Source organism: Quercus lobata, chromosome 5 (genome assembly GCF_001633185.2).
Source record: "Quercus lobata isolate SW786 chromosome 5, ValleyOak3.0 Primary Assembly, whole genome shotgun sequence".
NCBI lineage: Eukaryota > Viridiplantae > Streptophyta > Magnoliopsida > Fagales > Fagaceae > Quercus > Quercus lobata.
This window is the reverse complement of record NC_044908.1, coordinates 3,474,639-3,618,817: the sequence shown is the minus strand read 5'-3', so window position 1 is coordinate 3,618,817 and position 144,179 is coordinate 3,474,639. Positions and strand designations below refer to the sequence as shown.

General features: G+C 37.4%; 4 protein-coding genes and 2 pseudogenes across 6 annotated transcripts; 1 reads left to right on the top strand and 5 right to left on the bottom strand.

The window, feature by feature from the left end:
* Positions 1-29,197: 29,197 nt before the first annotated feature.
* On the bottom strand, positions 29,198-30,220 carry LOC115989350 (flavonol sulfotransferase-like). The gene has a single exon (XM_031113022.1). The coding sequence runs from the start codon at positions 30,218-30,220 to the stop codon at positions 29,198-29,200; it is 1,023 nt and encodes a 340-aa protein (XP_030968882.1).
* Positions 30,221-54,279: 24,059 nt separating this feature from the next.
* Positions 54,280-55,500, bottom strand: LOC115989337. The gene has a single exon (XM_031113005.1). The coding sequence runs from the start codon at positions 55,498-55,500 to the stop codon at positions 54,280-54,282; it is 1,221 nt and encodes a 406-aa protein (XP_030968865.1).
* A 5,860-nt stretch (positions 55,501-61,360) lies between these two features.
* Positions 61,361-67,415, bottom strand: LOC115992839 (peroxisomal (S)-2-hydroxy-acid oxidase GLO4-like). 3 transcript variants are annotated; one of them, XM_031117076.1, is made up of 12 exons: positions 66,222-67,415; positions 64,713-64,859; positions 64,506-64,630; positions 64,376-64,422; positions 64,226-64,303; positions 63,981-64,105; positions 63,764-63,821; positions 63,555-63,617; positions 63,178-63,247; positions 62,776-62,876; positions 62,322-62,426; positions 61,361-61,791 (listed from the first exon to the last, which is right to left on the bottom strand). In XM_031117076.1, exons 2-12 carry the CDS (start codon positions 64,853-64,855, stop codon positions 61,612-61,614), a joined length of 1,095 nt encoding a protein of 364 aa, XP_030972936.1. In that variant the 5' UTR covers positions 64,856-64,859; positions 66,222-67,415; the 3' UTR covers positions 61,361-61,611. The 3 variants fall into 3 exon arrangements, with proteins under 3 accessions (XP_030972936.1, XP_030972935.1, XP_030972934.1); XM_031117075.1 differs by having other exon boundaries at positions 66,258-67,415; XM_031117074.1 differs by lacking the exon at positions 66,222-67,415 and adding an exon at positions 65,671-65,710.
* A 1,437-nt stretch (positions 67,416-68,852) lies between these two features.
* On the bottom strand, positions 68,853-73,007 carry LOC115992838 (peroxisomal (S)-2-hydroxy-acid oxidase GLO4-like). Its single transcript, XM_031117073.1, has 12 exons — positions 72,932-73,007; positions 72,140-72,286; positions 71,937-72,061; positions 71,807-71,853; positions 71,658-71,735; positions 71,381-71,505; positions 71,163-71,220; positions 70,961-70,996; positions 70,583-70,652; positions 70,042-70,142; positions 69,721-69,825; positions 68,853-69,196 (listed from the first exon to the last, which is right to left on the bottom strand). The coding sequence occupies exons 2-12, from the start codon at positions 72,280-72,282 to the stop codon at positions 69,017-69,019; spliced, it is 1,068 nt and encodes a 355-aa protein (XP_030972933.1). The 5' UTR covers positions 72,283-72,286; positions 72,932-73,007; the 3' UTR covers positions 68,853-69,016.
* An 18,509-nt stretch (positions 73,008-91,516) lies between these two features.
* Positions 91,517-93,448, top strand: LOC115989327 (annotated as a pseudogene).
* Positions 93,449-107,600: 14,152 nt separating this feature from the next.
* Positions 107,601-124,009, bottom strand: LOC115992683 (annotated as a pseudogene).
* Positions 124,010-144,179: the final 20,170 nt, after the last annotated feature.

Here is a 144,179-nt window from a genome sequence, read left to right as displayed (position 1 = left end):
TGAAAGGATATAACAAACACATGAACGGGTTTCCTAAGATGACCCTATCTGTCATATTTTTGACAAGAACAAAGGTGGTTTTGAAACACGCATTGTCTTGGCAAACATGTGCTTTTGGTATTTTGAATTTAATCTGCATTTTCCCACCACTTGCGGAGGTTAACCTTTCTTTGGTTTTCCGGAAGTATTTAGAGGGAATGGTTCCTTCTTGAATGCAGTTGAGATCAGCACCCGAATCTATTAGGGCAACAACCTCGAATTCAAAATCTTTACTTATGACAATCCTGACTTTGGAATGCCATTTTTGGAAGTTAATCCGACTGATGGTTTGCAAGAACGATCCATTGGATGATTCTAGTTCCATATTTGCAGTAGGGTTAACTGTATCATCTACTTCATTGTCAGAGGGGTTCTGTAATGAGATTCTGTTCTCATTGCTCTGTTGTGAAGTAAACTCAAGGTTTTTTATCTTTTGATCCATAAGACCATGATCAACCTTAAGGATGATTAATTCCTGCCTAAGGGTTCTTGCCTCAGACTTGGTATCCTTGATCTCCTTTTGAAGATCTTGGATGGTTATCTCTTTCTTGGACTTGGTAAACCTATTGTAGATTTTTTCCAAGTCAACATTAGGTTCCTGAATCCTAGGTTTGGATGTATTGTCTTCCTTGACTAGGGTTCTGTGGAAATCACTAAGTCTTCGAGATTTCTCTTCAGGATCCTTGATCTGTTCTATGAGATCTAGGAGCAGTTCTTCTTGTTTAGAAAGAACTTTGATAGTGTTGTTCCTGCAACAACTATCTGTGCATGGTATGGCTTCATCAGAACTACTAGAGGGGCTATCTGGAGCTCTAGGAGAGGATGAATCTTGGTAGATCTGACAGGTTTCTCTATCAATAGAACTGTTAGGAGACTCACTTTCTGGATGGTCAAGTTCTAGGACTTTAGAGATATCTTCAGAAACTAAGGAATGGGTAGGGGATTTGCCTGGACATTCTTTCTTGATATGTCCCTTCTTTCCACACTTAAAGCATTTTCCTTTTGCTTTAGGTTTGAGAAGTTTTAAGGAATTGGGTTTCCTATAGATGCCTCTTGCTTCTAATTTCAGGCGTCTATATTCTCTGGAAACAATCCTTTCCCTTTTGAAATCCTTGAAGGCTGGGTTTCCTCTATATTTGGATTTCCATATCCTCGGAGGAAGTGGGGGAGGATCACCGGGCCGGTTGTCTAGTGGTTCTTTCTCCTTTTCATCTGAGGAGGGTTCTTTAGAACTACTAGAAGATATGTGTGCTTCTAAGACATTAACTTCTGGTAAAGGAAAGAATGGTTTCTCTGCTTTTCGAGCTGAATGTCTAGCTTTTGGTGATGGGATGGTTTTTGCTGGAAGTTTGGACTTGACACAGTTCTTTTTATGCCATTTGAAATGTTTCTCAAAGTATTCAAAGAAAGGAGAATCTGCTCTTACCACTTTCATGAATAACTTCCATTTCTCCAAAACTTCAACCTTTTGTTCTCTGGTATGGTTTGCTCGATAGGCTTCTCTTTTAATCCGGTTCTTTTCGGAATTAAAATCCTTTTCGAGGTAGTCCATATCAGGAATGAATTCCTTTGTCAACACGAGGAGCTGATGGTCATATTCAGTTTCCTGCTGAATAGGATTTCTAAAATCAGATCCTGATGGTGAGGGAGGCTTAAGACTGTCCTGACTGTTGTTGTCTTCTTCTTGATCAACAACTGAGTCTTGCTTGGCTGTGTAACAAGGGGTACTAACCTGAGAGTGGTCTTTGACACCTTGGAACGGTTAGACTAAGCTTCGACCAATCTAGGTTTAGGTCACCCTTTGAGTATGAAGAACCCTTGCCCAGATCCTCATTAGATCTGCACCAGGAAACATACCAGGAACCAAGGTCAAGATCCATGGATCTTCGCCAACCCTTTAGGCAGCCAACTATCTTTTTGAAGGATAGACCTATGAGTTTTTGTGTTGGAAAAATAGCATGGAGTGAATAAGAAATTGATATTTTCTATGTTCACTTGAAGATGTTATTATAAATGGTAAAAATCCTTGAGTCCCACATTGGAAATGATAGAGAATATGAGTTTGGGTTGAATATTGGGTTGGGCTTTAAGCATGTGTGGACTAGGCTCACTTATCCAATTAATAATAATATTTTATTATTTTATTTTTGAGCTAGTAAGTCTGTATACAACAGTTATCTCTGAAACAGTGTTTTCAGTTTTAAGTTACGTATAGTTTTATTGTCCCTCGTTCATGAAAAAAAGAACTTTTTCAAAGAAAACTCTCCCAATGAGATTTTTGTTCATTCATTATGTGTCAAAGAGAGAGAAAGAGGCATTGAGTAGTTCGTAGAGCACGACCTTATATGCTTCTTTTTCGTGCTGAAAATCATTTTATCCTGGGAGGCAAACGTCCATGAGTCTCAAAGCACCACAGTGAAAGTGTGAGGGGTGAAATTTGCTTTAAGAAAATTGTGTTAAACACAAGACTTGATCTCAATTGTTTATTCTTTCACGCATTTGGTTTGTGAGTCTTTAATTATTTACAAATTTCTATTTATATATATTCAGTATTTATTAATTTTATTTGCCTTTCACATCTATTTATATTATTACTTATTGTTAGATTTGTGCATTGTTCCTTTTGCTTTATCACAAAAGTAAATTGTAATGTTATTTCCAACCATCTTAAAGCAGAATCGTATATTTTAATTTACATTTGTGATTGACGGTGAAAGGAATTTTGTGTTGGTTGAAAAACACTAAATCGGCATTTATTTTTCACTACGTTGAAACTGGTAAAACTGGGTTTGTGTTTATCGGTTTTCGTATATATCTATATGCTTGTTTATTTTATAAAGTTAAAATTGTGAACTTTAATATTTTGCAATCGTTGAATCCCGTGCTTGACTGACATTGGTTTATACATTATTGTTAGTTGATCTTTTCTTCTTCTTGATTATATTAATTATTATTATTATTTTTTGGTCTTCTTTGAAACTTTGTTTGATTGAGCATTGGTCTATCTATTGGTTGGATACAATATTATATATGCTCATGACCATATAGTGATTCACGTGGCTCTATAATCTCCTTTTCTGTGTTGGCTATGTATTGTCTATTCTACATATGTGATTGTTCAGACTCAGTTGTTTAGTTTGTATACCAAGGAATGGTGGGTGGACACTAGGGCTACTCGCCATGTATGTTCAGAAAAGAAAAATTTTCACGGGAAATTCCTCAACCTCAAAGATTGAAGGAATTGGAAAGGTTGTGCTCAAAATGACTATAGACAGGTTTCTTACTTTAAAAGATGTATTGCATGTGCCAAAAATTCAAAAGAACCTTGTATCTGGCTCATTGTTGAGCAAGAATGGTTTCAAGTTGGTTTTTGAGTTTGATAAATTTTCACTCTTTAAGAGTGGAATGTATGTGGGCAAAGGATATTTGAGTAATGGCCTGTTTAAGATGAATGTAATGACTGTTATTGATAATAATAAGGGTGCATCTTCTGTGTAAGGTTGAATTTATTCAACCATCTAATTGGCTTTATTCCGTGCCAAATTTACTTGTAATTCAGCATTTAGTAACTCTGTATTTAGGTGGGTTTGATTTAAGGGTAGTGAGTGAGATAGAGTGAAGATTGCTCAAGAGTGTGCAAGAAAACAGAGACTCGCGGCTGGGACTCACGGGTGACTCGCGGCTGCAAGCCGCCAGACGCAGCACACGTGCCAAACATGCTGGAAGGTGAACAGTCATGCAAGCTGGAGCACTACAGGACAAAACAGGACAACTGGCCATACGGTTATCTCGCGACTGGATCTCGCGACTTTGTCAAGCCGCGAGGTCAAGTCGCGAGCCACCCCTGTTTTGTAAAACCTGACGTTTCACATTCCTCTCCCACTCCAGTATAAATACCCCTTTTACCCACGATTGAAAGAGAACTTCCAGAGAGAATTTTAAGAGAGAAACCCTAAAGAAAAACAAGATTGTTTCACTCACAATCTATACCTTAGAGTCTCTTCAAATTCCTCATCTCTCTTCCTCTCCATTGTCAAATCCTTGAGAGGCATTATACCAAACCTGGTTCTCACCATCATCATCACTGTGAGACAGCTGTTTAGATTTCTGGGAAGCAGTTAGGAAGGAACCAATCTTCATTGGTTGATGCTACGGTCTAGTAGCGGAATCCGGGAAGCTAGAAAAGAAAAAGGTTCGGCGCAACCTCGTTGGAGCAAGAAGCTTGGAGGGCTTAGGTGCACTGAGTAGATTAGGCTTGGAGGGTCTATTGCTGTCCATGTATCCCAACTGTATTTTCTAGTGGATTGTTTACCGCTTGGAGGGCGGCGGAGAGGTTTTATGCCGAGAGCTTCGGTTTCCTCTTCGATAACACATCGCGTGTTGTCTTTGTCTTTGCATCTTCCTTCCTCTCTATCTTTGCCTTTTTATTATCTGCTATGGATTTTATTTTGTGTTGGCTTAGATAGTTTTTAACCAATTTCATATTATAGCATATGTTAAGTTTCCGCACACTAGTTGTTTGACATATTACTTGAATTGGTTAAGTTGTATTTTGGGGGTCTAAACGTTCAAAGGTGTTTATACACGTTTTTGAACTTTCATTCTGTTTACATGCTTAAGTCATCTAATGTTTGGCATGGTAGATTGGGTCATGTTAATTATTATACTCTAGATAGATTGATAAATTTAAATTTATTGCCTAAATTTAAAATTGATTTTAATCATAAGTGTGAAATTTGTGTGGAAGCTAAGATGGCAAGAGCATCTTTTAAATCAGTTGAAAGAAACACTGAACCTCTAGATTTAATACATAGTGATGTATGTGATATGAAATCTGTACAAACTAGAGGTGATAAGAAATATTTCATCACTTTCATAGATGATTGCACTAGATACTATTATGTGTATTTGCTAAGGAGCAAAAATGAGGCAATTGAGGCATTCATACAATCTAAGAATGAGGTTGAGAATTGTGAGAGTGTTTTTTCTTTAGCACACAGGCCCAAGGATCCTAGGCCAAATGATTATAGTTTGGTGGACTGGTTTTGGTTCACCGCAGCTAAAGGGCTGTTTAAGAATCAAGTGGTGCACAGGGCATACTTTCTACAATACACACAAGCTAGCAAACGAGAATATTTGTATTGAACAATAATCAAAACAGCAAAAGTAATGCAAAGCAATCAGTAAATATACAAAGTAATGGTTAGGGATCCTCAAATTAATAAGAAATACTTCATTAAATTTTCTTTATTATGATTACAATGTGCTCACTAAGACGTGATATAAGGTTCAAGTAAGCTCAAAAATTACAGACTTAGATGGCTATTCAAGCTTCTAAGACTTGCAAAATTTGAATTTTTTTGAATCCTAGTATGTGCTATAGTGGCTGTTTCTGGGATACCGGGAGATGGTTTACTAATTTCTCTAAGTTTTTCTCGACAGAACTTTCTCAATGATTCCGTTGTAATCTCCTCCCCTTTCTTCACGATCCTTCCCCCCCTTTTTATAGTGTTATTTTTAAGGTCCCAAGGAAATATTGATTACCCTGTTTTGCCCCTTGGGTACTAGAGCCCTTTTTGTGCCCATTGCCCAGAAGGTTGAGTTTTCCCTGTTTCTCATTTTTTTCTTCCTTTTGGTGTTGTTTCCTTGAAAGCCCATGGATGACTATCTATTTCAGAGTGCACTGGTTTCTGACGTCACGTTCCTCATGGTTCAGCTTTTAGCCGTCCTTCCTCTTTATCTTTTTTCTCAAATGGGCAGAATCCCACTCTGTTGGTTCAAAAGTTCTTTGCTACTACTCCCCTTTTTATAGTCCTCCATTCCGGTTCCTCGAGGTACCGTCCACTTGCGCTGTGAGAGGTCACTCCAGGCTTTCTTCTTTTTCTTGCTGGATCTCTGGTACTTGAGAAGGATGTATCTACCCTCTGTTTCTTATGTTCTTTTGGCTTTTCCTTTAAGCTATCTTAATCCTCTCTTGGCTGTGTTACACGCCTCGGGGATCCCGAGCCTCTGGGGATCTCGACTAAGCTTTCTTTTTTACGCTGATTCTTCTCCAATCTTTTGATCTGGGCTTCTTTTCTTTTTCTTCTTTCTTTTTCTCATAGGCTTTCGGGCTTGTCTTTTTTATGATTTTTGGGCTTCAAGCCTTTTGGGCTTACCATCTCTTTTCATTTTCTATGGCCCATTGTGTTTATTTCTTTGGGCTTGGGTGCTGTGATTTTTTGGACCTCAACATTTAGCCCCCCGAGCTCGTGGGTTGCCTGAAACCCATGCGTGAGTAATTCAGGGTTTCTTAGCTTTCGTAGGATTTCCTTTTAATTATTCCTGGGTTCCCTTCTTCCTTTTTCAGGATCTAGGCCTTTCCTGTTGCCTTTTGGATATCTTGGTCTTTTTTGCGTGTTGTGTTTCTTTATTTTGTAATTTCCCCTTTGCACGGGACGTGGCAGTTGAGTTTTTGGAGTAAAACTTCCTTCACCCAATTTTTACGTTCCCCATAACTTCCATTAATAACTGCTAATTAATCTCTCCTTCACAATTAAATATTTTGGCAACTTGCGCGTCTTTCTATACATTGTCTTCTCCAACTGCTCTTTGTGCCTTTATTGCGGGTGCTTCACATTATCTCTATGCTTCCCCGAGTCTTTTATTCTTAGGTCTATTTTCTCTCTTTCAATTAGTCTATTACTCCCGTTTCCTTTTTCCATTCTTCCAATCCTCCTTACTTCTCATCATACCCATTACTTTAATGGATTCTTCTTCTTCTCGAAAAAGAAGAGAACGTACTCCCAGCCCTTCTGAGGGTGAAGGCTCTTTTGGTTCTGCTCAGAGCAAGTCTCATGAGGTCATTGAGCGCCTGGCTTTTCCCCTACGGGACCCCTGGTACTCTCCTAATCTATCTTTCCCTCAAGTGTCTCATGGTGAGGTCCCTCCATCCCCTCATGCTTAGGTATTTTTTGGTCAGGCGGGTTTCGCTAGTTCTGTTTAGGTTCCAGACCCTAGAGAAATTTTTGATCTTCAGATCAGGCGGGGACTTCGAGAGGTGGTGCCTATCTTCTTTGATTTCATTCCTGGGAAAATCCAAGGTTGGCCCATCTGGGTGGATAGAGAACTATTTAATGAGGAGTTCGTGGGTGGCCTGGAGCGCGCTGGGATCCTGAAAGCGGTGGCAATTTCTAGGAACCTTGAGGGTTTCAGAAATGCTAAGGGTTTCAGGCATCTGGTATGCCGTTGATGCCCTTCTCTTCACACCTTTTTCTTTTCTGTTGGTGAGTTGACAATTACCTTGGAGGATGTGGTCAACAACTTCCTTCTCCCGGTGTTTAGGGATGAGAATCCTTTTGATATTAGTCTTTCTGAAAAGGATCTTGAGGTAGAAAACAAATTATTTAGCCATTTTGGTGGTCGCATCGCTTCTCCTGGTGATAAGTCGGCCAGGATGGGGAGATGGGTTATGATCCTTTCTCGTGAGAAAGATAAGGAAGTCAGGCAAGCTGGTTTCCTAGCGTTCTGACTTAGTAAATTCCTGTTTAGTGAGTTCTCGGGGTATGGGGTCAAGTCTACTTTCTTTTCGTTGGCAATTAAGTTGGCCCGAGGCGCTCAGTACCCTTTAGCCCCCTTGTTCTTGGGCCATGTCTATTCCCAACTAGATCAGCTTCACGGAGATGAAGCCGAAGGTGACTCTTGTTATGTAATCACTTCATCTCTTCCCGGCTAGTTCTCTTTCTTCTTTTACCCCTTCTAGATCTGCCAATCTCCTTTCATTGTTCGTGTCCTTGGTTTTTTCTTAGCTTTCTTCAAGGACCACTCTTGGTGTAGAAACAACTAATTCCATAGGGCTGATAGCTTCTGTTCCATAGACTAGGGAAAATGGCGAAAATCTTGTGGCTATTTTTAGAGAGCTCTTGCATGCCCAAAGTACATCTGCCAAATGGTTACTCCATTTCCCTCCATACTCATACTTCATCTTTTTAAGGATCTTTAGCATTACCCTATTAGTGGCCTCAGCCTGGCCATTTTTTTGTGGGTAGTATGGGGTAGACCTTCCATGCTTGATGTAATATGCCTTAGTCAACCCCTTCATGTCTTTGTTTATGAACGGGGTCCCGTTATCACTGATCAATCTCTTGGGGATCCCAAACCTTGTAATGATATGTTCTTGAATGAAGTTTGCTATAGCTACTCCAGTGACTTTTTTCAAAGGGATGACCCCTACCCATTTTGTAAAGTACTCTGTGGCCACTAAGATCCATATGTAACCATTGGATGGAGGGTTTATAGGCTCTATGAGATCGAGCCCCCAAGTGTGAAAAGGTCATGGTGTCGTCATATCCTGCAACACATTTGGGTGAGTATGGATCGCATCTCCAAGTACTTGACAGGCGTGGCAGGTTTTGACAAGTTCCTAGGAGTCCCTTTTCATTGTTGGCCAGTAGTATCCCAACAGTAGTAACTATTTATAGAGCCTTCTTTTTCTTGGGTGACGCCTACAATCACCGGAATGGACTTCCCTGACTACTTCTCTAGCTTCCCTTGGCCCCAAGCATCTTAGGGGATCCCCATTGTATCCCCTTTTGAATAGGATCCCGTTCTGCAAGAAGTACCTGTCTGCAAGTTTCTTGAGCTGGTGGGCTAGTGTCCTGTCAGTTGGTAGGATCCCTTGAGCCAAGTATTCTATGAAGGAAATTCTTTAATCTTAAGTAACAAACACAGCATAGCTTTCTTCCTTGTCTATCGCAAGCTGACACTCTTGACATTTTTCCTGTATAGTTGCTGCTTCTTTGTTCATATTCGGCCAGTAGTATCCCATGCATTGCATTCTTCTATATAGGTTGATCTTTTCTGTGATCCTGCAGGCTCGGGTATGTAATTCTTCTAGCCTCAATTTTCCTTCCTTCTCGTTGATACACTTGGATAGGATTCCTTTAGGCAGCCTTCTGTACAATTCCCCTTTTATCGGAATGTAATCCTTCAACTCTTTGATATTCTTTCCGAGTCCCGCCTTTTTCATTTTTTCTTTGACTTCGCTCCTCCAATCCCACTGCTTGGGCTCTCCGGGGTACATCTTTTGGAGGATCCTTATGATAGAATGTTTCTACTTTCCTATCCTTACCAGCGTGTCCCTTCCTTTGAATGGTATTTGGGATCCCAAGGTGGTGAGCACATCAGCAAACCTATTTTCACTTCTTTGAGTGTACTCTATGCTAAAGGTTTGGAATTCCAGCTCCAACCTTTGTGCCCAAGTCGTGTAGGCTGCTAAACTTTATTCTCTTAGCGCAAAGTCACCTTTCACCTAGGAAACTACAAGATTGGAGTTTTCCAATACTCTCATATGCTTTACTCTTATACTGAGTGCTATAGTTAGCCCGGTCAAGTACGCCTCATTTTCAGCTGCATTATTAGAGCAAGAGAACCCAAGCTTGAAAGACAAGGTTATGGTGCCCCCATTCTCACAGCTTAGTACAACTCCTACCCCATTTGAAGTTGTTGTAGCTGATCCATCGAATCTCATTGTCCATTTCTTTCCTAGGATCTCTGCCACTGCCACCTCACCCGGGATTTCTTCACTCAGTGACCTTTCTTCCTTTCTTGGGAACTGAGCTAGCAGATCTGCTATGGCTTAGCTTTTGACAACCTTGGGGGTTCTGATGCCTATGTCATATTGAGAGAGCAGGACCAGCCATTGTACTATCCTTCCCTTGATAAGGGGCTGGTGCAGGAGTGCCTTTATGGGGTGGAACTTAGTCACCAAAAGGATCTAGTGAGCTAAGAAATACCTTTTCAGCCTCTGGGACACGTAGATAATTACTAGGCAGGCTTTCTCTATTCTGGGGTACCTGGTCTCGGCGTCTTTGAGTGTCCTACTTACATAGTAAATAGGTTGCTCTTTCCCATAGTCATCTTCCTGTGCTAGCAAGGCTCCTATTATCTGGGAGTTTGATGCTAAGTATAGCAACAGAGGTCGCCCACGCACTGGTGCTTGGAGAGTGGGCAAATGATTCATGATCTATTGAATTCTTTGGAAGGCCTCTTGTTGTTTCATTCCCTAGGTGAACTCAGTTCCCTTTTTCAACATTTTGGATAAACCCGTCATAACTGAAGCTAGCCCAGGCATAAATCTCCTAATATAGGAGACCCTTCCTAGGAAGCTTTTGAGCTCCCTCACCGTTGTCGGTCTTTTCATTGTGGTAATGGCTGTGGCTTTGGCTGGATCTACACTTATGCTCTTGTGATGTACCAGAAACCCAAGGAACTTTCCAACAAACACCCCGAAGGCACATTTCATGGGGTTCATGCGTATTTTGTATTTCCTGCATCTTTTGAAAACTTGCTCAAGTACTCGAAGGTGTCCTGTCCTAGTTTTTGATTTGACCACAATATCATCTACGTAATCTTCCATCTCCTTATGCATCATATCATGAAAGATAGCTGTCATGGTTTGCTGGTACGTAGCCCTTGCATTTTTTTAGGCCAAAAGGCATTATAGTGTAATAAAAATTTCCAATTGGAGTTCTGAATGCCGTTTTCTTTGCATCCTTGGCAGCCATGCGAATTTGGTTGTACCTACTGTACCTATCCATAAACGAGAACATAGAACTTCCTGCAGTTGAATCTACAAGGAGGTTGATATTAGGTAAATGGAACTCATTTTTTAGGCATGCTTTATTTAGATTGCGAAAGTCTACACAGCAACGAATCTGACCATTTTTCTTTTTCACAGGTACTATGTTAGAAAGCCATTTGGGGTGTTGGATGGGTTTGATAAAACCAGCTGTTAGCAGCTTTTTGACTTCTTGAATTATCTGAGCTTCTACCTCGGTGTGAAAGACCTTAACCGGCTGAACTACTGGTCTGATTCTTGGGTCCACGTTAAGAGAATAAACTACCAATCCCGAGTTTAGACTAGGCATTTCATCATAGGCCCATGCGAACACATCCCTGTACTTTTGGAGTAAGGCCACCAATTGCTCCCTTTCTTGTGCCGTCAGCTGACTGCTAATAAAGGCAGGCTTCTGGGATCCCAGCTCGGCTCCCAAATTTATTTTCCTTAATTCTTCCTCAGGCTGAATCTGGGCTTCCTTGACTGGTTCCTCTGGGATTTCTTCTTGGGCCATCATGCAATCTAGTGGTCCGGGACATTTCTGCGTGATGCATTCAGGTCCCACGCACCTTCACAAGCGATAAATCAACCTTCCCCCGGGTTCTCGCACCACCACACATTCTCGGGATCCTGAAGAGCTGAACTCCCTCTTTTGCCTCTTTCTTTCCAGAAGGTTTCTTAGGTCACAAGTACCCTTTCCTCCTCCTTCTTCTTCTTCTTCCAGGATAGGTGCTCCTAGAGTACCTGGCGTGGGGCTCTCATCATCTGGCTCTAGCTCGTTGTAAAACATTATTTTTGCAAAGTTCACTTCTCCTTGGCTGAAAGGGTTACGGTTGGTAGGGATCCTCACGGGCCTCCCGTTCAGTCTCCCTTTAATGCATTGATGGTATGTAGACGGAATAAGGTGGTGTTTGTGGAGCCACAGGCGTCCCAACAGTGCATGGTAGGATACCTCTGCATTAATTACATGAAATCTTGTCAAGACCACTATTGGTCCCACTCTCAAGGCCAGCTGCACGTACTCTTCAGTTGATTCCACCGACCTTTCAAATCTTGTTATCTACATGGGAGCCCCCATGATCCTCTTGTCAACCAGGCCCACGGCTTCTAGGGTACTCAAGGCTATGAGGTTGAGTGATGCCCTTATGTCCACCAATGCTCTTCTGACGTGAACACCATTTATGGCGGCCATTAGATAAAGGGGTCTACGGTGGTCTAAATGCTTAACCTCCATGTTCTTGTCGGTGAAAGTTATTGCATTGGTTGTCTCCAAGAAAGCTCGACTAGCATGTGACTCTGCTGTAAAACATTACATTCCCGAATCTGCTGCTATACTCATGAAAGACTCTGTGGCCACCCTTCTTGCTTTTGGTCCAAATCCCAGTTGGTTGAATAGTGACCTGAACTTGGGATTCTTTTGAAGGGTCCTGACTGTGCTTGGGTGGAAGGATCCTTCAGATTCTCCCGCTTCTACCGGGTTCCCATGGATTACTACAACTACCATCCCTTTTCCTTTGTGGTTGGGCAAGGGGTTCCTTTGCACTTCTGGCTCCTTCTGAGTAAGCTCCAGGGTTCCTTCTCTTAGCTTCTTGTGGAAGAGTCTACGAAGGGTCCAGCAATCCTTGGTGGAATGCTTGACATAATTATGGATCCTGCAAAACAAAGGGTTCTTCCTTTCTTCCTCAGTTGGTAGCCTGGACACAGTAAATGGCCTAATAACTCCATCTTTGATCCATTTATCCAGGACATAGTTTAACTCCTCAGCTGTACATGGGATCACCGATGGTTCCTCGAACACCTTCCCGTCAGGCCTCTTCCTTTTCTCTCCTACTGATGCTGTCATGGTTTAGGATACTGGCATCCTTTTTGTCCTCATAGTTTGTGTTGTCCTTCTAGTTCTTTGTAATAGGTCAGCAAACTATGCGATGCATAGATTTTTGAAGTTGTGTCTGTAATCGAAAAGCATGTTGGATATACAAGTTTCTACGAGTTCTTTTTCTTCGTGGTCCTCATAGCAATCTAGGGACACATCTTCAAACCTTTTAATGAACTAGACGGGATCCTCCCCAAGCCTCTGCCTTACCATCTGAAGGTTTTAGAAAGTGATCTTGTCCTCACCAGGGTAATACTTAGCACAGAATCTCTCCATCATTTCATCCCAGGTTTTAATGGACCCAGGTTTTAGCATGGTGTACCAAGTATATGCTCTATCCACTAAGGATTTAGCAAATTCTCTTAGATATAGTTCTTTGTCTCCTGCGTAGGGTCTTATTGTGTGAATGAACCTACTCACGTGTTCCACATCGTTTCCATCTCTTCCATCAAAATGATGGAACTTTGGGGTTCATACCCTTTAGGGTATGACTTGCCAAGAAGTTCTGGAGGAAATGGGGGATCCCGAGAGAATTGCTTGTGGATCCTCGAAAGTTTTTCCCTTTCTTGCTCTAGGAGGGCACTGACATCTGCCAGTGTTAGGTACTGGGGGTTGGTTCTCCCTCCCACTGTTGACCCTTCTTCTGGTTGAGTTCTGTCTTGGTTACCAACAGGGGGAACATTGTCTTTGATTTTCTGTGTCCTGCCTTCTTTGAATATGCGAATTTCTTGCTCCAAATCCTTCAACATTGCTGTCATCCGAGCCATGGGATCTGGTTCCTGCCTTGCGTGACTTTATTCTGACATGACCTCCTACTCTACCAGGGGTACCTCGCCCCTCTATTTAGAAGCTACCTTGTTTTCTCCCACAGGCTCAGAGGCCACAGGTGGCATATTAGTACCTTTGTTGTTCCTTTGTCTTGGAGGCATGCTCTACGAAGGGATTGCTTCTTCCCTCTTCTTTACCCAGTTCCTAGTGAAGTCGCCAAAATGTGAGAGTGCTTTTTCTTTAGCACACAGGCCCAAGGATCCTGGGCCAAATGATTATAGTTTGGTGGACTAGGTTTTGGTTCACCGCAGCTAAAGGGCTGTTTAAGAACCAAGTGGTGCACAAGGCATACTTCCTACAATACACACAAGCTAGCAAACGAGGACATTTGTATTGAGCAATAATCAAAATAGCAAAAGTAATGCAAAACAATTAGTAAATATACAAAGTAATGGTTAGGGATCCTCAAATTAATAAGAAATACTTCATTAAATTTTCTTTATTATGATTACAATGTGCTCACTAAGACGTGATACAAGGTTCAAGTAAACTCAAAAATTACAGACTTAGATGTCTATTCAAGCCTCTAAGACTTGCAAAGTTTGAATATTTTTGAATCCGAATATGTGCTATAGTGGCTGTTTCTGGATACCGAGAGATGGTTTACTAATTTCTTTGAGTTTTTCTCGACAGAACTTTCTCAATGATTCCGTTGTAGTTTCCTCCCCTTTCTTCACGGTCCTTCCCCCCTTTTTATAGTGTTATTCTAAGGTCCCAGTGAAATATTGATTCCCCTGTTTTACCCCCTGGGTACCAGAGCCCGTTTTGTGCCCATCGCCCAAAAGGTTGAGTTTTCCCTATTTCTCATTTTTTTTTCTTCCTTTTGGTGTTGTTTCCTTGAAAGCCCATGGTTGACTATCTATTTCGGAGTGCACTGATTTTTGACGTCAAGTTCCTCACGGTTCAGCTTTTGGCCGTCCTTCCTGTTTATCTTTTTTCTTAAATGGGCGAAATCCCACTCTGCCGGTTCAAAAGTTTTTTGCTGCTACTCCCCTTTTTATAGTCCTTCATTCCGGTTCCCCGAGGTACCGTCCATTTGTATTGTGAGAGGTCACTCCAGGCTTTCTTCTTTTTCTTGTTGGATCTCTGGTACCTGAGAAGGACGTATCTACCCTCTGTTTCTTGTGTTCTTTTGGCTTTTCCTTTGAGCCGTCTTAATCCTCTCTTGGCTGTGCTACACGTCTCGGGGATCTCGAGCCTTTGGCAGCCTTTGGGGATCCCGACTCAACTTTCTTTTTTACGCTGATTCTTCTCCAATCTTCTGATCTGGGCTTCTTTTCTTTTTCTTCTTTCTTTTTCTCATAGGCTTTCGAGCTTGCCTTTTTTATGGTTTTTGGGCTTCAAGCCTTTTGGGCTTACCACCTCTTTTCATTTGCTATGGCCCTTTGTGTTTATTTCTTTGGGCTTGGGTGCTGTGATTTTTTAGACCTCAACAAGAATCAAATCAACAAAAAGATTAAGGTTCTAAGGAGTGATAGAGGTGGGGAATATGAATCACCTTTTAGTGAGTTTTGTTTACAGCATGGTATTATTCATCAAACCACTGCACCTTATTCACCTCAGCAAAATGGAGTTGCAGAAAGGAAAAATAGAACCTTAAAAGAAATGATGAATGCAATGTTCATAAGTTTCGGTTTACCACAGAACTTGTGAGGGGAGGCTATTCTTTCTGCCAATTATATTCTTAATAAATTGCCTAAAAAGAAAACCAATAAGACATCCTATGAATTATGGAAAGGTAGAGTACCTTCCTATAAATTCTTAAAGGTGTGGGGGTGTTTGGCAAAAGTGGTGGTTCCTATTCCTAAAAGGACAAAGATAGGACCAAAAACTGTTGATTGTGTTTTCATCGGTTATGCTCATAACAGTACTGCATATCGGTTTCTAATTTATGAGTCTGACATTCCTGACTTGCATGTCAATACTGTTATTGAATCCAGGAATGCGTCATTCTTTGAAGAAATATTTCCTTACAAATCCACACAAGAATCAAGTTCTCTTAAGAGAAACTTTGAGTCTACGTCTAATACCTCTCATGATCAAGAGTTGATGGAAGAGAGGAATGAGGTTGAGCTTAGACGTAGTAAGAGGGCTAAAACGTCAAAATTGTTTGGTCCGGAATTTCTAACTTATATGTTAGAAGATGAACCTCAAAGCTTCAAGGAAGCTATCTTTACACCTGAGGCGCCTTTCTGGAAAGAAGCTGTCAATAGTGAGATTGAATCCATCTTACAAAATCATACATGGGAACTAGTGGATCTTCCACCAGGTTGTAAACCTCTAGGATATAAATGGATATTCAAGAGGAAATTAAAGGCTGATGGATCTATTAACAAGTACAAGGCAAGACTTGTTGTAAAGGGTTACAAACAAAAGGAAGGTGTGGATTATTTTGACACATATTCACCTGTTACAAGAATATCATCCATTCAGATGTTGATGGCTATTGCAGTGTTGCATAACCTACAGATACATCAAATGGATGTAAAAACAGCATTCTTGAATGGTGAATTAAATGAGGAGATTTATATGGAACAACCAGAGGGGTTCATTGTTCCTAGTCAAGAAAAGAAAGTGTGTAGGCTTGTTAAATCTCTTTATGGATTAAAGCAAGCTCCAAAGCAATGACATGAGAAATTTGACAATGCAATGATGTCAAATGGGTTTAGAATCAATGAGTGTGACAAATGTGTGTATATTAAAGATACTGCAAATGGCTATGTCATTGTGTGTCTCTATGTTGATGATATGCTTATTATAGGTAACAATAATGATATCATTAAAGCTACTAAGAGAATGTTGACTAGTGAGTTTGACATGAAAGATTTAGGTGTTGCAGATGTGATACTAGGAATGAAAATTTCTAGAAAATCAAATGGACTTGTTTGATCTCAATCACAATATATTAAGAAAGTTATTGAGAAATTCAAGGAATATGATGACAGTTCAATGAGAACACCTATAGATGTAAATTTACATCTAACTAAGAATAAAGGGCAAGGCATATATCAATTGGAGTATTCGAGAATAATAGACAGTCTTATGTATATGGGGTTACTGTACTAGACCGAACTTAGCACATGCTGTTAGCAAGTTGAGTAGATACACTAGTAATCCAGGAGAAGACCATTGGAAGGCATTAGTTAGGGTTTTGAGGTATTTGAAATAAACCCTAAACTATGGGTTGCACTACACTTGGTATCCAGCTGTACTAGAAGGGTATAGTGATGCTAATTGGATATCTGACACAAAAGATACCAAATCCACAAGTGGATATGTCTTCACACTTGGTGGTGAAGCGGTATCTTGGAAGTCATCTAAACAAACATGCATTGCCATATCCATAATGGATTCAAAATTTATCGCATTGGACAAAGCTGGAGAAGAAGCAGAGTGGCTTCATCATTTCCTGGAGGATATGCCAATGTGGATGAAACCTGTGCCTTCTATTTGTATACATTGTGATAGCAAATTAGCTATTGGTAGGGCACAGAGTCATATGTACAATGGTAAGTCTCGACATATATGTCGAAGACATAATACCGTGAGGCATTTGCTCTTTAATGAAATTATTTCCATTGACTTCATAAAGTTGAAATAGAATATAACAGATCTGTTAACTAAAGGTTTGAGTAGAGAGCAAGTAAACTACTCATCGAGGGGAATGGGGTTAAAGCCTATAACCTAAAGTTTCCATGATAGTAACCCCACCTAGTTGACTGGAGATTCCAAGATCTAGGTTTTCAAAGGGACAACAAAATTGTGGGGACTAGTTTTTATCACTATGAAGATTACATCTCCCACCCATTCCTATGATGAAATAGTGATGCTTGTAAGCAATGTTTAGGGTAAGCTTTGATTTTAATGATTCTTATATCTTAGAATTTCGAGTGGAGTATAGCAGGATACTCTTAATAAGAATCACCTGTATGAGTGTGAAGTGGGCCGCTTCCATGAGAGTTTTAAGGCTAAATTCTCTAAAGCACTTCATGAATTTACCAGGATATGTTCAGGGCCGAAATGAACACAATTATAAGAATTGAAAAATGTCTGAAAAGGAGCTATGTGAATTCTATTGGCTTGGTATACACAAACGGCTGACAGTTCAAAAACATCGTGATCACTGATTAGCTAGTATATCCGATAGTCTTTCACAAAGGAAGGTTCAAAGCCAAAAGCCACCTCACCCGATACAGTAACTTTTCTTCTACTCTCTTTGTGTCTGCATCATTATTTGCATTGTGCTTTATCAATTTCTATTCATGTGGGGGATTGTTGGAAAAATAGCATGGAGTGAATAAGAAATTGATGTTTTCTATGTTCACTTGAAGATGTTATTATAAGTGGTAAAAATCCTTGAGTCCCACATTGGAAATGATAGAGAATATGAGTTTGGGTTGGATATTGGGTTGGGCTTTAGGCATGTGTGGACTAGGACCACTTATCCAATTAATAATAATATTTTATTATTTTATTTTTGAGTCAGTAAGTTTGTATACAGCGGTTATCTTTGAAACAGTGTTTTCAGTTTTAAGTTATGTATAGTTCCATTGTCCCTCATTCATGAAAAAAAGAACTTTTTCAGAGAAAACTCTCCCAGTGAGATTTTTGTTCATTCATATTGTGTCAAAGAGAGAGAAAGAGGCATTGAGTAGTTCGCAGAGCACGACCTTATGTACTTCTTTTTCGTGCTGAAGATCCTTTTATCCTAGGAGGCAAACGTCCATGAGTCTCAAAGCACCACAGTGAAAGTGTGAGGGGCGAAATCTGCTTTAAGGAGATTGTGTCAAACACAAGACTTGATTTCAATTGTTCATCCTTTCACACATTTGGTCTGTGAGTCTTTAATTATTTGCAGATTTCTATTTATATATAATCAGTATTTATTAATTGTATTTGCCTTTCACATCTATCTGTGTTATGGCTTATTGTTAGATTTGTGCATTGTTCCTTTTGCTTTATCACAAAAGTAAATTGTTATATTATTTTCAACATTTTGTTTGGTATTAAAGAGAGTTTTTATTTTTTATTTTTTTAATTCGATAATCGAAGGAGGGAGATTTGAATTACGTACATTTCCCTTGAAAAGGTTCAAGAGTCAAGACTCTTGGCATGAGAGAGTCTTTCTCAAAGTAGGCAAATGATTGGGTGTCACCAAAGTATCCGATCAGTCTGGTAATGAGGAATTAAAAGGATTTTTAGAAGATTCTGAAAATATTCCTACTATATTGTGTTCTTAAATCATAACTTATAAGTGCTTTATTAAATAAATAGTCAAGTAAATGGATGGCCATTGGCTTAGATCAATAATCACTATTCACATTTTTTTTTTATCTAAGCATTGGTTTTGTCTTTAACGTTCCCTCAAAGAAGCGTCACTATTCAAAGTTTAAACTAGTAAATATTTTTTAATATCTTTTGATTAACCTTGTACATAATTTATTTAAGTTTTTATTTCCTCTTTTTTTTTTTTTTTTTTACAAGATAGAATTATACTCTAGCCTAATCTAAGTGTATATGTGTGTGAAGTTCCCTCCTGGAGACTTGAACCCCGGCCCTTAAAGTCTCAATACTACAAATAATTGTGTCCTTTGTGAAGTATTGAACTTTCCTTTACCATGAAATCAAACCAAGCCGGCCTAGCAAGAGGAGGCAAAGACTACTCTTTGTTAATACTCAAGACTCAATATGAGGACTAAGGTTAGTTTATACTCCTGAATATTCTGCTTGATTTTCGATAATGAAAGTGCTAAGAAGCAAGAGCCGCCAAGTTCTCTGCTTCATCTTTGGTCTCTCTCTCTCTCTCTCTCTCTCTCTCTCTCTCTCTCTCTCTCTCTCTCTCTCTCTCTCTCTCTCTTTGTTTTGTTGTGTTTTCACTTTGTATACCTAATGAAATATTGGGAGAAAGGAACGATGGTAGATTTGGAGGAAATTGGTGTATGTCTACACTAATCTGGAGATGAATTTTATATAATTTTAATTTAAAATGAAAATTTTAATTTTTAACATAGGGTCAATTTATAAATATGAAAATCTCAAGGAATTATTAAAAAAAAAAATTGAAATCATAGGAGGTTAGTTTGCAACTCACCTAAACATCATAGGGTGTTTTTATATTTTGGCCCACTGTTTAATTATGATTATATAACCGATTCTCAAATATAATAGTAATACTACCTAACGAGTTTTATAATTGTAAAGTTATGATTTACAACTATGTTTTATGTTGGCTTTATTCCATGACAAAAAGTGCTGTAATTACTCTAATTTTGTTCCTTGTATTTTGTGGGATTTTATTGTATTGCGTTTAGTATTAAGTTGGTGAAAACTCAAACTTAAATGAAGAATCAGCAGATTTCGTGAGAAGCTAAGCCGCGAAAGAGCATGTGAGGAGCACATGACTGGAAGCTGAAGAGTCGTGCCAGGCTGTTGTTTTCGTAAGTGTCTCGTGGGTAAGGCCTTCCCGCGAGACAGTCACGAAACATTCTGCCTGGAGGATTTTTATGTGTGAATTCCTTACTCTTCACCCATACTATATATACCCTCATTACCCACAAATGTAAGTGAGGCTATTCAGAGAGAAAAACCCTAGATAGGTTTTCTACAACACACACACCCATCTTTTTGAGAGAAAGCTACTCATCCTTAGTGAGAAATCATTGTAGCCTCTTCTCCATCCCTCTCCCATTGTCATATCTTGAAAGGAGATTTGTACCCAAACACAACCCACACCTATTCAGAGTGTAGAGATTGTTTTGGAGTTTGGGAAGCTTTGGAGAATTGCCAAAAGAAGCCGGTGAGGCTTGGCGGATTCAATCGGGTTGATTGCGGGATCCGGAGAGGTAGACAAGACACGGTTCCGAGAAACCTTGTTGGAGTAGGAGCTTGGAAGGCTTAGGTACAGAGGGTAGATTAGGCTTGGAGGGTCTCTTGCTTACCAATGTATCTCAACTGATTGTCTAGTGGATCGATTACCGCTTGGAGGGCGGCGGAGAGGTTTTTCGCTGAGTACTTCGGTTTCCTCTTCGATAACACGTCTCGGTGTTATCTGTGTTTGCATCTTTCTTTCCTACTCTTGTTCATTTCATTTTACTGCTATGTTGCTTTAAATATGAATTAGAGTGGCTCTCTTGCATGTTTGCTTGTGTTTACACTATTTCGCACTTAGTATTAAGTTAGTGTAAAATCAACCAAGCCGTAATTTGAATTGGGGGTTTAAACAAGCTATTGTGTTTTCACACATTTCGAGCTTTCAATTGGTATCAGAGTAGGTACACTTGTTATGGTTTAAATACCTAAGTGTGATCCTTGACCCCTTGTGTTTGTTTGCCATGGATAGTGCTTTGTATGCCTCTTTGTATGATTTGGTTGGTGATAAATGTAACATGCCATGTGTTTGTGAAAATGCCTCTATGAGTGATAATTCTCATGATTGTGATGCTATGTTACATGATTCTTTGGATGTTGTTGATATTCCTAACATCAAACTCTTGAAGAAAAAGGCTAAGAAGTTTAATAAGGATTTGAGCAAGTTATTTTGTGAAAAGAATGATTTGATTGCTAAGCTCAATGAATCCAACAAATTAGTTGAGAAATATAAGAAACTTGCTAAAAATTCTCTTGAAAAACTGAAAAAGTTTGAATGTTTGAATATGGACTTGGGATGCTAAACTTGTTTTGTCTAACAAACTTGTTGATGAGCTAACATGTGAAAATTAATCTCTTAAGATGCATGCCAAGTGTTTGATTGCTGAACCTATTGCTAAAAAGGATGATAATATATGTTGCAATCATGTTGTGGTACCCGATTTCGTACCTATTGTGGGTTCTACTTCAAAGGACAAATCGGTGTACATTCCTCCACATAAAAGAAATCAAAAGGTGGAGAGAAAGGCTATTAAGTCAAAACCTCCGTTTAGGTCTCAACCTAAGGCTTTGGATGGATCTAAGTTTGTTCCAACTTGCCACCATTGTGGTGTGATTGGTCATATAAGACCTCAATGTCATAAGTTGAAGAGGGAACAAAACCATGTTGGTAGATCCCTTCTCAAAAAGCCTAGTGGACCTAAACACATTGTTTGTTACCATTGTGGTGTCTTTGGTCATCTAAGACCTCAATGCTCTAAGTTTCATGCTTTTAAAAGAATCAAAAGAAAAGAAAAACTTGAGTTTTTTGGAAGTTGTGCTAAAAAGAGTAAACCGGTTTTGAGTGAAAATAGCATGTTGTTAAAGAAAATGTTTAATGCTCCTAACTCCTTGACTATGTGCATCTCCGGTTCTCATTCTTCCAACCTTCGTCCCACTTCTCATGAGACACTCATTCCAAACAATTGTTCTGTTTGGATGAGGAAGGGTTCCTATGGTTGAGCTTTTGCTCCTTTGGTTCTTGATCTAATTCTTTTGATCTTTGTAGGACTCTTCATGCATTAGATGCTTCTTTATCATGCATTTGTGCATCTTGCATTTCTTTATTTGTATTGTTTTTGCATTTGATCTTACTTTTACTGCTTTGTTTTGGTGTGTGTAAAAATCCAAAATCACAAAAAATGTGAAAAATTCAAAAAGTTTGATCGTATATGTTTGAGCACTTTTCACGTGTGAGTTTGGCCTAGTACCTTCGTACTAATGACGTAATGCATTTACAAGCTTAACTTGTTATGTATGCACATATATCTTTGTGGGAGAAATCTTGAAAACTATGTGTGATTGTTGTAAATAGATCTTTAAGCTTGTCATAAGTGATTGGTCAATAGTCTTATTTGTCTTGATACTTGCATAGACTTGTGCCTATATATCTCCTCACCTTTATTTTTATGTTTTTGCTATAGAGCTCACCAAATGTAAATCTCACAATGAAAAAGAGATTATGAGCTGCAAAAACTTATCGCACATACTAGTATTTGACTAGGAAAAAGGGAAAGCGACTTTTGAATTGATATGTATGGTGCTCAAAAAGCCAAAGGCTAAATCATAATGTTGCAATATCAAAAATTTCAAGTATCGATCTCAAAAAGAGATGTATTATCCAAAAAGGATCAAATGTCATGAATTATGTAGAAACCAAATGAAAAACTTCTAAATTTTCTAATCATTCTCTTGTGGGAGGTCATATATGCTCATTTCTATAATTGAGAAAAACTACTTGATTTCGTATCAGTTGTGTATAACTTGATTGAATTGATCATTGAAGCTTCACTTTAGTCTAAGGACTATTCCATACTTAATCCACACACACAACACACAAGTTTAATGTTCAATGAATGCCTATTTCATTTATGTGGTTGTACATGTTCAAATGTGATGTGTGTGTGCTCAACCATATGTGGATCAAACCAAAAAGATTTTTTTTGTTCTTTTTGTTTGCTTTTGGAAGTGATTTGTATCACCTATGTTTTTCAAAGTTTTTCAAGTTGTTTTTGTGTGAAAAACATGTTTTCTGGGTGTTTTCGTGACCCATTTCATATGTAAGCTCAACTGGGAGTTAAATGGTCCAATTCTCATGTTTTTCAACTTTGTACAGAGAGTTTTGCGACTGTTTCGAGAGTAGCTCGCGAGTAAGGCTTACCCGCGAAAAATTTCGCAAGTACTTTCGCAAGTCAGTTTCTCGCAAAAATTCCCAGATCAGCTTTTTAAAGGGCATTTCGTGGGACATTTGTTTTAAACTTCTCCCATCTTCTCCCAAACCCCTATTTTAATACTTTAACATCAAAACCCAATTAATTTCAAGTGTTTTACATTTCATAAACATATCTAAGGTAAACTTTAACTCTTTTCATCTATTTTGATCCTTAGATTATGCTTTTTGGGGTTTTATGTTCATAGTTGAGATTTTCTCAAATGGGAGTTGGAAAACTTAATTTTTGTCAATCTTTTTGATTGTGCTTTGTTTTAAATAATGATTTGCTTTGGATGTTGGCCCCTTGTGGCAAAAACAATATGTATTTAAGCAAGATTTTCATATGTTCTTGCATTGTTTAACATACATGTGTAGTGTGTGCACTCTAAGTGTTTGATAAAATGCCCAAATGGCATTTTCTTGTTGGTTTGGACTTTGATGAGTACCAAACTTTGGGGATCACCATAATTATTCATGTTTATCATGTTTTGATCATTGGTGGTGTGTTTTATGCACTTTGCCCCGTGAGTGCTTATTCATGCATTGGTCATGCATCTCACATGCACACTAAATGCACCTTTGCTGCACACACTCTAACACTTGACATGTTTTGCACTTTTCTCATGCTAGTCAAGTCTTTTTAGACCTTTTAGCACTTAACATGTTCTTGTGTCTTTGTCATGCCTAGGTTTACATAATGTTCCATCATCCTTAGCATGTCATGTTCTTTATGCTTTGTAGCATTTTTTTTTGGTCTTATGTTTGAGCTTCATTTTCTCATTCATCTTGCACCCCTCATGCATCATACCCTTGCTCATATCTTCTTTTCTTTCCCTCATTCCTCTTGATTGTTTTGTCTATTCGTGACAAAAAGGGGGAGAGTATACTGGAGAGTATACAGGTTTGTATCGTCATTTCTATATGACTTATGTGCACACTCTTAGGGAGAGTAATTTTACCTCTTGCACATTCGTAGGGAGAGAAAGCTATAGGGGAGATGCATATACTAAGGGGGAGAAGACATTTTCTTTGTTTTGGTTTGGTTTATATTACTTTTGTGCCCTAGTAGGATCTTGTTCCTAGATGCATATATTTCATATATTTTGCATTGGTCGAGTGTTGGACATGCTTTTATCCTTATGCTATTGTGCTTTATTGATTGCATGTTCGGATGATCATTTGCTTTGCTATATGATCATTGTGGTCATTTCCATATGACTGTCATGTGTTTGATCAAGTTGTTCATATGTTTCACAACATGTTTACTTGATCGCATTTTACTTTTTACATTATACTTGTCTTTTTATCACTTGATTTACCTTGAGGGTCTAATGTGTTTTGTGCAAGTGTTTCAGGTTACAGGTATATATGTTCCAAGTGCTACACAGCTTCTAGATTTAAGTGTGAGTGAGTTTTGCCATTGTTCCCAAACTCACGTTTAAGTTTGGAGTTTGTTATAGGGTGTTTTGTCATGGAATAGCCAAAGGGGGAGATTGTAAAGTTGTGATTTACAATTATGTTTTATGTTGGATTTATTCCATGACAAAAAGTATTGTAATTGCTCTAATTTTGTTCCTTGTATTTTGTGAGATTTTATTGTATTGGGTTTAGTATTAAGTTGGTGAAGACTCAAGCTTAAATGAAAAATCAGTGGATTTCGGGAGAAGCTTGCGAGAAGCTAAGCCGCGAAAGAGCATGTGAGGAGCACATGACTAAAAGCTGAAGAGTCGTGCCAGGCTGTCGTTTTTGCGAATGTCTCGCGAGTAAGGCCTTCCCGCGATACAGTTGTGAAACATTCTGCCTAGAGGATTTTTATGTGTGAATTCCTTACCCTTCACCCATACTATATATACCCTAATTACCTCAAAATGTAGGTGAGACTATTCAGAGAAAAAAACCCTAGATAGGTTTTCTACAACACACACACCCATCTTTTTGAGAGAAAGCTACTCATCCTTAGTGAGAAATCATTGTAGCCTCTTTTCCATCCCTCTCCCATTGTCATACCTTGAGAGGGGATTTGTACCCAAACACAACCCACACCTATTCAGAGTGTAGAGAGTGTTTTGGAGCTTGGGGAGCTTTGGGGAATTGCCAAAAGAAGCCGGTGAGGCTTGGCGGATGCAATCGGGTTGATTGCGGGATTCGGAGAGCTAGACAAGACACGGTTCCGAGAAGCCTTGTTGGAGTAGGAGCTTGGAGGGCTTAGGTACAGAGGGTAGATTAGGCTTGGAGGGTCTCTTGCTTACCCATGTATCCCAACTAATTGTCTAGTGGATCGATTACCGCTTGAAGGACGGCGGAGAGGTTTTTCGCCGAGTTTTTCGGTTTCCTCTTCGATAACACGTCTCAGTGTTGTCTGTGTTTGCATCTCTCTTCCCTACTCTTATTCATTTCATTTTACTGCTGTGTTGCTTTAAATATGAATTAGAGTAGCTCTCTTGCATGTTTGCTTGCGTTTACACTATTTCGCACTTAGTATTAAGCTAGTGTAAAATCAACCAAGTCGTAATTTGAATTGGGGGTCTAAACAAGCTGTTGTGTTTTCACACATTTTGAGCTTTCAATAATCAACTATAAAAATCATTTAAATTGTTTTTTATGAAGTTATAATATATTTGCGCATTAAATGGGACATTCCCTAGTCAACCAAATAGCTACATAATTATATAGATTTAGAAGCTTTTGGAACAATCGGCTATCTCAACAAAACATCTCTCAAAATCAAAATCCCAAATACGTCTAAAGAGTTCCCTTTGACATAAGCACATAACAAGAAAAAAACTTGTTGGTTGTCGTAACTTGGAGTTCTCACCTAACATAAAAGAGCTAAAAGGTTGAGATAAGATGAAATTTTTTTTAGAAGAAGAAAGATAAGATGAACTTGGAGGGACTTCAATTAAATAATTAATATACATATAAGAATATCATTATCTATATCTATATGTATAGAGTTTAACATTGCTGTGCTCCTATTAAGTAATCCTATTAAGTCACATCAGTGCTACATTATTAACTTATTTTTAATATTTTCTCTATCTTTTTAAATTATTTTTCTCCTTATTAATTTGCCACTTTACAAATACACATTTTCTAACATTTACTTACTTTTACCTTTTTGTCTCCCTACTATTCTATACTTTAACCTTACAATTTCTCCATCCCTTCATCTTCCTTTTATTTTGACTCTTCTTCTCCCAATTTTTTTACTATAAAAATTTGTTATTTTCTACTCCATTCAATCCATAGTTTGCTCACACAAAAAGGTGAATATTCTCTCTCTCTCTCTCTCTCTCTCTCTCTCTCTCTCTCTATGTATATATATATTCTTTCTTTTGGTGGATGTTTAATTCTTTAGATGGATGAATTATTATATTTAAATTTACTCTAGGTTGATATGATTTCTTTATATTTTAATTTGTTTATCTTTTTAATTCTATTTTCTTTGTTTTTTACATGTTATCCTATGAAATTACAAAATGATTTGATGTTATTCTATTACATAGCATAACTTGGATAATTTGGTGTTTATAACTATACATTTTCTTTTGAATATTCTTCTACTCATCTTCTTTTATATAATTTTATTATTTGTGTCACATTCTCTTCCAAAAAAAGTGATTGCTCTCTCTCTCTCTCTCTCTTATTAATTCTTTCTTGCAACTCTATTCTAGATTGATGAATTTTTTTTTGTGTCTCTACTTTTGGATGATTCACTTTGGTGTTGTGTTTTTTGAGTTATTTATCACATGTACTCTCTATCCCTCTTATAGTTTTGGTTTGAGTTAATTTTTAGATATTTTAGAAGTGTGATGGATATGTATTTGAATGTTTCTATAAATTATTTGAGTAATATCAATTGTAAATTTGTGATGAGGTTTGGTTATATGATAATTTTCTTGAGAGAATGCGAAATTCAAATAATTAATTTTGGAACTTAAAAATTTTAGTTGTAGGAAAAAAAAAACTATAACACACTATACAAAAGTTTGAATAATATAGGTCACTTGAAAAAAGAATACTATTTCTATCTTTTATCTCAATATATATATATATATATATATATATATATATAATGGAACAATATCAATCAAATGCACCTAAGTTTTTTTTTATTTAAAAAAACTCAAAATAATAGAATGATATATTTGTAGAGATTGAGATATGAGAAAAATTTTCGAAGTAATATCTCCAGTACACTTTATAGAATAAATCATACATTATACCACGTTACAAAATAGTTGTATACTCATACGCATTGCGTGGGTTTACGACTAGTTTAACCTAAAAGTTTAAGCTTATGAGCCTAAGCTCAACTATGTTATACTAATCACTCATTCTTGATATTATTATTCAAAGTAGGATTTCGCTCACAAATGTATATATCCCAACAATCTCTCCCTTGGTTGAGGGTCATTGCCTCTCTGTGGCCTTCAAGATCTCTCTATGGGCTACAAACTAGTCCTTCAAAATAACAACTCATTATATTATATCAATCACTCATTTTTGACATTATTATTCAATATAAGACTTCACTTATATGTGTATATCCAAAATCTTACCATTTGAGTTTTGAACAATTAAGGGTAAATTATAACTTACCTACTTGTGGTTTGACTGAAATTTTTAAGTTGCTTATTTATGGTTTGAAATTTGACATTTTACCCATTTGAGGTTAGTTCAGTTAGAATTCTATAACCCACTCTGTTAAAAATAGGGCTAAATATGTAATTTTACTCTACTTTTATGTCTCTCTCTTCTCAAAACAAAAAACACAAAAAAAAAAGACAAAACAAGATAAAAAAAAAGGAGGGTTTTGTAAAAATTAATATTTGGAACCTATATTCAAAAATCCTAACAACAATTACAAAAATGTAACAAATCAAACAAAAAAACTAACAATAAATCTGAGCATTTAGCAATAAAAATGGGGTATTGGTCTCTCTCTTAACTTGCATAGATGTTGAACAAGAAGAACATTTACCCAGAAAAATAAAACCCAATTCAACTCCACAAATCTCATATTACTCTTCTCTCTCTTGCTTGGAGTGATTGTCATGGACGACTGAAGTGAATTTGAAGATAAAGAAAGCTTACTGACCTGACTGTGGAATTGAATCCATGCTTGAAGTATGTAAATTACCTCTTTTTGCCATGGATTAAGGTGTTTTTAATAGAGCGCAGTGTAGCAAATGGTGGTGATAAGTAAGTCATAGGGATTTTATTATGAAAAGTATACCTGTATTATGTTTTATTGCTAATACATTTGTTTTTTCACCTAATTGATCCCTTGCATCCTGTTGAAATTGCTTGCTCCTTAAATTAGTACTGTTGCCTTAGCTATTTTTTAGAATTTATTTTTGTCAGGAACATTAACTTAAATTGTTGTCTTCATATGTAGGATGCCCTTTATCCAAGAGATTTGAACATTGACTTTTTTCTTTGTTATTGAACCCTTCTCTCTCTTCTTGCTTCGGTTTTTTTTTTTTTTTCTTTGTTTGAGTTCTAATCGTGGGTTGATCTGAATTAAGGTTCTTTGTTTGATGTTCATTAGCAAGTTTTTACTAAAGCATGACTTTATCTCCCCTTTGTTTTGGTGAGTTTTGTGTGCATTTATTTATTTATTTTATTATTATTATTATTATTATTTTTTAATTTGGAGTGGAAGGCTTGGCATTGGATGAATAGTGGTTGTTGAAAGATTCATCTCCAACATAAAGAAAGAAGTTATTTTGGCTGAAGTTTTGATGAATGAGATGCGGAGGAGAGGAGCTTATGATGGTTTTTAATTTTTACAAAACCCTCCCTTTTTGATCTTATTTTGTCTTGTGTTTGTTTGTTTGTGTTTTTTTTTTTTTTTTTTTTGGGAAGAGAGAGACATAAAAGTGGAGCAAAATTACATATTAACCTTATTTTTTTACAGAGGTAGGTTACGGAACTCTAACTAAGCTAACTTCAAGTGGATAAATTGTCAACTTTCAAATCACAAGTAAACAATTTAAATTTCGATCAAACAACAGGTGGGCAAATTAAAATTTTCCCAACAATTAAAGACACTAGAAATACATTAACACTTAATGACATTAACCTCACCTTATTAAAGCAACCTACAAGAGGTCCTTACACCAAAATGATGATAATTCATGCTATTGGAGGTGCTGAAAAAAGCTTTGTCCTATATTTTATTTTGTTGTCGTACTCAACTACTTTCATGAAAGTTATGAAAGGAGTGTAAACTGCTTGCTCATGCAGCATGCAAAGTCAACCCAGAACCGTTGAGCTTTTGCTTGGTTATTTGATCAAGTTGCATTGCCATTTCAACTGTAAGATGATTCTTCCAATCTCTAATTTTACCTTTCCTAAAAATTATGTTGTTTCTAATCACCATCTCTTTTAGTTGAATTTCCGCGATCCCACTTTTATTCACCTCCAAACTTGACATGTTCTCAAAACTACATAGGTTTATTATTTTTTGCACTGCACCTTTATCTTCTTCCTCAAAGGAGAAAGGGTAACCCATGAACTGAGCCATTTTCTTCACCCAATATACAGCATCATTCATCAAATCTTCATACTTCAAAAATAATATCCTTTCCGGTGATTCCAAACTAGCTCTCCAATACCCCAATACATGGTCCCAATATGGTCCAAAAGAAGATAATCCTTCACAAAAGTACATAAATGCATTCTCCAAATGAAGATCTTCCCTGGCCTTAGTAACTGACTTTCGAGAATGGTGCCATAGAGATACAAATACATCCTTTGGATCCCTGCATATGTAAACAATCTTACAACCAGAATTTATAATGGATTTTGGTAAGGAAGTGTAGGAAATGTGTGTAGCAGAAAGTGGAACATTGAGATCCAGAGTTTGTGAGTTTGAAAGAAATTGGTACTCCATGAAGGGTACCAAATCATGTGATATTTTGGTGAGTAAAGGGTTTGTGGACTCGTCAAAATGGGATCGTGTCATAATGGAAAAACTCAGAGCCTTCAACCAAGTTGTGCCAGATTTCGGAGCACTACTCAAGATCACGCTGTTGGGTTGAGGTTTGAAGTGGTCTTGAGTCGACAATATTCCTTCTAAGGTATATCGACCGTACCAAAAACCATCATATTGGTAGAGATCTACCGGCCAACAACCCTTTCTTCCTGGGATGGTTGACATGATCTCTGTGTATATGTTGGGGCTTTTTGTTTCATACATATTCTCTTCTTTCTCATTGCTCTTTTGACCTTGGTTCATTTTGGAAGACAAGGACTCCATTGCTAGAAAGCAAAAGTAGCTTGGAATATATAGCTGAATGGGAAAGAGTGCCATTATATATAAATACTAAATAGCTAGTTGAATACATCATTTTTTATTTCCAACCTCCCATAATTGAGCTGGTAATGAACACTATATAAAATAAGTATATCTTCTCGGAAAAAATTGCGAAATAGACTAGTTCTGGGAAAAAATTTAGGCGCGTGGCACGCGTTCAAAGTTATTTAGAAAGTTGGACTCTTTTTGAAAGTTGAGTTTGGCAAACTCAACTTTGGGCTGGAAAACGAACACTATAGTGACGTTTTTTTGTGGCTATGGTAGCATTTATAGAAAACGCCACTAAAAAAAACGCCACTATAGTGTCTGTTTTCCAGCCCAAAGTCGAGTTTGCCAAACTCGACTTTCAAAAAGAGTCCAACTTACTAAATAACTTTGAACACGTGCCATGCACCTAATTTTTTCCCAGAAATAGTCTGTTTGGCAATTTTTTCCTATCTTGTTGCTTCATTTGTCTTTTCCCTCACTGTCTCGACAATGTCTCTGGTGTAGTTTTAATCCTGGAAGTGGATTACCACTAAAGAAAGATATGCCTGGCTGGAATGTATACAAATATAAAATGGTATGATATTAACAGGAAATAGAAAAAGGTCTGTGAGACTAGTTTTCTTTATTTATTCCAGCCAAAAATTTCTTTAATTATTCAATAGAATAATTAAAACTATATCGCGCGAGATAGCTAGAGACAGTGAGGGAAAAGGCAAGAGAAAGGAACAAAAGAAAATATCGGGGCTGGATTCTTAAGCCCTATTTTTGTATGTAGCCAGGTTATAATATTATTAGCAGGTAGCAGGGAACAAAAAAAAAAAAAAAAAGGTCTTTTAAGATTAGTTTTATCATTTCAGCTAAGTATATCTTCTTCAGTAGTTATCCACTTCCACGTTTTTCAGATTAATTGAATAATTGAAACTCAACAAAAATGCACATCGCAATTTACGCTTCGTTTGTTTTAACTAAAATATTTGCAAAGGTAAAATGTAAAATATTATCAGAAAAACATTTTCATTTTATGTTTGTTTGTATACATGAAAAAGTTATGAAAACATATTTTCTAGTGTTTGGCACAATGTAAAATGAAAAAAAATTATTAAAAAATTAAAACTTTCTTTTATTAAATTCCAAAAAATACATATCATATTATATCATATCATATCATATTATATATAACAAAAGTTGGGTTTAGACGCCGTGGTTGCGCCATGTGACTTCACTAAATTGCAGAAATGTTATTAAATTTTTAGATTTTTGAAGAACTAAAAAGAAATAGTATACTACCAAGACTCTAATTTATTCTTATCATTAAGTAAAATTAGATTAACATTATTTTTTTATTTGTTAGGATATGTGGGGGCCAGTTAGTCCGAGGATGGCCAAATGAGGTTATAAGGGGAACGGTATAAAGAGAAAAGTAAAGATAGTACGAGATAAGTCCAATGAATGTTCAAGGAGAAAAGCCATCTCGGGAATAAGGGTCCGAGGTCAGTAAGAGTGCCATATCACCCTAGACTTTCTTCAGAGTTACATCACAACTAGGAGTTGGACGTTGGACAAGGGGTAAGAAAAGGGGGGCAACAAATATCTTCAAAAAGCTGCTACCTCCAATTAAATGCCTCCCAACTAACTCACTGGCCGCATTAATGTGGAGGTAATACCTGAACAGTGGTCAAGCAACCTTACAACTACTAGTTGATGGTTTTAGGAGGTGTTGGATGAGACAAGAAGGAGTTCCCAGAATCTAACCTACACGTGTATGGTATGGATGATACTAAGATTGTAGTATATAGCATGAGAAGATGGCCTAAAGAAAGGGATCAGAGAAAAATAAAGAAATTTTTGTAATAATACTGTGAACTCTTGTAACTTTGTTCATCAACAAGACATTATAATATAAACTCCTCAAGCCATGCCGAGGACAGATTTTCTTATCTTACTTGTGTTTAATGGTCTTAAATCAGCAAATTTTATTGTTTTTCTTCTGGAGTAGATCTAGTTCTTTCATCCATGCTCTACAAATTCATTGTTTGGGCTTGTTGGGCTAAAACCCAATCCTATACTGGGTCCAATTCAAATTCAGTCCTTAAAGGTCTTAAATCAGCAAATCTTATTGTTTTTCTTCTGGAGTAGATCTAGTTCTTTCATCCACGCTCTACAAATTCATTGTTTGGGCTAAAATCCAATACTATACTGGGTCCAATTCAAATTCAATCCTTACAATTGGCGCCATTTGTGGGGAGATCTTGATCTATTCTGAAGGAGATTTGGGTACAACGTTCACGATGAAGGAAGCAGGACCACACCAGGTAGATGCTAATCTACATCAAGCAGAGTAAAGGGGTTCTCAGCATAGCAATCCGTGTAGGAGCCTTGAATGGAGAGAAGGCCGTGAGGGAAGTGTGCACACAACTCATACCAGTAAAGTCAATCTCAAGGGAAGAGCCATGTTTCCCATGCAAAGGATGACAAAGACATGCAACGTGAAATTGATGAATTGAAGAAGGAGTTGCGTCATGCTCGGTGAAGACGTTCATCGCCTAGCTCCGAGCCGTCCTCTGAAGAGACAAATGATGCTAGTTATAGACAGAGATATAGAACTCTGCCCAGCGAGACCTTTTCCTATGACGAGGGGTACCACCGTAGATGTAGATACAAAAGCCTGCCTTGCAAAGGCTTAAGGAACGATGCCATGAACAAGACGCTGAGTCAAGTTTCTAAATCACCCTTCACACGAAACATAGAAGGTGCGAATCTTCCTCGACGATTCCATCAACCCACGTTCACCATTTATAATGGTCGAACAGATCCGGTAGAACATGTCAGCCATTTTAGTTAAAGGATGGTCGTTCACTCCAAAGATGAGGCCTTGATGTGTAAGGTATTTCCATCTAGCTTGGGCCTAGTGGCGATGAGGTGGTTTAACGGTTTAAAGGCGAACTCTATTGACTCCATTAAGAAACTCACCCGGGCCTTTGGTGCTTGCTTTACTACTTATAGCAGGGTTCTTCGGCCTTTGGGATCCTTATTATTTATGTCCATGCGGGAGGGTGAGACTCTGAAGGCTTATTCAGATAGATACTAGGAGATGTTTAATGAAATAGAAGGAGATTACGATGATGTGGCCATTAGCACTTTTAAGGCTGGTCTTCCAATTGAGCATAATTTGAAGAAATCTCTAACTGGTAAACCTGTTACTAGTGTACGTCAATTGATGGATTGGATTGACAAGTACATAAGGGTAGAAGAAGACCAACTGCAAGGGAAAGAAAAGGCTAAGGTGATCCCTTAGGAGAGGAGGGATTTCAGGTCGGACCGGTACAATAATAGCTGACCTCGGAAAGACTTTGTTGGGCAGCCAGGATCTGCCAACACACATGTGGTTAATGTTGTGTTTCTAGAACTAGTGCAACAGGTACTGGAGAAGATTAAGAATGAGCCGTTCTTCAAATGGCCAAATAAGATGGCAGGAGATCCTATGAGACGTAGGGGTGTCAATGTTCGACCCAACCTGCGAACATGACATGAACCCAACACGAGTTTTTCCGGGTTAGGGTTGGGCCTTAATGAGTTTGGATCATAAATGGGTCTACTTGAAAGTGACACGATAAAAAACCTGTCATAAGCAGGTCAACCTACGTAACCCGCAATAGACACATTTGACACTTCAATTTATTTGTGTCAACCCGAAATGACCCACTTAACACAATTCGTTTAAATTTGTCAAATACCTTTTATATCCAACATATATTTTATATTTAAAAAGAAAAGTGAGTAATTACAAAAACTTACAAGGGATATAATTGAAAATTGAAACTTTACAAACCCTAGATCTCTTAATCCTACAAATCCTAAATTATTTCTAGATGGATGTTATATTTAATATTATACAGGTTGAAATAAGTTGTGTTACATTTATATCAACCCAACATGACTCGTTTATTAAGTGTGTCAAATGGGTTGGGTCGGGTCAGCCCGCCTTATTAATAGGTCGAGTTAGGGTTAAAGGATCATGACACGATTATTAAATGGGTCGAGTTAAGGTTGAGCCATTTAGTCGAATACTCATATCTCGACACGACACGAACTCGACACGCTAACTCGAATTGACACCATTGAGACGTAACTAAAACCTTTATTGCCACTATCATCAGGATCATGGACACACTACTGAGGATTGTAGAAACTTGTGGGACCATCTGGACCAGTTAGTCCGAGAAGGGAAGTTGAAACAACTCTTGCATCATTCCAGTGGTCGGGGAAGCAAAACGGCTTCGAAGCTTCGGGGAGATGCTTCTTCAAGACTCCCCCTTGGCATAATAAATGTTATTTTTGTTGCCCCGGAGAGGACCGGATCTTGTCCTTCCAGGGTGATGTCAATATCCCATTATCTAGCCTAAGAGTCTAGTTCAATGCCTAAGAGAGCCAAGACGGGCATCCCGTTAGTGTTAGATTTTTCAGATGAGGAAAAAGTTGGAGCCAAACAACCCTATGATGATGCTCTAGTGGTTATGCTTAGAATTGTTGGGTACATTGTGAAAAGAGTGATGATCGACCAAGGCAGCGCTACTGACATAATGTACCCTAACTTGTATAGGGGGCTAAATTTGAAACCTGAAAACTTGACGGCCTACAGTTCTCCTCTGGTGAGTTTCAAGGTAAAATGGTCGTCCCGAAAGGTCAGATTAGATTACCTGTGCAGATCGGTACGGATGTGGTGGAAGTAGGCTTCATTGTCGTAGATGTTTTCTCTCCCTACACGGCCATTATGGGCAGACCTTGGCTTCATACCCTAGGGGCCGTCTCCTCTACTCTTTACCAGAAGATGAAGTACCCATCCGGAGACCAGGTTTTGGAGATACTAGGAAATCAGTCTGCAGCCAGACAATGCCTAGTAGCGGCTATTCAACATCGGCCTGAGGCGGAGACCTTGGCCACCGTTGATAATGGCTTATAGCAATCAGAAACCCCAGCATTGCCCTTCAACAGACCAGCCGATGAGGCAAAATGTGAAGATCTAGAGAGGGTAATTGTTGGCGATGATTCGGAGAAGTTCTTTCAGGTTAGAGCTCAATTGCCTCAACCAGAAAGGGAACAATTGGTCGAATTCCTTCGAAAAAATGTTGATGTGTTCACATGGAGTGCGTATGAAGCCCCGGATATAGATCTAAGTTTCATTTGTCACCACTTGAATGCTAACCCTTCCATCACCCCGAAGAGATAGCCACCTCGGTGTCCCTCAAAAGAGCATGCCAAAGCTGTCAGGAATGAGGTAACCAAGCTCAAACAGGGAGGGGCTATCAAGGAAGTTTCCTATCCTCAATGGTTAGCTAACACAATGGTGGTGAGGAAGAAAACTGGGAAATGGCGTGTGTGTGTGTGGATTTCACAGACCTTAATAAGGCCTGTCCTAAAGATTCTTTCCCTATGCCTTGGATAGATCAATTGGTGGATGCAACGGTAGGGCATCTTCGGATGAGTTTTCTAGATGCCTTTCAAGAATATCACCAAATACCATTAGCGTCGGATGATCAGGAAAAAATAACTTTTCTCACTTCCATTGGGAACTATCATTATAAAGTGATGCCCTTTGGTTTGAAAAATGTAGGGTCTACTTATCAACGGATGATGACTAAAATGTTTGAACCACAATTGGGCAGGAGCATTGAGGTCTATATTGATGATATGGTTGTAAAGAGCAGGGCGGTGTCTGAGCATGTGGCGATCTTGCAAACATTTTTGAAATTCTGAGAAAGCATAAGTTGCTCCTGAATGCTTCTAAATGTTCGTTTGGAGTAGGCTATGGAAAGTTCTTGGGTTACATGGTTACTCATAGGGGAATTGAGGTAAACCCAGATCAGATTAAGGCCATTAATGGCTTACGAGCACCTCGGAATCCCAAGGAGGTCCAGAAACTGACCGGGATGACTGTTGCTTTGAATCGATTTATATCCAAGTCAGCAGATAGGTGCAGACCCTTCTTCCTTTTACTGCATAAGTGGAAAGGATTTGAATGGATCGAGGAGTGTGCTCTAGCCTTTCAACAACTTAAAGAGTACCTATCTTAGCCACCTATCATGTCCAGTCCTGAGGTGGACGAGGTTCTGTTTGCTTACCTGGCGGTAGCCTCTTATGTGGTAAGTTTTGTTTTGATACGAGTAGACGGTGGTATCCAAAGACCAGTCTATTACTTAAGTAAGTCGCTTCACGAAGCCGAGGTTCGGTATTTATCATTGAAGAAGGCCATTTTGGCAATAATGCATGCTACACGAAAACTCCTCCACTATTTTTAGGAACACACCGTGGTTGTTCTAACTCAATTACTGCTCAAATCAATACTTCGGAGCACAGATTATACTAGGAGGATTGCTAAATGGGGCATGATTTTAGGAGCTTTTGATATCAAGTACATGCCTCGTACCTCTATAAAAGGCCAAGTCCTTGCCGATCTAGTGGCCAAGTTTGCTGAATTTCCTGAAGAAATAGATGCGAAGCAGCATAGCATGGATGGAAAGTCAGTTGGCTTAATCTTCACCTAATACCCCTCACCCTGGAAAGTATATATGGATGGAGCAGCAAACCAGTGGGGATCAAGAGTGGGGCTAGTTCTCGGATCCCCCGAAAATGTCACCATTGAAAAGTCCTTGAGGTTGGGATTCTCAGCTACAAACAACGAAGCGGAATATGTAGCTTTGTTGATGGGAATGGCGATGGTCCATAAAATGGGTGGAAAGGCAGTGGAAATGTTCTCAGATTCCAAATTGGTCTTAGGCCAAGTACAAGGGGAACTGGAAGCCCGGGATATAAGAATGCAAGAATACTTGGGCCAAGTTAGGTGTATACAAATGAAATTTGAATTCTTTGACTTATCACATATCTCCAGAAGTGGAAATACTCATGCAGACTCTTTGGCTACCCTTGCCACTTCCTCGGCACAGGATTTGTCCCGTGTGATACTTGTCGAAGACTTGTGCACCTCTACCCCAGCAAAGAAAGATTTGCTCCAGGTCCATCAAGTCAAATTGGGATCAAGCTGGATGGATCCTATATTGCTGTTCCTTGAAAGGGATATATTGCCTGAGGAGAAAGCAGAAGCTAAGAAAATACGAAGGAAAGCTCCTCGGTTTTGGTTGTCCGAGGACAAAAAGTTGTATAAACGTTCTTTTTCTAGGCCATATCTGCTTTGTGTACGTCTCGAGACATCAGAGTCACTCCTAGAGGAACTACATGAAGGAATCTGCGGAAGTCGCACGGGGGGAAGATCCCTATCTCACCGGGCCATTACTCAAGGATATTGGTGGTCAGGCATGAAGAAAGAAGCACAAGAATATGTTAGAAAATGCGATCAGTGTCAGAGATTCGTGCCAAACATTCAACAGCCTGGAGGAGTTCTTAATCCTCTTTCCGGTCCTTGGCCTTTTGTTCAATGGGGTTTGGATATTGTAGGTCCTTTCCCTAAAGCACTAGGAAATAAAAAGTATTTGCTGGTCGACACAGATTATTTTACCAAGTGGGTTGAAGCTGAACCTTTGGCTAATATCAGAGATGTAGATGTCAAAAGATTTATCTGGAAGAATATTATCACTCGATTCGTGGTTCCCCATACCCTTATCTCAAATAATGGCCTTCAGTTTGATAGTAAAGCCTTTGGGCAATATTGTTCTAATCTGGGGATAAAGAATAGAGATTCCACTTCAGCCTATCCGCAAGGAAATGGGCAAGCTGAAGCTGTCAACAAGGTTATAGTGAATGGACTTAAAAAGAGGTTAGACGAGGCAAAGGGAAAATGGGTGAAGGAATTACCACATGTCCTTTGGACGTATCAAACAACGCCTCGACGGTCAACAAGAGAGACCCCTTTCTCAATGACATATGGAGTCGAGGCTGTAATCCCTCTGGAAACAGGTTTCCCAAAATTACGAACAAATGCATTTACCCCGGACGGTAATGATGGGTTGTTGGAAAAAAGCCTGGACTTGATCGAAGAGCGAAGGGAGAATGCAATGGTCAAACTGGCTTACTACCAGCATAAGTTCAAGCAAGGTTACGATACCAATGTAAAGCTGAGGCCATTGGCTGTAAGAGATCTGGTATTGAGGAAAGTTTTGGGAACCACCAAGAATCCAGCCTGGGGAAAATTGGGGCCTAATTGGGAAGGACCGTATCGAATAACTTTGGTGGCAGGAATAGGTGCATACTATTTGGAGGATCTAGATGGAAAAACTGTACTCTATCCTTGGAATGTAAACAACCTAAAGAGGTATTATAATTAATAAAAATAGTCATATTTAGTTTCTCTTTAATTTATTCTGATCATATATCATGTGTTTCCCCATCTATTGAAGTATTAAACAGAAACTAAGTTATGTCAGGTTCCTCGGACCACAAATTTAGTGGAAATTAATACCCTTTGACATCTATTGAAATATTAAACAGAAACTAAGTTATGTCAGGTTCCTCGGACCACAAACTTAGTGGAAATTAATACCCTTGAACTGAGTTATGACCAAATTTATAAGCCAAGGTAAAATACATGAGCAACACTTAAAGCATTTTAAGGTACCCTAGACTTTCCTGTTATTTAAACGGTTGGATATTTTCTCAGAGTTGGAAACTTATTAGAATTGATAGATTAAAAGTATGTCTTGATAGTACTATGAATTAAATAGTCATAATCTACTTGGATTCTCAGTTGAAATATGTAAAATTGTGTTTTCCCTCATATCAGCATCTTCGCTCTTTTATGGCATGTGGTTATGTATGAGCAGAGAACAGTCAAAATGAAAATTACATAAATAAAAGATAAAGTAATAATAACCCATGTAAATTTAGAAAGGCAAAGTGTACATCTCATTAAAACTTGTCCAAAAAAAAAAAGAAAAAAAAAAGGGAAATTTCATTACATTAACAGTAACTACCCTATGAAAATAAAGAGTTATGGTTTTAACTTTATCTGGAGCTTGGTCTTGGGGGCTTTATCAGCTACTTCAAGAGGAACCCCTTTTTCTTTTTCTTTGGGGACTTCTCCAGCAGGTATAGTAGTTGAAGCTAAAGCCTGCTCGAAGCTTTGAGAAGCTGCCCCATCTTGAAGAACCTCTGCAGCCTTGTCCGAAGAGGTATCTTTAGGAGCTTCAGGCTCTTTGGACTGCTCCTGCTGACTAGGAGGAAGAGGATCTTGAGTTTGGGCTTCCTTGGTGAGGTCAGCAACTATAGAGGCCGCCTCCTCTTGGTTGGAAGGAAGGTTCAAAGCTCGTATGACTAGGCGGAAATAGACATTTTTTGGCCTTCTCAATTCAGAAGAAGCCTTAACCCCGGCTCGGTTGAGAGCTTCTTCCCAAGTCTGAGCACAGTAGGCACGACATACAGCAGGGACCTCTACCCGGAGGGTATCCTCGGTCTCAACTATGCCAATGTCGTAGCCATGTTGTTCAGCCTCTTCTTTCGCCTTCTTGGCCTCTACTTTGGTTTCTCCGCCTCGGCCTTCACTTTTTTGGCCTGATCTTTGAGCCTATGGGCTTCTTCTAGTTGTTTCTTAAGGGTTGCCATCTGTTCCCTGGAAGTAGCCAACTGATCATTGGCCTTATGCAGGCGCTTCCTCTGATCCTCGGCTTGCCTTTATGCCCTCTCCAGAGCCGAGTTAGCACTCTTATGGGCATGCTCTTCATCAGTAAGCTTTTTCCTCAGTTCAACATTGCTTTGATCAGTAATGTTGAGTGTTTGCACAGCTGCTACCCGCCTTTTTCTCTCATCTTCCAGTTACTGGTAGTAGGAATTGGCTATCTCCTCAAGCCTGAAAGTGGCTTGGACAGCCTAAAAGAAAAGGGTCAGTAACATAACAAATAAAAAGTATATATATATATATATATATAGTAATTATAAGTAAAAAAGGGGGGGGGGGGTTAACATCATACCATGCCCAAATATCTCTTACAATTGAGGAAGACCTCGTTCTTTCTGATATTCTGCAACTCGGTCATATCTTTTGGAAGTAACAAAGCCTCCTCCAAGGCCAAAGCAACGTGGCACCCAATGCCCTCGTTGTAGTCCCTGAGTGATGCATTATCTTTCAAGGGCTCATCGCCGAGCATGGGTGCTAGGAGCCAAGCCTGAGACTTCGGAGGCTGAGTGTCTGCCCTCTCCATACCTTGTTGTGACACATGGCTAAATTTTTGCTGCTTCACAGCTCACTAAGCCTTTTCTTCATGAGTTGGAGGAGATCTCCCGGTCTCCACCACATCTTTACCCTTCTACTCTCTCTTCCTCTTCAGATCAGCAAGTTTAGGCCTAAAGGGCAGAGATGGCTGAGGAGGAGGGAGAGGAGATTTAGAAGGAGGAGGAGGAAGTTTAGGTTGAGTGGGCTTCCTCGGTGCACCTCTTCCGGGTTGATCTTCTATCAGTTCCATCAAACTTCTCTGGGATTTCCTCTGGATGCCCATTTCGTCTAATATACTCTCGGGAGATGGTGGCTGGTTGAACACTTCAAATTCATCCAAGGAGTCTGTTAGGTCTACAATCCCCTTCGAATCTTTTTCTTCTTCTTCCTCTTCTTCTTTTCCTTCTTCCTCTTCCTCAAGAATGAGCTGGGATGAGGATCTCCTATTGAAGGAGTGGCCACAAAGAGTGGTTGAGTGCAGGGAGTACCTTCAAGAATTAGGACACCCTTTGGAGCAACGAACTCTTGGTAGGCAACACTGATACGGTGGAGTCGAGGATCATGGGCTTTTATTACGTACTTAGGGGCTTGAAATGCGAGTGAAATGGGTGTGTACGGTGGGCCGCTCGAAGTTGATCGTTAGCTTCATTTATGTACACCTCGGCCTGCAAAATCCTATCTAAGCTCTCTTTGTTGACTAAACTAAGCGTGGGTTTAGTAGAATTTTTATCTGTAAAATCATTAAATTAGAATAAAATTTCTTTAGAGACAAGGGTGTTGGGAAATAAAAGAGGAATGCAAACCAAGACATATAAATCTACAGCTATACCCCCACCTGGTTCTCCCTCCTTAGTCGGACAGGGTAGGCCATCGTGCCATTCCCCAGAAAAGATTAAGAAATCCTCCTTTAAGTTTTTGTTTGAAGTGGGAAGACACTGGATTAACCTTACTTCGGGATGCCTCGACTTAAGGTAATACCCCTGTCCCTTCAGGTGGTGCAAGCTGTATACCCAATTCACATCGTGGCGGGTTAAATTTAGGTTCATTTTCTCGTTTAAAGCTTCTATACTCCCCAGGACCCTAAACATATTTGGGGCGCACTGTGTGGGAGATAGTCTAAAGAACCTAAGGTAATTCCTAGTGATGGTACCCATAGGAATGGTCATCCCTCCCTCTATAAAGGCGATCATGGGAATGACCACCTCTCCTATTTTTCTAGCATCTACCCACTCCCCCTAAGCAGTGTACCTCATGCCTACTGTTGGTGGGATCTTATACTTAGCGTTAAAACTCTCCATACCCTCCTTGGATTCAACTAAACGTTTAAACTTACCCATTTTTTCTAAGAGGTTTTGAAGAAAAATTAACAAGTTTAAAACGAAAACTAAGAGGGTTTAAGAAAACTTACAGGTTTAAAAAAGGGGTCCTTGGACAAATTTCTAGTATTTGTAGATGCACAAGGAGATGAGAGAAAGAGACAAGTTCAGTGTATGAGCTCTAGGACTATGTGATTGTTGAAAGTAGGAAAATGAATTGATTTGAAAAGCTATTTATAGCAGTGCAGAAATTACAAGCGGGAAATTTCCCGCTCGTAAAACAAGAAAAATCCTCCACCGTTAGATTTACATCCTATCGTTGAACGTGGGGGACAAGAGTGCCGCCAAAATTTAATGATGGCACGCTTTGGATGCCGAAGCGTCAGGAGCGTGCCTTGAGTAAGTAAAAAGGCATTTAGGAGTCAGGAATACAGAATAGGGACCATAAACAAGATGGGCTGAGGACGTCAAAATCATCCTTTCCTCCCGAGGAGTCGAAAAGCAAGATTTTAAGGGGCTATTGTAGGGGCCAGTTAGTCAGGAGGTACTATTAAGGCTGTACAAATTGGGCCTATGACCTAATCTGAGGACATTAGCTAATCCGAGGATGGCCAAATGAGGTTATAAGGGAAACGGTATAAAGAGAAAAGTAAATATTGTACGAGATAAGTCCAACGAATGTCCAAGGAGAAAAGCCATCTCTGGAACAAGGGTCTGAGGTCAGTAAGAGTGCCATATCACCCTAGACTTTCTTCAGATTTACATCACAACTAGGAGTTGGACGTTGGACAAGGGGTAAGAAAAGGGGGAGGGGGGCAACAAATATCTTCAAAAAGCTGCTACCTCCACATTAAATGCCTCCCAACTAACTCACTGGCCGCATTAATGTGGAGGTGATACTTGAATAGTGGTCAAGCAGCTTTACAGTTACTAGTTGATGGTTCTGGGAGGTGTTGGATGAGACAAGAAAGAGTTCCCAGAATCTAACCTACACGTGTATGGTAGGGATGAAACCAAGATTGTAGTATATAGCATGAAAAGATAGCCTAAAGAAAGGGATCGGAGAAAAATAAAGAAATTTTTGTAATAATACTGTGAACTCTTGTAACTTTGTTCATCAACAAGACATTATAATATAAGCTCCTCAGGCCACGCTGAGGATAGATTTTCTTATCTTACTTGTGTTTAATGGTCTTGAATCAGCAAATTTTATTGTTTTTCTTCTGGAGTAGATCTAGTTCTTATATCCACACTCTACAAATTCATTGTTTGGGCTTGTTGAGCTAAAACCCAATCCTATACTGGGTCCAATTCAAATTCAGTCCTTAAAGGTCTTAAATCAGCAAATTTTATTGTTTTTCTTCTAGAGTAGATCTAGTTCTTTCATCCACGCTCTACAAATTCATTGTTTGGGCTAAAACCCAATCCTATACTGGGTCCAATTCAAATTCAGTCCTTACAGGATATATTTCTTAAATTAAGAGATAACATTTTTCTTTTTGTTAAATTTGTCATTTTTCGTTTTTGCAGGTTGTCTTTCATCATACTTAAATAAAAGTTGGGCTTAGACGTTGTGGTTACACCACGTGGCTTCATCAAATTGTAGAAATTTTATTAAATTTTTAGATTTTTAAAGAACTAAAAAATGAATAGTATACTATCAAGACTCTAATTCATTCTTATCATTAAGTAAAATTAGATTAACATTATTTTTTTTATTTGTTAGGATATATTTCTTAAATTAGGGGATAATATTTAACATACAAAAATTTAATTTAGATAATATTTATCATCTAAATTTTCAAAATTTTAATATTATTAAATTAATATTATTTTATCAGAATATCAAGCTACAAAACTTGATTATTAAGGGATAAGCACAATCCAAATTCTTCAAAAGGTGATTAATATAAATCTATCCCAAGAAACAGTATATATCTCCAATAGTTTGATAATCTCTATTTATTCCAAAAAACAGTATATATCTCCATTAATTTGATAATTTCTACGTGTATAAATATATATATATATATATATATATATATCAAAATCCCTTATAGTTATCAACCATATCCTCTTTCTCTCAATCAACTCTTTTTTTTTTTTTTTTTTCTATTCATATGACCTTTTTTTAATTCCAATTTTTGTGGGATAAAAACAAACACAATGATTAGATATCTTTCATTTCAATAAGATTTAAATGAATTATATTTCAAATGGAACTCTACCAATATATATAACCTTATATATCATTTTTGGAGTGAAGCTTATTTCAATATGTGAATGCCTAAATCCCATGACAATGCAGGTATACATTCTTTCTTCTTTTATTATTATTATTTTCATTTTTTTTTTATTTTCTTTAGTGTTATTATTGGTTTTTTTTGTCTTCATGTGATTTTAATTAATGAATTCAAAGCATTTGAAAACATTGTCAAGTTTCTAAAGGCTCCTTCTCTGTTTTTGTATTTTTTTTTTTTTTATTAAATTGATTAGGTTTTGTGTATTGGTTGCCTTTTGTTTAAACTAATTTTATTAGCTTTGATCTAATTTATATGCTTCGGGTTAGGGTCTTACAATTAATGATTAAATATGGTTATAATGAATAGATTAATTTTAACAATTTTCTTAATTGATTTTTATGTTACATCAAATTATCAAGATGTTCTACATGTGTATTCTTGAATTATCAACTTTAATTTTAATTTATAATATTATCAAGATTATATTAATTTTAGATTTATCAATTATTTAGTACATTTAAAAAAAAATAATTTAAAATTTAATTTGGAATTATTAATTTAATTTAGTTTTAGGAAGAAATCTTACCCTTTATTTTAGTGAGATAATTATTTACACTTGATAATTTTTTCTTTTATATTTATTGAATCTATTAAAATATATAATTATTTATACATTTATTTATAAGTTTTTTAATAAAACCGCGCAACGCATGAGTCTATAACTAGTATTGAATAAAGGTAAACCATCCATAACATGGATATATTTCTTCAAGGAATATATTTAAGGCACCTATAAATATATAATCTAAATAACGAAAAAAGCCTCCATCATACCAAAAAATAAATTGATAAAGAATCACCCATATAACATAGATATATTTCTTCAAGGAATATATATTGAAGGAATCTGCTATAATACATATATTGAATAAGAAAAATCATTCATAACAAAAAAAAAGGGCAATTAACATATATTATTAATATTACCATCATCCAAATATAATATTGTTTCGTAACCATCCCAAACCATGTCTATCAGTGTTGCATAACCATCCATAAGGACATTTAAAATAACAAAACCCAAAGACTACGACAATATAGCTAACATTAATACATAATCTTTCAAAATATGGGATTGTTCCATAATTAATAACCCAAAGACTATCATAATACCACTAACATGTTTCACAAAACATATCCAATAACTTCAAGTTAGAAGGTTTTGTTGAAAAATTTCTTCGACCAAAGATTTCTCAACCTATCTTTTTTAGCCATAAAAGCCCTTCCTGCCTTTTCACCATTAACCAAATGATCAAAAGTGTCAGCAAAGATGTCTACTTCAAAGCATTTAACATTCATCACTACTTTATAAAGCTCATTTGTATCAACTGTATCCAAACAAAATATAATTTTAGTGGTGGAATTTGCACTTTTATAAATGTCAAAGAAGAAAATGACCCATTTTGCTTGGTCTTGTAATTATTCCCATTTTCTGTGGGTATTGAACACAAGGAAGTCACTAAAGTCTAAAAAGAGTATAAGCTAAAATATGCCTATAAGTATTCAGCAAAAATATGCCTATAAGTAAATAAAATATACCTAAAAATACATTTAATTAATTGTAGTATCATATCCTCTAATTTTTCAAGAATTGTGGTGTTATCATGTCTTGTCATATTGTGTTCATGTCATTGTCAGTGTTCATGCTTCATGGTGTTTCAAAACTAATCTCTTCTATACTTAAATTACTCTCTCTCTCCTCTATGTATAACATAATGTTCTATCAAACTCATGATGATGAAATGATGAAAATGCCAACCAGTATGTTCAATAAACTCTCTCAAGTTTTTGTTAAAGAGAAAATCTGAGACCACAAATCTTTTTACCACAACTTTGCCATAATTGTGATATGACTAATTGTGAGTGGTAGAAAAAAGAAAATGATTAGGTTATGTAAAAGTAATAAACAACCGCCCACAATCTACCACATCAAAATGATGATAAAGTTGCGGTGAAAAACGTTGTGGTCCCATCATGACACTTATGTTAAAACAGCCTCACAAGCGTTGAGACTGAGATGAGGTCTTTGCGCATAAATTTTGTCCAATTAGCTTTGTTATTTTCCTTTTAACTCTTGCCATGCAGGCCTAACCTGTATACCAAGTCAAATTTTCCGCCTACCCAAGAAGTAAAAGGAAAAGATTAGAAATTCTTTCTGGAAAGGAACAGAAGACAAATTTCTGAGTCACATTAATATGTGAGACAAGGCACATCTCTTTCACTATTTCAAAAGAAAATGCTTTTAATTTCTTGTCAACTAAGAAAGACAACCACATAATAATAATTTTAACAAGTAGCATATTTTGATTTTCATTTCTCTTTCACCATTTTTCAAATCCTACGCCATTTGGTAGAAAGTAGAGACCAAGTTCAACAACATAAATAAAACACGGTACATCTGGACTTGAATCTATTGATACATGAAATACTATTAACTTATTCATAAAATGTAGAATTCTCATGGACTACTACAAGCCTTTTTTGTCAGCATCAAAGTGATTCATAGTATACTGAACTCCATTCCAATTGCTCATCATGAGTCTGGATTGGCTAAGTTTAACTTAACATCAATAACATCAAAGATAAGAGAGAGCAATGGAGATGAATTTTTTTATGTTTCAGGGTACCATTTTACTTCCTCTATTCTCTTCTTGCACCAATGCAACAGATAGCATTACTCAATCCCAGACAGTCAATGAGGGCAGGACATTGGTTTCTGCAGGTGGAAGCTTTGAATTGGGTTTCTTCAGTCCAGGTAATTCCACCAACCGTTACTTGGGAATATGGTACAAGAATATCCCGGTTACGACTGTTGTTTGGGTAGCAAATCGAAGCATCCCAATCAAAGACTTGTCTGGTGTGTTGATGATAAACAACACAGGCAATCTTGTTATTTTTAGAAAGTTGAGTATATTATATTTCACAAGGATGCTATAAGCCTATAAGCTAGGCCAAATTTGCCAAATAACACAGTTTTAGCAAAGTTTTAGGAAAAAAGCACTTGGACAAAATTATTTTATATAGCACATTTTTTGAAATTTGAGTTTGACAAACTTGAGTTCCAACTCAAACTGAAGTTTGGTATACTTGAATTCCAATTAATATAGGCTCCACTACTTTACATGCCAAAATGTGCTATATAACTAAATAATTTTGTTATAAAGCTTTTTTCCTAAAATTTTGCTATTTGGCAAATTTGTGGCTCAGTGGCAGGGCCACACACAAGGGTTGGGGGGCCAAATTTTAAAAAATTATTTTATAGTATTTATATTTTTTACATTTTAAAAGATATAGCATGTAAAAATTGAAGTTGGCCCCCCCAAATTTTGAGTCATTTCAATGGTGCTCTTAAGAGAAAGAGAAATTATATTGAAATCATATAATTTAAGAGGTTTAACAAATTAAACTATATAAAAAATGATAAATTTTTGTATATGTCTAATAGAATACATGACTTTTGTATACTCATTAAAATTTAGAAGATGATAAATTCTCTTAATAAATTAATTTATATGTGTGTGTAGATGTTTGTCTTAACTAACTTGGCCCTCCAAACCAAAATTTCTTCTTCTTCTTCTTCCTCTTCTTCTTCCTTATTTAATTTTTTTTAATTATTATTTTTTGGTAAGACATGCAAATAAGCCCTTACAAATTAAGAATTTTTTTTTTTTTTTTATGATCTTTCATTTTGGGTGAAAAGATGTAGTAAGATCATATTATACTCTTATGCTTTTTTTATTATTATTTAAGTATCCCAAAAAGGGATTAAAAACATACTATATTACTTTTTTTATAGATTTTTTTAAAGCGATTGAATATTTAAAAGCGAAATTGACATCCTCAAAAACAGTTTTAGTAACGTCCATTTTAAAGGCATCAAATAAAATTTGTTAAGATGGAAACCTCTTCATCATAACTAAAATGGTTTTTTTATTTTTTTTTTTATTTATTTATCAAAATCTGAATTTTGAAACATCATACTGTTTAGTAATTAGTAGAAGAAATTACATATTTAAATATGTAATGTATGTGAATGTGTCAGAAACCCAATTAACCCAAATGAGTTTGTTAGTTACTTCAAGGGAACCAAGTCTTCCTAATTGATAGATATAGTATTTCAAGGGAGTCCACACCACCAAAGTGAATACTCATTTTTCAGCTTATTTTATTAATCAACATCAAGACATATATATAGAAGACTTTACAAGATAAAGCTAACATTTAAATTCAAAAGAAATCTAATATTTATCTACAAGTAAATATACTAAGCTAACAATCTATCCTATCATTATCTAATTACCTAACTCCTAATAACAAAATTAAAATTAAAGAAAAACTAGGTACGTAACAGAATGCATCAAAACGATTAAAGGCCAAGCTTTGTGCTTCATTGTCCATTTTGAAGGTAGTAGCTAGTTTTGTATTTGATTGTCCATTTAAGACAAATTTTTTCTTCTTTTTTGTACTTCACTTTTCTTCTTCAGTCCCCTATTCATTCTAGTTCGTTACATTCAATCTATTTCCGTCCACTTTGATAAATTATTTACAAAATATCTCACCTTATATATATAATAATTGAATGTAAAATATATTATTTTATTTCCATGAAAAAAAAACTTAAAAATTTTTGAACACTTTTGTAGGGTTACAATTTGAGGCCCAAGCCCAAAAATGTATGGAGTCTTGGTCCAATGAGCCCAATACAATGAATTTGTAGAGAATGGATCAAAGAACTAAGTCCTAATGAGTTGGACAATAGTTAGTATTAAATCATGTGGCGATCAAACACAAACCAAGGATGCTTATATCAATAAACTTTCAGTTCGAGGAGGTTAAATCTGTATATAATGATCACTCTCAAATATTAGAATGGTTCAAATTGCTATATTGCTTTCTCTCTCTCCTTTCTGATCCCCTTTCCATGAAGAGTCTTCCACCTTATATATATTCTTTTGAATCATCTTCACCCTCCACTTGTTGATCATCTGAACCCCTATTTGAGTACTTGTCCCATCAGCCACCTTTCCTAACTCTCTGTGAGTTGCGGTAGCCAAGATAGCACTGTTCAGAGTTCAGAGGTCTTCTCCACATAAATGCGGCCAGTAAAGTAGCTGTTGTGTATTTAATGCGGTGGTGTCAGCTTTCTCTTAGATATTTTTAGGTTTTCTTCCTTCTCACATGTCCATGAAGCACATCCTTGTCATTGAACCTTCCTGGAAGGTCACTTTAATTGCTGGATTATATATTTTGAACCATATTCATAAAGCCAGAGGAGGATGTACTCCTCGGACAACCATTTTCATTTGCTCTCTACTTATGGAATTTGGTCTGAGAATATCTCATAATTATTTGCTTCTCCTCGAACCTATTTATATCCCCGGATAAAGCCCAAGGCCCAATATATAATCTTGGGCCCTTGCCCCTACAATAGCCCCTCAAAATCTCGAGTTTCTTTTTATCCGAGAAGAAAAGTGAGGTTTTAATTTTCTAAGAACTAATACCATTTGATTTTGTTGCTCACACATGTGAAAGTTCAGTTTTCTATGCATTATGATTATCTCTGACGTTTCGTAGCCCACGAAGCATCATTAATTGCTCCAGGCAGCGTGTTGTCCTCCAAATCCAATGACGAAGCTCAGATCCAACGGTTGAGACTCTTCCTGGAAATTTGAGCGGGATAACTCCCACTCATTTCCATTTCCTATATAAAGCCTTGAGGGAACACGTTCTCTTTTTACTTTACCAATCTTCAAGCTCTCTAGTGATTTCCAGCGCTCCAAATCATAGGACTCTCTAATTTACAAAGCTTCCAAAACTTTTTTCTTTGAACATTTTTAAAAAACAACAGAGACAAACACACTCATTTCCGTAAGTTCTTTTTTTCCTTATATTCTTCCTTTTAATCTTGGCCTCCTCTTCGGCCTTCTTTCTTTCGTTTTAGAAACTTCTTTCTGAGTTATTTCCGTTCATTCAAATGGGTAGATTCAAGTATTTGGTAGATTCTCTGACTAGTTTGGAGAGTTTTAGGGCTAAGTACCATATCCCCCTAGGAGTAGGCCTAGAATATTATTCCCCAGACCGTGTACTCACGGATAGAAAAGAAGGTGAAGTTGTCATTCCGATGATCGCTTTTATAGAGGGAGGAATGACACTTCCTATGGGTAGGATAACTAGGGACTACCTGCTCAATCATAGGTTATGCCCACACTAATGCGCCCCAATATGTTTAGAATCTTAGGATGTGTAGATGTGCTAAACAACTAGATGAACCTCGGTCTTATGTGGCATGACGTTGCTCATCTGTACAAGTGCCACTCCCTTTTGGGGGGATATTACATCAAATCTCGGTCCTAGGAGGTGAGACTGATATCCTGCCTCCCAAAGTCCAACAAAAGCATGAAGGACGATTACCTAGTTGTCTCCAGGGGATGACTCAACGGTCTTCGCTGCCCAGTTAGGGCAAGAATACCAGGTGGTGTACTCTAGGACCAGGTCTCTCGGCCAAGACCTTAGTTTTCTGAGCTCTCTTTATTCATTTTTAATAATATGTCTCCTCGGATAATGTTCATCGTTGGTTTAACAATGTTTTCCTTCTCAGATGTTTTTGTAAATAAAGAGCACGTTTCTTCGAAGCTCAGCTTTGTCAACGTCCTCGGGCTTAACTTTTTGTTGAGATCGTAGATATTCATGAGAGAGGACAATCAACTGCGGGCCGCTCACCTTATCTTAGGTTACAAGCCTTTGTCGCGCATCTACCTGGACACAGGCCAAGCATTGAGAGTAGGTAACCCCCGTCTTGCTCGGATAGACGTTTCCAAGCCAGGGTTCCTCGCGAGGCAGGATTTACCTCCCGTGGTATTGCCTGCTCAACTAAACCCTCTGCAATTTGCAATACCGCTTCAACAAGTTCCACTTGCAGCCGTTCCAACAGCAGAAGAGATAGCCTCCTCCTCACACTTGTCACTTGAGGAGGAGATAGACAAATTTCAATTTGCCGAGGAGGAGAGAACTCCCGAGAGGCCTGTGGAGATTTTGGACTCCGAGACTGAATCCGACAGGCTTTCTACAGCTCATCAGCCAGGGTAGACTACTGCCTTCGTTGAAACAAGCTTCGAGGAGGCAGAGATCATGGACCTTAAGAAGAGGCTGAGCTTAAGGGTTTCTGATCGCTAACAAGGGTAAGGGAGCAACTCCACCTGAGGCTTCTAAGACCCAAACCTCTGCCAACCTTCCTCTTCCCCCTCCTCCTCCTCCTGTTGACTAAGGTTCGCGCGTCAATCCTAACCTGAAGAAGAAAAAACCACCTCAAGAGTTGGAAGAGGGGGAGATGCCTTCACAGAGGGGTGCAAAGCAACAAAAGACAAAAGACCCTCGAGACAAGAGGTCGAAGTCTGTGGAGAGTGGAGACGACGTTAAGATACGTTGTCAGCAGCGCACGTGGGCTCCCGTGATAGAGATGGACGGGGCCCCTATTCCCTATGATTCCACGATAAAGGAATCCAATAGGGGGCACTCCATGTACTTGGCCCAAGCCTTAGAGCAACCCTTCCTCCTCCCAAAGGATATGGATGCCCTTAAGCGGATGAGGCAGCTTGACCTATTTATGTCTCTAAAAAGAGACCTCGCGATGGTGAGTACAGTTTCATCGGCATTTTAACTCATTTCCCCTTTCCATTCATATATATTCTTTATGTGTAATCCTTTTGCTGTTTTATGCAGGTCACTTAACAAGTCTTTGTGGCCGAAAAATGCGTCAGAAGTGCCTACAATAAATTTGAGGCCGAGTCTAATTTTCGGCGCGAGGTGGAGAAGGTGCTTGGGTCTGTCAAGGAGGAGAAGACTCAGTTGGTCGAGAAGCTCAAAACCTTCAAGCATGAACATCAAAGCACCTTAGTAGGGCTTAAGATCGCCGAGGCTCAGGTTGAGGACTAGCGCAAGCTTCTTTTCACCACGGAGCTGAATCTAGCCACGGAGAAGGCTACAGTTTTGAGCCTGAAGGCCGAGCTGGAAAAGGCTAAGGCAAAGGCCCAGGTGGTCAAGGAAGTTGCTCAGGCCGTAGAGATAGCAGCCTATGAGCGGGGGATGCTCGAGACAGAGCAGAGATTGGCTGAAGACGTGGCTAAAGTGAGTAAGGACTACTGCACTGTAACCTGGAATGAGGCTCTTAACAGTGCAGGGGTCCCGGCAGACTCTGAGCTGAGGAGGGCAAAGAAAGTATATTTTTCGGAACACATCAGAGAGATCCCAACTGACCTTTCCTCAGCTGCTTTGCCCTTACCTTCTCTTGAGCAGGTTCGCAACGCTCAAGATCTTACCATTGACGTTGGGACCTCTATTGGAGCAGGTATGGGTAAAGAAGGCCTTCCTCCAGCCAGTGACGCTCTGTCTAAGGATACCCTCACCATTAGGGATATGATCTCTCAGGCTAAGGTAGCCAAGAAGCCTAAAGATGGGGATGCCTGGTCCAAGACTGCCATTACCAAGGTGGATCCCCATCCAAAGAAAAAGTAGTTGTAGGATTTTACTTTTCTTGTTTTCTCTTCCTGAGATTTTTGTAGCTTGTAATATATTTTTGAAGTTAATGAATGAACCTTTCCTTTTATTCTCCGAATCTTTATTTTTGCTCTTTTAGAATTTATCATTATTATTGCAGACAAGTTTAATAATGTATTTAGCTATAGAGAGTTGCTATCCACTTATACCATGAATTAATCCTCATACAATGAGTATTGAATTTAGAAGAGATAAGTAATATACCTTGTATCTCGAGTTTTGTTTAACATTTATAAAAGTGCTTTTGTGTGTCAAAAGTAGTTAATTTCCCTTAAGCCTGTGGTTCGAGGATCCATGTAGGACTTAAGTTCTGTTTAATACTTGAAAAGATGTCTGAAATAGTTAATTTCCCCTAAGCCTGTGGTTCGAGGAACCATGCAGAACTTAGGTTCTGTTTAAATACTTGGCTAGGTGTCTAAAGTAATTAATTTCCCTTAAGCCTGTGGTCCGAGGAGCCATGTAGGACTTTGGTTTTGTTTAAATACTTGAAAGGATGACAAAAGTAATTAATTTCGCTTAAACCTGTGGTCCGAGGAGCCATGCAGGACTTAGGTTCTGTTTAAATACTTGAAAGGATGACAAAAGTAATTAATTTCCCCTAAACCTATGGTCTGAGGAGCCACGCAGGACTTAGGTTCTGTTTAATACTTGAGTAAATTGAGAGACAAGAAGCACAAGGCCTTGATACAATAAAAGAATTTATTGAGAAAGGAAATTTTCATTAATAATAGTACATTTTCAGGTTGTTTACATTCCAAGGGCGTGGTATTACATGCTCATCTAAATCTTCTAGAAAATATGTCCCAATACCAGCCATTGAGGTAATGCGATATGACCCTTCCCAATTTGGTCCCAGCTTCCTCCATGTTGGGTTTTTAGCATTGCCCAAAACTTTCCTCAACACTAAGTTCCCTGGCACTAATGGCCTCAGCTTTACTTTGGCATCATAACCTTGTTTAAGTTTATGTTGATAGTACGCTAGTTGGATCATTGCCTTTTCCTTTCTTTCTTCAATGAGGTCTAAGCTTTTCTTCTAGCAGCTCGTTGTTGCTGCTTGGACAGAATGAGCTGGTTTTTAGTGTTGGAAAGCCTGTTTCTAGAGGAATAATGGCTTCAGCCCAGTAAGTCATCGAAAAGGGGGTCTCTCCTATTGATCTGTAGGGCGTGGTTCGATACGTCCACAGGACGTGCAGCAGTTCTTCTACCCATCTTCCCTTCGCGTCGTCTAACCTTTTCTTAAGTTTGTTCACTGTGACATTGTTAATAGTCTCGGCTTGCCCATTCCCCTGGGTTAGAATATCTATTTGTAATTCCTAGTTCGCAACAGTACCTCTTGAAGGCCTTACTATCAAACTGGAGACCATTTTCCGAGATGAGGGAGTGAGGGACCCCGAACTGGGTAATACTGTTTTTCCAGACAAAATTTTTGACGTCCAGATCTTTGATATTCGCTAGAGGTTCAGTTTCAACCCATTTAGTAAAGTAGTCAGTGCCGACGAGCAGATACCTTTTGTTCCCTGCTGCCTTGGGAAAGGGTCCGACAATATCCAAGCCCCACTGAGCGAACGGCCAAGGGCTGGACAGTGGATTGAGGATCCCTCCTGGTTGATGTATGTTTGGCGTAAACCTTTGACACTGATCGCACTTCTTCACGTATTCGTGGGCTTCCTTCTGTATGTTTGACCACTAGTAGCCTTGGGTGATGGCCCTATGAGATAAGAACCTGCCTTCAGTATGGCTTCCACAAATTCTCTCGTGTAATTCCTCTAGGATTAGTTCTGAGGCCTCAAGGTGTACGCAGAGCAAGTATGGTCCGGAAAAAGAGCGTTTATACAACTTTTGGTCCTCGGATAGCCAAAACCGAGAAGCGTTTCTTCGTATCTTCTCAGCTTCAGTCTTCTCTTCGGGCAAGATGTCTTCTTTTAGAAATAGTACCAAAGGGTCCATCCAGCTAGGTCCCACTCTGACGTGGTGGACATGGATCACTTCTCTCTTCGTCATTGAGGGTTTATATAAATCTTCCACAAGGATGACCTGTGGTAAACTTTGAGCTGAGAAGGTGGCAAGCGTGGCCAAGAAGTTGGCATGTGTGTTTCCACTTCTAGGGATGTACAGTAAGCTAAAAGAATCAAAGCGTGATCGTAGGCACTTAGCTTGGTCTAAATATTCTTGCATTATTTCGTCTCTTACTTCTAATTCCCCATTTACTTGGCCAACGACCAGTCTTGAGTCTGAGAACATGTTTACTGCTTTTCTGCCTAATTTTTGAACCATGGACATTCCCTCCAGTAAGACTTCATATTCAGCCTCATTATTCGTGGCCGAGAAGCCTAGTCTTAGTGATTTTTCGATGGTAATCCTTTCAGGGGAAATCAGAACTTGCCCCACTTTAGAGCCTCTTTGGTTTGCTGCGCCATCACCATATACTTTCCAGCATGTGGGCCCTTGTAGAGAGATTGCGCCAACTGATTTTTTATCCATGCCTTGTGCCCCTGCTTCTTCTTCTAGCGAGGCTTCAGCAAATTTAGCCACCAGATCTGCAAGGACTTGGCCCTTGACGGAGATACAAGACATGTACTTGATGTCAAAAGCCCCTAGAATCGTGCCCCATTTAGCAACTCTCCCTGTATAATCAGCACTCCGAAGTATGGACTTGAGTGGAAGTTGGGTTAGAACGATAACTGTGTGTGCCTGGAAGTAATGGGGAAGCTTTCGTGTAGCTTGAACCATCGCTAGGATAGCCTTTTCTAGTGGTAGGTAGTGGAGCTCTGCTTCATGCAATGATTTGCTCACGTAATAGACTGATTGTTGTATGCCGTTGTCCATTTGTATCAGTACTAAGCTTACTGCATGAGAGGCTGCAACGATGTAGATGAACAAGACTTCGTCGGCCTCAGAACTGGACATGATTGGTGGCCGAGATAGTTATTATTTAAGTTGTTGGAAGGCCAAAGCACATTCTTCGGTCTATTCAAATCCCTTCCATTTATTCACAAGAGGAAGAAAGGTCTACACTTGTCTGCTGACTTAGAAATAAAACGGTTTAAGGCAGCAATCATGCCGGTAATCTTTTGGACCTCCTTGGGATTCCGAGGTGGTTATAAGCTATTGACAGCCCTAATTTGATTGGGACTGACCTCGATTCCCCTGTGGGTCACCAAATAGCCCAAGAATTTTTCTGATCCTACCCCAAATGAACATTTGGATGCGTTGAGACGCAGTTTGTGTCTTCTCAAAATTTCAAAGATGTTCCCGAGGTCTCTCACATATTCGGACACCACCTTACTCTTTACCACCATGTCATTTATGTAGGCTTCAATGCTCTTACCCAGCTGCGGCTCAAATATTCTGGTCGTCATTCTCTGGTAGGTGGACCCTGCGTTTTTCAAACTAAAAGGCATCACCTTGTAATGGTAGTTTTTAATGGGAGTGACAAAAACTGTCTTTTCTTGGTCGTTTGCGGCTAGTGGTATTTGATGATATCCTTGAAAGTCATCCAAGAAGCTCATCTGAGGATGGCCTGCGGTTGTATTTACCAACTGATCTATCCAAGGCATAGGGAACAGATCTTTTGGGCAGGCTTTATTTAGATCCGTGAAGTCTACGCAAACTCGCCATTTCCTACTCTTTTTATTTACCACTACAGTACTGGCCAGCCACTCGGGATAAAAAACTTCTTTGATAGCCTCTACTTTTTTAAGCTTCATCACCTTATCCCTAACAACGTTGGCATGCTCCTTCGACAGGTGCCAAGGTGGTTGCTTCTTGGGAGTAACGGATGGGTTAACATTTAGGTGATGGCAGATGAAGCTCAGATCAACCTTTGGGGCCTCATAGGTGTCCCACGCAAACACATCCATGTGTTCCCTAAGAAACCCAATCAGTTCTTCTTTCTCTTGGGGAGGTAGTTCCTAGCCGACTTGAAAGAACTTTTCTGGGTCAACGCCAATGGCTATCTTTTCTAGGTCTTCGCATTTTGCCTCCTCTGCTGATTCATTACCGGGCAATGTTGGGGTGGCTGATTGCTATAAGCCCCTTCCAGTAGAGGCCGAGGGCTCAGCATTGGGTTGGCGTGAGATGGTAGCCACCATGCATTGTTTGGCCATGGTCTGATTCCCCACAATCTTTCTAACCTGGCCCTCCGACGGGTACTTCACCTTTTGGTGCAGGGTAGAAGAGACAGCCCCTAAGGCATGAAGCCAGGGTCTAGCCACAATAGCTGTGTAGGGCAAATAAGCGTCAACTACAATGAAATCCACCTCCACCATGTTCGAACCGGTTTGTATGGGTAGTCTGATCTGGCCCTTTGAAGTAACAGTCTTTCCCTCGAAACTTACTAGAGGGGAATCCACGCCGTTAGGTCCTTAGGTTTTAAGTTTAGTCCCTTATATAGGTCGGGGTACATTACTTCCACAACACTGCCCTGATCTACCAGCACCCTCTTCATATCATATCCTCCAATCCTGAGTGTGACTACTAGAGCATCATCATGAGGTTGGATGGTTCCGATCTTATCTACGTCCGAGAATCCCAGCACTGGTGAGGCTTCCTTCTTGGCCTTTTTGAACTCTCGATCATCCTCCTTGGTGGAAAGCCGAGCCACAGACATTACTCTGGAAGGACAAGAGCCAGTCCTTCCCGGGACAGCAAGAATGACATTTATCGTGCCTATAGGAGGTCTTAAGGAGGTGTTTCTCCGGGCCTCAGGATTCTCCTATCCTTATTGACCACTGGAATGATGTAGGAGATGCCTTAATTTTCCCTCTCGAACCAGCTGGTCCAAGTGGTTCCTCAAGTTCCTACAGTCCTCGGTGGTTTGCCCCGATTCTTGGTGGTATTGGCAATACAAGTTTTGGTTGCACTTCATGGGGTCTCCTACCATCTTAATTTTTTTTTTCCTTAAGTTCCTTAATTTTTATTTTTATTTTATTTTATTTTGGTTCTAGAGTGGTCAAAAGACTCATATTAATTTAAAACTCAAATTTTTTTTTAAGTTATATTAAAAAAAAAAAAAAAATTCAGGGTGGTCCTGTGACCACCCTGATTAACACTTGGCGCCGCCATTGTAATAGACAATGTTGTTTAAACATTCTTTTTTATTAAAAAAATTATATGCAAAGCCTTCATGAAATTGTCATTTAATATATCTTATTGTTTGATGAATATAGTTTAAAAAAAAAAAAAAAAAATTACATTACCCTCCCTTGAGATTTATGAAAACAGTACTTCCCTTAATGTTTGTACAAATGACATCTTCCTCTTGAGGATTGTATAAATAGAACAATAGTACTTCCCTTGAAGTATGTATGTTTTAAAAAATTTAATATTTCATTTGTAAAAACTTAATTGTTGCTTTTATTCAAAGTATGTATGTATTAATTAAAATCTCTTTTAAAAAATTTAATATTTCATTAGTAAAAACTTAATTGTTGCTTTTATTCAAACTTCAATGGGGACTCAAAACTTTTGAGGGTTGTGTAACGATAAACCTCAAAGGAGGGTTATGTAATTTATAAAAAAAATTATTTACATAGCTTCATATATATGCTAATAAATTTGGATGAAAGACCTAAATTGACTTCTTTTAACAAAGTGAAGACTTAATTGAAAAAAAACTAAAATTTAAAGACTCATTTAACAACTGAAGTAAAAATTGGTCTAAATTGAATTTTAACTAAACAATAAAGGAAGGAAAAAGAAACCTCTCTAATATTTGTTACAAAGATGAAGTGAAGTTGTAATTTTATGAGGTGAAAATATACTAACGTATGTTCTCATTGTTGGGTATCTTTGCCACCACCACAGTTGAACAGATGAGAAGAACAGCTGCAAAGAGAAAACCTAAGAATGCAGAAGTTTTGGAATTCATTTATTTTGAGTTAAAATGCTTCTCACAAATCTTACTAGCTACAAAGATTTGAGAAAGGATTTGCTTTTCCATGACCACTATTTATTTAGTTGGAAGAATAGTAGAAGTAAAAAGATAAAATGTGGATAAAAGTTTGCAAAAAAAAAAATTGATAAAAAATTTCACACCCAGCTGGTAAAAACGTGATATTAGTAGATGATTTAAATAAGAGCCAATAAAAACTTGCCAACTTACTATTTTGAAATTTTTTTGTGTACACAGGCATTGCTCTAAAATGTGTAAGATAATGTTAGTGGCCAATGACAATTGTAGGGGATATGCCTAGCATGCATGGTTGAAGCGTGGCAGCAGTGTTTTGTTAGGGTTCAGATGGGCCGTTACATATACAAAATAAAAGGTTGGAGCCTATCCATTTTCTTTTGGGATTGCTGGGCTTTGGGGCTGTTTCATTGAAGGCCCAAGGGTGGACCAGTTTGATGCGTTTAGGAAGCCCATAGAAATGGAAGACCACAATGTAACCCTTTCTGTAGTACTAGAGACATTTTTGTTGTAGTTTAAATAGATTGGGTTGAATCTATAGGCCCCATTCAATTGGTTCAATAGCTTGTGCAAAAATTTATGTATATATTTTTAGTGAAAAGGAAAACCTATTTATTTTCTTTTTTAACTTGACCAATTTTCAAAACATTAACACCAGTTTCTTTATTCTAAATTCTATTTCATTAAAATATCATTTAAAAAAAAAAAAATTCTATCTCTTTATACACTACAACTATCATTCACTTTCTTCATTTATTATCGAGAAATGCAAAGAAAGAATAAAAGATTGAAATGCACAACCACACTGGTTGTATATATTTGCACAAATATGGTAGCAATATGTATTTTGCACAATGGAAGTATAAAGTTGATGCGGGTGATTTTTGGGGTTTGTTAGGAAAAATTTAGCTCTTATGCCATTTTACCATAGTTGATGCAAGTGCTCTAACATTACAAATACAAATTCTTTATCCTATTTTTTGTGTTCCACCACAACTTATCATATATTCAATTAACTTTCTTATAAAATAACCAAAGTTAAAAAAAAAAAAAAAAAAACACTTGATATAAAGAAACATGCTATAATTTGTGAAACATATAGCAAAATACAAAAAATAATACTACAGAATGTTTTTCTAATACTGCCCACTAAGGTAATTAGGCTGGAGTCTCTACTACACAAGCTATGAACCCTTTTCAGCCAACGATTACTAGTGGGCCTTTGGGATGCATTAGATATTTGGAATTGGTTGCTAGGTGGGTTTGTTGCAATCACAACGGGAACTCCGTTGTTGAGCCATGGGCTATCATTGTGTGTGGTTTATTTATTTTAATTGCATAGGTCTTGATTGGGATCATTATCTTAGCCCTAAAACTGAAATTTGATGACAAATTGAGACCACACAATATTATAAATGAACTAAGCCGTTTATAAACATTTTGAGCTTGTTTCAATAAAAAACTTGTTCATTTTTATTTCTTTATAAATAAACCATACTTGAGCCTTAATTTTAGGTTTGTTTAGTAAATAAACAGAGTCCAAGCAAAAAATATTGTTCATGAATAGGCTCGTGAACGATAAGGCTTGATAAAAAACAAATCAAGCTTAGGTTAGTTTATGTGCTTTGTAATAAGTTTGACATGGGCTTGAACAATTAATCCATATCTTACTAAGGCTTAAATTAATTGAGTGTTGAGACTACTCATCTAAACCAAATAGGCTAGACACAATACTTAGTATGGGCTTGATAATGTCCTTGTATTGGATCTCAATCTCAAGAGCTTGATATTGAGTTTGAGCTTGGTATTGAGCTTGAGCTTGGTATTGAGCTTGAGCTTGGTTTGACTAATGAATCAAGTCAAGCCAAGTTGAGTTCAAGCTCAAACATTGTTTGTAAGCTTGGTTTAAGCTCAAGCCAAGCTTGATTGTTTTTTATTTGTTGTTGAGCTGAGCTTGAACGTTCAATACTTAGTAAAACTCGACTCATTTACAGCCCTATTGATAGTTGCATGGTGGCTGTGTATGGTTAGTGTCGGACCATGAGCTATGCCATTCCACCTCAAAACTAATTGGTGATGAGTAAGACACACTCAAATTTTTTATGGTATTCAACATCACACCACGCAAACCTATTTTTAAAGTAGTTGTAGGGAGTCAAATTGTGGTCCCCCCCCCCCCCCAACAATCCCTCCCTCACAATGACACTCCTGTGACTCAAACCCATGACCTTAACTTTGATACCATTTGTCAGACCGTGAGTTATGCCGTTCCATCTCAAAACTAATTGGTGATGAGTAAGATACACTCAAATCTTTTATCACATTCGACATCACGCCAGAGTGGTTGTAGGGAATCAAATTGTGGTCCCCCAACAGTTAGTTTAGGTCATTTAGGCCATAAGTTAAAAAATGTAAAAAAAATACTACAAATTTTATTATATAAGTTTTACAAATTCACATATGATTAGTTGATTTTAAAATGTAAAATAAGATGTACATGAAAAGCTTTTTCCACCTCTTCCAAACTTGGCTCCTTCTCAAACAGCCTTAAAAGCTCTATGCCTTAAGTGAATTCAGCATTGACACTGTCAAATTCTCACACCACCACACTACCAATCCACCATGATTAGCCATTACCACTCACAAGAATTTAAGGGGAAAAAAAAAGTCCCCCCCACCCCCCATTTTAAAATGTATTTTTCAATCAATAACTTCAAGACGCATACCCTTATGTCCAGGCTTAAGGAATAATTTCTCCAGGTACTAGCTTGAGCTTGCATTTTTTTTTTTTTTATTCTATATAACTTTACAAAAATCTACCAATAGGAAAATAGAAAATAACGATCCTTAAACTCGCAATTAAGAGTAGGATAATACAATGGGGTTGTGCTCTGAACCTTTATCTCTAACATGGACCAAAAGGTTCCTCATATATAACAACCACACTTATTTATGAAACAGAAATAGATAAGGCAGAAGATAGTATTCATGGTACCATTTCACTATCTACATGCCAACTTGATCATTTAAGAAATCTCAACATATTCCACACCTATTCATGGTTGATAATCTGAAACATTTTTCTTTAGTCTTAATGCTTCAATATTTTATTAGAGCATTGAATGGAATTTTTCATGCTGTATCCTCACATGGCTTCTTGTAATATCTTTCACACTAGGACAGCCAGATAGTGCCATGGTGAGCTCAAGCTCATCCTTCAGCATTTGGATGACTTTTCTCACCCCATACTCCCCCTTTGCTGCCAACCCATAGATAGCAGGCCTTCCAATCTGCAATAATATATATAGATTACAATAGGGTTTAGAAAGCTATGACTATGAATCATAAAATTCTCAGAGGTTCTTATATATCAGCATCCACTTTGAGATAGAGAGAAGAAAAAATTGAGTGTTGATTGCAAGTGTGAGTGTTGAGGCTTAAAACTGCCTAGGCATGTCACTCCCACAACTATATACACTACTCTCAAAATGTTTCAATGATCTAGGAATTTATCTTGAGTAACTTACAAGTTTTTTATTTTTATATGCAAGTTAGACACAAATTAGTTGAGGTGCCACTCAAATCAAACAATAAGTTGAAAAAAAAAGGCAATCTAGCAGCCGAGTATGATAAAGCTGCATGGCATCAGTTGGTTTCACAGACATCTATTAACACTTGAAACTCACACAACAGCAATTACACAAGTGCATGAATGAAAATTACTACTTGTTCGCTTTAAATAGCAACTACACGACTACATTTCATGTGAATAAATAGTGTAAGAGAAGATTCATAAGTTAGTTTGGGGTGGAGAGCTTACAAGGACGGCTTGTGCACCAAGGGCTAATGCCTTGAAGACATCTGTTCCTTGCCATACTCCTCCATCAAGGAACACAGGAACTTTCCCTCCAACAGCATGAACCACCTGCAACCACAAGGTACCTAAGTATTCACAATTGCTATCGTCCTTAGCATGCCAAAGAGCATACTAGTCCGCTCAAGTCCAAACAGAAAATTCCTCAGCAGGAATGAATGAGCATGTAAATTTCCTGTATTAAAATGATAAAACTTCCTACAGATTGTTATGTTAAGGATGCCTAGCTACCGCATTACCACCTACAAAGTTTCCCTAACCCCTAATACTTTTAACTTCTATACAATAAAATGGCACAGAGATGCAATGTATCTACAGGTAAAACCTAGTATCTGTGTTTACACCTACGCGTTTAATGAGTAAAAAAGTCTTATACTAAGCGGTAGAGATAAAGCTTTACCTCTTCCAGAACAGTAATCGTGGCAGGAGTATAATGAAGCTGGCGAGCTCCATGATTTGAGACAACAATCCCAGCAACACCTACTTCTACAACCTTTATTGCTGCCAATAGTAGTATTATCAAATGTTAAGGATATCTGAATGTTGAACAGAAAGTAAAGCAATACCACGACATTCAAGGATCTGAGTAAATTATCAAGAGTATGTAAAGACACAGAACTTAAAGGGATTTACATTCAAATGTTTGGTAGAGTGGACAGAGGAGGTAATAATCAGAAATAAAGATCACATAATCAGGATGATTGACAGGGATCCTCTACTAGAAAGTTTGAAGGTCAAAAGGATGACTAACTGACTTTTGCAAAAATGATGAGATGCAAATACCATAAAATGGAGGCCCTACCATCTTCACGAGTGAGTACCCCCTTGATCAGAATTGGCAACTTTGTTATAGATCTTAACCATCCTATGTCCTGCGTATGTTGTAATGCACTAGTTAAACTCATAAGAATGTAAGAAACCATGGTCCTTGAGCACCCCCTCAGCAAGAAAAATTAGAGAGTGAAAAAATATAGGCACTTCCAATGGTATCTCGAAGCCATAACCTCAACGTAAAGTTATAAAAGCACCAACGAAACTACGTAATGCTAAAATCAGTTCTATTATTATAAATAACTAGTTTTGAAAATTTCCGTTCTTGGAAATCAACTTCTTTCCTAGTTCCCAAAATTTTATCAACAGCATATTACAAGGTAATCAGAATAATTAACCGGTTTATACCCTCCAACACAAAGAATCATCAAAGGTCCTTTTGGCAAAAGCTTCTAATTTTGAACCATCATCCTGCAGAAAAGTTGAATCATTGAGTAACTGGAAAAAAAAAATTTAGTTAAATATTGAACTTCAGTTAACATGCATCCATTCAAGTAAAATTCCATGCATCTGGCACACTTAAATGTGAAAATTGGGAGATGAAAAATTCCACTCACATTGTCAACTTTGGTTGATGAGAGGCCTTCAAAATTCTTTATCTGCAGTAAAATCATTCTGCAGAACTTATTGCAGTCATATTTCAAATCAGATTTAAGATAAAGCTTATTGTGTTAGTATGAAAGGAAAATAAATACCATTAAATGAAGAAATTTATACCCAACTGTGAAGAAAATAAAATGATTAGTGTTGGAAAAAATGAAAAGAGAAATCTACTTGCTCTTTATGTCTGCTTCCCTTTGACCAAGCCTGGGAACATCAACTGTCAGGACAATGGCCTTGTATCCATTTCTTTCAGCTCTCTGAACTAGCTGAGCTGATACATCTCGGCTCTTGTATACCTATTCCCAGACGAATATGTGTGAGTTGCTAACAATTTGATCACCAAAACAAAGACAAAACAGCAACCAAAAGGATAAATTTATTGAATGAACTTTTAAACGCCAAAGAAGGATTAATACATATAATTGAAAAAACCGAACGGCATTGCAGCTGGAAGCAACCTCCTCCATAGTGCAGGAAGACATGGAGGACAAAACCTGCAATGAAAAATAACTTACAATTCATGCACCTCAGCAAGATAATTGGCTCTATATTTGTTAAATCAATACCATTATAGTATTAGACGCAGCTGCTGCTCTGGCTGTGGCAATCTCTCCTGGAATAATCACAATGAGTAAGTAAATTAGAATCCAAACAAATGTCAACTGAGAGTTAGAACACTTCCAAGAAGATTTGGACCTTCTGGATGTGCCAACTTGTGCAGACCAGATGGAGCGATCATAATTGGTGCTGAGATGTCGTAACCCAATACAGTAGTTGAAAAGTCGATTCTGCTTACATCTACAAGCAGTCTAGGCTGGAATCTGAGAAGCAATAGAAATTGATTAGGAAATCGTTGTAACCAGTTTGCAACAAAAATCACCAACAGAATTAGCAGCAGCATACGTAATTCTACGAAATGCTTCCACATTCTCTTCTAATGTGTATTGATCCTCAGCTCCTCCAGTATAATAGTCATAATGCATTTTCGGAAGAGCTTGCCTCGCCAACTCTTGAAACTCGTTCACATTAACAGGTTCACCCTCCATTACCCTGGAAACATGAGAATTAACGATGTATTACTACTTTCCAGTGATCTAGTACTAGATGCAGTCTCAAGTGACTACTCCATTTAAAGACATTGATTATGATAGTTTCCATAATAGCAATAATTTCCTAAAATAGGTCATGCTCCTTGTTTTGTGACAAAAATGTTTTGCTTGACCCTGTTTATATTATAATATATCCGCAGAAGCGCAGACCAGCTTGAGGCAAAGTTTGGTTTCCTAGCAACTCTAAATTTCTTGCCCAAAATAATGCTACATTGATGAACCATTGACAAAATATATATTGGCCATTCCTCACCACTAAATTTTAAACAAGTCATTTCTAGATCAGTGACCAATTAAGCAAAATAATATTCTAGATATCTACATAAGCACATTCATTGAGGTTGGTAAGATATCCCAAAAACATTAAAATCCTTTTTTCTTCTCTATGTTGAGTTCATGGTCTACAAAGTAGTGAAGAGCTAAAAGATTCATCATGGCACTTACATAACTTGCATCAAACCAGCTAAATGCCTAAAAGTGCATCAAAGCCATTAAAACCAATAAAAAGTATGATGACCCATGAAGTAACATTCTTTTTTTTTTTTTTTTTTTTGGGTAAAGAAGAAGTAACATTCATTGCAACTCAAACGATGATCAAGGATTTTTTTTTTTTTGGGCTAGTGAGGATGGATTTAGAGCTCTTCGAGCACCTGATTATTTCCCCATATGTGTGTAATCTCTAGTCCAACTCACTATAGAAATTCCTTGGAGGATGACTCCAAGATACTAGTTAAAGGTCTTGAATCCAATACCTCATAAATCTCATGAGGTCTTAGAGATCACTAGGCTAACCCTTGGATTTATGGTCAAGGAAGTTGATAATGATCAAAGTTAAGCAGCACATACTTATAAGAAACGTGAAACTCTTAAAGAGTTAATACAATCTTAACAGCCAATGAAGGTTTCAGGCAATGATATTGACTAATGCTTTTTTTTTTTTTTATGGGAACATTGACTAATGTTAATGTAGGAGAAATGTGTATGGTTGTACCTAGTAAACTGTTTAAATCTAGTTCAAAATAATGTGTGGCTACTGTTAATTTAAATATAAATCCATATCGAGTTAAAAATGTCGGTGGGCTAGCGTGGTTTCTATTTTTTGATACCAGATAAGACAGCTTGTATTAAAGTACAAGAGTAATAAGCTCCAACTCAGCTTTTTTTTAAAAACTAAAATACCACATCAGATATTAACAAAGAAAATTATAATAACAAAAAAAGCCCATGATTGAATTAATCCTAAACAAACGTATCAGACACCATCTAAAAGAAAACCAAGAGTTCTAAAACTCTGGCCTCAAACCTCTCTGCCTCACGACGGAACTTCGCTGCAGCTCACCTCAAACTTCTCTGCTTCTCTGCCTCGCGACCCCAAATCAGAATTCTGGAATAACTCACGGCGCTGCTTCTCCTCTGCCTCGCGACGGAACGACGGCTCTTCGGTCTCTAACCCCAAATCCTTGCACAGCTCGCCGTAATTTCTCCACACTAACGCCGCCGCCACAGAACTCGCCGGAACCATGGCTGAGAACGGTGTTGCAATGCCATCGCTGCCAGTGCCACCATGAGCATGCATGGTGTCTCCATGTCATCTGCCGTACGTTTGAGGCAGAGAGGAGGCGCAGAGAGAGGTTTTAGAAGTTAAAAAGCTGACATTATTAAAGTACATAAAATATTTGTAAAAGCTGAGTACCACGTCAACCGTTTGTAAAATATTTGTAGAATAGTGTTTGTCTGTGCCTTATTCGGCCGGTATATTTTCAAAACAAGAGCTTTGTGGTGGCCTGTACATTTTCATTCACGTAGCAGGATTAAAAGCATTTCTTTCTTTATTTGTTTCTTTTTGTTTGTGCCCATTTTTAACGTGGGTTAGTAAATAAAGCCCCAAGCCCACTAGAGAAAAGCCCCATGAAAAGCAAGGAAGAAAGGACCTAAAGGATTTGCTACTAGATCCACATCCTAACCAAAGAAAAAGGGTTTGCTGCAGAACAACCCAAAGAATTGAAATAAGCCCAGGAAGCCCAGATTATTTATAAGAGAGCTGCAGAACACGAAGGTAAGTAAAACCATTCCGTAATTTCAGACATCGAGCAGTGTGAAGAAAATGATGGGTCCTACTCCTTCGCATCCCAGACGTGGAAAGAGAGGAGGACTTACAGCTGATTGAAGCTCGGGAGTTGTGGCTTAGCGGAGGGGAGGGAGTCTTTGGTTTTTGGTATTCCGCCGTGGTCCCAGAATTGTCAAAGAGGGAGGAAGAGAGTCAGCAGGAAAAGGGGTGGGAAAGTCCCAGAATTTGTGTATAAATAAGAATAGAACAAAGAAAACAACAACAATAAAGAAAGTCATAGGCATTAGTACTTCCTCTCTCCCAAAAAAGACACTCCTCCTTTGAGCTTCACAGCCAATTTGACTCCTGTTCCAAACTCCAAAGCTTTGAGCTAATCTTAAGCAATTAGGTTATGGGAGTTGGAGCTAAGACCTTTTTGGCCTTTGTCATGCTGAAGAAAGCATTATGTTTATATTTGTGCTAACCCATTTTACGAAGTATTTATATATATAAATATATATATGTATTTGTATATTAATGAGTATGTATGCTAACATGTTGTGAACTAACATTTGCTTGATGAGAACTTTCTTTGGGCTTCAGTGTCTTTTTGTGTAGACTTGCAATAGTAAAGAAGCAGAAAGTGGAGAGCCTCAATGGAAAGCAGAGTACTGTTCCTTTTGCAGAAAGTGGAGAAAGCCTCAGTAGAAAATAGAGTAACATTCCCTTTGCAGAAAGCAGCGAAAAGTTCACTTTTAACAGCATAATAATGTTCCTTCTGCAGAAAGTGGAGAACAGCCCCTTATGCGGTAGTAGAAGAGGAGAATAAGCTCATTTTGCAGCAGAGCTTTGTGGGACCCTAAAGCCTATGCCACGAAGATGTCAGACCTGACTTCTTTAGAAAAAGCCTAGACTAAAAGATGTCTAATAGATGCAAGACACATGGCTAGGTGTAAAACGTGAAAAAAACGACCCTCAGCAATTTTTAATTGACACCAGATGAGAGTTGAAGATAGAATCCCAGACTCAAAAGTTGCAAGATCTCCTCCATGAAACCCCTTGTTTCATCATTCTCTCTTTCCGGAGCAGTCACTATTATTGATCCATGCTATGGATTGTTTCTATATTTTACATTTATTCGTAAAGACTAAAGACTGCAAAGGAAACAAAGAACCTTGGGCCATCTTACTTATCACAACAATACTAATTCAAGGCTTTCCAAGTTAAAGATATGTGGTGGAAGTAGCTGCTGACTTTGGCAATAATTCTCCACTTTCAATCAGTTTTTTGTTGTTGTTGTTGTTGTTGTTGTTGATAATTTGATAGTTTTAAACGGGTTACAGGTACTTGAGGTTTCTTTTTTCTAATACCTGCTCTTTTTTTTGGCAACACCCATGCATCAATGAGCCCATCTCTCTTCTCATCAAGCTTGGCTCCATCACATTAATCAGCCTTAAAATCTCCAAGCCAGAAGTGAATTCAGCATTGCCACTGTGAAATTCTCTCACTACCATGCTACCAATCTACCATGATTTGTCTTTACCACTTATAAGAATTTAAGGAAAAAAAAATGTCCCCCATTTCAAAATGTATTTTTCAATCAATAACTTTGAGACACATATCCTTCTACCCGGGTTTAGGGAATAATTTCTCAGGGTATGAGCTTGAGCTTGCATTTTTTTTGTTCTATTCTGTAGAACTTACAAAGATCTACCGATAGAAAAGTAGAAAATATCAATCCTTAAACTCCTAGTACAATATAAGAGTAGGAGAATACAATGGTTCTGAACCCATATCTTGAACATGGACTTCAAGGTTCTACATATAGAACCACATTTATTTATACAACAGACATACATATGGCAGAAGATAGTAGTCAAGGTCCCATTCCACTATCTACATGCCAACTTGATCATTGAGGAAATTTCAACATATTCCACACCTATTCACGGTGACTTATTGTTAACAATGTAATTACAAATGTATGAGGTATTATTGATGATCTGAATCATTTTTCTTTAGGACATTGTCCTAATGCTACAAATATTTTATTAGAGCATTGAATGGATTTTTTCATGCTCTGTCCTCACATGGCTTCTAGTAATATCTTTCACACTAGGACAGCCAGACAGTGCCATGGTGAGCTCAAGCTCATCCTTCAGCATATGGATGACTTTTCTCACCCCATATTCCCCCTTTGCTGCCAACCCATAGACAACAGGCCTTCCAATCTGCAATAATAAATATATAGATTACAATAGAGTTTAGAGAGCTTTGACCAAGAATCATAAAATTTTAAGAGGTTTTTAAATATCAGCATATTGACTTTGGGATGGAGAGAGAAGCAAAAATTGAGTGTTGAGGATTAACACTGCCAAGGCGTGTCACTCCTACAATTATATCCAGCACTCTCAAAGTGTTTCAATGATCTTGGTATTTATCTTGAGCAACTTAAAAGTTTTTTATTTGCACATGCAAGTTAGACGGAAATTAGACAATAAGTTGTAAAAAAAAATGGCAATCTAGAAGCAGAGTACGATAGAGCTGCTTCCCAAAAAGGCATCAGTTGGATTGACTGACATTCATTGACAGTTGAAACTCACATAAAAGGAATTACACAAGCGCATGAACAAAAAATACTACTTGTTCTCTTTATATAGCAACCACATGGCGGACATTGCATGTGAAGAAATGGTGTAAGAGAAGATTCATAAGTTAGTTACATGAATTAAATAGTTTGGGGTAGAGAGCTTACAAGGACGGCTTGTGCACCAAGGGCTAATGCCTTGAAGACATCTGTTCCTCGCCGCACTCCTCCATCAAGGAACACAGGAACTTTCCCTCCAACAGCATGAACCACCTGCAACCACAAGATGCCTAAATATCCACAATTGCTGATTGAACTTTGGCATGCTAAAGAGCATGGTGTAACTCTAAACAAAACTTCACTAAACCCTAATACTTTTAACATCTATATTAAAGGAGCACAGAGATGCAAAATGTAGAATCTGTGTTTACGCCTACACACCCAATGAGAATAATATTCTTATGCTAAGCAGTAGAGATAAAACCTCACCTCTTCCAGAACAGTAATAGTAGCAGGAGTGTAATCAAGCTGGCGAGCCCCATGATTAGAGACAACAATCCCAGCAACACCTACTTCTGTCGCCTTTATTGCTGCCCATGACAGTACATCAAATGTTTAGGATATTTGAATGTTGAACATAAAGTAAAGCAACCATCACATTTAAGGATCTGAGTAAATTATCAAGAGAGTGAAAAGATGCAGAATTTAAAGCGATTTACATAAAAATGTTTGACAGAGCAGATAGAGGAGGTAATTGTGAGAAAAAATCACACAATCAGGATGATTAACAGGCCTCCTATACTTGAAATTCCAAAGATAAAAAGGATGATTAACTGAAATTTTCATTGAAAGTTTAAAGTTTCAAAGGCAGAGAATGTTCTTCCTGTTACTAAGGGAAGGAAAAAATAGGGAAGATGCAAAATAGAGATGTGAAAATCAGTAATAAAGCTTGACCTTACCATCTTCATGAGTAATAATAGTGATAGTATAATAATGGTAAGATGCAAATATCATAAGATAGAGATCCTACCATCTTCCCGAGTGAGTATTCCCTTGATTAGAATTGGCAAGTTTGTTATAGATCTTAACCATCCTATGTCCTGTGTATGTTGTGACACTTTAGTTAAACTCATAAGAATGTAAGAAACCATGGCCCTTGCACACACCCTCAGCAAGCAAAAATAAAAAGTGAAACCATATAAGCACTTCCAATGGTATCTTATGTCTCAACCTTTACATTATAAAAGCACCAAACACAGAACACTAAAATCAGTGTTATAATGAGTAAAACAACTAGTTTTGAAAATTTATGCAGAAGGGGAAAAAAAACTATTTTCCAAGTAAAATCTTCCAAACATTTTTGTAACAGCACATTAAGAGGTAAGCAGAATAGGTTACTCGTTTATACCCTCCAACACAAAGAAGCATCAAGGGCCCCTACACACTGCAGAAAATTTGATTCAGTGAGTAACAATAAAAGCTTTATTTTTAAAATTTTAAAAATAAGATTAAAACTTCGGTTAACATGCATACATGTGTCCATTTTTTTTTAATTCAATGCATCTGGCACATTTCAATGTGGCAACTGGGAGTTACACTATTTCACTCACATTGTTCACTTCAGTTGATACAAGGCCTTCAATATTCTTTAACGGCGGTAGAATCATTCTGCAGAACTTATTACAGTCATATTCCAAATAAGATTTGAGATCAAGCCTATTCTGTTAGCATGAAAGGAACATAAATACCATTAAATGGAGAACTTTATACCCAACTGTGAAGGGAATATAATGATTAGTGTTGGAAAAAAAAAGGAGATAATATCTACTTGTTCTTTATGTCTGCCTCCCTTCGACCAAGCATGGGAGCATCAACTGTCAGCACAATAGCCTTGTATCCATTTCTTTCAGCACTCTGAACTAGCTGAGTTGCTACATCTCGGTTCTTATATACCTATTCCCAGACGAATATCAGATTACAGTGTGACTTGCTAACAACAGGATCACCAATACAAAGACAAAGAAAGCAACCAAAAGAAAGTGTTGCTGCTAAAGAAATATACATTTCATTAATGAAATTATAAGAGCTAAAGAAGGATTGAATACATATAATTGAAAAAACCGAATGGCATTGCAGCTGGAAGCAACCTCCTCGATAGTGCAGGAAGACACGGAGGACAAAACCTGCAATGAAAAATAACTTACAATTCACGAAACTTAGTAAGAAAAATAGCTCCATATTTAAAAATCAATACCATTATAGTATTAGACGCAGCTGCTGCTCTGGCTGTGGCGGTCTCTCCTAGAATAATCCCAACGAGCAAGTAAATAAGAATCCAAATAAATTTCAACTGAGACTGAGAACTCTTCCAAGAAGATTTGGACCTTCTGGATGTGCCAACTTATGCATAGCAGATGGAACTACCATGATTGGCGCTGAGATTTTGTAACCCAGTACAGTAGTTGACAAATTTATTCTGCTTACATCTACAAGAATTCTAGGCCGGAACCTGAGAAGCAGTGGAAAATGATCAGGAAATTATTCTAGCCAGTTTACAGCAAAAATCACCGACTTAGCAGCAGCATACGTTATTCTGCGAAATGCTTCCACATTCTCTTTTAGGGTGTATTGATCCTCGGCTCCCCCAGAATAGTAGTCATAATACATTTTTGGAAGAGCTTGTCTAGCCAATTCTTGAAACTCGTTAACATTAACGGGTTCACCCTCCATTATCCTGGATACGTGAGCATTAATAGATGGATTACTTTCCAGTGATTTAATACTAGATGCATTCTGAAGAGACTACACCATATAAAGACATTGATTATGATAGTATCAACAATGGCAAGAATTTCTTAAAATTCGTGATACTCCTGTTTAAGGCCTTAAAATTTTTGCTTGCCCTTGCTTATATTATGATATAGCCACAGGCCAGCTTGAGGCAAAGTTGGGTTCCCAAGCAAATCTAAGTTTCTTGCACAAAGTAGTATGACTTTGATGAATCATAATCAAAGCCATTCACATACTATGTACTGGCTATTGGCCATTCCTCACCAGTCACCACCATTTTAAGCAAGTCAATCTACAATATTGAAAATATTCACATATAAATATTCATATGGATTAGTAAGATATCCAAGAAAACTTTTTTTTTTTTTTTCTTCTTTTCTGTGTTTATTTTATGGTCTACAAAGTACTGTAGAGCATAAAGATTCAACATGGTACTTACATAAGCAGAATCAAAACCATTTAAATGCCTGAAATCACTTCAAAGCAATCAATACCAATAAAAAGCATGATGACCCATCAAAGTATTAACATTAATTACTAATCAAAAGATGGTCAAGCAGACCATGATCAAAATATAAGCAGCACTTACCTACAAGAGCTGAGATTGAAAGTCCCTAGAGTTATTACAATCTAAGCAGCCACTGAAGGAAAAGTGTATTGAGTTGGACTTCCTACTCAAAAGAGTTAAAATCTCAATTGAGTTAAGTATGTCAGTGGGCCAGACTCTAGAGAGCTACTAGGAGTGGTGTAATTCGCACAAATGGGCAAGGTTATAATTGTCATTGTGATGAACAAAGTCGTGTTAAAACCAGACTCTGAAATTAGGCAGCCTCAGCTGGATTCAACCCAAGTTCTGTTCATCCCATATTTGAGTATTGAATAATAATCTCAATGATAATTTCTAATTTATTTATGTTATTATGTAGAATTAAATAGTAGCTTATTTAAATATATTGATTTTTAAACGGGTGTCCTAAAGTTAATGAGTTTTTAATCTATATATATTATTGCAATTTTAATGTGGTTTCCTTCCCTTTGTAAGTTTGGATTTTTTTTTTTTTTTTTTAAGGTTTCTATGTAGGCACTAATTTGTGAGCCTTTGATTTACAGATAAATTCAAAATTTGCTAGGAAGTTTTAGATAATAATTTTTTTTGGGGTTCCATTAGGGATTTCAAGTGTATTTGAAAGTTTAGGGAAAAATAAGAAATAGGTATGATTTTTTTATGATTCATTTATGGTGGGTTTGTGCATTAACTTTAGATTTTGGGAATTTCTCTGCAAATTTAAAATTTTTCATTGAGAATGAATTTGGGTCTAATTTAGAGGTGGCTTGGTGTTCTTGAGCGTAAATTTGGAAATGAACTGTGAGTATGTGAATATAAGGTCATACCTTGGAGATTTTTCATGATTTGCTTGAGTATTGGTTGTGGGATTGACATTGAACTTGGACTTGGTCCTAGCCATTTGGTATATAATTTTGAAAGACAATTTCAAGCTTTGTGAATTAGAGGGGTTGATGTAGTACAAAGATGCAAAGACAATAGAGTGTGCAATTGAATGGGCTATCTTAATTGATTCCCTTATTCCCTGCAGAAATATACTCCTAAGGTTGGCCACAGCCATCACTTGCAATGTTGAGGTTGAATTACTTGAAATAGAGATCATGTCTATTGATGAAATAGAGAAGCAGAAACAAAGCAAAAAAAAAGCACTATTATAACAATTAGCCTTTTCTGTTGTTCACCGCCACTGTTGTATAAGCATATAATTCTCCTTGAAGCCAACATTTTATGGCTTTTCATGCTTAGCAATTCTTCTTTTGATGTAAATAGTGAAGATCAAAATCTTATTGCTTCTAATAGGAGGCATCAATATGTTTCTAATTTGTATATTCCATTATTCTAAATATTCTTTAGGTACTGGAAATATTGCTTCCCTCTATTACAGCACCTCTAGATTAACCAAGTTCTATTTCTTGGTTATATATGCTAAGTGTTTGACAAAAGGCCTCTAAGAGCAATTGGTTTTACTTGACATTTTTGCACTTATGTTAGTTTACAAGCCTGAACAGGTGTTGGGACTATAGTATAGATGAACTGTCATAAACTATTTGATGATGACCCACTAAGTTCTGTATTTATGTTTATTTACTTTTATTTATCGCAATAATCATAAATATCTTAGACATTGTACCTGAGGTGTGCATTTTTGCATTATGCAAACTGGGGATACGCTGTCTTGGTTTTGAATAGTGGAAATATAATTATTTGGACTATCTAATGTGTTCATTCCCACACCTTTTGATTTATGTTTGGATTGTGCATTCTTGGTTTTATGCTAAGTTCTAATTTTAGAAATTTTCTTGAAATTAATAATTTTTAAGATTTTTTTTTTCCAATTTGTGGGTTATTGGTTTATAAATTGATATAAATCATGTCAAATGTCAAAACTCATGTACAAATTAGTCCTCAAATCTCAGTTGGTTACATCCTAAATGTAATTCCTCATTATTCAAGTTGGCTTGGGCTGCATATATATATATATATATATATATATATATTTGGATTTAGAAAAATGCAAGATTATTTAGTGGCAAAGTATTATTAGAGGAGGCTATGCTATATCTGTTCAATTGTAAAGTGTTTAGTTTGTCATGGGTGTAATTTATTGGGTGGATTCAAGTTGTAGTAATTTTAATACTATTTTATCAAAAAGTTGCTCTCTTCCCATGTTTCTGTTTTCTTTGTACATTAAGTCATGTTTTTCTCTTTATGATGTTAGGCATAAAGAAAATGCAAGTTAAATTCTACTGCAAGTCTCTAATATGTCAATAGACCTTCACATCTATGCTTTCTGTTGCTGACTTCATTAACATAACAAAGCTGTTTGGAAGTAATCTTTAAGTTATGATATGATGAGTGGAATCATATTTTACATTCAAAGATGTTTTTTTGCCACTCTTCACACGCATCATTTGATCAACTTGAACTAAAATTCTTGCTTGCTTAATGTTGATTTTTATTGACTACAACCATAAAATAAAGGACAACATGGTCCAGCCTAGAAGGTTGCCATTGTAGCTCTTTCTAAAACCAAAAAAAAAAAAAAAAAAAACACATTTTCTCTTTTAATTTTCCCCCCATAAAATCTGAAATATCTATGATAAGAGAAGTTAGACAATATATGTGATTGATGATAGTATTAACAACTATGTATGATATATGGTACCTCCAATGCATAACGAATGAATATTAAAACTTCATTTTCATGGGAGTATTGATACATTTGCAATTCAGTATTGTTGTTGACAGTACAATATCACTTTTCTTCTAATGCATGCATAAGTTTAGTTTCCATGTATAATATATTTTAGATTGTGTTTAGCAAGGAATGATGAAAAATTAGCTGTTTGCAAGGATTGTGGAGCTAATGTTTGCATCAATTATAAGATGGAGGATTTTGTTAAAAGGGTGAAGGAAGAAACTGGTGGAAAGTGTATTTTTTTCTAATATTAAAACCTCACTTTTCTTCAACTATGGATTAGTGAAACTAAAGGATATGATTATTATTTTGTTAAGTGGACATTTTCATAGGGAGTCTTTTTTACTGTTTGTTATTGTCAAGGAAGTTAATAAGTAATTTTCTTTTTCAAGGCATATAAGCTGCACTTTTAGGAGTATCTAGGGTACCATGGAAAAGAAAGAACATTGCTAAGGGCCTAAAAACAACTTTTTGTTGCTGTTTGGGGCCATGTTTAACTTTACCTTGAGGTGAAAAATGAGACTACATCATACAAAAGTACAATCTTTTTGTAGAATGTACAACAATATAGAGATACGACCGTATACAGTTATGGAGATTTCCATCCATGAGAAGTGGAAGCATACAAGCATAAACAAATTATTTTCGTATTTATTTGTATGTGAGTTTTTGTTGTTATATCATTGCAATTTTAATGTGGAAATTGTTATATGAACCTATGAGATAACCCCTCAAATTACTATTAATCTTGATTTATTTGTTCATATATACTCTAGAGATAACATAGATAATATTATATCATGTTAATATGAAATTAATTGACATTTTTTAATTTATTAGTACTTAATAAAGAAAATAAATATGTATAATAATTAAAATAAAATTGCCAAACTTTCCTGTACATAGCACGAGTTAGCGACTAGTTATTATATATATAAAGAGAGATGCTACGTCTACAATATTTTTACAACAAATCACAGGTGGTTAGCTGTTATTGGTTCAAATTTGAAACTAACACTAAGATTACATTTTTGCCCTAACAATAACAACCAGTAACAACCTGCCACTTAGGATTTGTTGTAAAAATGTTGTAGACATATCATTTCTCATATATAAAACCGAAGTCTCTGCTGACACCATAATTTTTCACATCAACACAACACAATATTTAAAAAAAAAATTAATTAAAAGCACCATTTTTCTCTCCAAAATAAAACCTGATACTTATCTCTTCTTCTTTTGAATAAAACCTGATACTTTATCTTTAAAAATAAACAAAACCCGATAGACATAAACATAAACTCAGCACGCAGGTTGTCTTTCTCTAAGATCTCTCAACGCCGATCAACTCTATTTTTCTTCCATCTTCTTCTTCTTCTTCACGCAGCCCCATCACAATTTTCCACCTCTTTTTATTTATTTATTTTTCTTTCAAATTCTTTGTTGATTTTCCTAACAGCAACAATGACCAATGGACCTAAACCTTCAATCTCTCTGGCCTTGCTTTCACACCCAAACACAATAGTGCCGTGAACACTCTTATTAGCTACGTAAGTAGCTCAGTTTTGCTAAACCTTCAATTTTTTAATTGTGGGTTTTGTTCTGTGTAGGCCTTTGTTTGTTTCTTGGGAAAGTTTTATTCAGTTTTAGTTTTATTTTTCATCATAGGTTTTTTTTGTGTGTTCTGCTATCTTCGATTTTTAGATCCTTTCAGTTGCTGCCATGTAACAACCCAAGCCACATCTGCGTTATACCTCAAAAGGACTAGTCACAATTAAGCTCCTTGTAGTTGTTAATAAAGCCCAGATTTACCTAGTAAATACCCGATGTGGGACTCATCACACATTCACACACATCATACAATCAATCAAATTAGGGAATCACAATCTCCCCCACTAAATCCCTATCGTTCTCGTTAGGGCCCATTTTGTGGGGTAGAGCCATGCCCTAGCTGGAAGTGTGGGCCCCACACGCGAGAACGCGTGTGCTTGTAATGGGGGTGGATTGTAGTGACCCAAAAAGGGGGGTCTTACATTCCACGGAATCCCACATCGCCTAGGGAAGCACATGAGAATGTGTTTATAAAGAATAACCTCCCTCTAATGTGTAGAGGCCTTTTCCCCAGTGCAACCTGGGGAAGAACAAACCATGAGGGGTATGGGTCCCAAAGTGGACAATATTTACACAGTTGGGGTGGGGTCGTTACATGCCGTTTCTGAAAAACCAAAGGCAGTGTATTTAACACAAGGTGAGTTTTTTATTCTCTTATTAGAGAAAGTTTGGTGAGATTTTTTATTTTTATTTTTATTTTTTAAACCTAAATCGTTCATAGCTAAACCTGCAAATTTCATAAGATTTGTTTTTTTAGTTGCATTCTATTCATTGTGGTTGTTTCATCATCAAAGAATTGGTTAGGACTTATTAGATCCTATAAACTAAAAGCAGACCTGCTTTACAAGGCATTCCATCAGCTATGTCAAAGAATGTTTTATGGTCTCATGTTAGCACATTCACATTAGTGTCGGGAAGCAATAACAGCTCATTCACTATCTGCAAGAAATAACGTATCACAATTGCTGCATTTTAACTGACTTAATGTTTTTGCAAATCGGGATTGGACTCTCTTCAAAAGCACTCTCTTTCCATTGCTATTATATTATCTAGAGACGAAACTAGTAAGGGGCAGTGGGGGGCCATTGCCCCCCCCCCCCTTTCGTATCCGTAATTTTTTTTTTAATTTTTTTTATTTTTAACTAGTAATGGTATATACATTTAATGAATAGTTTAACGATAGAGCCCAAAATAATTATTTTTGGCCCCCCCTGCTCCCAATAAATTACAAATTGGCCCATGAAAATGATACAACCCAACTGGCAAACAACTATACTACAACATCTGTGTTACTGTGTTGGCTGTTTCTTACTCTTTCTTCTTAGATCCAAGCTATTTTTTTAATAAGTGTTAAGATTGACTATTTGAATTTTCGTGAAAAAGATATGACTATTTTTGCTGAAAAGAAAAAAAAAATTGCGCAAAGAAAAAGAAGAAGAAAGATAGATGAATACAAATTACAAACCAAGTTAATGTACTTGTAGTGAGTGAGAGTGGGGTGCGTGGGTGGCCATTAATCAATGTGTAGGGTGGGATGGCAGGTGTGTTTGGCTATTAATTTTTAACTAAAATATTTATTTATTTATTTTAACTTAGTTGGTTGTTTATTAGTAAATTAGTTTAATTTTATGTGGGGTATTATAGAATTGAATAGTTGCGTTAATAAATTGATGCTAATGTGTAGTGTACAATCATTAGTATTACAATTTTTATTATATAAATTTTATAAATTCATGTATCATTAATCAAAAGAAATTAGGATTGAAAGGGAGATTGTTGCAAAGTTTAGTACAAAATCAACTATAGATGATTTTTGTTATTTAAAAGAATGTTGAATTCTATTTTTAAATTATTAATTTAAAATGTATTAATAAACAGTTATTTTGTTTTTCATCTCTTTTGTTGATATTTTCTTAACATTAAATATATGCTAATTTGTATTTTAAAGAATTTTTTTTATTGAGGTTTTGGCCCCCCCTAAATTTTGATCCTAGTTCCGTCCCTTATTATCATTTGGGATTCCAAAAAACATATGCACCAAGTGTTTGATAAAATGTGTGTAAGTAGCCTCTCTTGGTGTTGGTCTATGTGGGTAACTTTTTTACTCTTTTTCTTTTATGTTTTTAGGTTGTAGTTGAATTGTAGTGGTAAATTTGAATTTTGATAGCTTAGTTATATATATATAGTTTAGTTATTATTCTCAATTTTATTTCCATCATCCACAAGGGTCTTTTGTTTGAATTTGTTTGTATTTGTTGTTGATTCATGCCCTATATGTAAATCAAAATAAAATAATCTTTTCGGTTGATTTTTTTTTTTTCCCTATATTATGCCAAAATCACCTTCTCAAATTTTTTTGCTTTATTATTTTGTTGTGGATGTAACTAACAAATATTTTTGTTACATGCACGCAAATTGTTTGATAAAATACATAAGTGTATTGTTCTTTTTCCACAATTTGATTTTGTACAATGTCCTTTTTTCATGGGCGGCTCCACATTAAGCCTTGGGGTTCAAATGAACCCCCTGAACTAGCCCAAAAAATATATATTATAATGTAATTTTTTTTTTTTTACCTCTTAAATAAAAATTTGAACACCTTAGCTCTAAAATTTTGTAAAACACAAATGAAATAAGTTTGAATATGAAGCTCTTACCAATATCTTGCCTTTTTAAACATACAAAAAAGTCCAATAACAAACTAATTTGATCCTTTTTTTTTTTTGCAAAAAAAGGCCAACAGAGAAAGTATAAATTTGTTAATCTTAATTCTTAAACCTTATAAAAAGCTCATAGATCTTAAAAAATTTGAAATCAATCAATCAAATGGGAGATTAGTGGATGAATAATTGTTTGGCTGTGTACATTAAAAAAAATGTAACTGATAGAATTGATAATTAAGATATAATGCAACGATTTCAAAATATAAAATCTCATAGAAGGTAATTGTAAAACTTCTTGTATTTGGGTTTTTTTTTTTTTTTTTTTTTTGGTAATGCCAATATATTCAAGTTCGTTTTTGTTTTAGATTTTATATAATTTATGTTTCTCATTGAACCCCCTAAAAAATAATCTTAGAGCCGCCACTGCCTTTTTTCAAGTTTAATAAGTGGGCATATACACTCAATGTTTACTCAAACTTACCTATGCCTTGCATAAAAAAGGTATAATACTCCCTTTTTTAATATTTTTTTTTCTTTTTTTGCGCTGTCTCTACAAGACTATGGTTTCTCCCAATGACTACTCTATTTTATGAAATTCGAATAAAAAACAAAAAAATAAATTACATAATCATAGACAATAATTAAAGAAATGAAGTTGTTGAATAGCATATTGAACTCAAGCTCTCACTTGAAGGATGATATGATATTCTTTTTCTTTTAATTAGATAGCAGTTTGCCCTTTCATCATATCTTGAATCTCTAGGATGATATATCTCTTTCCAATTTACAATAGAGTATAATATGCAAGGTTTAGAGAATGTATAGCAACTCCTTTGTTGTAGCTTATGAATTTATAGGAGAAAAATGGCTTTTGATTGGCCATGAACTGGAGGAATTATACTACTCATCAATGGCATGGAATCTTTGAGGTTTGTTCCTACTTTGTCATATTTATTCCGTTGATTCTTTTTGTAACAAAAAGGAATATCATATCAAGCCAGCTTTAGCTTACGATTTATATATATAACAATATAACCTTAGTGCATAAAGCTCAAGGCCCTAAAGGTATGAAGTTAGAGGTTGGTTTTAACTTTGTACTTGGGTTGAACAAAGCACCCTAATTTCTCATATTGGTGTAATGTTTTAAGAGATCTAAACTTTTTACAGGGATTTGAACTTCTATATATACTCCTATATTATATAACATTCTTCAAACAAACAAAAAAAGAAAACACAATATATCTTTAGATTTTAGTTTTAGTAGTTTTCCTGTGCATTGCATGGGTTAACGACTAGTATTCTATTATTTTTCTTCTGAAAATATATTCTCTTTCATTATTTTATTTTTATTTAAGTAAAAGGATAGTGCACTACAAGTCACAAATATTCTAAAGTCCCTCAATATATATATATTTTTTTATGGAATAAAGTCCCTCAATATTGATTTGCAATCATGAAAGATGTTGCATGCTCCCTAGTTAGTGGTTGAAAAACATATGGTCTGAGCAAAACAACAAACCTATTGGTCAGAAAGGTTCTTGACGAGGCCTCCCTTACTTGCCAATCCTGAATTGCCTGGTGCAAAATCCTTGGTCTTTGAACCGTGAGTGGGTTTTCAATTCTTCAACCAAGACTAATTTTTATATTTCATTATTTCTTAATGAACATCAAAGCTATAAGAATTAAGAAGCAGCAGTAAGTACCAGTCAAACCCAATTGGTGTTAACTATTGAATTGAGAACAGTGGGGTCCAGTTGGGAAATTTGTTTTTAGTGCAAGAAAACCCTATACTTTTTTTTAGGAGTTTTTGTTTGGTATTAAAGAGAGTTTTTTTTTTTTTTTTTTTTTTTTTTTTTTTTTTTTTTTTAATTCGATAATTTAAGAAGGGAGATTTGAATTATGTACATTTCTCTTGGCATAAGAGAGTCTATCTTAAAGTGGATAAATGATGGAGTGTCACCAAAGTATCTGATCTATCAAATTTGGCTATGAGGTATTAAAAGGAATTTTAGAAGGTTCTAAAAAAAATTCCTACTATCTTGCGTTCTTAAATCATAACTCATAAGGATTTATTAAATAATTAGTCAAGTAAATGAATGGCCATTGGCCTAGATCAATGATCACTATTCACATGTTTTATCTAAGCATTGGTTTTGTCTTTAACTTTCTCTCAAAGAAGCATCACTATTTGAAGTTTAAGCTAGTAAATATTTTTAAAAATCATTTGATTAATCCTGAACATAATTTATTTAAGTTTTTTCTTACCTTAAAGTCTCAATACTACAAATAATTGTGTCCTTTGTGAAGTATTGAACTTTCCTTTATCATTAAATCAAACCAAGACGGCCTAGCAAGAGGAGGCAAAGACTACTCTTTGTTAATACTCAAGATCAATATGAGGACTAAGGTGAGTTTATACTCATGAATAGTCTCCTTGATTTTTGATAATGGTAGGGCTAAGAAGCAAGAGCCCCCAAGTTCTTTGCTTTATCTTTGGTCTCTCTTTGTTTTTTTTTTTTTTTTTTTTGGCTTTTTCACTCTGTATACCTAATGAAAAGTGGGGAGAGAGGAGCGACGGTTGGATATGGTGGAGATTGGTGTATGTCTACGATAATCTGGAGTTGAATTTTATATAATTTTTATTTAAAATAAAAATTTTAATTTTTAACATAGGGTTAATTTATAAATATGAAAATCTCTAGGAATTATTAAAAAAAAAAATTGAAATCTTAGGAGGTTAGTTTGCAACTCACCTAAACATCATAGGGTGTTTTTATATTTTGGCCCTCTTTTTAATTATGTTTAAATATAACCGATTCTCAAATATAATACTACCTAATGAGTTTTATAATGAACTAATTGCAGGCTCACGCGATGTGTGGGAATAGATAATGTTAGGTTCTAAAAGTTAAAAACAATTGACAAACCATGAGCACAAAGTTGTTTAGGTATAAATCATAGAGTCTACAAGATTTATTAGACAATGCTCAAGGTACTACAAGTTAGAATACAAGAAAAAGGAAGTTGCAGGTTCAGGAATTCGAAACATGACAAGTTCGATCGATCGAGAGAACAAGTTTGACCGATCGAAAGACGGGTTCCGCAGACTCTAATTAAAGTCCAATAGCCCATCAAGCCCATTAAGTGATTAGGGTTTCAGATCTATTTCACACTTATTTAAAGGAAATCTTAAGGCACATTTTGTAATGACATTGGAGGTGCTCTTTTGAGATCTAAAAGGTACTGTGCCTTCTCCTTTCAAAGTCACTACCAAAAATCATTCTCATACCATTAGAATCGGTAGATTTAAAGTTGTTGCATACAAGATCATACATAACTGATGATTTAAACTTTCAAGGGTGGTCTTGGAGTCACAAACTGGAGAGTTTGTGTTACTAAAACTTTGAGTGGGATCTCAAAGTCACAAACATGGGAGTTTATGTTCAGCAAATTCAAGATAGAAGAGTTCATGGAGTCTGAGCTGCACGTGGTCATGTGAGTAAGTTCTACAAGAGGTAGCTTTAGACTTAAGGTTTAAATCTATTGTCAACTTTCATTCTATCATAGTGGATCTGTTTACCTTGAGGACAGCTAAGTTAAGTCATTCCCAAGTTTTTTTTTTTTTTTAATTTTTAATTTTTATTTTGAAACAGTTGATTTCATTGGTTTTCCTAGGTCATCATATTACTATCTTCTTTAATTTTCTGTACTAAGTAATATGTTTGCATGTGTTTAACCCAGATCTCATAATTAACCTAAGTAACTACTTAGCTAATTCATATATTAATATGATTTAAAAGGGGTCTAAATAGATCAAACATGTAATTATTTTATAATTGTGGTGTAATGTATAATTTGTTCTCTAAAATTTGCTGAAGATAATTTATTTTTCCTAAAAATTAAAAAATTTCTAAAATTATTTTTCATCTTTCTATCTCTACCAATATATCATTCTATTATCTTTAGTGTAGTTTTTTTTATTGATATTATTCTTTTATGAGATGGTCTATATTCTTTGAAATTATGTTATAGTGTGCTATGATTTTCCAATTATTTTTTCTACAACTAATATTGTGTTTTGATAGAAATTCAAATTCTCACTTCCAAAATAGTTAAGTATTAACTCAAACAAAAATCAAACCAAAGTTATAAGAGGGAGAGAGACTAATTGTGTTGCAAAACTCAAAAATACAACACCAAAATGTATTAACCTAAAATAGAGTTAAAAAAAAAAAAAAAAAAAAACACATGTTTCATCAACCTAAAGTAGAGGCAAGAAATAATAAAAAATCGAGAGAGAGAGAGAGAGAGAGAGAGAGAGAGAGAGAGAGAGAGAGAGAGAGAGAGAGTATCCATTTTTTCAAGAGAATGTTAAAAGATATAGTATCAAATGCCAAATTATCACAGTCATGCTTTGTAATAGAATACTATATTTGTTTATATGATTATCAAAAAAAAAAAAAAACTATATTCGTATATACTATTTTTATAATGCAAAATAATAACATTTATGAAATCAAATAAAAGAAAAAAAATATAACAATTTAAAAACACAAAGGAGATCAGGGGTTCTAGTGGTTTGTTCAGGGATGGCTGGTGGCTTTGGCTGTAGGTTTGCAATGGGTTCTAGTGGTAGTGGTGATAGTTTAATTTGGGTTTGGGTTGGGTTGATTTGGTGTGGCTTGTTCCTATGGTCTAGGACTCTAGGTAGTTTATTTGTTTTGGGTTTTGATCTAGTGGTGGTTGGTTATTTTGATTTGTGTTTGTGGCGGTGGATTGGGATTGTGGTGATGGTTTAATGTGGTTTGATATGGCAGGGTTGCTTTAGAGGAAAATAGAGAGATGGATAGAAGGAGTCAGAGAGGAGGAGAGAGAGAGAAATGAATAATAAAATAAATAGTGTTTTTTGGATGTGAAAAATAAGAATTGGGATGTAGTGTAAATTGTAAAATGAATTGGTAAAGTAAATAAAATAGTTTTTTTAGATGGTAAAATGAGTATATATTTAGACACTCGGGTGTGAATGCTCTAATTAAGAAAGCTCAAAATATTAGAATTATACTAATATATTACAAGTTTTACTTCATAGGTTTTATAAATTGATATGTTCACAAATTGTAAGAAGTAATTTAATACTCATTTATTCCTTTTTGAAGTGACACCTTATTGTCCCATCAGTTTGTAAGTTTTTGCATTAAAATTTGAAATAATTTAACATTTTATCCAAAAAAAAAATTTATGAATTAATAGAAATTTGAAAACTCGGATTTGTGTGAAAAACACAAGAGCTTTTTTAGATCCCCAATAAAAAAAAAGCTAGATTGATTTTATTCTAACTTAAACTAAGTGCTGAATAAGAGTAATTGAGCGCAAACAACCGATAAAACTACCCTAAGCCATATTCATCCAATATCAACAATAAAAGATAAGCTTAAAGAGTAGAGAAGAGAGATGCAAACACAAGATAACACCGAGTTGTGTTATTGAAGAGAAAATCGAAGAACTTGGCGAAAAATCTCTTCGCGACCCTTCAAGTCGAAATCGATCCACTAGAGAATAAAGTTGGAGTACACAAATAACAAAAGACCCTTCAAGCCTAGTCTACCTAATGTACTTGAGCCTTCCAAGCTCCTACTATCAACTGGCTTCTTGGAACCTTGTCTTCTCTAGCTTTCCCGGATCCCGCAATTCAGCCCGATTGCATTTGCCAATGAATCAATGCTTCTTAGCAGCACCAAAACCTCACTTAACACTCAGATTGGGTGTGGTAAGTGTTTGAGTTATCAACCTCTCAAGGATCTAGAGATGGAGAGGTAGGAGTAGAGGAAAACTACAACGAAATGTGTAGATGATTGTAGGTATGACAATCTCTAACTCTCAAGTGTGTTTTCTAGGGTTTTCTTTCTGAAAAGCACTCATTACAATTTGTGAGTAATGAGGATATATATAATGTGGGTAAAGACTTGGTAAAACAAAACGTGACATTTTGCCAAACAGATTGTTGGGGGGGCCACAATTTGACTCCCTACAACCACTTTAAAAACAGGCCCACGTGGCGTCGTGTCGAATGCCATAAAAGATTTGAGTGTGTCTTCCTTATCACCAATTAGTTTTGAGGTAGAATGACTTAGCTCATGGTCCGACAAATGGTATCAAAGCCAAGGTCATGGGTTCAAGTCACAAGAGTGTCATTGTGAGAGAGGGATTGTTGAGGGGACCGCAATTTGACTCCCAACAACCACTCTAAAAATAAGCCCGTGTGGTGTGATATCGAATGTCATAAAAGATTTAAGTGCCTTCCTCATTATCAATTGGTTTTGAGGTGGAATGGCATAGCTCATGGTTCGACAAGAATGTTTCGCAAGTATTTCGCGAGAAGGCCTTACTCGTGAGACACTCGCGAAATCCTCCAGGCTGACATGACTTTTCGCCTTTCAGTCATGTGCTGTACAAGTGGCTTTTTTGTGGGATAGCTTTTCTCGAGGCACTTGTGAAATCCACTTGTTCATCATTTTAAGCTTGAGTCTTCATACTTTCTCACACTTGACTCTTACAATTAAAAACCCACACAAATACAGGGAAGTAAGATTGAATAAATTACAATCAAATTTGGCACAGAATTAAAGCCAACACAAAATAGTTGAATTACAACTTTACAGAATCCAACCCAATCACCATTATATGGATGAAAAATGATAAAGTTACTGCAAATTTTATAATAAAAAACTTACAAACTGATATGACAAGATTATGATTGATGCCACTTAATCAATATAATAAATGAATGTTTGAATATTTGTTATTGGTGACACATAATAAGTTTACAAAACGTATGATGTGGAATAAAATGACTTGTCTATGGGGTTGCCAACGTTTGTCAGGCTGTCCATACTAGAAGAACGTCACCTACTTCCACTATAAGACCATAGCGAACTGTCCAAGGTGTTCTAGTTGTCCATCTATAGTACTCGTCCACAAGAATTTCCATTCAACACTTAGGGACCGTTTGGTTGAAGGAGTGGAAAAGTGGGATGATAGAAAATGGTGGGAGGATGGAAAGTAGGAGAATATAAAATATTTTATTTTTTCTCTTTTTTGTTTCGTTGGGAGTGGAAAAGTGGAAGGATAGAAAAAATGAATTTGAACAAATTTACTCATATACCATTTTTAAAGAATGATGCTTAATTAAAACAAAAAAGTAACAAATAACCACACCAAAAAAAAAAAATCACCCAAATTTATTAAAAAATAAAAATAATGTCTCAAAGAAAAAAAAAGAGGCAATGTTACTACTTAGGGAAAAAAAAAGGAAGAAGAAGAAGAAGAAGAAGGTTAATGGTAATGCCCAGTGAAAAAAAGAAAAAGAAAGAGGCATGCCAGGCCCTAGGCAACAACCCAGAAAAAAAAAGGGTAACAGTATTGCCCACTGAAAAAAAGAAAAAAAAGAAAAGAAAAGGGCAACATATGGCCCAGTGGAGAAGAAAAAAAAATAAAGGCAACTTGAAGGATGTGCACATGGGCATTTTTTAAAATTAAGAAAAAATTCATCCCTACTCAGTTTTCTCTCTATTTTGGGGGGAAAATATTTTGGTGGGCCCAAGGAGAAAACATCTGGGACCCACCATTTATTTTCCTTCCTCTTTACCTAACCTAACACACTCAAAAAATGTTTTTCTTCCCATTTTCTCTTTAAAGTTTTTCATCCACCCTATTTCATCTCCAAACAAACACACTCTTAGATAAATTTAATCACATGTATGTCACAAATAGAATTTATCTCGCAATTCCACTACTTTAGAAAGTGGGAGCAAATTTCCCGTAATTCTCTCCCACTACCTCCACTCAGCCAATATGCCTCCCATGAGGAGAGTGGCATAAAACAAGGAGACCCACTCAAGGTCTCCTATATAAAGGCCAGAACTTGCTCAATTTTAAGGTACAAGTGAAAAATCTTAACTCTGATACCTTTAGAGTTCTTGGAGATCTTTAGAGAATTTCTGACTTAACCATCAAAGGGTCCTTGGCCTGCACTATATCGGTGCACTCCAATAGTATCTTTCTTCCATATTTTCAAGTCTTCCTTTGCATCTTGGTTTGAACAATTAGCCCACTAATATCTTGCAACATCAACTTATATGGTAAAATTTGTAGTATCACTAGCACACTTGGGATGAATTAGTTATATTAAAAAGTAAGAATTAATAATATTGTAAGAAATAAAAAAAATAGGGCAAAGTTTGGCTACAAATTTGGTTGTAGCCTAAGGCTACAACTCCCTCAATATCTTTTTATTACACGTGAATTTTAACAATTTTACCATTTGATTATATTTTCTTCTTATATTTTTTATGCTTGTAAAATTTTTTGAAAATAAAAAAGGCAAAAACCACATTTTCATTCCTACATTTTCACATGATTTCAACTTTGGTCCCTATCTTTTATCACCACTTTTAGTCCCTAAAAAAAAAAAAAAGCGATCTCGTTTTTGTCCCAACCGTTAGTGCCCTAACGGCAAAGTCCTAGGTGACATATGGAATACCCTACTAGCTGACATGGCGTTGATGTGGTGATTAAAATATTATTAAAAAATTTTATTTGGCATTTTTATATGTCACATCACATTTTAATTTTTTTTTTAAAGCCATTTTAGAAAATTTAAACCAGAAAAGAAAATAAATTAAAAAACGAAACTTTTTTATTTATACTTTCATTATTTTTTCATAAGAATTGAAGTTGTTTTTTTATGTTCTTCCTAAATCTATGAAATAAATCAATCTCCAGCAAACCTCAAATCCGAATCCAGCAACCAAATCTACTCCATCAAATCTAGAAAAACAAGAAATAAATCCAAAAAACCAAACCAAACCATAAATAAATTGAAGAAATAAACTCATAAACCAGTAACCAATTCAATCTCTAGCAAACCCATATACCCAAAATTTTTCTTCAGAAACATGAAACAAAAAATCCCATAAAAACAAACAACTCCACGATCTCTCCAAAAAAACAAAAACACAAACAAACCCAAAACAAGAGCAAGGATACCCAAATTTGAACCAACTTAGTCACACAAGTCTCAAACAAACCCAGATACCCACTCATGCAAGTTTCAAACAAACCTAGATACCCACTCATAGGCAATGGATTCTCTTCTTGATGCATGCCACGGCCACCATCGGCGATGTTCCCATTTTCCATCCAAACACCATCCTCCATCAAAACCTCCAACAAATCAAACCCATAAACCCAGAAAAATCATCAAACCCACATAAAAAAACAAACCTAGAAATTTAAAACAAACCAACACTCACATGGAAAAACAAACCCAAGTCAGAGAGATCGTGACCAACACCAACCGATCTGTGACCTATATGCCCCGATCAAACGACAGAGCTCCGCGCGCGGTGATGTTGATCCTGAGGTGACAAGATCGGACCTCTAGTGACCGGAGCAGTGGAGCGAAGAAGGACGTTGAGAGAGAGTTGGAGAAATCGATTCGACATGATGAATTAGAGAGAGTGAGATCGCGAGGATAGAGGTTCGGAGAAAAACCATAGCTGGTGGTGGCTTATGGTAACTGTGGACTAGCTCAGAGAGAGAGAGAGGAGAAGAGAATTTGATTTAATTTGAGATTTAGGAAGCTCCAGCTTATTTTTGTGTTTGGTTAAGAAAAAATAAAATGCACAAAAATATGAGAATTGAGAAATTAAATTTCCAGTTTAAATGAAATTTGCATTTTTAGTTTAAATTAAAATTGAGAAATTAAAGGTTTTTTTTTTTTTACTTAGATTTTTTTTTGAAACTTTTTTTTTAATTAGATTTAAGTTTCATTTTTTAATTTATTTTCTTTTTTGGTTTAAATTTTCTGACATGACTTTAAAAAAAAAAAATTAAAATGCTAACTTTGCATACAAAAATGCCAAATAATATTTTTTTAATAATATTTTAATCGCCACATCAGTGTCACATCAGGTCCATGTTAGTTACTAGGGTGTTCCGTCTACCACCTAGGACTTTGCCATTAGGGCACTAACGGAAAGGAAAAAAACGAGATCGCTTTTTTGATTTTAGGGACTAAAAGCAGTGAAAATAAAAGATAAGGACTAAAGTGGGAATCGCGTGAAAATATAGGGATAAAAATGTGGTTTTCGCCAATAAAAAATTAGTGACCATGTCATTAATCAAATGTTTAAATTTCAAGTAGTCTAAAATTATGCGTAACAAACAGGGACGAACCCAAGATTTCACGCTAGAGGGAGCCAGAATATAAGGAAAAAAAAAATCAAATAGGCATCTATATAGTATTAACAAATTATAAATACACAAATTAATCGTTATTTCTTAATACATTAAAATACAATCATCTACCAACAAAAGCAATAATGATGATGATGATGATATATATATATATATATATATTTTTAAATACTAGGCTAGCTAGGATTTTTTTTTTTTTTTTTTTTTGAAATTAGAGCATTCATAGTAGTGGTACTAAAAAATTTTACTTTTAGCACTTCAAAAAGCTAATTTATCTATTTTACCACCTCATTATACAATATACTCAACATCAAATGTTCTTATGTTCTAGTTTTTTACCACTTCATTTAAAATAATATAAACAACTCATTAAAAAAATAAAGGAAGATAGAGAATTTGAGTTTTTTAATTAAAGGTAGAGAGATAATTTTAATAAAATATTGTATTTTATTTTTAACAACTTGCTACAGTCAATTGGTATTTATACTAGTTTACAGTGGTTGCAAAAAAATACCTTTAACTTCTCAAATAACACATAGTTTTTTGGTTCTTTAGTGATAAAATATTTTTTTGCTAAAATGCAATCAACATTGTGAATGTTTTTTTATTGTCTTTGTTAAGTTTTTGGGTTGGATAATTGCTAATTAGAGGGGGGGCCTAAAGTTTTGAAATGGGCAACTACAAATTAAAAATGATATATATAATTTGTAAAAAAAAGAAAATTTGGACCTAGGGAGGGTCCTGGCTCCCTTGGGTCCCTACCTTGGTCTGTCGCTGATAACAAATAAGTTTATGAATTGAAGATTAAATAACATCAGATTGACATGAAATTTGATATCTGTGTTAATAGTACAAAGAACATGCAATTTAATAATTAGATTTTAAAAATATGTAATCATGTTAGTTTTGTTAGTGTAAGTTGTAGTTTATAGCCAAACTTTGTCTTAAAAAAATATACTAAATATTATTTAAGTGATATTTAGATTAAAAAAAAAAAAAAATTTAAAATATTTCCTTAGTCTCAAACTGTCTTGGGTTGGTCTGAATCTATCACCGATCAACCTGGCAATATTTATTGTTATATATATATATATCAACCTGGCTATATTTATTATATATATATATATATATATATATATATATATATATATTTCTTTCTCTAATTCTAATTCATGATTCCGCGTTGTGTCAGTGTCAGGGCTCGAGCAGAAAAAAAAAAAAAAAAAACTCTCTATCTATCTTGGCCAGGTATATTTTCAATCTCTCTTTCTCACTCTCTTTTCATCTTCAAAGTATTAATTGATTATTCGAAAGAAACCCTTTTGTCTTAGGATTTAATTGATTTACGTTATGTTTAATATTAAGAAGGAAGGAAGGATCATGGCAGATCTAGACTGTTCTAGGGTTGACAACGACAATGCACTTTTTCCTGAGCTCAATGAATACTTAGCAGCATCACCCAAGGTTCACAAAGGAAAATCCATCGTCACATACAAACACAGAGAAGATGAAGAAGGAAAATCCATTAATGTCACATACAAACACAAGGAAGAAGAAGAACCTAGAACTACAAACATAAATGTACGTGTATGTGTATGTGCATGTGTTTATTTACGCTTATGTTATTGGGCTAATATATCTCTAATGTGTGTGTATATATATAAATTACAAATTACTGTGTTTTGTTTTCCTCTTTCTTTTTTCTAATGTGCATAATGTTATCTGCTCCTGCAGATGATACATGAAGGATATCATGTGGATGATCAAATCCGAACAAAACCATCCCAAATGAATCTTGCCTAAGGCAGCCAATCAAATGCTGCTGGAGTCCTACACAATTCAGTAGCGGAGATGCAGCAATACCCAGAAGCAGTTTCTGGTCAACCATCGAATGAAGTTGCAAAGCCAACTAAAAGTGGTAATGCCTCTCTAAACTCATCCCAGAATCCTTTAGCAAATGCAAGGATGCTGCCTCCAGGAAACTCCCCGACCTTACAAATGTCTCAGGGACTCTTGTCTGGGGTTTCAATTCCCCAGAGGTCATAACAGCTGGACCCACAATCATCACTTCATCTTCTTCATCAGTGGCTACAACTGCAACAACAACAACAACAAGAACATCTACAACTACAACAACAACTGCTACAACTACTACAACAGCAGCAGCAGCTGCAACAACAACAACAACAACAACAACAACAACTGCAACAGCAGCAGCAGCAACAACAACAACAACAACTGCAACAGCAACAGCAACAGCAACAGCAACAACAACAGCAACAGCAATTCCAGGGGTCACCTATGGTGCTTGGACCAACTACACTTTCACACTTCAGGCAGAATTCCAACATGCAGTTGGGCAATCCCATGGTGAGCGAGGCTTCCCCTCTCCAACTTCAGGCATTACAACAGCAGCAGCCACAAATGCAAAGGAAAATGATGATGGGACTTGGAACAGCTGAGGGTGTGGGAAACATGGGCAATGACATGGTTGGTCTTGGGGACCTTGGCAATGCCACGAGCATGGGAGCTGCTGGGGGAATAGGAACTGGAATGTTGGCACCAATGACACCTATTTCTGGTATAGGAAATGTTGGCCAGAACCCAATGAATCTTAGCCAGGCTTCAAATATTACCACCGCAATAAGCTAGCAACTTCAATCTGGATCGAGTCCACAACAAGCTGCTCCCGTGGCAAGAATGGCACAGAATCAAGCAAACATGTTAGGGGGCCCTCAGTCAAGCCTAGCTAGGATTTCAGGAACCAGACAGAAACATCCAGACTCTTCTGGTCTTTCAATGCTTGGTCAGACTTTAAACAAGACTAGCATGAGCACAATGCAACAGGCAACCAAGTTGATGACGGGGATGGCAGGGATGGGTATTTAAATGAACCAACAGCAGCCACCACAATTACAGCAGCAACAACAGCTACAGCTGCAGCAAGAAACCACCTTACCACTACAGGCTGTGGTCTCACCTTCGCAGGTGGGCTCACCATCGACTATGGTAATACCACAACTGAACCAACAAATGCAACAACAGCAAGCTAGTCCTCAGCAAATGGGTCAACGAACACCAATGAGACCTCCACTGAGCTGTCTAATCCATGCCACGAGTGCTGGTAATCCAGATCAGGGTTGGCATTAGTTGAGGTCTAAGGAAAAAATTTTAAAGGGATCTTTTACATCTAAATATCATTTAAATAATATTTAGTTGAGCTCTTAGAACCTCGGTCCAATTAGTAGTATCGCCCACTCTCCTATGGACTTACAAGGTGTGAATAAGGGCAATTCTGTAAGTAATGCATAGTAAAGCAAAAAAGTCTCATAGTTTGCTTCAAGTGCTGGTTTAAAGCCTTTTGTTGCGAGTATATATACATTGTAAGGAAAGACGTGATTCTTAAAGAGATGAAGGAACACCTGGGCATATGGCCTTGGATAGGTCATAGGGTCTTAATCTTAAAGCTTAGGTGTTTTTTTTTTTTTTTTTTTTTTTTTTTTTTTTTTGAGAAAGAATCTTAAAGCTTAGTTGAGTCGAATTGATGGTATTATAACCTGTTATTTAAGTGATTGATGCCATTTTAATAGCGACTCACTCACATTGTCAATTGGGCTATCTTATATTTAAAGCATCTTAATGAATCAGAACATAATCAACACTTAGAATTAATGCCAGTTTCTATTTTAATAATAATAAAAAAATCCAGTTTATTTTTATTTATTTTATTTTTGGTTGGATTTCAAGTGTTTTGTTTTGTTTTCTTTTTCTTTTCTTTTTTCGGTGAGAAGGACAAGTTGTTATAACTTATAGTATAACGCTGTGTATAATATTTTACTGACAAATTAAGATAAACTAGTCGCTAACCCGTGCGATGCACGGGAACGCTACCAATTTTTAAAAATCAAAATAAATAAAAATTATATCCATAATAAAAGGACATGAAATATCATTACTGTCCAATTTTTAAAAATCAAAATAAATAAAAATTATATCCATAATAAAAGGACATGAAATATCATTACTGTCCAAAAAAGAGCATCAACTATAGTAGAAACATTAACTCGTATTATTCATTCCAAACATCATTTTTTTTTTTTTTTGTGCAAAACTAATTACTCAAACAATTAAACTGAATATAAAACCAAGCTTGAGATAACCCAAACTGTGCATATCATGAAGACAAGCATGTAGAATGGTAGATAAGAAGGGCTACCATGTCATAGTCCACAGAATAAGAAGGCTTATGCACCCTATAAGCATTACCTCAGCTGCTTATAACCATCTTAATATCCTTTGCTTTATAAAAAAATCTTTGAAGCAAAGCTATATCCTCTAATAACTAAATATAATAGTTTAATTCCTCTCTGTTTCAATTTAAAACCAAACTGTGCATAAAAGCAGAAAATTTTCCTTTATTCCAATATGTAATCATCATCTATTACATAGTGTGCATACTGAGAACTCCTTCCTTTATAACTACTGCATAACCTGCATTCCACTGTTTTTCTAATACCCGCAGTACGTTGACTACTTCTTGTTGGGTACATTATCAGAAAATTTTAAGTTGGGGATCAAGCACTTCATACAGCTTTACTTTTGAGTTTTTAGGGGGGGAAAAAAGAAGAAGAAATAATTAGTAAAAATTATGACACGAACAGAAAAGTAGGTGAAGCTTTTTGGCCAATCTTCTTGTGATATGGTTCACTTTTGGAAGGCAGAGAAGTACCACATTGGCTGTAAAGGCCATTGAATTGGACGCTGGAGTTGTACTTGTTAAAGATAGTGCTTAGGCTGGTGCTCATGTCAGTGGAATTTTCATTCCTTCTCTCTTTGTTTTGGGATTGGAGAAGTTCAAAGCAAGTGTAAATTTGATGAACATAGATGCAAAATGAGCAGTACAAATAACATATGAATCCAACAGGAACTACAATCAGAAATGAAGTCCTACTTGTTGTGAAAATCATTTATCCTCTGAATATTTAGATTCAAGACTTAGCTTGTTAGATAAACCCCTAAACCCTTTAATTTACAAAAGTAAAGCAATCTGAAGAGTAAAAATTAAATTGAAAGCATAAGTTTGAGCAGTGCATGCAGTTTTTGGATTTTATATAGCAAATACTTCTGGTATAATACTTCAAAATCCAAATAGAGCCATGGTATTGCATATATAGTTTAGATTAAACTTAAATAAACCAATAATGATATAAAAAAGACTCCCACAGATACACATAGTCTACTCCAACCCTGCCCCAAACAAAAAATATACAGGGCATTCAATAATCAAATAGAAAATAACAAACTAAATCTGAGTTTCCAACCAGTTAAACAACTTCTTAATTGGATGCTTACATAATAATTCAGCCAATATGTTTAAAATAGGGCATTCCCACCACAATTAGAAACCTAAAATGAACTTAAAAGCTCAAGTAACCAACACGCAGTCGTGCATAAATTACAATAAGAATTCAGAGATTGGCAGCCATACATGAACCCAAATAAGAATTCACAAAATTAAATCCAAAATAAACTGAATAGAAATCAGAATTATAAAGAGAGCAATAAAAATTCAGAATTATAAAGCAACGCTAATGTCAAATTGGTGAATGAATCATAAGCAGATTGTATACACAAACATCTAATGCCTTCTAATGGCAATATCTAGATTTAACCTAGTCAAGCACAAAATGCAAAGACACTTAGTTGAAAGAACCAAAGGCTTGACAGGAAATATTCGGCAAACACATCATGGGGCAGCATTGAAGTTTTATAGGTCAAACCTCATACTCAACTACTTTAAATTTCAAATTGACAAATAATAATAAAAATTTCCAACCAAATTCAAAATTATAAAATCTACAGAGAAATTATAATCAACATTAACATTTTAACAGAATATTGATTTAAAATAGCAACCATATATTTGCTGTGTGTTTAGAAGAGAGCATACCCGAACAACCTTCAAGAATATTAGATCTAAATAAAAGTGAATGGAAGAACAAAAATAAAGAATGAAACCTAGAAATTGAACAACCGTGAATAAAGAAGAAGAAGATCTCTACTGGTTTGCCGTGGGTTTGACGGGCTGGGTTGGGTGTGATGGTGCTGGACTGGGCTGGGTGTGATGGTGTATCGCCAACCGAAGAAGTTGAGGTTGCATGTGGTGGTTTGTTGGTGGGTCTGCATTTTGGAGGAAAGAGAAGTGGTCTTTGCCGTGGGTCTGAGGAAGGAGATCTCAATGTGCAAACCAACGTGCAACTCACTGTATATCAAACAAAAGCAATTTTGATTGCCATATAATTTGATATGGCACATATTTTTCAGTTACAATAATATATAGTCCACACTACCACATTTGTCATCCACGGACTCATAAAATCTAATGACTTGAAACTGGAGTTGAGAACATGAGAAAGATCTAGGATAACTTAGTACTCCATCAAATTCTTTATTCAACTATGGAACAGAAACATATATTGGCAAATGAAATAGCAAAGTATGAGATTTATGTAATAAGCGTGAGAGTGAGAATAAGTTGCTATGACAATGTGGTGACTTACTTGAAGCTGAAGTTCCAAACCTAAGACTTATCTAAGTGCGTGCACAAACTCAATTACAGATACAAAAGAAACATAGCTAAAACAGCACATAAGAATTCCATTAGCATAATCATAATGAAAGTGGCAGAACACAAAGTGCTTTAGAAAATACCAAGTCTTGACACATGGAACAATGAATTTTAGACTCGAATTGGAAACATCAGAAGAAGTAAAGGAAAATCCAACAATAAGAATTGTTAATATTACATAAAGTAGCCAATAAAGGTTGTGATGTTGAAAATCAAATTGTGATTAGACAAAAATGTACCACCATTACTGGAATCTTCGACCAAAAGTCATCAAACTATATAAAATTCTGATCTAGTGACTGAAACTCAGAGAGAGAGGCAAAGTTTTGGTAGCTGTAAATCAAGAAACAGAATGTAGGACTTTCCCTGGGAGCTGAAGGGAATGTCTTCCAGAATATATAAAAACCAAACTAATCTTCATAAAATCATAAATCAGCATTGCAGAAAGAATTATGGATGCAATTAAAAAGAATAAATTCAATTATATTAAATCATGAAATTACAACAGGCAAGCAGATGTCACAAACAACCAAATCGAATTTTACAAAAGAATAAAAAAATATAGATGCTGAGAACATAAAACAACAATCCAACAGAACCACTTATAAGCTTGTCTAACATACACCGGAGTATGAGTAGTTTAAGCCTCAGCAGAACCACTTTTCAAAGCTCTCTCCAACCTTGCCTCAAATGGAGTAGAGTGCCAATTCACTCTCTTATCCTGCACACCCACAAAAACTTAATCAGAACACTACTCCATCCCCTAAAACAAAAATCTCACTAATCTTTAAAACCTCAATAATTCTTTTTTTTTTTTTTTGCTTTTTGCTTGGAAATAGATTGATCATAGTTGATTTCTTTAGGTTTTAACAATTATGCATAAAATAGCATTGTTTAGGAACACAGCCTTCTTTTTACAAATTGAAGTATTTTTTCTGCTAAAACTGAAATAACTAAACTAAAATTCAAAAAAAGCTAAGTAATCCAAACTATTCTAAGTCTGAACTTGAAACAGTCAAAACATAAACCTACCAGCTGTATTTTTTCTGCACAAACTGATATAACTACACTAAAATCACAGAGGCAAACGTTACAATTCAAATTTAGAGAACACTAAAATAGTTAGAAATAAAGCAAACGAATACAGATGTGCTAAAAAACCTAGATAGCAAAATAAAACAAAGCTTGAAGGTAAAGCAAAACCGAATTGTTGTCAGATTTTGAAGGTTGGGAGGCTCTTCAATACATCTCCACTTTCTCACAAGAATTTTAATTTCTATGAGTGTTTCCCTGACTTCAACAAAAAAGAATAGAGAGAAAAAGGGGTTAGGTATTGAAATCCCTAAATTGACAAAAAAAAAAAAACCCTAATTAAAGACGAAATCCTTAAATTGACAAAAAAAACCTAATTAAAGACAATAGGAAAGCCACGAAATCGATGGTCTGAAGAAGTTTGTGGCAAATCGGTGGTCTGAAGAAGGTGTCTGTTGGGTCTTGCCATGGAGAGGGAGAGGCAGAGGATCGGAAAAGGTAGGTCGGATGGGTTGGGTGTAGGAAAGCCACGAAATCGATGGTCTGAAGAAGTTTGTGGCAGATCGGTGGTCAGTTTGTGGCAAATCGGTGGTCTGAAGAAGGTGTCTGTTGGGTCTTGCCGTGGAGAGGGAGAGGCAGAGGATCGGGAAAGGTAGGCTGGATGGGTTGGGTGTTGAATTGCCGTGGGTCTGATTGGCTTGCCGTGGGTGTTATTGAGGAGGAGCTGATGGCAGAGTATTCGTGAAAGGGAAAGCTGGGAGGAAGGTAATGGCAGAGTATTCGTGAAAGGGGAAGCATGGAAAGAAAAGGCAGAGTCGGGTAGGGAATGGGTTTATGACGTTTTTGTTTTTGGTTTTGGTTTTATTGTTTTTTGTTTTATTATTTTTTTTTAATGCAGTGTTGATGTGGAAAATTGTGGAAGCATTATTTTTTTTAATGTAGTGCTGATGTGGAAAATTGTGGAAGTATTATTTTTTTTAATGCAGTGCTGATGTGGAAAATTGTGGAAGCTTGAAAAGCTTCGGTTTTATATATATATATAGATTAAAATGGATTGCATGTCATTCTAAATAAAAAATAAAAAAAGATTGCATGACGCAATCTTGTAATTTTAGCCTGCTAATGCTTTTTAAAGAAGCGAGGTGTAATTTATTCTTCTATTTGATGGTCAAATTAAAGCATGTATTGTTTATTTTCAAACAAATTTTTTCATAATAAATGTCAATTATTCAAGTTACTTTTCAAATAGGGAATTATAGGAATGAATCAAAACAAGCCTAACATATTTCTTACGTGTAATTAAGCTTCTAAATATTCATGATTTTTGGTTGAAGACATGATTTTGTCCTTAGTTTAGCTTAGCAGCCCTTAGGACTTTCCTTACTTCATTAAAGGATGCACTCACACACACACACACAATTCACAAAATCTCAAACATTTCAAAAGCGTCATACTTGAGGTCAAAATTCGGCTGTCGACATTGTGCATTCAAATTTTATTAAGATTATTTTATTACATACACGTTTAGTAGGGCCAAACATATATTTGAGCTTGAGTTCAAGGGTTGGGATTCAGTTTCCACCGTACCACCACCTTTGTCACCTCCACCCTTTCCACCACCACCTTCACCATTGTTGCTGCCTCCAGCCTTGCCGTTGTTGCCGCCTCCAACCTCGCCACCACCACCCAGGCTGCCTCCTTTATGTCTGCCAACCTTTGTGTCGCTGTCATCTACCTGATTTGATCCTTTTGCATGCAGCGTCCATTTCCACAAGAAAAAAAAAATGAGTTTGTTGTAATTTTTCTATTTATACAAGTTGAAAAAAAAAAAAAAAAAAATACAAAAGGCTTTCGCCATACCATAATTCTTAATGTAAAAAACAATATATACCATAATTCTTAGGATGATAGAAAATGTTGTGAGCATAATTTTTTTTTTAGTTTTTTATCATGTGTGTTTGGTTGGGAGATGGAAAAATTAAGTAATGAAAAATAAATGAAAATTTCCCCTTTTTTTTTTGTTGAAAAGAAAAATTAGAGAATGAAAAATGTAATTTGTGTGAATTTACTAAAAAGGTGTTGGAATAAGATGAAAATGAAAGTTGGTGGTTGTCGGTAGGAGAAATAAAAATAGATAATAGTGAGACGAAAAACTATATACTTGCACTCAAGTTTTCTCCCTTGTTTAAAGAGAAAATAATCTGGTGGACTCAAGTGAAAAACTCCTGAGCCCCACCATTTTACCATAGTTTTCCAGTATTAATCAAAAAGGGAAAACTAACATTTTTAACCTAGATTTCTAACTAAGGTTTTCCTTACTCTTGTTTTCACCTCAACCTACAAATGTTGGTCTCAAGCATACGAGAGAGAGAGAGAGAGAGAGAGAGAGAGAGAGAGAGAGAGAGAGAGAGAGAGAGAGAGAGAGAGAGAGAGAGAGAGAGAGAGAGAGAGAGAGAGAGAGAGAGAGATCATATATCAGTTATATAAAATTAATAAAAAGAGAGGTTGAAAGTGAAATGAGAGAAGTCAATAGAAGAGTCCTAAAAGACAAAAATAATAGAAAAGAATTCGTTAACAAAAAATTAAATTCACTTCAATTTGCAAATTAGTGATCCCTAAATTTTTATTTTTATCAATTGAGTCCATCATTTTGTAAAAATGAATCCATTTGATCCTTTTGTATAAATTTGCTAACAATGTCGTATAAACATTCTCTTTTATTAAAAAATTAACTGAAAAACTTTCATGAAATATGTCATTTAATAGATTTTATTGTTTGATAAATACAATTAAAAAAAATGTTAAATTACATCACTCTCTCTTGAAATTCATTTAAATAGTACTTCCTTTGAAGTATGTATGTATTAATTAGAATCTCTTTTAAAAATTTTAAAATTTCATTAGTAAAATCTTATAACTGTTGCTTTTATTTAGACTTCAATGGAGATTGTCATTTCATGAAATTGTTGAGGGTTGTGTAACGATAAACCTCAAAGGAGAGTTGTGTAATTTATCAAAAAAATTATTTACACAGCTTCATATGCTAATAAATTTGGATGAAAGACCCAAATTGACTTCTTTCTAACAAATATTAGAGAGGTTTCTTTTTCCTTCCTTTATTGTTTAGTTAAAATTCAATTTAGACCAATTTTTACTTCAGTTGTTAAATGAGTCTTTAAAATTTAGTTTTTTCCAATTAAGGTGAAAATATACTAACATTTGTTCTCATTGTTGGTTATCTTTTCCACCACCACAGTTGAACAGATGAGAAGAATAGCCGCAAAGGGAAAACCTAAGAATATTTATTATGAGTTAAAATGCTTTTCACAAATCTTACTACAGAGATTTGAAAAAGGATTTGCCTTTCCCTGACCACTATTTATTTAGCTGGAAGAACAGTATAAGTAAAAAGATAAAATGTGGAGAAAGTTTGTAATAAAAAAAATTGATAAAAAATTTCACACCCAACTGGTAAAAATGTGATATTAGTAAAAGATTTAAATAAAAACCAATAAAAATTTGACAACTTATTGTTTTGAAATTTTTTTGTATATATAGCATTGCTCTAAAATGTGTAAGACAATGTCAGTGGCCAATGACAATTGTAGGGGATATACCTAGCATGCATGGTTGAAGCGTGGCAGCAGTGTTTTGTTAGGTTCAGACGTGTCGTTACATGCAGAATAAAAGGTTCGAGCCTATCTATTTTCTTTTGGGATCGCTGGGCTTTGGGGCTGTTTCATTGAAGGCCCAAGGGTGGATCAGTTTGATGCGTTCAGAAAGCCCATAGAAATGAGAGGCCACAATGCAATCCTTGTAGTACTAGAGACATCTTTTAGTAGTTTTAGTCAAGGAAGTCAATACTGTACTTGAGACTGTTTCCGTTTGATCAGCAGTACGATATATTTCGAATACCGATCAATACTGGTGTACCATTTCGGGTTTACCACTATTTTTTATTATTTTATACAATATACAAAGTTATATTTCTAATAACTCAATATATCACTTTGACAAGATTTTATATTTTTTGGTGGAGTTAAAGTATTAGCAATAGCTAGGCCTGTCCACAAGGTCGGTCCGGGTCGGGTTTGTACCTAACCCGGAACTAACCCAACCAGATTGGGACTCCTAAACTTGGACCCGCCATCGACTCGCCGATTGTAGCGGTTTGGGTGGTCGGATGTCAGCAGTTCGTTGGTCGGGTATCAGTCTGTTTCGGTTTTGCAGAAATCATCGTTGGATTTTATTTATGCTCAAAATCATCGTTGGATTTTGCAGAAATTGTTGCCGGATTTCGCCGAAATCTCTATGTTTTGTTGGATCTAACCGGATCTCAAAGAGATCTTGGCAGATCTCAACAAGATTAGGCCGGATCTTGAAGAGATCTCGAAGAGATCCGACGAGATCTCAGTGTAAAATCGGTGGAGAACAGATAGTAACCATTTTCTGATGTGTTTCCTAGTCGGGTCGGTTGAAAATCGGTTTTTCATGCTCAAACCCATCAACAGACCCGCTAGTCTCGGGTTTTATGGGCGAAGACTTGCCGCCGACCGTCCCCGGTATCAGGTCTACCAGTTTTCGAGCCGGGTTGGTCGAGTTCTAGGTCTACTTGGACACTCATAGCAACGAGCGATGCTAAATAGCTATATAGCTATTTTAGTTTTACCAAAACTCAAAAATGCATGTTACAATAGTGGAGTCATAGCTGAAATTTAAAAAAAAAAATTATTTCAAAAATTATAATAAGTTACTAAAACAAATATTAATATTTTTTTTACTCATATCTCTTCTACCTTGTCAATATCTTTTTTTAGCCCTTTTTTATTCTCCTTAACTCACTACTCTCTCTCCTTTAATAATTATTATATTAAAAGCTCATAAATATTTAAAGACTAATTGATAGAATTATTAGATTGAAATACTTTTCGGACAAAAATAAAAAGAAAAAGAAAAAGAAAATTTGAACCTTTAAAAAAATTGAAATGATTTACGTTAACCAATAATTTTTTTTATTTGAAATTTGTAGAGTTTCCAAGTCAACTATTGGAAGTCCTAACTCATTAGGATTTTTTTTTTCATTCTTTTTTTTCACCTCCACATATCTTGCTTAGAGTTGTAGCCCATTAGTCTTTCATTATAAGGTTTGTTTGTTTGTTTTCTTTTTTTTTTTTTTTTTTTTTTTTTTTAACCTCCACACATTTTGCTTTGAAGTCTTGTCACTTGCTTCTTGATTGACTACTTAGTTTCTACTTTCAAGTGAGTGTACCAAAACTAAAAGGAGAGACAGACACACGTTGAGAAATAAATGAAGAAGATGAAGGGGTTGTAGAAACAGAGGCCAGCGAAACAAAGGAAAAGAAGAAGAAATGTGTAGCAGAGACAAATACGAAGAAGAGGAGGAAAAACCAAGGTAAGAGTGAGGAGGTGGATCTTGAAATTTTGGGGGTTTTCTGAGTTTTTTTGTTTTGCTCGGTATCTATTTTCCAGCCGAAACTCAGTATTTATCCCAGTATGCCCGAAATGGTTTCGGTACAACCGGTATTTAAACCGAAATGAAAGAAGAGCATTTTTGTACTGGCCTAAGCACCAGTACTGCAAATTCCGACAGTACCGGCCAGTATGGTATGAAATTAACTTCCTTGGTTTAAATATCTTGGGTTCAATCTATAGGCCCCATTTAATAGGTTCAATAGCATGTGAAAATATATATATAAAAGCGAAAAAGAAAAAGAAAAAGAAAAAAAAGAAAGAAAAAACCCTACTTTTTCCATTTTGACTTGACCAATTTTCAAAACATTAACATCATATTATCTATTCTAAATTATACTTCATTAAAATATCAAATTTTCTTAATTTTTTAAATTGTTTCTATCTCTTCACACATTATAACCATTATTCACTCTCTTCATTTATTTTTAGGAAATGCAAAGAAAGAATAAAAAACTAAAAAGCACAACCATGGTTTTAAAAACTGGACCAGACCGGCTGGTTTAATTGGTTCAACCAGAAACTGGACCTTAATCTGGTCCGGTTATTAGTTAAAACTAGAAATGAAAAAAATCGAACAAACAGTATAAACTGCCAGTTCAACCGGCATAACCGGAAACAAGTGTGGTTAAACCGGTTTTAGCATTTTTTTCATAAATACTTCAGCTGTTGTTTTTTTTAACCAAAAATAAAATAAAATAAAATAAAAAATAAAAAAGAGATTTTTTTTTTTTTTTTTTCCAGATTTTAGAAGAGAGATTTTGACTCAAATTTAAGAAGAGAGATTTTGAATTTGAAAATGCTCTCTCAAGTATGAAGTGGTGAAGCCTAAGACACCCATAGTGACCCAAAAAATCAGATTTACTTTACTTGCCTTTTGCTCAAAAGAAAAAAAAGAAAAAAAAAAATCAGATTTGGAGGAAGAACCAAAGAAGCCCAAAGCAGATCTGTCATTTGTAATGATTCGTTTGCTTCAGCCTTCAGTTGAGGCTTGTTTTTGCTGCTCTTGAGTCTTGCCTCTTGCACATGAACATATTCACGAGAGAGAGAGAGAGAGAGAGAGAGAGAGAGAGAGTATTGAAGAAAAAGATATAAAAAGCAAAAAGTGAGATGGGATGGGATATGAACAGAATTATAAAAAGCAAAACGTGAGATGAATGGATTTCAAAATGTGTGGTAGTTAGGATGTTAACGTGTAGAATGTGCGGGGAAAAAAAAATATCAAGTGGGCAATGATATTGTTACCCATTGGTGCACTTAATAGAATGTGTGGAGAAAAAAAAATATCAAGTGGGCAATGATATTGCTACCCATTGGTACACTTATTTTTTGTTATTTGAAAGGTTAAAAATAATTAAAATATTATATATTGGGCTTGTGGGTGCTTGTATATGTTTTTTTTTTTGGTTGAATTGTGGTAAGCTAAAGTTTAATGTTTTACTATTATTTAATTTTTTTTAGTTAAAATAACGAGTTTTATAAAATTATTTATTTATTTATTTTTATAATTATTAATTAAATTATTTGTGACATCACCGGTTCAACCATTGGTTGGACTCTGGTCTGACCAGAAAACCGGTAATCAGTTCTTTTTTCGGTTCTTTTACCGTACCGGTTTTTAAAATCATGTGCACAACTACAATGGTTGTGTATATTTGCACAAATACTGTAGCAAAAATGTATTTTGCACAATGGAAGCATAAGCATTAGGTGGGTGATTTTTTGGGTTTGTTAGGCAAAATTTGGCTCTTATGCCATTTTACCATAGTTGATGCAAGTGTTCTAACACTACGAATACAAGTTCCCTATCTTATTTTTTTGTATTCCACTAATCACAACTTATCATGTATTCATTCAACTTTTCTTATAAAATAACCAAAATTCAAAATGAAAAAAAAAAAAAAAAATCGGTGAATCATAAAAGTGAAATACAAAAAAAAAATAGTACGCAACATATGTATTTCTAAGACTGCCCACTAGGGTAATTGGGCTGCATTCACTACTACATAAGCTAAAAACCCTTTTCAGCTGACAATTACTAGTGGGCCGTTGGGATGCATTAGATGTTTGAAATGGGCTTTTAGGTGGGTTTGTTGCAATCACAACAAGCTATTCTGTTGTTGAGCCATGGGCTGCCACTATGAGTGGTTTTTTTTTTTGGACAAATTTTAGTTATTCAAAATTGATTATAGTTTTAGACTATAACTTTACTTGATATTTTTTTATTTGAGGTGAATTTTGACAAATCCATAATTGGATTACATCTTCTTATATCCTCCATGCTTAAAAATTTTCTAAAAAATTAAAAATCAATAGTGTACGGCACCTAACACCCAACTTCATATTGGGCCTGGGACCATGAATTAATGATATGGGCCAAAGGTCCAACCTTCACATCAATAAGAGCCCCGGCCCAAACCCACGAATAGCTACCAATGTGAATTGAGTGTTGTCCGGACACTTAAAAGGTAGATTGTGTACGCCCCGCTCACAGGATGCTCGGGAAACCATTTTCGGGCACTATGCACATGCTCGGTCACATTGTCCGAACACATTGTCGTTTAAGTGCCAGGCAGAACCTTAGGAAACTTCGTTGTCGAACACATTAACTGAAATGGGAACCATTTCCAAAGCCACTCATGCCTAAAAATCCACTTAAGTTCATTGACATTGGACCCTTCTTTGCACTAAGGGAGGAGATAATGATGATCACCCCATTAACAAAGGCTATAAATAGGGGAAATGAATGGATAGTTAGGGGATGCAAGTCTGAGGAAAGAAAAGAGTAAGTGAGATAGAGAGGAGATAAAATGGAGAAAGAGAGAAAAGTGACTCCATTGGGTCCCTTAGCCTAGGACAACCTAAAGTAGAATACCCAGACCCACCAGATAAATAAATTGTGAACCCAAATAGTGGTTTGGCCCAACAAGCCCGTCTTTGGAGCCTACAAATAGTTATGTCATCAATAAATTTTTTAAATTGTAAGTTTTTGTAGTTTAAAATTATGCATAAAATATAAATTTATAGATCATATAGTAAATAATATTCGATTGACACAAAATTTGACATATGTATTAAGAGTGTAAAGAAAATGCAATCAATAGTTAGATTTTTAAAATATGTAGTAGTGTTTATTTTATTGAGTAAGGTTAGCTACAGCTAATTTTGTAGCTAAACTTTGTCCTTTCTATAAAAAAAATAATTATTTATTTATTTTTTAACTGCATAGATCTTGATTGGGATCATTATTTTGGCCTGTTTGGATACTGATGATTTGCTCCAGTATCTACGTTTTGGCTTTTTTTTTTTTTTTTGAGAAGCGCGTTTCAACAACTATTCTGCTTTTTCAGTGGGTCCCATGCACTGTTCATGGGACCCACAAACTTCTTTTTTTCAATAAAACTGTCATTAAAAATGAGTCACGACACTATTCACACATTAAAAAATTATTTTGTTACAGTATTTTTAGTTTTCAGTTTTCAGCAAAATAGGCGGTATCCAAATACATCGTTGAGCTACAAACAAGTCTGCTGCCAAACTTTGTCCAAATAGCAACCATCAGAATATGCTTGTCATTAGCTAAGTTCTAGCACTCTGTGTTTGCCATCATAAAGATTCATAAGGGCTGTGTATCTTCTTAAAGTGCATAATGAGTAATAAGGAACTGCGGGAAAGAATGGTAAAGAGAAAAAGCATAATGAAGCATTGAAAATTTGAAACAGCTTTTTTTTTTAAACTATATGTAAAAACCAAGAATATAGAAAGCAATCCCTCCTTGGCAACATTTTCAAGGTTATAGCATTTGATTTGTGAGTATGTAAGGGGTATTTGGTAATGATTTTCTACTTGTGAGATCCACAAACATACCAAGCCATATGATCATCTCTTAAAATGGATTTTCTTAGTATCTGGTTCAATTGCATATACTATCCAAATGTTTTTGCAAATTAATCTCCCACTTACGTAAAAATGTACATTCCCAGAAGTCAGAAGTGTGAATTGGCAGATTGTTCATTAACCTAATAAGCTAGTTACTGAGATGTCTTCAAATATCTAGATTCTGGACTAGGGAACTAAAAAAAATGTTTAGTTCAAATGTTCAATCTGTACAAAAGACTTGAATTCTAACTTCAAGAGAAGTTGATTTACATATTGTGCCAGCTAACATAGTTTCCAAAATAATATATAAATATTAAAATTATGGAACATTCAATATGAGAAAATAAAGTTCAAGACAAGGAAACAGAGTGTTAAGAGTTAAGATAACATTTATTTGCATATGCTTATATCACTTTCTTTAAGACAACGCATAATTCAGAAACTGAGTAAGCCCTTCTCCTTTAAGCTTTAAATCATGTCTTTGAGACTTACCTCCAAAGGAATGAAGTTAATACCCAAGCTTCTTGCTTTCTCCTGGGATACCTTGAATATCGGCACAGGTGGCTTGTCATCTTCAGGTCAGCCATGAAAAAGACACAATTTACTATTCTTCAAACTTTGTGATGTATAGAAAAATTTGATGCATGAAGTGGATAATGGAACACATTGTCATCATCAAGAGAGGCAAATTTGTAAACAAAAAAAATTTATCCTTTTTTTGTTTCTTTCTATACGGACAGTTGAATCATAATCGTAACCCCTTTGAGAACATTAAACATTACTACTTAAAAAAAAAGAACATTAGACATTACTGAAAAACATCGCTCTATATGCATGTCCTTGCATATACTCCCAAAAATTGCAAGTGTACAAACGATTTTATGATAACTTGTGTCTTCACTTTTTCTGCAACACAGTTGCAAAATACACAAATTAAAAAGATATCCGACAATCTCAAGCATTCTATTCAAAAACATATTGACGGATTATATCACAGAAGAAAAATATTCCTTTGACCAGAATGCTACTCTTACAGACCATGTACCATTGAATGACAGGTTTGCAGTGCCTTGACTAAATTTCAGGCTTTAGACATCAAAGCTGGCAGCTGCAAACCAATTGAATCCCAAGAGGGGGGAACTACTTCAGGTTTCTGTTTCAGGGGTCAAAACGTCTTAGAATCTACGTTACATCACAAGTTACAGAAACCATTCAAAGAAGCAAATATTGTGGCATTACCAAATTGATGAATCTAATTAGAGCCTCATGTCATATCTTAGGTAGGCTCAGTTACAAGAATACCTTTTCACCACACAGCACTATCCATGGTAAATAGTAGTTGAACCATGGGCTAATCTACTCATTGTTGCCTTCCTCTGCCCTTGGGTCAATATTCATCACTAGTTTTCTATGTACAATCCCAAACTGTGTTGTCTTTCTTCAGCTTTCCTCAGACAGCTTAAAGTTATTTCACAGATTTTTGCTTCAACCACTCTAAATCTCAATGGAAATATGGCCAACTCCTGTAGTTTTCATTCTCCAGCATCAACAGAAACTTTGTAAATATAGTGCCTAATCTATGAGACATGTTGTAATATCCAGTTTTATACTTAAAGACCCTGGCACGATTCTTTTCTAACAAATTAATGAAGAAGTTCTAACTATTCCTAATAACACGCGTCTACCACGATCAAAGTACCCATGCTACTTTTTCCTGTAATTAGTCAGAATTATTATCATATAAACTAAAAAAAACTTCAATGTTACCGGGGCATTTGAAAGCTAAAGAATGTTGGAGGGAAATCGAAAAAGATCTAGAAAAATGGTTGGGCATGGCTTCTTTCTAATCTGTTGCTTGATGGGAACAGCTTGTCAGATATAAAGAGAACCAGTAAATCAAAAACAAGCAACATAACCTCGCAGGGAACAGTAAAACATGCAAACTGAACCTAGTTGCCTCTGTCTATGGCACCAAAGAGGAACATTCCATACCATGTAAGTAACATAACTCACTTTTGGGTTGGGAACAAAGCAGGGAAAAGTTCACCCAATATCTTGAGTCTCAGAATGGGGTGTAACTCTTTCAACTAAACAATATCGGCCACTAGCAGATGGAGTCTCAAATGCTTGAATATGTGCATTTTCCACGTCTCGAATATCAACAAATATTATACAATTTAAATATCTGCTAAAAAGCACATTGTTGAGCACTGTATTTGAGAAAAGTTATTTCTATACACGGAATATAGGATAATCCTGATCTACGTATTTCAGGCGGGGCACTTTGCAGGTCAAAATCGTTGAATTCAGGTGCATTTCAAAAAATCAGGTGTGATTTCACCTTTTTTTTTTTTTTTTTTTTTTTTTTTTTTTTTCTCTTTATAATTGATTTACATTCCATATTATTAGAACTAGATTTCAGTAATGAATAGGGGAAAAAATGGTAGCATAAGGTATCCCAAGAAATAAACCTTTTATCATAACAAAATATCAGGAACATACGAACATTTACCTAGCTCGACTATTGATACAGTTATTGTTCATTCAAACAACCAAACCAGAAAGTTAGAATATTAGATCCAAGGTTCCTAGTATTAGAGAAAATTTTCCAGCACTTACAATTTATAGCCCCATATCAATACTTATTACGCTTAGAACATATGCTACCTTATTTAGGTAAGGCAGTTCAAACACCAAAAGAACTAATTCTGTACTTTTTGTTGTCTTTCTGAGATTGAGCAAAACAGATAATTGAACATTTAAAAGTCATGTAGTAGAATAGAAAATACACAATATCCTTATGGGTTGCAAAGAGTACCATTTATGAGATTCAGAATTGTGTCCACACTGAATGTAGTAGTTGACTGTAAGAGAGGACCAATAACAGGCCCTGGATTCATTGTTATCATGTCAATCCCATTCTCTTTAGCAAATTTCCAAGCAGCCTCCTCAGCCAAGGTTTTTGAGAGCACATACCAAAGCTGAAACCAAAAATAAATAAAAATAAAAAGAACTTTAAATGAGAGAGATTCTTCCAGGGTTAAGTTCAGGACCAAAAACAATGCATTATCTATTATATTCTACTAGTCGCAGACCCGCACATTGCGCGAGATAATTATTTTTTAGGGTGATCTTATTAAATATATTTGGGGTAATAAGTAATAACACTCTCCCATTCTGTTTATATTAATAACAAAATATTTTAACTTTATTTAAGAATCTGTTTATAAATGTTTAACCATGGTTAGTAAAGACATTACTCATAATTTTAGCATTAAAATACAAATTTATAAAATACCAAAACATTTGAAATGACAAATCTCTCCATAACTCATTGGGAAAAGAAAAGGAAAAAAAAAAAGGAAAAGACATTACTTAATATTTTGAAATACACTTTAATTTAAAATTTTAAAATAAGAGAATTTAATTTTAAAATTAAGGTTAATTTTGGAACCTACCTTAAGCACATGCAAGTTAGTACACAATATTTTAATATTAATTTAACAAAGTTTGGTCAAACAAATGTAAAGGGTGAAAATATTTTTTCCTTTCAAGTTTGAGGTAGAGTGTCATTTCTTCAAACCTCAAGAAAGAGGAATGTAATTACCTCTATATTATTATTATTGTTGTTGTTGTTGTTGCTGTTATTAATAATTGATTTTTCATTTTCTTCTAAGTTAATAAAAACCTTACATATACCTTTTTATTTATTTATAGAATATACATTTTTTTAACCTTTACATATCTTATTTTTTAATGTCAATCTTTACATATACCTTAAGTAAACTCTATAAATTCCACTTCTTTAGATGTGCAAAATCATAGACTACTACTTCATAATGATAGTAGCTAATTAGTTTTATCACTCTTTTTCATAATTTCATTTATAACTTTTTTTACTATTATCATAATTTCATTTCTTATGTAATTTCTATTATTTCATGAGAACATCTCCTTTTAGTTATGAATTAGAGTTTGATTAGTTTTAAGTTTAAATATATTGCTATGATTGTGTTTAATTATTGATTATTGATTCAATTTTTTAAGTGAATGTAACAGTTGATTTTATTGCACTATAAATTTTTAATGTTCTTCATATTGGTCATATTTATTTTTTATTTTTACTTCTCCTTACAACCTTTTTGTTTTCCAATTAATAGTTACTAATTGACATTTGATTTTTTTTTCTTTACCATCTCTCTCTCTCTCTCTCTCTCTCTCCATAGGCAATCTATTGTTTTCCAAAACTTGATGATTATTTTATTGCATTAAATATGCATTGTAGTTTTTTTTTTTTCATTTAATTTTGCTACCCTTAAGTTAGTATATCCATAACTATTAGTTTATTTATATTATATTTGGTTTGATATCCTCATTATTATTATTATTATTATTATTAATTTAGTGTTTCCCAATTGGCATTTGTTTTGTATTATATTTTTTCTTTGATGTATTGGGTTTGAGAATGAGTGTGTCCCTAGTATTACTCCACTTTATGAGGACACTTTTATTTATTGAATTTAAGTAAAATTTTAAAATTTTAATTTTTTTTAAATAAAAAAGGAGAGAAATTAAAATATAAATAATTTAATGATATGGAAGATGTGGGGAGATGAATAGTGATATTAAGGTAGAAGGTAGTGGGGAGATGAAAAGATAAAGGTAAGGAAAAAGCTTGGACAAAGTGTAGATGAAAAAAAAAAGAGTACAATTTTTTAAGGATAATTTTATTGATTTAAATTTAAATAAAATATTCCATGTTTAATTATTATATATATATATATATATATATAGATGTGACTGAATTTAACTGTTGAATAACATAAGATGAGAAGAAAAAAAAGGAAAAATAAAATATATAACAATAAATACCAATAAAGAGAACAATTGCACATAAAAGATTTTTATTCTTTCTTATAACTCTAATTAAGATTGATGATTTTTTTTTTAATATGTGGTTTTAGAATTGTGTTTTTTTAATTTCCCATTAGAAAGTCTTTTCTTTCCCTTTTATAATTTTCAATGAATTTTGGTTTGGATTAATACTTAGTTGTTCTTGGAAATAGGAATTTGAATATGCCTACCAATTTTTTGACTAATAAATTATTATAAAATCTATTTTTTATTTCTTTAGTTTTATTTTAATTTTGGTTAAGTTAACCTTGTAATTTTGTGATGATTTTTTATTATTATGGTAATTTCCTTATTCCATAAGAGATGAGTTGTATATTAAGCAAATGTAACACACTACAAAAAAGTTAGAAGAATATAGTTCACCTTAAAAAATATTAATGAAATACACAAAAAAAAAATATTAAAATGATATCCACCCCAAATGTTTTCCTATAATGACAAGCTTTATCTTTTAACCTTTAAGAAATACAATGCAATAACCAAAGGATATGCCCCTTTAATATATTGTCTCTAATCAAATAAACAAAGGCTCTTGTCCCCTTTAGGTACAGGTTTATATGGAATTCAATTGTTTTCAATTTCTTCTTTCCTCTGTAAGAAAGAACCATCAACCTTAACTAACCAAAAAAAAAAAACCATCAACATTAATTAGAGTTATAAGAAAGAACAAAAATAGGATAACATTTAACAATTAAAGAGAGAAAAAAAATTTAAAAACAAATCTAAATGGCATTAACCAATGTGGAGTTTTAATGAACTCTTGGTCTACCTATAATATAATAGAGAAAATAAAAATGAGACTAATACTGATTCTAGGAAACATATATAGAGAAATAGAAATAAGGATGCTAATTAAAGAACATTGACAATACCATCAATCCCGTTTAAAGCTTAATCATAGCTCCACTAATTTGCTGACTTTCAACTTTTGGCTAGTATATATTCAGGCATTCTCCAATGCCATAAAATTCCTTATTGCCTGGTTTTACTTGAATTCCGGCAAACTACCCAATCAAATTAAGGAGAAAATAAGAATAATGATTCTAGTGTAGAAAAAAAAAATCCCAAAGATTAGTAATTTGGCATAAATAGAAGAATATATAAAAAAATTCATCGAAAAATTGAGAGAGAAAGAGAGAGAACCTTTTTTTGAATTCTGGCAAACTACCCGATTAAATTAAGTGAGAAAATGAGCATAATGATTCTAGTGTAGAAAAAAAAAAAGAAAAAGAAAAGAAAGGATTCCCAAAGATTAGTAATTTGGCATAAATAGAAGAATGTATAATAAAATTCATTGAAAAATTGAGGGAGAGAGAGAGAGAGAATCACTTTTTTGTGAGAGAAAACCATGCATATAATGGAATAGATAGTTACAAATTTATAGTAAGAGAATGTGAATAAGAAGAGACAAAATAAAGGAAGTTGAAGAGAAAGAAGAAGAAAATATATATGTGGAGGGTAGTGGGGAGATGAAAAGAAGAAGAATAATATTTATGTAGAAGGTAGTGGGGAGATGAAAAGAAAAAGAATAATATTTATGTAGAAGGTAGTGGGGAGATGAAAAGGTAAGGGTGGAGAAAGTGTAAATATTAAAATAAAATAAAAAGTAAATGTTAAAAACAATTATAGGAAAATTGGAAAGAAAATGATAATGAGGTGGACGATGATGTGGCTCAACTGGAGCGCAGCAACAATAAATGCTACGCTTCAGCTTTTAGATATATATAGATTTAAAAAGTTGTTTAATATTATCATGAGAATGTGAATCTATCCAACTTCACTGCAATGACTAACTGTATCATGTAGATCTTTTTAAAATGTATCTAAAACAGTCAAGATCCTAAAAGAATTCTACCATATCCGCAATGTAAACGAAGGACTACAAGAATGATTTTTGTCAGTCAGTAGTATTCATAGATATGAACAAACATCCAATTAAAGTGTTTAAATTTAAATATAAGAGTTTCTATACAGGATAAATATAACAAGGGATACTAAGAATTCAGGGAGTAGAACCTATGCACACCTTTGATTCCTCACAAGTAACTGGATCAGAAAACCAAGTTTCATCCAAAATCACAACAGGGGTAAGAGGTTTTCTGCTGCACATGATTGCAACAATTGAAGACGTTACAATAAATCTCTTGATAGAAGAAAATTTTGAACATGATTTAAGAACATTAAGCGTTCCCTTCACTGCTGGATCAATCAACTCTGCCTGAAACATGGGAAAAAGTGGAAAATTAAGCAATCAAAACTAATCCCATTTAACTTTTCAAACAGTTTTGGTTGCCACCACCTTGGAATGAGAATTTTGTAAGTATGAAACCATTGTGACCTTTGCCTCTACACACTATCTATCAACACTAGGAGAGTAAACCATACCATATAACTTCTCTTTTTTGGAGCTTTTTTATTTAGCACACTACTCAGTATTAAGGCTTGGCAATTCTTCTCTCCAAAGTCAACTCTAGTTGCTCAATTTGGCTTTCACTTTTTACCCCCAAACTCTATTTGCTTCAATAAAATCAACATCACAACCTTTGAAATGTTGGCCAAGGCACGTGCACAAAGTAAGAATCACAGATTACTAAATCAAGTAATCATGCATGTTACTCTAAGTTGTTGTAAATTGATTCAAGCAACATGGAGCACCAACCGGACAAAAAGAAGCAAGAATGTGAATATCACCATATTTACAGCAAAATTGGAACAATATATTAACTGATTGAGTTTGCTTCAAGGAAAAAAAAACGCTATAAGATGAACCTGTGGGTCACTGGCTGCAAGAAAAACAGGTGACGCTGTATGAAATACACCTACACATTCATCAACTACAGAATCAAATGATCCTTCTTCCAGTAAATTTGCCTTGAACAACTTAAGTCTCTCCTTTGCTCCATCAAGCAGAAGTAAGCGGTCTGTTTTCTTTGGATCATCTATGGAATATACAAACATAACTAGTGAATTATGAAAGTTCAACAACGACACTTTCAAGTAATATACATATACAAACATTGATTTTTTTTCCTTCAACATCCAAAATGGTTAATCAAGATGAATAATACCCTTAGAATGAGAGTTTACACTATCTTTATCCTTTTATGCGAACTCGTGGAAAAATGATTTCTTAGTAAACATATTGCAACATACATGAAAAGAACTATAAAAAAATGCCTTACTGATTTACTTATTAGGAAAAGCAATACTGCTACTTATCACTAATCAAGCATAATTATTTTTCACCAGACACTTATTTGTTGGTCTATTTATAACACACAAGCCTTTTTCATGCATTTAACAAGTGGAATATGCACACTCTAAGTCCTGGAATTACAGATTTACCATTACGGCCAATACTTGAGCATGACAGCTATATGGTGATGGGAAACAACTATTGTCTGGCATGTTATCTTTCAGTGCATTCTTATATGACAAGCTTGTAAAAACTAGAGAAATGACAAATAAAATATTTTAAGTGTTGCAACTTGCAAGGTCTCAAGCCATTTCATGACATCAACCAGTGTTGGCTGGTATTAGGCCTTCAATCCACAAACAATGGTATTGTTGCAATCTACATGAAGTTGAACCTAAATTGCCTCCTGAGATAGATGTAATTGTGATGTGCCTGTAGGGGCTGACTTTGGTTTAGGTCCTTTAGGACACCACAAAAAGAAGATGTAAGGTTGAATTTATTCAACCATCTTATTGGCTTTATTCCGTGCCAAATTTGCTTGTAATTCAGCATTTAGTAACCCTGTATTTAGGTGGGTTTGATGTAAGGGTAGTGGGTGAGATAGAGTGAAGTTTGCTCAAGAGTGTGCAAGAAAACAGAGTGTCGCGGCTGGGACTCGCGGGTGACTCGCAACTGCAAGCCGCTAGAAGCTGCACACGTGCCAAGCATGCTGGAAGATGAACAGTCATGTTAGCTGGAGCACTACAGGACAAAACAGGATAACTGGCCATACGGTTATCTCGCGACTGGATCTCGCGACTTAGTCAAGCCGCAAGGTCAAGCCGCGAGCCACCCCTGTTTTGTAAAAACCTGACGTTTCACATTCCTCTCCACTCCAGTATAAATACCCCTATTACCCACGATTGAAAGAGAGCTTCCAGAGAGAATTTTGAGAGAGAAACCCTAGAGAAAAACTAGATTGATTCACACACAATCTATACCTTAGAGACTCTTCAAATTCCTCAACTCTCTTCCTCTCCATTGTCAAATCCTTGAGAGGCTTTATACCAAACCAGGTTCTCACCATCATCATCATTGTGAGACTGCTGTTTGGATTTCTGGGAAGCAGTTAGGAAGGAACCAATCTTCATTGGTTGATGCTACGGTCTAGTAGCGGAATCCGGGAAGCTAGAAAAGAAAAAGGTTCGGCGTAACCTCGTTGGAGCAAGAAGCTTGGAGGGCTTAGGTGCACTGGGTAGATTAGGCTTGGAGGGTCTATTGCTGTCCTTGTATCCCAACTATATTTTCTAGTGGATTGATTACCGCTTGGAGGGCGGCGGAGAGGTTTTTCGCCGAGGGCTTCGGTTTCCTCTTCGATAACACATCGCGTGTTGTCTTTGTGTTTGCATCTTCCTTCCTCTCTATCTTTGCCTTTTTATTTATCTGCTGTGGATATTAATCTGTTATGGCTTAGATAGTATTTAATCAATTTCGTTTGATAGCATATGTTAAGTTTCCGCACACTAGTTGTTTGACATATTGCTTGAATTGATTAAGTTGTTATTTGGGGGTCTAAACGTTCAAAGGTGTTTTTGTACACGTTTTTGAACTTTCAATTGGTATCAGAGCGGGTACACTGATATTGGTTTCATTACCATTGTGTGATCCTTGAATCCCTTTTGAGATGGATAGGTCTCAATCCCTAAATGCACCTCCATATTTTGATGGTAGTAATTATGCTTTTTGGAAGGTTCGAATGAGAGCTTTTCTGTGTTCTATTGATGAATCCGTTTGGGATGCTGTTGAGATTGGTTGGACCAAACCAGAGGCAGCAAAATCCACATGGGATAAGGCAGCACTTGCTGCATCTAATGCTAACAGTAAAGCACTCAATGCTATTTTCTGTGGTGTGTCTCCAGATGAATTTCACAGGATTTCTCATATTACCGTGGCCAAAGAAGCATGGGAGATTTTGGAAACTACCTATGAAGGCACGAAGAAAGTGAAAGACACCAAGTTACAAATGCTGACCACTCGGTTTGAGGAGCTCAAAATGAGTGAGGATGAGTCTTTTGACTCTCTCTATGGGAAGTTAAATGAAGTGGTTGTCAGCAAGTTCAACTTGGGGGAGAAAACGGAGGACTCGAAGATTGTAAGAAAGATCCTTCGATCATTGCCGGAAAGTTTTTGAGCTAAAGTGACAGCAATAGAAGAGAGCAAGGACCTCGATGACATCAAAGTGCAAGAGCTGGTGGGTTCTCTGCAGAGAGCAAAGAATAGTGCAACCCCTCAAAGGTCAGGAGGACCTAGAAATGAGAGAAGAAGTTGGGCTGGAGATCAATCTAGAGATCAGAATGGTGATCCCGGAATGATGAACGTGATGAAGATGATTGGTGCATTCACCAACTGCTTGGAAAGCTTCTCACGAAGGTTTGAAAGCCCTAACTCCCGTACCCAATCCTATAAGGAAATCACCCCAAACGCAAGTGACGTGAGGGTGAATAAGGGTACTCATGCACAAGCATTACAACATGTCCATGCATCAATACTTCCTATGCTTTGTGACTATGTTTGATTGTTTTGCTTGCTATTTTTGCTGTTGGTTGTTTGTTTGTCTTCTTGTACATTTCTTTAATTTTGTCTTATCAATCTTTTTGTCTCTTGTGTCAAAAATCCAAAAAACACATAAAAATAGAAAATCAAAAAGCTTGATTGACTTTGTTGAGCTTTTGTCTTAAAACTTGTTTTGCCTTGTACCTTTGTGCTAATGGCTTTGTGCATTTTCGAGCATTGCTTGTCTTTATGCACTTATATCACTGTGGGAAAAATCTTGAAATCTTTGTGATTGTTGTAAATAGATCTTCAAACTTGTCATGAATGATTAGTGAATGGTTCTGTTGATCTTGAGACTTGCATAGACTTGTGTCTATATATCTTCCCACTCTTTATTTTTGTTTTGCTAAAAAGAGCTCACCAAATGTAAATCTCCAAATGAAAATAGATATCGAGCTGCAAAAGCCTGTCGCACATTCTAGTATTTGACTAGGAAAAAGGGTAAGCGACCTTCTATTGAAGTGAATGTTCATTCAAAAAAAGCCAAAGGCTTATTCATTAAAGTGAAATATCATGTATCAATCTTACAATGAGAGGTGATTGACTCAAAAGATCAAAAAGATCAATTGTTATGTTTGAAAGTGGAGTCAAATGTAATGCTCCAAATCATGTTTTTCAAGTTTTGTGGGAGGTCATATATACATACTTCTATAATTGAGATAGGTCACATGATCTAGTGCTAATTGTGTATGCCTTGGTTGAATTGATCATTGAAGCTTCACATTAGACGAAGGACTATCTCATTGTTGATATCCACACACAACACACAAGTTTATGTTCAATAAATGCCATATTCATTTGTGTGATTGTACTTGATGAAATGTGTTTTCACATGCTCAATCTTTGTTATTTCAAGCACAAAAAGATTTTTGAGTGTTTTAGGTGCTTTTGGAAAGTATTTTTGTTTGAAAAATCTGAAAATTTCAAAAACCAGTTTTGCCCTGTTTTGGCGGCTCAGTCACGGGTATGTCAAGTCGCGAGTCTCAGTCGCATCTTCGCTGGTAATTTTTGGCGACTTGTTCGCGAGTGGAAGGTCCAGTCGCGAGGTTCACTCAGAGATTTTCGCGGCTCAGCTCGCGACTCGCTCGCGGGTAGACCTTCCAGTCGCGAAAAACACTTAGAAAATTTTTTCAAAATTTTGTTCTTGAGTGCTTTGGCGGCTTGAGCTGGCGACTGTATGGTGACTTAATCCAGTCGCGAAAATCGCGTGTCTTACAGAAATAAGAGCAGTTTTTAAATCATTTTCAGTTTTTCCCTCGAATTTTTGTGACTGTTCATCTTCTCCCTCCCAAACACTCCGTGCTCTCATTTCCAATCTCCATTGTTGCACACTTGTAGCTCAAAATCTTCACATCACAGGTATGGGTTTTCAGTTTTGCACTCGTTTCTACTTGATTTTGTGTTTTTCCCTTTGATTTTTCGCATATATTTGTGCTTTAGAAATGGGTTTGTGTTTCGGATTTTGCTCCTTGTTCATGCTTAGATTGCGAAGGCTGCTGCTAGAGTATGATTTGTTCTTAGTTGTTTCACTATTACTCTTCATTCTGCGCTTAGCTATGTGATTCTTTGAGTTTAACTGAACTTTGAGCTGTTGAGTTGTTTTCATTTTTTTTGGCTGTGAGTTTAATGTGCTAAATATGCCTGTTTTTTTTGTGATAATCTTTTGGGGGCAAATGTGTGCTTCACAATACTGTTTATGTGTCATATCATTTTCCAGTTTTTGTCTCATTGACTTATAACTGCCTTTAAGTTAGTGTCTATATCTGATGCTTTTATGTGTATTTCCTATCTTAGGCTTGTTTTTCCATGTGATTGATCTAAGTAGCTTGTGTTTAAATGCTTCAAGTTCATTTGTATGAATGATATCTCTTTGATAAATACATGTGACTGACTTGTTTTTACACATATATTGCTCTGCACTGTTGTGGCCTCTTCTGATTGATCACAGATGGCTCCCTCTCCTCCTAAGAAGAAAACTCCTGCAAAGAAGGCTGACAAAAGGTTGAAAATGGATTCTAAGCTATTTAGGTCAGTTCATCATTTTGAGAGATACAAGGATAACTTCATGAGTGCAGGAATTATTCAAGAAAGATTTGTAGATTTGGAGGATTTGAGACAAACCTTTATCCCAGGTTGTTTTGAAGGAAGGGGATGGGAAAAACTTCTGAGTGATTTCCCTGTAGTTTGTGAACCCTTGATTAGGGAATTTTACTCAAATGCTGTGATAAAGGAGAATGAGTTAAGTTGCTGGGTTAGAGGGAAAGAATTCATTTTAGATGCTCATGTCATAGATGATGCATTAGGACTTGAAGGATTAGATGATGAGGAATTTATCAACTACAAGGATAGGTCTGTCTCCATTGAAACAGTCCAACAAAGGATAGGTGGGCAGAGAGAAGGAAAATGCTTGAATACCACTGCCTTTCCAGTGGACATGAGGTGTTTAACAATCATCATGATGTTTAACCTCTATCCCATTAAGAAGTTGACTACAATAAATTGTGCTAGAGCAGTCTTTTTGATGGATCTCAAAGAAAAGAACTTCATAGACATAAGTTCCCACATATATGACACTATTGTGGATGAGACAAGAACAACCTCTAGGCCAAAACTGATCTTTCCCAGTTTGTTAATGAGGATTTTTAGAAGGAAGGGTGTTCCTATTCCACAAGACATCAGTCCCATGTCCACACCTTCTGCAATTAACAAGCTTACCTGCAAAAGGATAAGTGTTAGACTTCCAGGAGATGAAGATGAAGGTGATGAAGGAGAAGGTGTTCCAATGGAGACTGAAACAGAGGCAGCAGGGCATGCATCAACCTCAACACCCAGGAGGAGTGGCAAAAGACCAAGAGCATCAACTTCTTCAGATACACCTCCAGATGCTTTCCAAATCATTCTGGAAAGACTTGATGGGATTAGAGAAGTCCAGACTGAGCACTCTGAGAGGATGAAAGCTATGCAGGATCAGATTGATGTTTTGTCTGCAAAACTGGACAGCTTCACCACTCAACCTGAACACTGACCCTTTGGCCATTCCTGTCAAAAAGGGGGAGATGTTGTCTGTTGATAATGACATTGATGATCGATTGAGAAGCAGAAAAGCAGCCCTTAAGGGGGAGTAATGTGTTGAGGGGGAGTCATGTCAAACTCTAAGACCTTGTTTATACATATTTATGTTTTTGAGTACTATTTAGTGGTTTTATGGGTTTTGATACACTATGTTTTTGGTGTATTGTTTTTAAACTCTTAACTTATACTCTTGGTTTAAAGTTTAATATATTTTGATGATGTTTTTCAAGGTTGTTTGTGTTTTGTACCCATGTGCTTATGTAAGCTTTTAGGGTTATGTTTTTATGCATATTTGTAGGCTTTATGGTATGTACCTTGCTTAATGCAGCCTTTATACTATGTTGAAATCAGTACTTTAATCTAAATGGTATGCATTTTGGTTTATGTACTGTCACTCTTGTGCCCTTGTAGGATTGTTCCTAGATGCATATGACTTGTGTGATATGCATTGGTTGAGTGTTGAGCATACAAGTGTCTTGCCTTGTGCTTGTTAACTTGTATGTCCTTGTGTTCATTCCAAGTGTGAATGAGCATTGTGATCACTACCTTGTGGTGTTCACTTGGTTGATCAAGCCATGGTTTGTTTCATAACTCCATCTTTGCTTGATCACTTATTGCCTGTTTCATATGCATTTTATAATTCTCTGCTTACAATGATCATGGTGTATTGTTGTGTTTCAGGAGTATTATGTTCATATGATTCAAGTGCTTCACAGCTTCTAGAGTTAGGCGTGAGTGAGTTTTGTTCAACTTTTCCCAACTCACATGTTAAGTCTAGAGTCTGTTTTAGGGTTTTGTCACGGAATAGCCAAAGGGGGAGATTGTAAGGTTGAATTTATTCAACCATCTTATTGGCTTTATTCCGTGCCAAATTTGCTTGTAATTCAGCATTTAGTAACCCTGTATTTAGGTGGGTTTGATGTAAGGGTAGTGGGTGAGATAGAGTGAAGTTTGCTCAAGAGTGTGCAAGAAAACAGAGTGTCGCGGCTGGGACTCGCGGGTGACTCGCGGCTGCAAGCCACCAGAAGCTGCACACGTGCCAAGCATGCTGGAAGATGAACAGACATGCTAGCTGGAGCACTACAGGACAAAACAGGACAACTGGCCATACGGTTATCTCGCGACTGGATCTCGCGACTTAGTCAAGCCGCGAGGTCAAGCCGCGAGCCACCCCTGTTTTGTAAAAACCTGACGTTTCACATTCCTCTCCACTCCAGTATAAATACCCCTATTATCCACGATTGAAAGAGAGCTTCCAGAGAGAATTTTGAGAGAGAAACCCTAGAGAAAAACTAGATTGATTCACACACAATCTATACCTTAGAGACTCTTCAAATTCCTCAACTCTCTTCCTCTCCATTGTCAAATCCTTGAGAGGCTTTATACCAAACCAGGTTCTCACCATCATCATCATTGTGAGACTGCTGTTTGGATTTCTGGGAAGCAGTTAGGAAGGAACCAATCTTCATTGGTTGATGCTACGGTCTAGTAGCGGAATCCGGGAAGCTAGAAAAGAAAAAGGTTCGGCGTAACCTCGTTGGAGCAAGAAGCTTGGAGGGCTTAGGTGCACTGGGTAGATTAGGCTTGGAGGGTCTATTGCTGTCCTTGTATCCCAACTATATTTTCTAGTGGATTGATTACCGCTTGGGGGCGGGGAGAGGTTTTTTCGCCGAGGGCTTCGGTTTCCTCTTCGATAACACATCGCGTGTTGTCTTTGTGTTTGCATCTTCCTTCCTCTCTATCTTTGCCTTTTTATTTATCTGCTGTGGATATTAATCTGTTATGGCTTAGATAGTATTTAATCAATTCGTTTGATAGCATATGTTAAGTTTCCGCACACTAGTTGTTTGACATATTGCTTGAATTGATTAAGTTGTTATTTGGGGGTCTAAACGTTCAAAGGTGTTTTTGTACACGTTTTTGAACTTTCAGAAGACATCTGAAGGGTTTTTTTTTTTTTTTTTTTTTTCTAAGTATGTACTCACAGATATAACATAACAGGAATTTCTTCCTGTGGTGCACAAAGTATTGCTTTTTACTTGGGTATCAAACATCCATCAAAGGAAAAAAAAAACTCTAAAAGTTGGCTCTTTTGCTTAGGCATTTTTCCTTTTTCTAGAAAGCAACTATATTAGATTCTTAACATTTAATTTGTTATAAAGTGAAAGTAATGATAGGGTCAAGTAAAAAAGTAAGTAATGACAGGTAATTATGTGTTTGAAACAATGGTAACTGTTGCTTGAAATTCTGAATGATGATTGCCAAAACATTCAAAGATACGTTATAATAACCCTGCCCAAGTGAGAAAGTGAAAACTTGGTGCTTTTAATGGGATTTAGTAAAAGTTTTTCTTTTCAAGCTTTTCCTTCCTACTTCAAATCTTTTTGCATTTTGGTTTCAAGAAACTACTCTTTTATTGTAGTCAAACCAATATTTTTGTCTTCTTTAACATCATAAAATACTTCTTTAGAGCAAAAATTGAATCAGAACCTCATGGATGGCCTGAAAACCACTAGACCAATCCCTTGGTTAACCCTTGACACTGAACTTTTCAGAAACCCTTTTTTTTATATATACAAATGGAAAATAATATCCCTGATACTCTCTCCGTCCCCAAACCCCAATTTTCAAGAAACTATCATTTAAAGTACTGTTTTCAAAAATAAAAGTTACCAATTTTCAAAACTATCCCATGAATTTAAACTCAAAGGAAGGAAATAAGTAAATTGTATAGATTACTTATGAAATTGATATCTACTAGCTTAATAAAAGGGACAATATTTTATTTAGCTAAAAAAGACAACATTTTGACATATCCAAAGATAGATGTGTCAAATTGAAAAAGTTGAACCAAACCCATATTTTAAAGCATGCCAAAACAGTGTTGGATGCAACTGAAACTGAAAGAAACCAAATTTGAGAGAGAAAGAGAGAGAGAGTGTGTATACTGAATTGGGTCACGAACAGTGGCTTTGACAGTGTATCCACGTTGGAGCAAGAGCTTGACCAACCATGAAGCTATGTAACCAGAGGCTCCAGTTACACTCACCACATTCTCTGTTCCATTCATTATCTCTCTCTTCCCGGTCTTTTTTTGCAATTTAACACCATTTTGCTAACAATTTCATTAGTTAGCATGTTTTAGAAACTATTTAGGAAACTAAGCTGTGGGAAATTGAGTCTAACGCACTCAATTTTTGCAGATCTCAAACAATTTTTACAATTAATACCAAAATCCAATTGAAAGAGAGAGAAACCATAATTTTGACATGGAAGCACCTATATCCCCTAGGATAGGACTAGAAAACGTATCGTTGGAGAGATTTAGGAATTCAATCTCACCAACTAGAAAAGGAATAAGTCCTTCAAAGAGGTTGGAACTCAAATCAATGAATGCATTGAGAGCTACATTTATGGTCCGTTTGGATTAAGGGGGAGGGAGAGTGAGTAGAATAGAGTAAAGTAGATTTAGTACAAAATTAACTTATTTTTAGTCAACTCTACTCTACTTTCCTCCTTCCACCCTCCATCCAAACAGGCCATTAATGGACTTGGTAGCTGGCCATGTAGTAGTTGATTGAAAGAAACATTTAGCAGTGCTAAATTAGAAATAGTTTCCCAAAACCAGCTGGGGATGGAACCTGAAATGCAAGCATATGAGAAGTCTAGATGCTTGAGCTTCTTCTGTGATTTAAGCCAAGCTGGAATTGAAGTACCCAAATGACAATCACCCATACAAAGATCCTGGAGTTGGAATGGAGGGACCCAATTGGGACCCAAGTGTAAATATCTCAGCTTAGTTAGCTTTGAAAAATGTGATTCTGTGAGAATTCCTGTCAATTTTTTAGAAGAAACATCGAAATTGACCAACTCAGAGAGTCCCATTAAGAAGGTTACAGGCTAGATCAAGATCAACCAGATTTTCAAGCTGACCCAACCAATTTGGTAATGTACCATACAATTGATTAGATGGCAATGCCAAGTATTTCAGACTAGACAGTGGGCTTCTAGAGAAGGCAGTTTTCATTTTTTCTTTTTTTTCTTTTTTTTGATATATCATTTGACAAAATTTTAGTACATTAAAATAATTAATGCATTGAGTTGGGGAAAAAAAATTAAAACATTTGCTCTAAGTGTAATTCACTTGACGAAGTTTCAAAGATTAAAATTCTAATTGTGAAAAGGTTGATGAGGGTGGTTTAGCTTCATATTAGATGATTTGTGTTACATATTGAAATATTTTTATAAAAATTACATTATTTCATTTTAAATATTGATTAATTGCTCAGTTGAGTGAATTAATCAGTTTTTCTTTTACTAAAATTGGTAAATTCTAACTTAGTGCAAAAATTACAATATTTTATCCATAGAAAACTCTCTAAAAGTTTTGAGCGTAGTTATGATGTGCTTTTGTGTTATAATCACTTTCCCTCTCACTTGCATGTATTTGGTTCTCAAAGAAAAAAAAAAACATTTCGGCTTTCTTTTAGAAATCAGTTACTTTATCATTAATAGCATTAGTATTCAAAGATTAAATTTGACAAAGTTTACTATTCAATTATAATTCAACGTTAACTTTACTATGTATAATTCATACATATGCAATTATTAATGCGTACCCTTGGTGTAGGTTTCAGTCAGCTCAATTGGTAAAATCTTTGATGATTGTATAAGAGATCTAGGGTTCAATCCCTGTCTACATAAAAAACTGATTGGTGTCTTGGTCTGATGATAAAAGAGCTATTATCAGGAGCGGTCGCCATAGATTGAAACTCCTTGGTGTAATAGTCATTTTACAAATATAAGTGCTTATGGGGTGTGGGAGGCAATGATCAGGGTTCAAGAATCAAATGTCCAAGTAGGAGCTTCACATACATATACATTTAGATTAAGATAGAGTAAAAAATTATTTCAAATTATCATTCCCATTAATCATGAATTTTTAGGTGGGATTCTTTAGCCTATATATGCAGCCAACATGTCCGGCTATATATATGGTGGTGACTGATGAGGATAAAATTAGTTAGATAAGAGTGACGGGCCAAGCTTGACGAGGGTGACGAGATGATTTTACCGTCAGCATTTCTTCAAGGCTGACGGAGGCATGAAGAAGGAGAACTCCACATGAAACTGGGCATCCTGAAGCTGACGGGAGTAAAATTGAACAGACGGGAGTAAACTTGAGCAGACGGGCTAAACCTAAACTGACGGCGCCAGTCTACGGATTGATTGATCTGCACGTTTACGTATATAAGTAAAATAACTTGCTCCCCACATTTCAAGGAACCTAAGGACTCCTATATGGAAAGAATCCCGTAAAATACGCCCAAGAAGACTCCTATAAGGAAAAGACTTCTGCTCCAAGGAAGAGAGGTCAACCATCTACTACTATAAAAACCCAAGCACCCTCACAAACCAAGGTACGCATAATTTACCCTCTCTAGCACTCTAGAGCAATGAGAATAGTTCTAACTTGACCTTCGAAGGGTGTTTGGCCGGTACCACACCGGTACTCTCTGCTAGGTTATTCCTTTTTGTTGTGCAGGTGCCATTGGCAATCGTACGAGGAACGTGTGACTCACTGGTGGTATTATTTTCGGCACCATCAGTTGGCGCCGTATGTGGGAAACGTCGGAGCACATCCTCGCTTCCTAGACACAAGAGTTACATGGTACTCACTCGCTCAATGGCGACCATCAACGACGTTCAAGAAGAAGAAACCCCTACGACTGCTCTTGAGAGACAGGTCAGGACGCTCGCCACAGCCGTGGAGCGCCTCACCAAACAAAACCAAGACTTAGAAGAGCAGCTGAACCAGAAAAATGCGGCGGTCAATAACCAAGGAGCGGATCAAGAAGGAACCAGCGCTGAAAGGAGGAATCATGAAGGACCACAGGAGAGCAACGCCCCGAGCAGACCAGTGCGACGGGACACTAGCATCCCTTCCCTGACGGATACGGCTCCACCACCCATCATCGCGGAGATGCAGGCGATTAAGGAACAGATGGAAGTGATGATGAACGCTCTCAAGGGGCGAGTATCCAGTGATCTTGACGACCTTGTCAACCGGACTGACTCACCATTTACGACAACCGTCAACTCCTTCCCCCTGCCGAGTAAGTTCCGCATGCCAAATATGGATAGTTACGACGGAGTCAAGGACCCTCTAGATCACCTAGAGACCTTCAAGACCCTGATGCACCTTCAAGACCCTGATGCACCTTCAGGGAGTGGCAGACGCAATTATGTGCAGGGCCTTCCCTACAACCCTAAAGGGCGCAGCACGGATTTGGTTCAGCCGGCTAGCACCCAACTCCATCAGCACCTTCAAGAAGCTAAGCGCTCAATTCACTACGCACTTCATTGGGGGACATCGGTATAAGAAGTCCACGGCTTGTTTAATGAATATCAAGCAGCGAGAGGAAGAGATGTTAAAGGCCTACATATCACGCTTCAACAAGGAAGCGCTCTCGATCGACGAAGCCGACGACAAGATACTGGTAGCAGCATTCACAAATGGGCTCAAGGGAGGCAAGTTTTTGTTCTCCCTATACAAAAACGACCCAAAGACCATGTCGGAGGTACTTTACAGGGCCACCAAATACATGAACGCTGAAGACGCGCTATTAGCCCGAGAAGATAGACCCAAGAAGAGAGAGAGACAAGAAGAACCCCGACAGGACCAGGGGCGGAAGAAAGGCAGGATGGGAGACCGAAGGGAAGAGAGACGTCCAAAACCCATGAGCGGAAGGTTCACAAGTTTCACCCCGTTAACCACTCCGATAGACCAAGTCCTAATGCAGATTAAGGACGAAGGGGCCCTGACGTTTCCGGGAAAGCTGAAGAGTGATCCCAACAAAAGATCCAGAGAGAAATATTGCCGCTTCCATCGTGACCATGGTCACGACACGGCCGATTGCTACGACTTGAAGCAGAAAATCGAAGCCCTTATCCGACAAGGAAAGCTGCAGAAGTTCGTCAGCAAAGAGAAAGCGGATTCCCCCGCACAAGACCAACACCCCCGACGGGACAATGAGCGACCGAGGCCCCCGATCGGGGATATAAGGATGATCGTAGGAGGAACGGCTGCCGCCGGGTCATCCAAGAAAGCCCGCAAGACCTATCTTCGGATGGTACAAAATGTTTAGCTGACGGGAGTCGGGCCGAAGATAGGATGAAGAGAAGGTCCTATAATCGGATTCTCAGAGGAAGACGCGCGACGCCTTCACCATCCACATGACGATGCGCTTGTCGTCAGCTTGCGGGTAGGAGACTACAACATGCACCGGGTGCTGGTCGACAATGGCAGTTCAGCAGATATTTTGTACTATACGGCGTTCCAGCAGATGAGGATCGACAGGGAGCGATTGATCCCAACAAATGCCCCGCTTGTTGGCTTTGGCGGGAGCCGGGTATTCCTATTGGGCGCGGTCACATTATCCGTCATTATAGGTGATTACCCTCAACAGATATCCAGGGACGTGACATTCTTGGTAGTCGATTGCTCGTCAGCCTACAACGCCATCCTCGGGCGACCCACGTTGAACTCATGGAAAGCAGTAACTTCCACCTACCACCTAAAGATAAAGTTCCCGACTGACTACGGAGTAGGGGAACTGCGCGGAAGTCAGATGGCCATGCGCGAATGCTACATAGCCATGATGGGAATGGAGGATCAGGTTCAGGCTTTAAGCATAGAAGAGCACCGGACGGTAACAGAGCCGGTTGAGAAGTTAGAAGAGGTATCCCTTGACAGTTCCGATCCTGGCCGAACGACCAAAATTGGAACTCTCGCTAACGCCACGGTCCGTCAGGAGCTCATAACCTTCCTCAGACGCAATCGAGACGTGTTCGCGTGGGGTCATGAAGATATGCCGGGAATAGATCCTTCAGTCATGGTGCACAGGTTGAACGTATCGCCCACCTTTCCACCTATCAAACAAAAGAAGAGAGTGTTTACCCCCGAGCGAGACCAAGCCATAGCAGAAGAAGTCAGAAAGCTACGGGAAGCGAGCTTCATTAGAGAAGTATACTATCCCGACTGGTTAGCAAATGTAGTGATGGTCAAAAAGGCGAGCGGGAAATGGCGGATATGCGTGGACTTCACCGACCTCAACAAGGCCTGCCCCAAGGATAGCTACCCCCTCCCGAGGGTCGATGTCCTAGTAGACTCTACAGCTCGACACCAGTTGCTGAGCTTCATGGACGCATTCTCGGGGTACAACCAAATCCGAATGCATGAAGCCGATCAAGAGAAAACGTCGTTTGTAACCAGCCAAGGCCTCTTCTGTTACAAGGTGATGCCCTTCGGCTTGAAGAACGCAGGCGCAACGTACCAGAGACTCATGAACAAAATGTTCGCACAGCAAATCGGGAGGAATGTCCAAGTCTATGTGGACGACATGCTGGTAAAAAGCCAAAGGGAGGAAGATCACCTAGAAGATCTTAAAGAAATATTCGACACACTTCGCTCCTACAACATGAAGTTCAATCCAGGAAAATGTGTCTTTGGAGTAACGGCAGGAAAATTCTTAGGATTCATGGTGTCTCAGAGGGGAATCGAAGCAAACCCGGACAAGATCCGGGCCATTATGGATATGGCACCACCAAGAAATGTGAAGGAGGTGCAAAGTCTCAATGGAAAGATAGCGGCACTAAATAGGTTCGTATCAAGGGCAACAGACAAGTGTTTGCCCTTCTTCCGAACATTGAAGAAGTCCTTCTAGTGGACTGACGAATGCTAGCAAGCATTTGAAGAATTGAAGGCTTACCTCTCCTCCCCACTATTGCTGAGCCCGTCGCAGCCCGGAGAAGAGCTATTTCTCTATCTAGCCGTCTCCCCCGCAGCCGTTAGCGTGGCCTTGGTCAGAGAAGAAGAAAAAGTGCAAAAGCCCGTGTACTACGCCAGCCGGGCGCTTCACGGTGCCGAAGAAAGATACCCGCCCATGGAAAAACTTGCCTTTGTATTAATTACGGCAGCCCGCAAGCTCAAACCGTACTTCCAAGCCCATACAGTGAACGTCCTGATTGACAAGCCTTTAAGGCGAGCAATGAGCAGTCCCGAGGCCGCGGGACGACTGGCATTATGGGCTATAGAACTGAGCGAATTTGATATTCAGTACTGCCCACGGACTGCCACCAAGGGACAGGTCGTCGCCGATTTTATAGCTGAGTTCACTCATGATGAAGATAAGGGGGCAGCAGAGTCCCCTCAATGGAGTATATATACGGACGGGTCATCCAACAGACAAGCCGCAGGGGCCGGCATTGTGCTATTATCGCCCGAAGGAGACACCATTGAATGTATGGTCCGTCTCGATTTCCCTGCCACCAACAATGAATCAGAGTATGAGGCTCTGATAGCAGGGCTCGACCTCGCCAAAGCAGCAGGAGCCGTGAAGGTAGTCATCTACTGCGATTCCCAGGTCGTCACTAACCAGATAAATGGAGACTATGAGTGCAAGGGCGAAAAGATGAAGAAGTACCTTGGTGAAGTAAAGGCGAGAGTGGACGACCTAGAAGCTAAAATCGTCCAAATTCCCAGAGAAGAAAACGAGCGAGCCGACCGCCTCGCGAAGGCTGCCTCAGCAGAACAAATGGTCATCCCTGGTAATGTACTCTCCTTCGTACAGTTTTCTCCGCTAATAGACCTCAGCAATATGCAGGACATATGCTCCGACAGAAGCTGGACGACGCCGTTAGTTTCATACTTGAAAGACGGGGTCTTACCAGACAAAAAGGAAGCCGCAAGGAAACTTAAGGTCCAGGCAGCGAGGTTTGTCCTGATAAAAGACGTCCTTTTCAAAAGAGGTTTCTCCCGACCATATTTAAGATGCTTGGGTATAGAAGAGGTAGACTACGTCATGAGAGAAGTGCATGAAGGAATCTGCAGAAACCACTCAGGGTCCAGATCGTTGGTACACAAGCTTGTACGAGTAGGGTACTATTGGCCCACCATGCAGAAGGACGCCGAAGCCTATGTCAATTCCTGCGACAAGTGCCAAAGGTTCAACAATATTATTAGGCAACCAACCGAAGAGCTGACCCCGATGACGGCTCCATGGCCGTTCGCTCAGTGGGGCTTAGATATTATGGGACCCTTCCCTACAGCAGCACGACAGCTAAAGTTCCTGGTGGTAGGAATCGACTATTTCACAAAATGGGTGGAAGCTGAAGCTTTGGCCACAATCACGGAGAAGAACGTACGAAGCTTTGTTTGGAGATGTATCATATGCAGGTTTGGCATTCCTAGAGTCTTTGTCTCAGACAACGGACGACAATTCGACAACGACCCCTTTCGAGATTTCTGCTCACAACTAGGAATAAAGAACCACTATTCCTCCCCCGCCCACCCTCAGGCTAATGGCCAAGTCGAAGTAACGAACTGATCCTTCCTCAAGATTATCAAGACTCGGCTCGAGGGGGCAAAGGGTATATGGCCCGACGAATTGCCAAGCATATTATGGGCTTACAAGACGACAGCAAGGACTCCCACAGGAGAAACACCATTCCGACTGACGTATGGAGGCGAAGCGGTCATTCTAGCAGAAGTTGGGCTCACAAGCTACAGGGTGCACAACCACGACGAAAACAAAAACGACGAGGCTATGCAACTACAGCTGGACCTAATAGACGAGATCAGGGCAATAGTAGAACAAAGGCTCGCTCGGTACCAGGACCGTATGGCTAAACATTACAACTCTCGGGTTCGACACAGGGACTTCCAGGTTGGAGACCTTGTTCTTAGAAAGGTCATGGGCGCCGCTAGGGACCCTACCCAAGGGAAACTCGGCCCCAATTGGGAAGGACCCTACAGAGTCACGTCGTGGCAAAGGAAAGGCACATACCATCTAGAGACGTTGGAAGGAAAGAAACTGCCGCACCCGTGGAACACCGAGCACCTACGAAAGTACTACCAGTAGGAGCGACAACATGAAGATTCAACTTTTTCTTATTTTATTTTACATTCCAGCAAAACTTTAGTCTCACTCCTCAGAACTATCATTTACTTTAATCTTTTGCAACAATTCTTCTTTTTAGCCCAAGGGGCAGGATTTGGTTTTAATTACTTTTATTTAAATGCATGGCAATAAGAGGAGTTTTATTCAGAAATTACTGAAGTGTATTTTTTCTACGGTCTACTAAATTCGCGGCCAAAATCACCAAGTCCATAACATACGGACCAAAAAAGATGTCAAAGACATCAAGGCTAAGGCCGACGGTCCGGAAAATCTAAAAAGCCGACGGCCCAAAAGATGAAGCAATCATCATATGGACGAGATCCTAAAAACTAAGGACCAACGAAGGTGTTAAATACATCAAGGCTTAAAAAGCTGACGGGCCAAAAAAAAAAAAGATGTCAAAAACATCAAGGCTAAGGCCGACGGTCCGGAAAATCTAAAAAGCCGACGGCCCAAAAGATGAAGCAATCATTATATGGGCGAGGTCCTAAAAAACTAAGGGACTAACGAAGGTGTTAAATACATCAAGGCTTAAAAAGCTGACGGGCCAAAAAAGGGGATGTTAAAAACATCAAGGCCTGAAAAACTGACGGGCCAAAAAGATGTCAAAGACATCAAAGCTAAGGTCGTGAAAATAACGGTAGGGAAAAGCTAAAAGCTAAAAAGCTGACGATCATTAGATGAAGCAATCATCATGTGGACGTAGCCCTCAAAACCAAGACATACAATAATGAATCATCAAATCGACGGTCACCAAGCCGACGGAGGTTGGAGCCTAGGCACGACGTCATGCCAATAGGGGCTTCCCACAGTACAAAATAGCTGACGTGATCCAAGTAGACGGGAATACTTACCAAAATTTCGTCTAAAGGCCACCATCAACAAGGGGATATAAAAGCTACGGAAATTAAACACACACAATTGTACACAAACAAAAGCCCGAAGGAAACAAAGAGAGCACTTAAAAATTGTTTAAAATAACAACTGTTCTCCAATACAACTATTTTATACATGGCCAAAATACAAAATAAAAGCTAAGGGGCAGGAACGTCAGCATCCTTGCCATCAGTTTGATGGTCTTCAACATTCACGACAGGAGAATCAGAAGCAACAGGATTGGCAGCAGGCTGGGCCAGGACCACACTGTCGTCGCGCCTCGGAGTAGGCTGACGGAGGCTGTCGTCTCCGTCATCCATGGTGATCCCGGACAAATCCAACTCCGGGTAGGCCGACGCGACTTGCTGAAGGCAGTCTTCGAACCTGGTGCCATAATATTCACCACACGAGTTAAAGAAGGACTGCGACACTTTGAAATCTCTAATCGCGTCAGCCCCCGCCGTCTGCAGCTTTTCACCTAGAGCCATCACCTCTTTTTGGAGTTTATCATTCTCACTGCTGACCTCCGTCAGCTTCTCCTTAACTTCCTGCAGCTCCTTGTTGAGGGTACGGACGGCATCCTTGTACTGAGCTTGCTGGTTCATCAGGTTCGTATTATGATTGCGAACTCGAGTGACGACCCCCTCCTTCGCCGCACAACGATCTTGAAGGGCCTTGACACGCACCAAGGCCTAAGAAAACATATCCGTCAGTTGAAAAGTATACCAAAGCAAAGTAAAGCTTCCCCAAACAAAATTTTAGTAAACATACCCTGGTGAGGTCAAAAAGGGCTGACGCCCCTAGGTCCTCCGTCCCCACCTGGTCACAAGGTTCAATATCCGTCGGTTTTATCAGGGACCCAACCTCTCCGACGGCATAATCCTTGTGAGTCAGGAGACGGCAGGGGCCCTCGTTGATGGGATCGGTAGAGGTCATCACCCCCTTGCCCGCGCCATGACTAGGCTTAAGAAGGGACTTCTCCTTCAGTGGTTCGTCCCTAGGAGGGACGGCAACTTTCTTTGAGGGACGGCTGTCATCACCGTCAGGCTTCCTTTTCGTCACCTTAGCGACGACCTTTGGAGTTGACGAGGCCTTCCCTGCTGCCTCCTTATTTTTTCTCTCCTCCTTCTGACGGGCTGCGGCAGCCCTTATCCTTTGCTTCGCAGAGTCCATTTCTACAACACAAAGAACACCGTTGGGGCAGGTTGCGAAGGAATAAAACTGACGGGATAAAAAAAAAAAAAAAAGAAAAGCTTACTCACGTCTGCGTGCAAACTCTTCCAACCTTCGAGCTTCCGCTGTTGGATCTGGACCCCCACAGTATAAGTGAAGGGTGTCAAGGGTGATCAAATCCCTGCAGTTACGTTCTTCCAAAGGAATCTCCAGAATCCGTTGGATGAACTCCTCCTACTCGTCAGTTATATGCGGACGGGTATAGGCTGAAAGAAATAAAAAGCGTTGTTAGCATCGCCTCAAAAAAAAACACGAGCCTCATAGTTGACGGGATTAACCTGAATCCCTGACGAAGGCCCAGGTGTTGTCAAAGTAACCACGGGGCATCGTCACCCACTCCTCCTGACGGCAAACCCAATCCGTCCCCTCAACAAAAAAATACCGACTCTTTCAGTTCCTATTTGAGTCTGGCATATCTGACACTAGCCGTAACCCTTTCTCCCGGGCATTAAAGTGATACGTCCCCTTAGACGAGGCGATGTGGTGAGGCCTATAACAATAAAAGAATTCTCCTAACGTGAGCTGACGGTGTCCTCCACTAAGACTGCCCCAAAGGATTTCAGCTCCTATAAAAGTCCTCCAGGCGTTTGGGGCAATCTGGGTGACGGATATTCCAAGGAAGTCAGCAAGTTGACGGTGTAGAGCCGTCAACGGTAACCTCAGACCTGCAGCAAACATGGCATCATACATGCCAACGTCAGCTGTCTTCCCGGAGTAACACCTCTCATCCTCTGTAAGGAGACGGAGAGGGATGTGGTCTGGGATTTGATAACGAACCCGTAACTCTCTAAAAACTTTACCACTCATCCCAGGCGAAAATTTGTTGACGGCCCAATCCTCAGGAAGGATGAAGGGACGGCTATCTCCGGGACCCTCCGAGGTTCCTTCACTGGATCTCTCATCCCCGTCACTATCCTCTCCGTCAACATCCATTCCATCCCCGTCGTTTCCATCCCCTCTTCCCTCATCCTCATCTCCCTCGGCAAAACTCTCATCGCCGTCAGGAGATTGGGCTGACGACCTTCTCTCTGACGGAAGGGAGAAGTCTGACTCATCTCCAGAACCAAAGGTTTCGTCGTAGCCCGCTCCTTCGCGGACTGACGACTCCTCACAAGATGCGTTACTTGACATCTAACTACCTACAAGTGACGGGTTTAAGCTAAGTACCTAGGCTGACGACCATACTAATGAGGCAAAAATAAAAAAGGAAAAGAAGAAGGGGAGAGAAGATGAAAACTTACCGGTATGGAGGCCTTCTGGACGACTCTAAAAGACAGCGACAGATAAGCCGACGGAAGTGAAGCTGACGAAAGGAGGGCGACGGTCTTTCTCTCCACAAGATCAGCAAGGATGAAATAGTGAAAAATGAGGGGAGGTGCTGTTTATATATGGAAAAAATGGCGCGGAAGACGAGGCAACGTCTCGTCAAAAGCAGAGCCAATAGGAGCAAGCCACCTGTCCAAGGCATTAAATGTACAAGATCCACGCGAACGATATCCCTATAAAACAAACTCCATAACCCGTCAGTATAAAGTCTGACGGAGGTATGGAGTAGGGGGCAAGTGATGAGGATAAAATTAGTTAGATAAGAGTGACGGGCCAAGCTTGATGAGGGTGACGAGATGATTTTACCGTCAGCATTTCTTCAAGGTTAACGGAGGCATGAAGAAGGAGAACTCCACATGAAACTGGGCATCCTGAAGCTGACAGGAGTAAAATTGAACAGACGGGAGTAAACTTGAGCAGACGGGCTAAACCTAAACTGACGGCGCCAGTCTACGGATTGATTGATCTGCACGTTTACGTATATAAGTAAAATAACTTGCTCCCTACGTTTCAAGGAACCTAAGGACTCCTATATGGAAAGAATCCCGTAAAATACGCCCAAGAAGACTCCTATAAGGAAAAGACTTTTGCTCCAAGGAAGAGAGGTCAACCATCTACTACTATAAAAACCCAAGCACCCTCACAAACCAAGGTATGCATAATTTACCCTCTCTAGCACTCTAGAGCAGTGAGAATAGTTCTAACTTGACCTTCGAAGGGTGTTTGGCCGGTACCACACCGGTACTCTCTGCTAGGTTATTCCTTTTTGTTGTGCAGGTGCCATTGGCGATCGTACGAGGAACGTGTGACTCACTGGTGGTATTATTTCCGGCACCATCAGTGACGATCAAATTTCTTACAAGTACCATTTTTATGTAAAGAAAACTCCAAGACTCCCTACATACTAGTTTAGTCAAAATTTTACTTTCATGAAAATAATTTATCCTTCTATATATTACATTTTTTTTTTTATAAGAAAAGTATCATTTCAAGAGCATATTCATTTTACAAAACACATTACATTAGATTATATATTTTACACTATGTTTCATTAATATTGTAGAGTTAAGGGCCCAAAATCATACATTGGGCCTTTGGCTTTGTCTAAGGACATTGGGTGATCTAAGGAGGAACAAATAGTTATTAGGAATTCCAATTTAAAGTCTTACGAGTAAGGAATGAATGGAAGGTGGTCCGAGGAGAAGCCTCTTGCTCCTCCTTTGATATAATGAATGCAATTCAAGTATGTACTCCATTAATTAGAGTGACACTCCAAGAAGCTCCAATGATAGGGACATGCCTCATAAACATACGAGAAAGCAGGAAACCCAAAAATATCTAAGGGAAAATTGCTATCATCGCATTAAATGCACTGCAGCTATTTTTCTGGCCGCATTTATGTGGAGAAGACCTCTGAACAGTACTGCCTTTACTACCACAACTCACAAGAGGCCAGAGAGAGTGTCTGATGGGACGAATACTCAAGTAGGGGCTCAGATGATCGACAAGTGTAAGACCAAGATGACCTAAAGGGAGCTATATAATGGGAGAGACCCTCCATAAGAGGGGGGGGAGAATACGGTAGCAACCTAAATTATCTTTGTATCCAACTGTGATTAATCCATAGAAGGGTGACCTCCTCGGACTGAAAGTCCCCTTACATTAGAACCTCTTATTTGTGTTTAATTGTTATTTAATTCAGTACTAACTGTTGTCCAACCCATTAGGGCCTAATTCTTCGACCCACTTTCTACAAATTTATTGTACTGGGCTTATTGGGCCAAAATCTCACACATCTTGGACTTGGTTACCAAAAACGTGACCCTACAAATATCATTTTTTAAAAAAAAATTATTATTTCTTTTTCTCCACACACAACAATTATCATCAACCTTCTTCCTTTATCCTTGAGATATGTATAAAAAGAATAAAAAAAATTTAATGTTACTTTTTAAGGTTTAATATATATATATATATATTTTTTTTTTTTAACTACGAGTTTCAAGTGGGAACTTGAGTCTTCTATGGAGAAAACTCAATTAACCATTCCATGAGTTTTGCTTCCTTCCTTATCTTACTTGCCAGATTAGTAGCAAGTGGGAGCATGCTTTGTTTATTATCACAAGGAGGCTAAGGAGAGCTAGTCCTGGTCTATTATTATTATTCTACATCACAAAAATCAGTCAATCTATTTTTGTCTACTTCGGTCCATTTTGTCTAGCTTGGTTTATTCAATATTTGTTCTGCTCCATTTGGGTGCACTTATCTTAGAATAGAAAAAGACATGTTTAGGATATAACTTAAGAGTACTTATTATAAATCCGACTTTATTAAAAAATATAGATCTTAAACTCATTCCAACTTCTATTATAAAGTAATCATAAAGAGTGGACATTATATGTTAAAACTCCCTAAAATAAAAGTATTAAAAAAATTATTTATTGTTAAGTTCTAAAATACTTTGAATTGCTCACTTATCACTTCTTTATAGTATATACTTTTATTCTCTAAAATAAATTTGTACAAAACTAAATATCTTTTTGTGGGGACCGGCCCAGAATAACAAGTTGGCTGGGCCTTGGGCCCGTCCGAGGACGATTATGTCCGAGGAGACGTCGCGGCCCATAATCCCTGCCCAAGCAAACTGGGGCGAAGAAAACACGTTCGAGGAGTAATTCCTCCTCGAAATTCCAAAGTCCCGATCAATGATGCATCCCAGTTACTGTAGCCCTCACTCCAAACACATAAAAAGAAAGAAGGCTTAAAATATCCCAGCAAAGGCTGTCACCACCACATTAAATGCACCACAACTACTCTCTTGGCCACATTAATGAAGAGAAGACCCCTGAACAGTGTTACCTTGGTCACTGCAACTCACAAAGAACTGGTAAGGGCATCTGATGGGACAGGTGCTCAAGTGGGGGTTTGGATGATCAATAAGTGTAGAGCCCAGATGATAAAAAATGGCCTATATCATATGTAAGAGTCCCCCAAAAAGAGGGGACGGAAAAAAGGGGAGGAGAGAGGAGAGAAAAGCAAGAAGTCATTGTATGAAAGTATGTCCATGAATGAAACTTCCACTTTCACATCCATTTTCTTGATTCACGTTTCTACATCCACTAAGGACATGCAACGAACCGTCTGAGTCAACTGGAACCGAGTTCTTCAGCCCATACTCTACAAACTTCATTGTGTGGGAACTTCTTGGGCCAAGGCCTGATCGTCCAAGACCGGGTTAACAAAAGTCGTGTCCCTACAATTGGCGCCGTCTGTGGGGAGAACTAGAGTATCAGCTAGCACAACGGTTGAGCATGGTAGAACTAGGTCCACACCAGGAGAATCCTCACCAGGCTAACTCCCAACAGACGCAACCCATTGAGTCCCAGAGGCAAAATAACCCTGCCAACTCAGGCGGCAGAGGGAATCGTGAGGGAAGTGTGCATACTATCCAGACGAGCCAGAGTCACACTCAGATAGGTAGTCACGTATCCCAGAGGCGAAATAGTCATCAGGCCATGCAGCGAGAGATAGATGACCTGAAAAGGAAGTTACGACGTGTGCAGCGAAAACGATCTCCCTCTAGCTTAGATGAGTCCTCTAATGGGGAGGATGCGAGTTACCGACGGAGGTCAAGGACCCCCCCAAGTGAAACCTTTTCTTACTAAAGGGAACCACGCTCTGTACGGAAATATGAGAGCCCATCCAACAAAGGTTCGGGAAACGATGCTATGAAGAGGGCGCTAGACCAGATTTCAAGGTCACCCTTCATGTATAGAATCGAAGGGGCTAAGCTGCCTCGACGCTTCAACCAACCAGCGTTCGCCATCTATAACGGCCGAGCAGACCCGGTAAAGCACATGAGTCAGTTTAACCAAAAAATGGCTATCTACTCGCAAAATGAAGCCCTGATGTGCAAAGTCTTCCCATCCAGCTTGGGACCAATGGCGATGAGGTGGTTCAACAACCTGAAAACAAATTTCATAGGCTCATACAAGCAGCTCACTCAGGCTTTCTGCTCCCGCTTTATTACAAACACCAGAGTCCCTCAACCCCTCAGTTCGCTATTGTCCTTATCCATGCACGAGGGAGAGACCCTGAAAGCATATTCGGATAGATATTGGGAGGTGTATAACGAGTTAGATGACAACCATGATGATGTTGCTATCAGCACATTCAAAAGCGGTCTCCCCACCGAGCATGGCTTAAGGAAATCCCTCACTGGTAAACCAATTGCCAACGTTCATCAGTTGATGGATAGGATCAACAAGTACAAAAGGGTGGAGGAAGATCAGCTGCAAGGAAGAGGAAAGGAGAAGGTCATTCCCCCCAAAGCAAATGATTTTAGGTCGGAACAATATAACCATAACCAGCCGAGGAGAGATTTTTCGCGACAGGCTGGACAGAGTAACACGCAAACGGTGAATGCCGTGTTCAGGGAGCCAGTACAACAGGTGCTGGAGAAAGTAAGGAACGAGCCCTATTTCAGATGGCTGGAGACCCTTCCAAACGTAACCAGAACCTGTACTGCCACTATCATCAGGACCATGGGCATACCACTGAGGATTGCAGGAATCTATGGAATCACCTAGATCAGTTGGTCCGAGAAGGGAAGCTACGTCATCTTCTGCACCCCTCGAGCGGCCATCTCGGTCAAGCAATGCAAGAGCCTCAAAAGGATGTGTCATTAAGACCCCCCACAAGAACGATACATGTCATCCTTGCTGCACTAGGAAGAACTGGGCCACCCCTCTCTAGGGTACTGGCTGTTGATCGGCTCCCCTCCGAGGACAGACAAAGGGAACCCAAAAGGTCAAAAAAGGGAAGCTCTTTGATACTAGGATTCTCGGACGAGGATAAGAGAGGAACTATCCAACCTCATGACGATGCCTTAGTGGTTACGTTAAGAATTGGAGGTTTCGATGTGAAAAGGGTGTTAGTAAACCCAGGAAGTGCGGTAGAGATAATGTACCCTGATCTATACAAGGGGCTGAACCTGAAGCCAGAAGATTTGACAGCTTATGACTCCCCCCTTATCAGCTTCGAAGGGAAGACTGTTACGCCAAAGGGGTAGATTAGACTACCCATACAAACTGGATCGGAGGTGGTGGAGGTAAATTTTATCGTGGTCGACGCTTACTCACCCTACACCGCGATAGTTGCCAGGCCATGGATCCACGCCCTGGAAACCGTATCCTCCACACTTCACCAAAAAATAAAATACCCATCCAGAGGACAAGTAGAAGAGATTCGTGGAGATCAAGCCATGGCCAGGCAGTGTATGGTGGCCGCCATCTTACATCGGTTCCATGCCGAGTCCTCGGCCCCTGAGAGCTTATAGCAACCAGCCGCCTCGGCGAGGCAAGACGATGGGCTAGCCGAGGAGATAAGGTGTGAAAGTTTAGATAAATTCACTGTCAACAACGATCCGGAGAAATTTTTCCAGGTCGGGTCCGAGTTGCCTTCTCAAGAAAAAGAGGAACTAGTTAGATTTCTCAAAAGAAATGTCGATGTGTTTGCATGGGACGCCTACGACGCCCCGGGAGTTGATCCTAGCCTAATTTGTCACCACCTGAACGTTAACCCATCTTCCACTCCGAAGAAGCAACCACCCCGATGCCCCTCAAAGGAACATGCTAGTGCCGTAAGAGACGAAGTGGCAAAACTGAAAAAAGCAGGGGCTATTAAAGAGGTCTTTTACCCCGAATGGTTGGCGAACACGGTGGTGGTAAGGAAGAAAACAGGGAAGTGGAGAGTCTGCGTGGACTTCACGGACCTAAATAAGGCGTGCCCAAAGGACCCATTTCCCTTACCACGAATCGACCGATTGGTGGATGCAACAGTGGGTCACCCTTGAATGAGTTTCCTGGACGCCTTCCAGGGCTATCATCAGATACCCCTTGCGTTAGAAGACCAGGAGAAGACGGCTTTCATGACGCCCATCAGAAATTATTACTATAAGGTGATGCCGTTTGGACTAAAGAACGCAGGGTCAACCTACCAAAGGATGATGACCAGGATGTTCGAGCCACAGCTGGGCAAAATCATTGAGGTTTACATAGACGATATGGTTGTAAAGAGTAAAAGGGTGTCTGAGCACGTGAAAGACCTTGAAATAATCTTTGCTATCTTAAGGGAGCACAAGTTGCGGCTCAATGCTTCCAAATGTTCATTCGGGGTCGGGTCTGAGAAATTCTTAGGGTATATGGTAACCCACAGGGGAATAGAAGTAAATCCCGATCAAATCAAAGCAATTAACAGCCTACAAGCTCCTCGGAATCCGAAAGAAGTGCAGAAGCTCACTGGCATGATCGCAGCATTAAACCGGTTCATATCACGATCAGCGGATCGATGTCGACCTTTTTACCTCTTGATAAATAAGTGGAAAGGGTTTGAATGGTCGGAGGATTGTGTTCGGGCCTTCCAACAACTTAAGGAATACCTATCACAACCACCCATCATGTCCAGCCCTGAGGCAGACGAGGTACTGTTTGCATACGTCGTTGTAGCTCCTCATGCTGTAAGCCTGGTACTGATACGGGATGATAATGGGGTGCAGCGACAGGTTTACTATGTGAGCAAATCATTACATGAGGTTGAGGTGCGATACCTACCTTTGGAAAAAGCAATTCTGGCGATAGTACACGCCACACGAAAGCTCCCTCACTACTTTCAGGCGCATACGGTCATTGTTCTAACTCAGCTTCCCCTTCGAGCGGTGCTTCGAAGCGCCGACTACACAGGAAGGATCGCCATGTGGAGTGCGCTTTTGGGGGCCTTTGATATTAAATATATGCCCAGATCCTCCATCAAAGGTCAGGTCCTCGCGGACTTGGTCGCGGAGTTTGCTGAACCCTCTATAGAAACAATAACCAAGAAGAAAGACATGGATGGAAAATCGGTTGGTACAATTTCAGTAGGGGGGACCTTGCATTGGAAGGTCTACGTGGATGGCGCGGCCAACCAGAGAGGATGTGGAGTTGGAATAGTTTTAATATCGCCGGACGGTGCTGCCATTGAAAAATCACTAAGACTCGGGTTCTCGGCTACGAACAACGAGGCCGAGTACGAAGCCTTACTTCAAGCGATGATGATGGTTCAAAGATTGGGCGAAAGAGTAATGAGGCATTCTCGGACTCTAAATTGGTCCTCGGCCAAGTGATGGGTGAGTTGGAAGCTAGAGATGCTAGGATGCAAGAGTATCTAGGACAAGTCAAACGCCTACAGTCGAGTTTTGAGTCCTTCAATCTGACGCACATTTCCAGGAGTGTAAACATCCATGCAGACTCGCTGGCCACTCTCGCCACGTCCTCGGCGCATAATCTGCCGTGAATGATCCTTGTCGAAGATCTAGTCCAAGCGAGTCCCATTAGAAGAAACCCGGCCCAGGTCCATCAGATCAGAAAAAGTCCCAGCTGGATGGATCCCATAAAAAACTTCCTCGAAAACGAAATCCTACCAGAGGGAAAATTGGAGGCCGAGAAGATACGGAGGAATGCTCCTCGGTTCTGGCTATCGGAGGACCACAAACTATATCGGCGCTCCTACTCTGGGCCATACCTACTCTGCATACATCCAGAAGAATCCGAGTCTTTACTTGAAGAGTTACATGAGGGGATTTGTGGAAGTCACACCGGAGGAAGGTCGCTAGCACACAGGGCACTCACCCAAGGATACTGGTGGCCGAACATACAAAGAGAGGCCCAAGAATACGCCAAGAAGTGTGATCAGTGCCAGAGATTCACCCCAAATATCCACCAACCCGGAGGGGTCCTCAACCCCCTCTCTAGCCCCTGGCCATTCGCACAATGGGGTCTTGATATTGTCGGTCCCTTCCCCAAAGCTGCGGGAAACAAGCGATACATAATAGTCGGAACTGATTACTTCACCAAATGGGTGGAGGCTGAACCTTTGGCCAACATTAGGGACGTGGATGCCCAGAAATTCATCTGGAAGAACATTATTACCCGCTTCGGAACTCCACACACACTCATTTCGGACAACGGTCTCCAATTCGACAGCAAGAACTTTAGGGAGTATTGCCGCGAGTTTGGGATCATTAACCGATACTCCATTCCCGCCTACCCCCAAGGAAATGGGCAGGTCAAGGTCGTGAACAAGGTCATAGTGAACGGACTGAAGAAAAGACTGGACAAGGCAAAGGGGAGATGGGTAGAAGATCTCCCACACGTCTTATGGACCTATCGGACAACGCCATGACGGTCAACCGGTGAAACCTCCTTTTCGATGACTTATAGGGCTGAGGCCGTGCTCCCAATCGAGAACAACTTTCCCACACTGAGGTCTAACTCATTTACCCCAAACAGTAACGACGAGTTATTGGGAAGAAGTCTAGATCTAGCCGAGGAAAGAAGGGAAAAAGCAATGATCCATATGGCCTATTATCATCAGAAGCTAAGACAAGGATATGATGCCAATGTTAAACTGCGACCTTTAGGTCCGGGTGATCTCGTAATGAGAAAGATTCTCGGCAGCGCAAAAAACCCCTCTTGGGGCAAGCTGGGGCCCAATTGGGAAGGACCGTATCGCGTCACGTCCGTGGTCGGGATAGGCGCTTATTATCTAAAAGATTTGGATGAAAAAATTGTACCTCGACCATGGAATGTAAATAACCTAAGAAGATACTATTATTAATGAAAATGGCTTTGCCCATGTTTTGTTTCGTGATTATCCTGTGTCCACTGGTCTATTTCCAACTGTTCAAAGTTTTAAGCAGAACCTAAGTCCTGCAGGGCTCCTCAAACCACAGACTTAGGGGAAATTATCACTTATGGCAACTGTTCAAAGTTTTAAACAGAACCTAAGTCCTGCAAGGCTCCTCGGACC

What these genes read in the sequence shown, in the direction of transcription:
- LOC115989350 (XM_031113022.1), bottom strand. Translation starts at nt 30,220, where the DNA reads ATGGAGTCCTTGTCTTCCAAAATGAACCAAGGTCAAAAGAGCAATGAG.
- LOC115989337 (XM_031113005.1), bottom strand. Translation starts at nt 55,500, where the DNA reads ATGTCCAGTTCTGAGGCCGACGAAGTCTTGTTCATCTACATCGTTGCA.
- LOC115992839 (XM_031117074.1), bottom strand. An exon ending in CTGCGTCTAATACTATAATG is followed by an intron (nt 64,304 to 64,375) that starts GTATTGATTTAA and finishes TTTTCATTGCAG; the next exon opens with GTTTTGTCCTCCATGTCTTC. An exon ending in CGATTACTGTTCTGGAAGAG is followed by an intron (nt 62,427 to 62,775) that starts GTAAAGCTTTAT and finishes TTGTGGTTGCAG; the next exon opens with GTGGTTCATGCTGTTGGAGG.
- LOC115992838 (XM_031117073.1), bottom strand. Translation starts at nt 72,282, where the DNA reads ATGGAGGGTGAACCCGTTAATGTTAACGAGTTTCAAGAATTGGCTAGA. An exon ending in GAAGCATTTCGCAGAATAAC is followed by an intron (nt 72,062 to 72,139) that starts GTATGCTGCTGC and finishes ACTGCTTCTCAG; the next exon opens with GTTCCGGCCTAGAATTCTTG. An exon ending in TATCAACTGAAGTGAACAAT is followed by an intron (nt 70,997 to 71,162) that starts GTGAGTGAAATA and finishes AATTTTCTGCAG; the next exon opens with TGTGTAGGGGCCCTTGATGC.